Source organism: Entelurus aequoreus, linkage group LG28 (assembly GCF_033978785.1).
Source record: "Entelurus aequoreus isolate RoL-2023_Sb linkage group LG28, RoL_Eaeq_v1.1, whole genome shotgun sequence".
Classification (NCBI taxonomy): domain Eukaryota; kingdom Metazoa; phylum Chordata; class Actinopteri; order Syngnathiformes; family Syngnathidae; genus Entelurus; species Entelurus aequoreus.
Genome location: NC_084758.1, coordinates 13878256 through 14022434, shown reverse-complemented (window position 1 = coordinate 14022434; position 144179 = coordinate 13878256).

The following is a 144179-nucleotide window of genomic DNA, read 5'->3' as shown; positions in this document are numbered from 1 at the left end:
TGTTTACTTGAGTCATATTGCAGTCATATGTTTGGCTGCCATCTACTGGTCACACTTATCATTACACCATGTACCAAACAAAATTGCTTCGAGGTCGGTAAGCAAAACCAGAATTATTCCGTACTGTCGAGTTTTGAGAATTTTTAATTTTTTTGCACCATGACTAGGAAAGGTTGTTTGGATTATGTCATATATGTAGATGCTGCGCTATCAACAGTCAGACAATCTTAGTATTATTTATCTAGTTTACTTCCATTGTCCACAAAATGTCAGCATATTTGCAGCATTCAGAGACTGAATTGTAATAGGAATCAATATAAAAAAAACGCTTTATGTCTTTTGTGCCAATTGGAAGACGCTGACGGGCCATAGTTTGGACACCACTGTAATCTTTTTTTTTTTTTTTAAACAAAAATCTATTTCCCGATGATTTTCAATTTGAAACATATTTGACACAGATCACAAAATATTTCATTATATTATTTTTTAATAACAAATCAAAACATGATGTAATACACAGAAATATCTTTCATGTTATTTCCAAACATTAAGAGAACAGTCATCATCATCCCCTAGCTGCTCCGGATCATTTGATTTCATTTCTTTAAATCATTTTCAAAGCATTTTCAATGTTGGGAACTATTTGCAATTTTAAAAATGTTGTCATCATTATGGTATTTATTTATACCATAATTATATATATATTAATTTTTATTCTCATAAAAATCCAAAAACTATAATCGTATTTTATTTTTTTCAAAAGATAAAAGAAGTCATATGAAAATAAATAAATAAATAAAAGATACAAAAAAAGATTTACAAAAAAGAGAACAAAAACGTATAATCTCAACACACCGAGTGATCGCCACCAAATACAGCAACTTGGGTATGTATATTTTAGCTGTAAATATGCCATATTGTTTCATGTAAACACCACATTTGCTTATTTGAAACATCTGAAGACTGCATGTTGCTCGATGGTATTTATTATGCATGAAATGCATAATAAAAATATGTGAATACCAATTGACTTATTTACATTACCTTTTATACCTGCTGTTTCAATTTTGATGCACACATTTTCAGAACAGTCTTACTATAAAATATATGATCAAATATTAAGTAATTTTACCTTGCATTTCTTCTTTGTGGCAATCTTGCAGGCTCACTGGACAGCCTTCTGATAAGTCGATTACTGCCCTCATGTGGATTATATGTTTAATGCATGCATATGATCTGATACGTCAGGCTTTTTAGGGAAAAAACTCATGACACTGATGATGTAGAGCAGGGGTCACCAACGCGGGCACCAGGTCGCCCGTAAGGACCAGATGAGTAGCCCGCCGGCCTGTTCTAAAAATAGCTCAAATAGCAGCACTTACCAGTGAGCTGCCTCTATTTTTTAAATTTTATTTATTTACTAGCAAGCTGGTCTCGCTTTGCCCGACATTTTTATTTCTAAGAGAGACAAAACTCAAATAGAATTTGAAAATCCAAGAAAATATTTTAAAGACTTGGTCTTCACTTGTTTAAATAAATTCTTTTTTTTTTTTTACTTTGCTTCTTATAACTTTCAGAAAGACAATTTTAGAGAAAAAATACAACCTTAAAAATGATTTTAGGATTTTTAAACACATATACCTTTTTACCTTTTAAATTCCTTCCTCTTCTTTCCTGACAATTTAAATCAATGTTCAATATTTTTTTTATTGTAAAGAATAATAAATAAATTTTAATTTAACTCTTCATTATAGCTTCTGTTTTTTCGACGAAGAATATTTGTGAAATATTTCTTCAAACTTATTATGATTAAAATTCAAAAAAATTATTCTGGCAAATCTAGAAAATCTGTAGAATCAAATGTAAATCTTATTTCAAAGTCTTGTGAATTTCTTTTAAAATTTTTGTTCTGGAAAATCTAGAAGAAATAATGATTTGTCTTTGTTAGAAATATAGCTTGGTCCAATTTGTTATATATTCTAACAAAGTGTACATTGGATTTTAACCTATTTAATCAAAATTCTAAAATTATCTTAATCAGGAAAAATTACTAATGATGTTCCATAAATTCTTTTTTTAAGTTTTTCTCTTCTTTTTTTCGGTTGAATTTTGAATTTTAAAGAGTCGAAATTGAAGATAAACTATGTTTCAAAATTTAATTGTCATTTTGTTCGTGTTTTCTCCTCTTTTAAACCGTCCAATTAAGTGTAAATATCATTAATTATTAATAATAACATAGAGTTAAAGGTAAATTGAGCAAATTGGCTATTTCTGGCAATTTATTTAAGTGTGTATCAAACTGGTAGCCCTTCGCATTAATCAGTACCCAAGAAGTAGCTCTTGGTTTAAAAAGGTTGGTGACCCCTGATGTAGAGGGCTCAAAAACTCATGTATCATGTATGATACGTTTGGCGTTATAGGTTATAAATAGCCACACCTTGATTAGCTCAATATTTTATACCCACGGAAATGTAACATGTTGTATTGCATGGACATGTTTTTGCATTTGAGGTAAGGGTGTCCAAAGTGTGGCTCGGGGGCTATTTGCAGCCCGCAGCTAATTGTTTAATGGCCCGCTGCACATTCTAAAAGTACTCATACAAAAAAAAAACATAAAAAAAGTAGAATAAAAGAGTAGAGGTGAAATGTAATGAGAAAAAGTGGCAATTTTGACTCTAATAAAGCTGCAATGAAGACTTTTTTTTCTTCTTCTTCTTTAAAACTGTCATTGCTAAAATGAATAATAATGAATCAAAATCAATGTACAAACCCCAAAAGCAGTGAAGTTGGCACGTTGCGGAATGGTAAATAAAAACAGAATACAATGATTTGCAAACCTATTTTTAATTGAATAGACGGCAAAGACAAGATATTTAATGTTCCAACCGGAAAACGTTGTTATTTTTGGCAAATATTAGCTCATTTGGAATTTGATGCCTGCAACATGTTACAAAAAAGCTGGCACAAGTGGCAAAAAAGACTGAGAAAGTTGAGTAATACTAATCAAACACTTATTTGGAACATCCCACAAGCGAACAGGCTAATTGGGAACAGGTGGGTGCCATGATTGGGTATAAAAGCAGCTTCCATGAAATGCTCAGTCATTCACAAACAAGGATGGGGCGAGAGTCACCACTTTGTCAACAAATGCGTGAGCAAATTGTCCAACGGTTTGAGAACATTTCTCAACCAGCTATTGCATGGAATTTAAAGATTTCACCATCTACGCTCCGTAATATCATCAAAAGGTTCAGAGAAACTGGAGAAATCACTGCACGTAAGCCATGATATTACGGACCTTCGATCCCTCAGGTGGTACTACATCAAAAAGCGAAGTCAGTGTGTAAAGGATATCACCACATGGGCTCAGGAACACTACAGAAAACCACTGTCAGTAACTACAGTTGGTCGCTACATCTGTAAGTGCAAGTTAAAACTCTACTATGCAAAGCCAGAGCCATTTATCAACAACACCCAGAAACGCTGCCGGCTCCGCTGGGCACGAGCTCATCTAAGATGGACTGATGCAAAGTGGAAAAGTGTTCTGTGGTCTGACGAGTCGGCATTTCAAATTGTTTGTGGAAACTGTGGACGTCGTGTCCTCCGGAACAAAGAGGAAAAGAACCATCCGGATTGTTATAGTCGCAAAGTTGAAAAGCCAGCATGTGTGATGGTATGGGGGTGTATTAGTGCCCAATGCATGGGTAACTTACACATCTGTAAGGCACCATTAAGGCTGAAAGGTACATACAGCTTTTGGAGCAACATATGTTGCCATCCAAGCAACATTATCATGGACGCCCCTGCTTATTTCAGCAAGACAATGCCTAGCCACGTGTTACATCAACGTGGCTTCATAGTAAAAGATTGCGGGTACTAGACTGGCCTGCGTGTAGTCCAGACCTGTCTCCCATTGAAAATGAGTGGCACATTATGAAGCCTAAAATACCACAACGGAGACCCCCGGACTGTTGAACAACTTAAGCTGTACATCAAGCAAGAATGGGAAAGAATTCCACCTGAAAAGCTTAAAAAATTGGTCTTCTCAGTTCCCAAATGTTTACTGAGTGTTGTTAAAAGGAAAGGCCATGTAACACAGTGGTAAAAATGCCCCTGTGACAACTTTTTTTCCAATGTGTTGCTGCCATTAAATTCTAAGTTAATGATTATTTGCAACAAAAAAAAAAGTTTCTCAGTGTGAATATTAAATATCTTGTCTTTAGTCTATTCAATTGAATATAAGTTGAAAAGGATTTGCAAATCATTGTATTCTGTTTTTATTTACCATTTACACAACGTGCCAACTTCACTGCTTTTGGGCTTTGTAGATGATTGATGGAAATGGAATGGAAGTTTGCAGTTAAAAAGTACAACAAAATGTAATTTTCAGTACAAACCCATCCAAGATCAGACAGAGTTCTACAGGGTAGACAGAGCAGGAAGACTAATGGGTCGCCACGGGCGCAACGCCCCGTAAAACAGGTAGGAAAAATGGTAAACATAGAGGTGGAGGAGGACAAAAAAAGCAAGTTGATCTGGAGATTTATGGGTTGAAAGTAAAAACAATAAAATAAAATAAAAACAAGCTTTTTTTTTAAACACTTTTAAAAGTGGATCCCTTTTGGATTATTTAAAATGTTTGTGGGATTTGGTTATTTAAAGCTGTCTCTCCTCAAATTTAAAATCAATGTTGGTATGAATCATTGAGGTATTGAAGGCTCAAATTATTTCACATCAAATATTTCACTTGAGCTGGAGAAGAGGTTCCTACTCTTTTTGATTACTGATAAAAAGTACATTTACATACATTTTAGTTGCGCTAAAACAAATAAACTAAATTAATAATAACTTTCCTTACCTAAACTGTCATTAAAAGTTTAAAGTACAAATCAATCAATCAATCAATCAATCAATGTTTATTTATATAGCCCTAAATCACAAGTGTCTCAAAGAAAAATACATCTTCACCACTTTAGTCATAATTTTTGCGCTTAAGAAACCTTTTTGATTTTAGCTCCAGACATATACTGCAAAGAAGTGACTAAAAAACTGATAAAAAATACATTTACATACAATTAATTACCCAGTGCTGAAAAAAATACATTTTAGATAAATAAATAATAAATAATAACATGTTTATTAAATAAATTGTCAATAAAATTAAAGTGCAAATGAAAATACAACTTGACCACTTTAGTCATAGTTTCTGCACTTAAGAAACTTTTAATTACTTTAGCTCCAGACTTCTTCTGTTTCTTTGATATTGTCAATACTGCCACAAGTGGTGGAAAAGTGTATTACAATTGAGTACCACTGCGGACCACAGCTGAGAAACAGATACTTTTTAAGCGGCCTTTTTGGGGGCGCTCGTGGTCCAACATTGGTTAAGAAACACTGATCTAAAGATTGAAGCATTGAAAAAAACAACGTATTTAAGAAAACATTTAAGACCAACTATGTTTAGGTTGTGTATAATGTATTGTATTGTTTTTGTATCATACTGTAGTTTGTATATTTTGTATTATGTATAGTGAATAATTAACACTGAATTAGTAATCTTACTCTTGATTTTAATGGTAATCATGATATCTAACCTACGTACATTTGAACAGGATAAACCTTGTCCAATGATATGAAAGCATGTGTCAATCACAGAGATTGTCCTCAAGGCTTACGTCAGGCTGATTACAAAAAAAAAAAATCTAATATACGGCAAAGAAGTGACTCAAAAACTGATGAAAAATACATTTACATACAATTAATGACCCAGTGCTAAAACAAATATATTTTAAGTAAATTAATAATAATATTTGTATTAATTAAATTGTCAATAAAATTTAAGTGCAAATGAAAATACAACTTGACCACTTTAGTCATAATTTCTGCACTTAAGAAACTTTTCAATGACTTTAGCTCCAGACTTCTTCTGTTTCTTTGATTTTGTATTACGGTAAGTAGTGGAAAAGTGTATTACAACTGAGTACCACTGCGGACCACAGCTGAGAAACAGATATTTTTTAGCAGCCCTCCAGGGGGCGCTCGTGGCCCAACATTGGTTAAGAAACACTGATCTACAGAATGAAGCGTTGTAAAACCCCACTTCTTTTTAACATTTTTGGGTTACCTTAAAAGGGTTGAAAAACAAATGCATAGTTTGGAAATGAAACATATCAAAATGGCCACCGCGTGCTTGGATTTTGCAGTGTCAGGCCCTCAGTGGCAAAGGTTTACACACCCTGTCAAACGTACAGCCCGAGGGCCGGATCAGGCATGCGAACAGGATTTATCCGGCCCGCGGGATGAGTTGGCTAAGTCATACTTGCCAACCCTCCCGTTTTTAGCGGGAGAATCCCGGTATTCAGCGCCTCTCCCGACAACCTCCCGGCAGAGATTTTCTCCCGACAAACTCCCAGCCGGAGCTGGAGGCCACGCCCCCTCCAGCTCAATGCGGACCTGAGACTGAGTGGGGACAGCCTGTTCTCACGTCCGTTTTCCCACAATATAAACAGCTTGCCTAACGAATTCAAACGAATGGAAACAAGAATTTCAGTTCATCCAGGACAGTTCGAAGGGGAAGGTGTATGTTGCCTGTAAATATGTAGAACAGACTTCTCCATTGAACACGGTGGCCGAAATGATATACTCATCATGAACGGAGAAGTTAAACAGGACAATACTGCCATCTAATGGATAGCCACCGGAACACTGACATTCAAGTATTTCTTTTATGTAAATAAAATAAATAAATAAATAAATAAATATATATATATATATATATATATATATATATATATATATATATATATATATATATATATATATATATATATATATATAGCTAGAATTCACTGAAAGTCAAGTATTTCATACATAAGTTATATATATATATATATATATATATATATATATATATATATATATATATATAGCTAGAATTCACTGAAAGTCAAGTATTTCATACATAAGTTATATATATATATATATATATATATATATATATATATATATATATATATATATATATATATATATATATATGAAATATATATGAAATACTCAAGTTGGTGAATTCTAGCTGTAAATAACCACGCCCCCCCCCCCACCCCACCCCCGACCAAGACACCCCCACCCACCCCCCACCCCCTACCCCCCACCTCCCGATATTGGAGGTCTCAAGGTTGGCAAGTATGGGCTAAGTATAAAAATTAACCTGACATTTTTGAATGAAAGGAACAGCTGTTCTAAATGTGTCCACTAGATGTCGCAATAGCAATTATTTGTATCTTTGTAGATGATGCTACATATGTACAAAATAAATCACATGATGTTAGCACATCAGTCGAGGAAAATGAGCAAACTACATAAATAACATACTTTAATTGGATTTTGAAATCATTTTTTTTATCTTCATTGGTTGAAAATGAACACCAATGAGTTGACGGATGAACATTATCACATAATTTTTTCAGAAAATATAAATAACGACAAATGAATTATTAACCGCAACATGTAAGTGTAAAAATAAAAAAACAACAACATTATGATTTGTACATTTTAAGAATGTGGACTTGTCTTTATTTTCAAGTTATTGTGCTGTGATTTTACCAGTCCGGCCCACTTGGGAGTAGATTTTTCTCCATGTGGCCCCCAATCTAAAATGAGTTTGACACCACTGCTTTGAGGCCATGATTAAAACCAACCAACCAACCTACCTACCTACCTACCTACCTACCCACTGAGTAGGTAGGTAGGTAGGTAGGTTAGAGTGTCCGCCCTGAGATCGGTAGGTTGTGAGTTCAAACCCCGCCCGAGTCATACCAACGACTATAAAAATGGGACCCATTACCTCCCTGCTTGGCACTCAGCATCAAGGGCCGGAAGTGGGGGTTAAATCACCGCTACTGCATCCCTCACCTCCCAGGGGGTGAACAAGGGGATGCACAGGACAAATTTCACCCACACCTAGTTTGTGTGTGACAATCATTGGTACTTTAACTTTAACTTGAACTTTCTCCTTGACCAGCAGAGGGCGGTGTTGGAGTGGAGATTAACATCCATTGGTACTGGGTGACAGATGCATTTCAAAACAATCTTCCAGGAGAAAGAAAGGTAAGGAGTAGCTGGTTCAAAGATGAAAGAGTACAGATCAGTAAAAGACGTATTAAGTGTGTTTGAGTGATGGTCTCAAGCAAGCCGTGTCCTCCAATGACCGAACGGCGTGTTCCTTCTGACGGCGTCCTGTCATTGATAAATAACAGCAGCTTGTCTACAGAGTCGCATTCAGCTGCAGTTGTCCGCTGCGTCTCCACAGCCCAGATTGAATCTTCCCCATTCATTAGCCTAAGTGGATGAGGCCCTCTAATAGGGGCTCCCTTCCCCTCAATAATTGCCATTGATTGGCGTAAATTAGACCCTAGTTGCCAGACGAGTGATTCTCGACGACGATAATCCGATTCCCAGCTCAAACTAATAGGATTTTAACTCTGGCTTCGGCCTAATGTCCGTCTGCGAAACCTGGCGATGGCCCATCTCTGAAGACCATGTCCCCCGGATCGTATCTGGCCCAGGCCGAGTCGGAGGGCTGTGTGGATTCAGAAGGGTCCACACGGTAGATGGTTTTCCCCTCGTGCATCATTTGGTCACTCATGGGTGTCGGTTTATCGATGGGTTTAAGACGACACATACAGAGTATTTGAATAGGGTCGTAAAAACTGTCAATGAGCGAGTGGAATGCTACGTATCGGAGTCTTCATTACGAGTTCTGTGTTCCAAGCATCCATCCATCCGTGTTTCCGACGTTACTCCTCCCAAACAAGTCCGGAACAAGAGAACACCCAATGTTCTTTTGTCACACAGCTGATAAGGGGACGCTCCGTACGACTAAGGCCTGAGGACTAATGAAGCTCCACTCCATTACCCGTGAATCGGACAGATTGCTCTCCCGGAGAAATGAATTGAGTTTTTTGTATTTGTGAGATCATTCCCCCTCCATTAACTGCTCTTTATCCCGTCTCTTCATCACAGGCAAATCAGGTTAGGCAGCCATGATTAGCTGGGGTGGCCTCCCTTTTAAAAGGTAATTGGGTTTGGCGGCTCAGCTGATAGTGCCATTAGGACCAATAAAGGCTGGGCTTGGCTCATGCACTGAAACAGATTCTTCAGCAGCAGATGGCAGGCGGAGGGGATGCGCTCAAAGTTTGTGTAACCAAAGTACTTCTGGGGGGCATCCTCCTGGCCCCCTCCCCACCTTTGTCTAATCACTTTCCCGTTTCCCACTGCAGCAAAAAGGAAGTCAAATATCTTTGCGCATTAGACAGAGACAATGTTACATACATACGTACATGTCTTTTAAAACGACCTTGCAAAATAGTTGTATTCGTTAATTGTGACGAAGACATTGGTTGGAAATTACCAAATTTCAAATGGTCAATGGTCAAGTCAACGTCGGAACCCGACATTAGTTAAACGTCGTCAAAAAGCATGTTGTTTCAATGTTGTATTTCAGTTGTAAAATATTGGTTGGGAAATAACTAAAATTCAATGTTCAAATCAACGTTGGAACCCGACATTGATTAAATGTCGTCAAAAAGCATGTTGTTTCAACGTTGGATTTGTTGTGGAATATCGGTTGGTAAATTAAAAAATCTCTATGGTCAAGTCAACGTCGAAACCAGACATTAAGCGTTGTAAAAGAGCATGTTGTTTCAACGTTGGATTTGTGTTGTAAAATATTGGTTGGTAAATGACTAAAATTCAATGGTCAAGTCAACGTCGGAACCCGACATTAGTTAAACGTCGTCAAAAAGCATGTTGTTTCAACGTTGGATTTGTGTTGTAAAATATTGGTTGGTAAATGACTAAAATTCAATGGTCAAGTCAACGTCGGAACCTGACATTAGTTAAACGTCGTCAAAAAGCATGTTGTTTCAACGTTGGATTTGTTGTAGAATATCGGTTGGGAAAATGACCAAAATTCAATGGTCAGATCAACGTCACTGCCTGACATTGAATAAACGTATTCAACAAGCATGTTGTTTCAACGTTAGATTTGTGTTGTAGAATATTGATTGGGAAGTTACTCAAATTCAATGGTCAAGTCAACGTCGGAACCCGACATTGATTAAACATCGTCAAAAAGCATGTTGTTTCAACGTTGGATTTGTGTTGTAGAATATTGGTTGGGAAGTTACTCAAATTCAATGGTCAAGTCAACGTCGGAACCCGACATTAGTTAAACATCGTCAAAAAGCATGTTGTTTCAACGTTGGATTTGTGTTGTAGAATATTGGTTGGGAAATGACTAAAATTCAATGGTCAAGTCAACGTCGGAACCCGACATTAGTTAAACATTGTCAAAAAGCATGTTGTTTCAACGTTGGAGTTGTGTTGTAGAATATTGGTTGGGAAATGACTAAAATTCAATGGTCAAGTCAACGTCGGAACCCGACATTAGTTAAACATCGTCAAAAAGCATGTTGTTTCAACGTTGGATTTGTGTTGTAGAATATTGGTTGGGAAATGACTAAAATTCAATGGTCAAGTCAACGTCGGAACCCGACAGTTAAACGTCGTCAAAAAGCATGTTGTTTCAACGTTGGATTTGTTGTAGAATATCGGTTGGGAAAATGACCAAAATTCAATGGTCAGATCAACGTCACTGCCTGACATTGAATAAACGTATTCAACAAGCATGTTGTTTCAACGTTAGATTTGTGTTGTAGAATATTGATTGAGAAGTTACTCGAATTCAATGGTCAAGTCAACGTCGGAACCCGACATTGATTAAACATCGTCAAAAAGCATGTTGTTTCAACGTTGGATTTGTGTTGTAGAATATTGGTTGGGAAGTTACTCAAATTCAATGGTCAAGTCAACGTCGGAACCCGACATTAGTTAAACGTCGTCAAAAAGCATGTTGTTTCAACGTTGGATTTGTGTTGTAGAATATTGGTTGGGAAATGACTAAAATTCAATGGTCAAGTCAACGTCGGAACCCGACATTAGTTAAACATCGTCAAAAAGCATGTTGTTTCAACGTTGGAGTTATGTTGTAGAATATTGGTTGGGAAATGACTAAAATTCAATGGTTAAGTCAACGACGGAACCCGACATTAGTTAAACATCGTCAAAAAGCATGTTGTTTCAACGTTGGATTTGTGTTGTAGAATATTGGTTGGGAAATGACTAAAATTCAATGGTCAAGTCAACGTCGGAACCCGACATTAGTTAAACGTCGTCAAAAAGCATGTTGTTTCAACGTTGGATTTGTTGTAGAATATCGGTTGGGAAAATGACCAAAATTCAATGGTCAGATCAACGTCACAGCCTGACATTGAATAAACGTATTCAACAAGCATGTTGTTTCAACGTTGGATTTGTGTTGTAGAATATTGGTTGGGAAGTTACTCAAATTCAATGGTCAAGTCAACGTCGGAACCCGACATTGATTAAACATCGTCAAAAAGCATGTTGTTTCAACGTTGGATTTGTGTTGTAGAATATTGGTTGGGAAGTTACTCAAATTCAATGGTCAAGTCAACGTCGGAACCCGACATTAGTTAAACATCGTCAAAAAGCATGTTGTTTCAACGTTAGACTTGTGTTGTAGTATATTGGTTGGGAAATGACTAAAATTCAATGGTCAAGTCAACGTCGGAACCCGACATTAGTTAAACATCGTCAAAAAGCATGTTGTTTCAACGTTGGATTTGTGTTGTAGAATGTTGGTTGGGAAATGACTAAAATTCAATGGTCAAGTCAACGTCGGAACCCGACATTAGTTAAACGTCGTCAAAAAGCATGTTGTTTCAACGTTGGATTTGTTGTAGAATATCGGTTGGGAAAATGACCAAAATTCAATGGTCATATCAACGTCACAGCCTGACATTGAATAAACGTATTCAACAAGCATGTTGTTTCAACGTTGGATTTGTGTTGTAGAATATTGGTTGGGAAGTTACTCAAATTCAATGGTCAAGTCAACATCGGAACCCGACATTGATTAAACATCGTCAAAAAGCATGTTGTTTCAACGTTGGATTTGTGTTGTAGAATATTGGTTGGGAAGTTACTCGAATTCAATGGTCAAGTCAACGTCGGAACCCGACATTGATTAAACATTGTCAAAAAGCTTGTTGCTTCAACGTTGGATTTGTTGTGGAATATCGGTTGGTAAATTACACAATTTCTATGGTCAAGTCAACGTCGAAACCCGACATTAAACGTCGTCAAAAAGCATGTTGTTTCAACGTTGGATTTGTGTTGTAGAATATTGGTTGGGAAAATGACCAAATTTCAATGTTTATATCAACATCACAACCTGACATTGATTAAATGTCATCAAAAAGCATGTTGTTTCAACGTTGGAGTTGTGTTGTAGAATATTGGTTGGGAAATGACTCAAATTCAAAGTCAATGTCGGAACCCGACATTAATTAAACGTCGTCAAAAAGCATGTAGTTTCAACGTTGGATTTGTTGTAGAATATCAGTTGGGAAATTACAAAATTTCAATGGTCAAGTCAACGTCGGAACCCGACATTGATTAAACATCGTCAAAAAGCATGTTGTTTCAACGTTGGATTTGTGTTGTAGAATATTGGTTGGGAAGTTACTCAAATTCAATGGTCAAGTCAACGTCGGAACCCGACATTGATTAAACATCGTCAAAAAGCATGTTGTTTCAACGTTGGATTTGTTGTGGAATATCGGTTGGTAAATTACAAAATTTCTATGGTCAAGTCAACGTCGAAACCCGACATTAAACGTCGTCAAAAAGCGTGTTGTTTCAACGTTGGAGTTGTGTTGTAGAATATTGGTTGGGAAATGACTCAAAATCAAAGTCAACGTCGGAACCCGACATTAATTAAACGTCGTCAAAAAGCATGTTGTTTCAACGTTGGATTTGTTGTAGAATATTGGTTGGGAAATTACAAAATTTCAATGGTCAAGTCAACGTCGGAACCCAACATTGATTAAATGTCGTCAAAAAGCATGTTGCTTCAATGTTGGATTTGTGTTGTAGAATATTGGTCGGGAAAATGACCAAATTTCAATGTTTATATCAACATCACAACCTGACATTGATTAAATATCGTCAAAAAGCATGTTGTTTCAACGTTGGAGTTGTGTCCGGTGCAGCTAATATATGTTTTTCATTCTTAAATTTAGTGGGTGTGCTCTTTAGAAAAATTATTTATACAAATAAAAGCACTGCCAGTAAATGGAAGGACACTGCAACACCTGCAGTATGCAAACTCGTCCAAAAGATGGCGCCATTGCACAGACAACAAAACACCTTCTCAGTGTTCTATGCTTGTTTTTTTTGTAATAAAATTAGTTTCATTATGGCCGCCAGCAAAGAAAAATCCATAAATTAGCCTCCATAATGTTATTAAGGTACACTGTTATGCAAAGGTGTACATTTAACAATTTTATAGTCAAATTATACTATTAAGTGCTAAGAGTGGGGGAAGAGATTTAATTTTTTAAATAATTGAGAAGCACTGAATTAAGGACACATTGTGTGTGTCTTGTGTGCTATAGTGTGCCTAGCGGGTGCTAGCTCCTAGTAGCCTATAGCCTAGCATGTTTTGTAAATAACTCTAGTAAAATACAAACAATTGTGTGCTTATTGGAGGATATTTAGATGTTGAATGACTTTCCAGCTTTGCAGGACTGCTTATATCGCACATGATATTACACACAAGTAAAGACGCTGCAGGACTGCTTGTATTGAACATGATATCACACACAAGTAAACACGCAGCACTTCTGCTTGTATCGCACATGATATCACACACAAGTAAACACTCTGCAGGACTGCTTGTATTGAACATGATATCACACACAAGTAAACATGCAGCTCTTCTGCTTGTATCGCACATGATATCACACACAAGTAAACACTCTGCAGGACTGCTTGTATCGCACATGATATCACACACAAGTAAACACGCTGCAAGACTGCTTGTATCGCACATGATATCACACACAAGTAAACACTCTGCAGGACTGCTTGTATCACACATGATATCACACACAAGTAAACACTCTGCAGGACAGCTTGTATCAAACATGATATCACACACAAGTAAAAACGCAGCACGACTGCTTGTATTGCACATGATATCACACACAAGTAAAAACGCAGCAAGACTGCTTGTATTGAACATGATATCACACACAAGTAAACACGCTGCAAGACTGCTTGCATCGCACATGATATCAAACACAAGTAAACACGCTGCAAGACTGCTTGTATTGCACATGATATCACACACAAGTAAACACTCTGCAGGACTGCTTGTATTGCACACGATATAACACACAAGTAAAAACTCTGCAGGGTTGCTTGTATCACACATGATCTCACACACAAGTAAACATGCTGCAGGACTGCTTGCATCGCACATGATATTACACACCAGTAAACACGCCGCAGGACTGCTTGCATCGCACATGATATCACACACAAGTAAACACGCTGCAGGACTGCTTGTATTGAACATGATATCACACACAAGTAAACACGCTGCAGGACTGCTTGTATTGCACATGATATCACACACAAGTAAACATGCTGCAGGACTGCTTGTATAGCACATGATATCACACACAAGTAAAAACGCAGCAAGACTGCTTGTATTGAACATGATATCACACACAAGTAAACACGCTGCAAGACTGCTTGTATCGCACACGTAAACACGCTCCAGGACTGCTTGTATCGAACATGATATCACACACAAGTAAACACGCAGCACTTCTGATTGCATCGCACATGATATCACACACAAGTAAACACGCTGCAGGACTGCTTGCATCGCACATGATATCACACACCAGTAAACACGCCGCAGGACTGCTTGTATTGCACATGATATCACACACAAGTAAACACTCTGTAGGTCTGCTTGTATTGCACACGATATCTCCGACAAGTAAAGACGCTGCAAGACTGCTTGTATCGCACATGATATCACACACAAGTAAACACGCTGCAGGACTGCTTGTATTGCACATATCTCCGATAAGTAAAGACGCTGCAAGACTGCTTGTATCGCACATGATATCACACACCAGTAAACACGCCGCAGGACTGCTTGTATCGCACATGATATCACACACAAGTAAACACTCTGCAGGACTGCTTGTATTGCACACGATATCTCCGACAAGTAAAGACGCTGCAAGATTGCTTGTGTCGCACATGATATCACACACAAGTAAACACGCTGCAGGACTGCTTTTATTGCACATGATATCTCCGACAAGTAAAGACGGTGCAAGACTGCTTGTATCGCACACAAGTAAACACACTGCAGGACTGCTTGTATTGGAAGGTTTAGACTCAAGCCAACACAGTTCGATACTTAATTTTTTACTGCTATTGGAGCGATATCAGTTATAAGTATCGGACTGGAACACCCTAGCATGTTTGTCTATTATGTCCAATGCGACAGGTGTCACAACGCAACACTAAGGCGCGGTACAAGAAATACACAAACGTTAGCATAGCTACATGCTGAGCTACATGCTAACATTGCACTTTGTCAGCTAAATAATGCATATTTTGTGTTTTTGCCATAAAAAAAGAGGGTTTTCTTTGACAAAAAGAGGGTTTTCTTTGACAAAAAGGGCATAAAACATAAAATATATTTTAAACTTTATGTCAACGAATTAGACATTTTATCCTTTGAAAGTACATACATACATACATACATACATACATACAAACATACATACATACATACATACATACATACATACATACAAACATACATACATACATACATACATACAAACATACATACATACATACATACATACAAACATACACACATACATACCTTTGACACTTTGATGACAGACCTTTTGGGGTCTGATTTTTTTTTTTAGACAGCCATTGTTAAAAGAATAATAATAAATAAAAAGCAACGTTGCTATTATTATGTACACATTTAAGGCTCCAATGACCTTTACATCAAATATTCCACTTTAAACACTTTTTTGGGGGAAAATATTGCATATTTTATGTTTTTGCCATAAAAAAACTGGGTTTTCTTTCACAGAAAGGGTAAAAAATATTTGTTTAATTAACTTTATGTCCACAGGTAGAGCTGACATAGATCTATAGATATTTTAACAATGAAAGAAAAAAAGAAAAATTTTTATTTTAAATAAATAAATTAAAAAAAGACTTGTTTTTAACAATTTAGTTAATTTAAAGTCTGTTTTTTTAAACTGTCTTTGTTAAAAAAATAATGACTTAAAAGCAATGTTGTTACAAACAATATTCAAAATAATAATAAGACTTGTTTTTAACACTTTAAGGACTGAGACCCTTTTAGATCCACGGGACATTTAGTATGATTTATTTTTGTTTTTTTTAAACTGTCTTTGTTCAATCTAGTCCTTATCCCTTGGGGGATCCCTCATAAAAAAATGTGTTTTCCGTCCATCCATTTTAATAATAATAATATATTTTATTTGTAAAAAGCACTTTACATTGAGCAAAACAACCTCAAAGTGCTACAGTGTATTAAAAAAAATAAAAAAAATAAAAAGATAATAAAAAAATAAATAAAAATAAAAACTAGAACAGCATAATAGCTACAACTGCATACATCTATAAAAAGGCTTTTTTTTTTTTAAAAGAAGGGTTTTTAAGCCTTTTTTAAAAGCATCCACAGTCTGTGGTGCCCTCAGGTGGTCAGGGAGAGCGTTCCACAGACTGGGAGCGGCGGAGCAGAAAGCCCGGGCCCCCATTGTTCGTAGCTTTGTCCTCGGAGGATGGAGGAGGTTAGCCTGTCCGGAGCGGAGGTGTCGTGTGGAGGATTTGGGGGTGAGTAGTTTTCTACCGCTTATCCCTTTTGGGGACGCGGGGGTTGCTGGAACCTATCTCAGCTACAATCGGGCCGGAGGCGGGGTACACCCTGGACAAGTTTTGTTTATTAAAAATGAAAAATATGTATATGATTTGTTTTTAACACTTTAATGACTGAGACGTGAGCTACATGCTAACATTGTTAGCACTGAAGAACAGCCACACACTCAAACTGACATCTCCAACAGATAGTTAGCAGAGGTCTATTTTAAGATATGTAGCGAAGCCTCTTCTTCTCAAAAGGCAAGTGGTGGGCCTACAGTATACATCTGGCTCAGGTTTGTTCATTCAAAAGTCATTATCATCGATCATCGATCTAATATCGATCATCACAAGTGATGATCGATATTAGAAAATGAAGTGAATTAATCAACTCATGTTATGTTCAACATATGGTGAATGTTTATATTCATCTTGGAGAAAGCAAAACACCAAGTTTAAGTAAATAGTGGTATTTCAGTTTGAGCACATGATACGATAAGTCCCCTTAGTTAGATATTCTCAGGTGGATTGGATCACTTCTCGTAGGAAAAGAGGCTCTAATTGGGACTTCCGAATGCAAAATATGATCAGCTGGACTCCAGACGCAATTGACAAAGTCTTTTCGACAAGGAAAAGAGGTTCGGGGGAGCCTGGCTGCCCTGATGGAACCATTGCTGCGGGGTACGTGAGAGACTCCTGGGATAAATGGAGAATCATGTGCCTCTCAGTCCTTTCCATCGAGGACGTGGAAGACATCTACCTATTTGGAACCGTGATCGCGGGGCACCTGCTGATTGGGCTGGGCATTGCTCTGGTGTATCGTCAAATTCGGAAGACGATGGCAGCCACTCAAGGAGCCCAATGGCTGTTCGTCGCAATGGAAGGATTGGGCCGGGCTGTGGGAACACAGATTGTGGCGATTTTGAACTGAATCGCAAGATGGATCACATCATGGAGAAGTTTGCTGAGAAGGAGAATTGAATTGAATTTGAGAGAAACCAGCATGGACAAATAGAGCAGGCAAGTCATTGTTTTTGACTGCTCGAGGAAAACAACATCCTAATCTACGATTTGACTCCCTCGAATGGCCTTGACGCTATCAGGAACAGGCTGTTCTGAAAAACACCCCCCGAGGACACCTCAACGATGGACGCTTTTGACCTCCCTTTTTCTTAACAACACCTGGTGTCGAACTTTGAGATCGGCCCCAGTCCACAAAAACATTTCAACATCACACCCAAGTTAATTGGGCATACATGCACGCACCCGCCCCTTCCTCAACCAACGCCTTCACCACTGCTTAATTCCGGGGTTATGGACGGCTAGTAGCGCTTTATAGCAGCAGGCCAGGGCCCCAAACACCCCCCTGTTGCGAGTTGTTGTGATTATATGTAACATGTTAATGTGTGCTATGCTATGTGAGGTTTTTTCACTTGGACTCAGTCTGGACCCCCTCCCGAGGGTTCAGCCTTAGACTGATATTTTTTACTCTTCCCCCCTTTCCCAATATCACCTTTTCCCCACCTTTTTTAAGAGCGCCGTAAGTGGCTGATCCGTCTTGTCTCCCTGTAACGTATGTCTGCTCTTAGTGGGACTGTGCCGAAAATGAAATTTCAGTTCTTGTGTGTCTTGTACATGTTAAAGAATGGACAACAATAAAGCATCTTGAATCTTGAAAAGTGATAACCCTATCCTTGAGAAAAGACTACCTGTCTAGCTCAACGCCAACATTTGAGTTATGACTTAAAGCAGTTGTTTTCCAGACACTTACACACCAACATCTCCTTTTATGGTCAGGAAGTGCTCTGCTGACTTAGCACACACACACACACACACACACACACACACACACACACACACACACACACACACACACACACACACACACACACACACACACACACACACACACACACACACACACACACACACACACACACACACACACACACACACACACACACACACACACACACACACACACACACACACACACACAGACAGAGAGGAGGAATATAAAAACTGAGGGTTTGGCTTCTCCAGTCAAGAGTCCTTAATTTTTTGACCGGAGTTACTGCAGACCTGAATAATGACGCTTGTAGTAAAGCAACTTTTGGTTCAGTAAAGCGTCTCCGACGTCTCTATTAATCCAGCCGCACTGCCGTGTCATCCTTCTGTCCGGACGAGGATGACAACACCAGAAATACACTTCAAAACACATATTACGGTTATCTCACTTTTGCATCGTAAGGGCCCTTGAACGCACCAAAGGACCTGGAAAGGTGCAACCTGTTGGCTCGCAAAACGCACGGCCAGCGCTTGATCGATATTACCACTGCAGAGCAAAGTGCGAGCAGCCATCGATCTTCCCCACGCCGTATCGCGTCCTGTCATCTGCACCGAAGGAAAGGTGAACTCGTCCTTTCCGGGAAAACGCGGGGTAGCCTTACCGTGTGGAGGGAAGACGGTGCATTAGTGGTGACAGGCGGGCCGGTGGGGACCGCCGCTATGGACACGTTGGGTGGACCCTTGTATCCTGTGGCCCTTCCTTGCTGTGACTGTTCCGCTTATCTCTGCCACCCGTCCTCTTATCTTGCAGGTCGGACCGCGACTTTTTCCCAGAATCGCCCCGATTTGGTTCTGTTCACGTGACAGTGGACTCTGCCGTGGAGCGTTTGAGAGGCCATCTTCCTTGTATCGTCTTCAAAAAGTCACTTGCAAGATTTGATTTCACGACGTCCATAATATGATCAGCTAGGCTTCTGGTGACTTTATCACAGTGGTGTCCAAAGTGCAGCCCGGGGGCCGTTTGCAGCCCGCAGCTCATTTTTTAACGACACATTTTAAAACTACTATTACAAAAGGAAGAAGATGCATGTTGTTTCAACATTGGCTTTGTTGTAGAATATTGGTTGGGAAATCACAAAAATTCATTGGTCAACTCAATGTTGGAACCCGACATTGATTAAACGTCATCAAAAAGCATGTTAGTTCAACGTTGTATTTGTGTTGTTGTATATTGGTTGGGAAATGACTAAAATTCAATGGTGAAGTCAACGTCGCAACCCAACATTAATTAAACGTCATCAAAAAGCCTGTTGTTTCAAATTTGGATTTGTTTCGTAGAATATTGATTGGGAAAAGGACCAAATTTCAATTGTCAAATCAACGTCACAACCTGACATTGATTAAACGTCGTCACAAAGCATGTTGTTTCAACATTGTATTTAAGTTGTAAAATATTGGTTGGGAAACAACTAAATTTCAATGGTCAAATCAACGTCACAACCCGACATTGATTAAACATCGTCAAAAAGCATGTTAGTTCAACGTTGTATTTAAGTTGTAAAATATTGGTTGGGAAATTACTAAAATTCAATGGTTAAGTCAACGTCGGAACCCAACATTGATTAAACGTCATCAAAAAGCATGTTGCTTCAGAATATCAGTTGGGAAAATGACCAATCAACGTCACAACCCGACATTGATTAAACATAGTCAAAAAGCATGTTAGTTCAATGTTGTATTTGTTTGTAGAATATTGGTTTGGAAATTACTAAAATTCAATGGTCAAGTCAACGTCGGAACCCAACATTGATTAAACGTCATCAAAAAGCATGTTGTTTCAATGTCGGATTTGTTGTAGAATATCGGTTGGGAAAATGACCACATTTCAATGGTCAAATCAGCGTCACAACCTGACATTGAATAAACGTCGTCAAAAACATGTTGTTTTAACGTTGGATTTGTGTCGTAGAATATTGATTGGGAAAAGGACCAAATTTCAATGGTCAAATCAACATCACAACCTGACATTGATTAAACGTCGTCAAAAAGCATGTTGTTTGAACGTTGTATTTAAGTTGTAAACGATTGGCTGGGAAACAACTAAATTTCAATGGTCAAATCAACGTCACAACCCGACATTGATTAAACATCGTCAAAAAGCATGTTAGTTCAACGTTGTATTTGTGTTGTAAAATATTGTTTTGGAAATTACTCAAATTCAATAGTCAAGTCAACGTTGGAACCCAACATTGATTAAACGTCATCAAAAAGCATGTTGTTTCAATGTTGGATTTGTTGTAGAATATCGGTTGGGAAATTACTACATTTCAATGGTCAAGTCAACGTCGGAAACCATCATTAAACATAGTCAAAAAGCATGTTGTTTCAATGTTGGATTTGTTGTAGAATATTGGTTGGGAAATTACTACATTTCAATGGTCAAGTCAAGGTCGGAAACCATCATTAAATGTAGTCAAAAAGCATGTTGTTTCAACGTCGGATTTGTTGTAGAATATTGGTTGGGAAATTACTACATTTCAATGGTCAAGTCAACGTCGGAAACCATCATTAAACATAGTCAAAAAGCATGTTGTTTCAATGTTGGATTTGTTGTAGAATATTGGTTGGGAAATTACTACATTTCAATGGTCAAGTCAAGGTCGGAAACCCTCATTAAATGTAGTCCAAAAGCATGTTGTTTCAATGTCGGATTTGTTGTAGAATATTGGTTGGGAAATTACTACATTTCAATGGTCAAGTCAACGTCGGAAACCATCATTAAACGTAGTCAAAAAGCATGTTTCAATGTTGGATTTGTTGTAGAATATCGGTTGGGGAAATGACCACATTTCAATGGACAAATAGACGTCACAACCTGACATTGAATAAACGTCGTCAAAAAGCATGTTGGATTGTGTTGTAGAATATTGGTTGGGAAAATTACCAATTTCAATGTTCAAATCAATGTCACAACCTGACATTGAATAAACGTTGTCAACAAGCATGTTGTTTCAATGTTGGATTTGTTGTAGAAAATCGGATGGGAAACTACTAAATTTCTATGGTCAAATCAACATCACAACCTGACATTGAATAAACATTGTCAAAAAGCATGTTGTTTCAACAATGTATTTGTTGTAGAATATTGGTTGGGAAATTACTACATTTCAATGGTCAAGTCAACGTCGGAAACCATCATTAAATGTAGTCAAAAAGCATGTTGTTTCAACGTCGGATTTGTTGTAGAATATTGGTTGGGAAATTACTACATTTCAATGGTCAAGTCAACGTCGGAAACCATCATTAAACGTAGTCAAAAAGCATGTTTCAATGTTGGATTTGTTGTAGAATATTGGTTGGGGAAATGACCACATTTCAATGGTCAAATGGACGTCACAACCTGACATTGAATAAACGTTGTCAAAAAGCATGTTGTTTCAACGTCGGATTTGTTGTAGAATATTGGTTGGGAAATTACTACATTTCAATGGTCAAGTCAACGTCGGAAACCATCATTAAACGTAGTCAAAAAGGATGTTTCAATGTTGGATTTTTTGTAGAATATTGGTTGGGAAATTACTACATTTCAATGGTCAAGTCAACGTCGGAAACCATCATTAAACGTAGTCAAAAAGCATGTTTCAATGTTGGATTTGTTGTAGAATATCGGTTGGGGAAATGACCACATTTCAATGGTCGAATAGACGTCACAACCCGACATTGAATAAACGTCATCAAAAAGCATGTTGGATTTGTGTTGTAGAATATTGGTTGGGAAAATGACCAAATTCAATGTTCAAATCAATGTCACAACCTGACATTGAATAAACGTTGTCAACAAGCATGTTGTTTCAATGTTGGATTTGTGTCGTAGAATATCTGTTGGGAAATTACTAAATTTCAATGGTCAAGTCAACATCGGAACCCGACATTAAACATCTCAAAAAGCATGTTGTTTCAACGTTGGATTTGTGTTGTAGAATATTGGTTGGGAAATCCCAAAAATTTGATGGTCAAGTCAACGTCGGAACCCAAAATTGATTAAACGTCGTAAAAAAGCATGTTGTTTCAACGTTGGGTTTTGTTGTAGAATATCGGTTGGGAAATTACTAAATTTCAATGGTCAAGTCAACATCGGAATCCGACATTAAACGTCGTCAAAAAGCATGTTAGTTCAATGTTGGATTCGTGTTGTAGAATATTGGTTGGGAAAATGACCAAATTTCAATGGTCATATCAACGTCACAACCTGACATTAATTAAACATCATCAAAAAGCATGTTGTTTCAACGTTGTTTTTGTGTTGTAGAATATTGGTTGGGAAAATTACCATATTTCAACGGTCAAATCAACGCCACAACCTGACATTGAATTACTAAAATTTCTCGTCCTTTAAAAAGAACCCTTAAAAAAAACACTTAAAAAACAAGAACGAAGAAGCCAACAGGTGAAATGTAACAAGGAAATGTTGCAATATGTTGCACTAATAATAAAGCTGGCACTGCTCAAAAAAGGTATAATTGACATTGAACTTTGACACTTTTATAACTGAAGCCCTTTTGGGTCCCCAGAACTTGAGAAATCTTTTTTTGTTATTGTTGTTTCCAAAATTAGTGATTCAAAAGCAATGTTGTTATAAATTATATCCATATTTAAGGTTTCAATAACCTAACATGATATATTCTACTTTGTGTTTTTGCCATAAAAAAATCGTTTTTCTTTGACAGAAAGGGCATAGAACATAAAAATAAAAAAAACATTATGTCAAAAAATAGATCTAAAGTTAATCTTAAGATATTGCCACGTTGAAAGTAAAAACAACACACAAAACATTAATATGTGATTTGTTTTCAACACTTGAATGACTGAGACCCTTTTGGGTCCCCAGACCTTTAGTGTGATTTTTTTTTTAAATGTCCATCAAAAAATTATGAAATAAAATCATTGTTGCTATGATTTATTGACCTTTTTAAGGCTTCAATTAGTCCACTTCCTATTTTCCATTTTAACATTTTTTGGGGGAAAATATTCCATATTTTGTGTTTTTGCCATAAAAACCGGGTTTTCTTTCACAAGAAGGGCATAAAACGTAAAAAAAAAAAAACTTTATGTCAACGGATTGATCTGAAGTTAATCTCTAGATATTTTTGTGTTGAAAGTAAAAAATATATGTATATGGTTTTTTTTTTAACACTTGAATGACTGAGGCCTTTTTGGGTCTCCAGATCTTTAGTGGGATTTTTTTTAACTGTCCATCAAAAAATTATGAAATAAAATCAATGTTGCTATGATTTATTGACCTATTTAGGGCTTCAATTAGTTCACTTCCAATTTTCCACTTTGAACCTTTTTTTGGGGAAAATATTCCATATTTTGTGTTTTTGCCATAAAAACGAGGATTTTCTTTCACAAGAAGGGCATAAAACATTTATTTTTAAAAATACTTTATGTCAACGGATTGATCTGAAGTTAATCTATAGATATTTTAGCGTTGAAAGTAAAAAATATATGTATATTATTTTTTTAACACAATGACTGGACCATTTTGGGTCCCTGGGACCTTTAGTCTGATGTTTTTTTTAAAATGTGTTTGTTCAAAAAATAATGACTCAAAAGCAATGTTGATATGACTTATTTTCATATTTAAGGTTTCAATTACCTCAAATGAAATATTCAACTTAAAAAAAAAATTAGGGGGGGGGGATATTACATATTTTGTGTTTTTGCCCAAAAAACATGGTTTTATTTTACATAAAAGGGCTTGGAACATGAAATATATTTTTTTTTTGGCAAAGGATAGATCTAAAGGTAATCTTAAGCTATTGTAGCGTTGAAAGTAAAAAAAACAAAAAACATTAATATATAACTTGTTTTTAACACTTTAATGACTGGGAAAATTTGGTTTTCTTTTACAGAAAGTGAAGTGAAGTGAAGTGAATTACATTTATATAGCGCTTTTTCTCAAGTGACTCAAAGCACTTTACATAGTGAAACCCAATATCTAAGTTACATTCAAACCAGTGTGGGTGGCACTGGGAGCAGGTGGGTAAAGTGTCTTGCCCAAGGACACAACGGCAGTGACTAGGATGGCGGAAGCGGGGATCGAACCTGCAACCCTCAAGTTGCTGGCACGGCCGCTCTACCAACCGAGCTATACCGCCCCACTCCAGAGCATAGAACATTAAAAAAAATTAAAACATTATGTCAAGAAACTTTGAAAAAAACCCCACAAAAAACATTAATATATGACTTTTTAACACTTCCAATGCTCCTCTTTGAACATTTTTTTGGGGGAAATATTCCATATTTTGTGTTTTTATCATAAAAACAGGGTTTTCTTTCACAAGAAGGGCATAAAACGTTAAAAATATATATATTTATGTCAACGGATTGATCTGAAGTTAATTTATAGATATTGTAGCGTTGAAAGTAAAAACAAACAAAAAAACATTAATATATAACTTGTTTTTAACACTTTATTGACTGGGACCCTTTTGGATCCCCAAGAATGTGAGTAATATATTTTTTTTATTACTGTTCAAAAATAATGACTCAAAAGCAATGTTATAAATTATATTCATATTTAATGTTTCAATTACCTAACATTAGTATATTCTACTTTAACCATTTGTGTATTTTGTGTTTTTGCCATAACATTTTTACATTTTAATGACTGAGACCCTTTTAGCTCCCTGGGACCTTTAGTGTGATTTAAAAAAAAAAAAAAAAAAAGTTTTAACTGTCGTTCAAAAAAAATAACGAAACAAATCGCCTAGAGCAGGGGTCACCAACCTTTTTGAAACCAAGAGCTACTTCTTGGGTACTGATTAATGCGAAGGGCTACCAGTTTGATACACACTTAAATAAATTGCCAGAAATAGCCAATTTGCTCAATTTACCTTTAACTCTATGTTATTATTAATAATTAATGATATTTACACTTAATTGAACGGTTTAAAAGAGGAGAAAACACGAAAAAAATGACAAATTTACTTGAACATTGATTTAAATTGTCAGGAAAGAAGAGGAAGGAATTTAACAGGTAAAAAGGTATATGTGTTTAAAAATCCTAAAATCATTTTTAAGGTTGTATTTTTTCTCTAAAATTGTCTTTCTGAAAGTTATAAGAAGAAAAGTTTAAAAAAAAATGAATTTATTTAAACAAAAGAAGACCAAGTCTTTAAAATATTTTCTTGGATTTTCAAATTCTATTTGAGTTTTGTCTCTCTTAGAATTAAAAATGTCGGGCAAAGCGAGACCAGCTTGCTAGTAAATAAATAAAATTTAAAAAATAGAGGCAGCTCACTGGTAAGTGCTGCTATTTGAGCTATTTTTAGAACAGGCCAGCGGGCTACTAATCTGGTCCTTACGAGTGTAAAAAGTACGGACGCCCCCCAAAGTTTCTGCAAAATGAAACAACTGCGCCGTTGTGTTTCGGGTTAGCGCCACATTTTCACCTGAGGGCTGCACAATTGCAGGGGCTCGTGAATAAAAAATGGCGCCGGTAAGTGTCCCTGAAAGGGAAGGGAGGGCCAGGTTAAGTTGTTTGAAAGGCCCCGGGTATTAAGAGGCATTTTACACTTAAGAAGTTGGTTTCGCTGGGTTTTCTGTTTCCCTTCCTATTGATTGATGCTCAACTATCAATGCATAATAGAAAAGCACTCAGAGCAAATGCAGGGTTATGGCCTTGGGAGGGAGTCGGCAGACGAGACTGCGGCCCCCCCCCACCACCACACTCCAATGCCATTATTGGCCCATAACGGATCCCTGGGGAGGGCCACGGTGTTCGGATCAGCACACACCAAATACCCAATTAAAAAAGGCTTTAAATTCCCTCCTCTTTCCCGGGCGGAAATCAATCTGAATTCAATCTATTGGGCTCGGATTCCGACAGAGCAGGTAATTGCCTCTAATCGCTCAGCTAGGTGACAACAGCTTCAAGCGGAGTAACACAATCAGGTGTTTGCTTTCCACGCCGCGCTCCTCCCGAGTCCAAAAAAAAACAAAACGGGCGGAGTGGCGTTGACGCAACCGTCACATTGAGACGTCGGTAAAAGGGACTTCCTCTACAAAGCAGCGCTCTGCTTCATCGGAATTGGCGGTTACTTTCAAAATACGCCTTCTAGATCCTCAATGTCCAAACTTTTCCCACTCAAAGCATGCGGCGGCCATTTTGATTGTTTTCATTTTCAAAATAAAATACAATACCGTATTTCCTTGAATTAGCGCCGGGGCGGTAATTAATTTAAAACCTCTTCTCACTCCGGCGCTTACCAAAAGCATGCGCTAAATTTAGGCCTGCGCTTATAAATTTGAGTGTGATGTAAGGATACCATCATGAAAAGCACATTTAATAAAAAAAAAAACGTTATTATGGTCTTACCTTTACTTATAAATGAAGTCCATGCGCCGCTCCTTCTGAACAAAAGCATCGATAACTTGTTTATAGAAGTCTTCCTTATCTTTCTTCAGTTTTAAAAGTCTCTCTGTCTCGATGGAGATCTTCCTTTAAGTATTACCTCCTGCTTCGATTGAAAGTCCAGTTTAGAAAACTGTTGTTGTCACTTCTTCTGCAGCCGAGTAGTCGCAAGAATGATCCCTGGGATCACTAGCGCCCTCTACCACCATGTGGCGGGAGTCATTTAACGACTCATATTTGACACACGCAGCTTTATTAATAAAACATTTTTACTGTTCTTTTTAGCATATTCAATAGCTTGGACCTTAAATCCTACTGAATAGCTCTTTATCTTCTTCCCTTTATGCGATTTAAATTTATTGAAGTAAGCCTCCTCCATTTTGGAAAATGATGCCTTGAAAGGTGAAGTGTCACTCGTGACGTGACGAGTTTGACCCGGCGGTAAACCGAGGCATATGCTAATTATTCTGCGAAACGAGTTTGACCCGGCGGTAAAACGAGACATGCGCTAATTATTTTGCTAAACAAGTTTGACCCGGCAGTAATTCTAAGCATGCGCTAATTATTTTGCAAAACGAGTTTGACCCGGCGGTAAAATGAGGCATGCGGATAATATATACCCGGCGGCAATTCAAGGAAATGCGGTATGTAGAATTTTTTTCTCCTCAAGGTTGGTCCTCAAGACCATAAAGGGTCTCAGTCATACAAAACCCAAAAGCAGTGAAGTTGGCACGTTGTGTAAATGGTAAATAAAAACAGAATACACTGGTTTGCAAATCCTTTTCAACTTATATTCAATTGAATATTTGAATAGTTTCTGGGTGTTGTTGATAAATGGCTTTGGCTTTGCATAGTAGAGTTTTAACTTGCACTTACAGATGTAGAGACCAACTGTAGTTACTGACAGTGGTTTTCTGAAGTGTTCCTGAGCCCATGTGGTGATATCCTTTACACACTGATGTCGCTTTTTTATGCAGTACTGCCTGAGGGATCCAAGGTCCGTAATATCATCGCTTACGTGTAGTGATTTCTCTAGATTCTCTGAAACTTTTGATGATCACTGCTCCCCTCACCTCCCAGGGAGTGGAACAAGGGGATGGGTCAAATGCAGAAGGTAATTTCACCACACCGAGTGTGTGTGTGTGACTATCAGTGGAACTTTAACTTTAACTTTAATATTACGGACCGTAGATGGTGAAATCCCTAAATTCCTTGCAATAGCTTGTTGACAAATGTTGTTCTTAAACTGTTCGACGATTTACTCACGCATTTGTTCCCAAAGAGGTGACCCTTGCCCCATCCTTGTTTGTGAATGACTGAGCATGTCATGTAAGCTGCTTTTATACCCAATCATGGCACCCACCTGTTCCCAATTAGCCTGTTCACCTGTGGGATGTTCCACATACGTGTTTGATGAGCATTCTTCAACTTTCTCAGTCTTTTTTGCCACTTGTGCCAGCTTTTTTGCAGGCATCAAATTCCAAATGAGCTAATATTTGCAAAAAATAACAAAGTTTTCCAGTTCGAACGTTAAATATCTTGTCTTTGCAGTCAATTGAATATAAGTTGAAAAGGATTTGCAAATCATTGTATTCTATTTTTATTTACCATTTACACAACGTGACAACTTCACTGGTTTTGGGTTTTGTACTACAAAAAATAAAAAATAAATGTACATTTTTTTAATGTTTTTATTCAACACTTATATCAGGTCTGTTGATATGAAGTATATTTTTTTAATAATTTTTTAGGTTTTATGCCCTTTTTTGTCATTGCAAAAACAAATAAAAAATATTTTTGGGGAAAATATTGCATAAAGTGTAATATTTGATCTGAAATAATTGGAGCCTTAAATAGGTTAATAATTCATATCATTGATTTGAACTCATCATTATTTTTTGAACAATGATATTTAATTTTTTTTAAATATAATTTTTTTTTTAGGGTTCTCCTCAAGTTTGGTCCTCGGGATCATGAAGGGTCTCAGTCATACTAAAAAAATATATATTTATATATACATTTTTAAAAATGTTTTTATTCAACACTTAAACCAGGTCTGTCAATATAAAGTAAATTTGTATCTTTTTTTTTTTTTAGGTTTTATGCTCTTTTTTTGTTGTGCAAAAACAAATAAAAAATACTTTTGGGGAAAATATTGCATAAAGTGTAATATTTTATGTGAACTAATTGGAGCCTTAATAATTCATATCATTGATTTGAACTCATAATTATTTTTGGAACAATGATTTTTTTTTTTTTTTAAATCGCACTGAAGTTTCAGGGGATCCAAAAGGGTCCCACTCATATCAATATATATTATTTTTAATTTTAACACTTAAGTCTGTAGATCAACTTCAGTTCTGTCGATATAAAGTAATATTTTTTTATGTTTTTTGTCAAAACCCTATTTTTCCCCCAAAATATTTTCTGAGAGGAATATTTCATGTCAATTAATTGGAGCCTTAACTAGATCAATAACTCATAACATTGATTTTAATTCATTACTATTTTTAGAACAATTATAGTTTTTTTGGTTTTTAAGTTTCACTAAAATTCTTGGGGATCCAAAAGGGTCCCACTCATAAATGTTAAAAATAAGCCATAATCTTTTATGCTAAAGTCTCTGGATCAACGTTATTGATCTATTTGTCGATTGTAAGTTTTTATAATTTTTTTCATGTTTTTTTTTTCAAAGAAAATGTAAACTTTTATATTGTAAACACAAACTATGCATTTTTTTCTTGGGATCAAAAACTAATGAAAATAAGTTTAAAACATTTTTTTCAACTTTTAACGCTTGAGTCTCTCGATCAACTTCAGTTCTGTCAAAATAAAGTACATTTTATTTTGTATTTTTTTATGCCGGATTTGTCAAAACCCTATTTTGAATGGCAAAAACACAAAAAATTGCAATAGTTTCCCCGAAAAGTGGAATATTTGATGTGAAGTAACTGGAGCCTTAAATAGGTCAATAAATCATAACATTGATTTTAATTCATTATTATTTTTTAACAATGATAGCTTTTAAAAAACATTTTTTAATAGTCCCACTAAAAGTCTTGGGAATCCAAAAGGGTCCCACTCAAGTAGTGTAATAGACCTAAGTATTCATTATGTACCAGCATAATAACAACATTAAAATACAGTAGTGTAGTAGACCTAAGTATTCATTAAGTACCACCATAATGACAACATTAAAATACAGTAGTGTAGTAGACCAAAGTATTCATTAAGTACCAGCATAATGACAACATTAAAATACAGTTGTGTAGTACACTACTTTTTTATGGCAAACACACAAAATATGCAACACAACATTGATTCTGATTCATTATTATTTTTTGAGCTATGACAGTTTAATATATATGTATATATATATATATATATATATATATATATATATATATATATATATATATATATATATATATATATATATATATATATATATATATATATATATATATATATATGTTTGTTTTTTTTAAATTTCATTGCTTAAGTCTCAAGATCAAAATCAACTCGATTAAATGTTTTTAAGAATTTGTTTTGGTTTGTCAAATAAAACTCACATTTTTATCTTGCAAAAACACAAAATATACAATATTTTCCCCCCAAAATATGGCAAAGTGAAGTCATTGAAGAGTTAAATAGATCAGTATTTTTTTTTTTTTAACTTTCATTGCTTAAGTCTCAAGATCAACTTCAGATCAATCCGTCGATTAAACGTTTTTATTATTTTTTCATGTTTTGGTTTTAAAAGAGAACATTAACATTTTTATCTTGCAAAAACACAAAAAATGCAACATTTTCCCCAAAAAATATTTCAAAGTGTAATGTTTGATGTGAAGTAATTGGAGTCTTGAATAGATCAATAATTCATAACAACATTGATTTTGATTCATTATTATATTTTGAGCAATGACAGTTTAATAAAATATATCCCTAAAATTTTCAGGGATTCAAAAGGCCCCCTAAGTCAAAAAAGTGTTAAAAATGAGTCATACATTTGTTTTGGTTTTTCAACGCTTAAGTCTCAAGATGAACTTTTTGTTTTGTTTACAATTGTTGACATAGTTTTTGACATAGTTGTTGACATAATTGTTGATTTAATTGTTGACATCATTTTGACATAATTGTTGACAAAGTTGATGAAATAATTGTTGATTTAATTAATGACAGAATTGTTGAAAGAATTGTTGACATAATTGTTGACATAGTTGTTGACATAGTTAATGACATAGGTTTGACAGTTTTTGACATAGTTGTTCATATAATTGTTGACATAATTGTTGATTCAATTATTGACAGAATTGTTGACATAGTTGTTGGCAAAGTTGTTGACATAGTTTTTGACATAGTTGTTGACAGAATTTTTGACATAATTGTTGATTTAATTGTTGATTTAATTGTTGATTTAATTGTTGACATAATTGTTGACAAAGTTGATGAAATAATTGTTGATTTAATTAATGACAGAATTGTTGAAAGAATTGTTGACATAATTGTTGACATAGTTTTTGACAGTTTTTGACATAGTTGTTGACATAATTGTTGATTTAATTAATGACAGAATTGTTAAAAGAATTGTTGACATAATTGTTGACAGTTTTTGACATAGTTGTTGACATAATTGTTGATTTAATTAATGACAGAATTGTTGAAAGAATTGTTGACATAATTGTTGACAGTTTTTGACAGTTTTTGACATAGTTGTTGACATAATTGTTGATTTAATTATTGACAGAATTGTTGACATAGTTGTTGGCAAAGTTGTTGACATAGTTTTGACGTAGTTTTTGACTAAGTTTTTGACATAGTTGTTGACATAATTGTTGACATAATTGTTGATTTAAATGTTGACATTGTTGACATAGTTTTTGACAGAATTGTTGGCAAAGTTGTTGACATAATTGTTGACATAATTGTTGACATAATTGTTGACGTAGTTGTTGACATAATTGTTGACATAGTTTTTGACAAAGTTGTTGACATAATTGTTGACAGAATTGTTGACGTAGTTGTTGACATAATTGTTGACATAGTTTTTGACAAAGTTGTTGACATAATTGTTGATTTAATTGTTGACAGAATTGTTGACATAGTTGTTGACAAAGTTGACAGTTTTTGACATAGTTTTTGACATAGTTGTTGACATAATTGTATATTTAAATGTTGACAATTGTTGACATAGTTGTTGACAAAATTGTCATCATAATTGTCATCATAATTGTTGACAAAGTTGTTGACATAATGGTTGATTTTTTTGTTGATAGAATTGTTGACATAGTTGTTTTCATCTTTTTTGACATAGTTGTTGACATATTTGTTGATTTAATTGTTGACAGAATTGTTGACATAGTTTTTGACAAAGTTGTTGACATAATTGTTGATTTAATTGTTGACATAGTTGTTGACAATGTTGACAGTTTTTGACATAGTTTTTGACATAGTTGTTGACTTAATTGTAGATTTAAATGTTGACAATTGTTGACATAGTTGTTGACAAAATTGTCATCATAATTGTTGACAAAGTTGTTGACATAATTGTTGATTTAATTGTTGATAGAATTGTTGACATAATTGTTGGCATCTTTTTTGACATAGTTGTTGACATATTTGTTGATTTAATTGTTGACAGAATTGTTGACATAGTTTTTGACAGAATTGTTGACGTAGTTGTTGACAGTTTTGACAGTTGTTGACATAATTATTGATTTAAAATACGCTACTGTAGTATAATGTTGTCATTATGGTGGTACATAATGAATACTTAGGTCTACTACACTACTGTATTTTAATGTTGTCATTATGGTGGTACTTAATGAATACTTAGGTCTACTACACTACTGTATTTAATGTCATTATGGTGGTACTTAAAGGCCTACTGAAATGAATTTGTTTTATTTAAACGGGGATAGCAGATCTATTCTATGTGTCATACTTGATCATTTCGCGATATTGCCATATTTTTGCTGAAAGGATTTAGTATAGAACAACGACGATAAAGATTGCAACTTTTGGTATCTGATAAAAAAAAGGCTTGCACCTACCGGAAGTAGCGTGACGTAGTCAGTTGAACATATACGCAAAGTTCCCTATTGTTTACAATGATGGCCGCATGAAGTGAGAGAGATTCGGACCGAGAAAGCGACAATTTCCCCATTAATTTGAGCGAGGATGAAAGATTTGTGGATGAGTAAAGTGCAAGTGAAGGACTAGTGGGGAGTTGAAGCTATTCAGATAGGGAAGATGCTGTGAGAGCCGGGGGTGACCTGATATTCAGCTGGGAATGACTACAACAGTAAATAAACACAAGACATATATATACTCTATTAGCCACAACACAACCAGGCTTATATTTAATATGCCACAAATTAATCCTGCATAAAAACACCTGCGTGTTTGTTATGCTAGCTCCTAGCTCCTCTGCTAGCTCCTAGCTCCATAGAACACGCCAATACAATTCAAACACCTGATCAACACACACAATCACTCAGCCCAAAAGACCGTTTACCTAACCCAAGGTTCATAAAGCTTATATATTTTTAAAAAGTTACGTACGTGACGCGCACATACGGTCAAGTTATCGAATGTTTAGCAGCCAAGGCTGCATACTCACGGTACCTGATATTCAGCTGGGAATGACTACAACAGTAAATAAACACAAGACATATATATACACTCTATTAGCCACAACACAACCAGGCTTATATTTAATATGCCACAAATTAATCCTGCATAATAACACCTGCGTGTTTGTTATGCTAGCTCCTAGCTCCTCTGCTAGCTCCTAGCTCCATAGAACACGCCAATACAATTCAAACACCTGATCAACACACACAATCACTCAGCCCAAAAGACCGTTCACCTAACCCAAGGTTCATAAAGCTTATATATTTTTAAAAAGTTACGTACGTGACGCGCACGTACGGTACGGTACGTGTTATGCTAACTCCTAGCTCCTCTGCTAGCTCCTAGCTCCATAGAACACGCCAATACAATTCAAACACATGATCAACACACACAATCACTCAGCCCAAAAGACCGTTCACCTAACCCAAGGTTCATAAAGCTTATATATTTTAAAAAAGTTACGTACATACGCAAAAAAAAGCCAAAGCTGCATACTCACAGTAGCACGTCTGCGTCTTTGTCATCCAAATCAAAGTAATCCTGGTAAGAGTCTGTGTTGTCCCAGTTCTCTACAGGCGTCTGTGTATCGAAGTCAAAAGCCCTCCTGGTTAGAGTCTCTGTTATCCGAGTTCTTCCATCTTGACTGCATCTTTCGGGAATGTAAACAAAGAGTGTACTGTTGTGGCTGACTACGTTCGAAAAATACGTCCATTTCGCACCGACAACTTTCTTCTTTGCTTGCTCGGCTTCCTTCTCCATAATGCAATGAACATGATTGAAACAGATTCACGAACACAGATGTCCAGAATACTGTGGAATTATTAAATGAAAACAGAGCTTTTTCGTATTGGCTTCAATGTGGAAGGCATACCCGTGTTCCCCGGTCTACGTCACGCGCATACGTCATCCTCAGAGGCGTTTCGAACCGGAAGTTTAGCGGCAAATTTAAAATGTCACTTTATAAGTTAACCCGGCCGTATTGGCATGTGTTATAATGTTAAGATTTCATCATTGATATATAAACTATCAGACTGCGTGGTCGGTAGTAGTGTGTTTCAGTAGGCCTTTAATGAATACTTAGGTCTACTACACTACTGTATTTAATGTCATTATGGTGGTACTTAATGAATACTTAGGTCTACTACACTACTGTATTTAATGTCATTATGGTGGTACTTAATGAATACTTAGGTCTACTACACTACTGTATTTAATGTTGTCATTATGGTGGTACTTAATGAATACTTAGGTCTACTACACTACTGTATTTAATGTTGTCATTATGGTGGTACTTAATGAATACTTAGGTCTACTACACTACTGTATTTAATGTTGTCATTATGGTGGTACTTAATGAATACTTGGGGCGGTATAGCTCGGTTGGTAGAGCGGCCGTGCCAGCAACTTGAGGGTTGCAGGTTCGATCCCCACTTCCGCCATCCTAGTCACTGCCGTTGTGTCCTTGGGCAAGACACTTTACCCACCTGCTCCCAGTGCCACCCACACTGGTTTAAATGTAACTTAGATATTGGGTTTCACAATGTAAAGCGCTTTGAGTCACTTGAGAAAAAGCGCTATATAAATGTAATTCACTTCACTTCACTTAGGTCTACTACACTACTGTATTTAATGTTGTCATTATGGTGGTACTTAATGAATACTTAGGTCTACTACACTACTGTATTTAATGTTGTCATTGTGGTGGTACTTAATGAATACTTAGGTCTACTACACTACTGTATTTAATGTTGTCATTGTGGTGGTACTTAATGAATACTTAGGTCTACTACACTACTGTATTTTAATGTTGTCATTAAGGTGGTACTTAATGAATACTTTGGTCTACTACGCTACTGTATTTTAATGACGTCATTATGGTGGTACTTAATGAATACTTAGGTCTATTACACTACTGTATTTTAATGATGTCATTATGGTGGTACTTAATGAATACTTAGGTCTACTAAACTACTGTATTTTAATGATGTCATTATGGTGGTACTTAATGAATACTTAGGTCTACTACACTACTGTATTTTAATGATGTCATTATGGTGGTACTTAATGAATACTTAGGTCACTACTGTATTTTAATGATGTCATTATGGTGGTACTTAATGAATACTTGGGTCTACTACACTACTGTATTTTAATGATGTCATTATGGTGGTACTTAATGAATACTTAGGTCTACTACACTACTGCATTTTAATGATGTCATTATGGTGGTACTTAATGAATACTTAGGTCTACTACACTACTGCATTTTAATGATGTCATTATGGTGGTACTTAATGAATACTTAGGTCTACTACACTACTGCATTTTAATGATGTCATTATGGTGGTACTTAATGAATACTTAGGTCTACTACACTACTGTATTTTAATGATGTCATTATGGTGGTACTTTGGGAGTTTTTTTAAGGTGCTGATCTCACATATAGCGTGAAAAAAAATAACGTTGTGGGGGGGGTAAAAAGACTTCTTTGGGTGTCTTGGTCTACGTCCAGTTTGCCCGCGGGTAACCTGATGTCCTGAGGTCAGCGCAGGTCAAAGGGTGAGCGACAGAAGGCCACGATTATTGGTTAAAATGGTAGCTAATATTACCAAGTGGCCGTGCGACTGGGCCGCAGAGAGGGCAGTTCCTGGCAGGGCAAACAGCTTGGCTCTGGAATTGACTCGGAATGCGGCGGCTCACGTTTAATCGACCAATCAAGAGGAGAAGGAGTTGATTGACAGTCGTCTAAATATCTGACACCAACTAAATCCACTCCTCAGTGCATGCACAAGCATCATGTGGCCATTAGGTGGCGCATGACACTAAGCAGGCGGCCAACCTCGCTGTGTCACTGAACAACTAGCCTATATAGTCACCAGGGGGGCAACCCCAAATGTTGGAAGAGCCATTTAGGACCAAAAACACCAAAATAAAATCTGCCTGGAGCCGCAAAGACAACACGTGATGTAAGTGTCTATATTAGCTATATTAGCCTACTATCAAAATTACTTTAAAAGTCTTATATACGTGTTATAATGAAGACAACACATGACGCAAGTGTCTATATTAGTTATATTAGCCTACTATCAAAATTACTTTAAAAGTCTTATATAAGTGTTATAATGAAGGCAACACGTGATGTAAGTATCTATATTAGCTATATTAGCCTACTATCAGAATGACTTTAAAAGTCTTATATAAGTGTTATAATGAAGGCAACACGTGATGTAAGTGTGTATATTAGCTATATTAGCCTACTATCAGAATGACTTTAAAAGTCTTATATAAGTGTTATAATGAAGGCAACACGTGATGTAAGTGTGTATATTAGCTATATTAGCCTACTATCAGAATGACTTTAAATGTCTTATATAAGTGTTATAATGAAGGAAAAACATGATGTAAGTGTCTATATTAACTACATTAGCCTACTATCAAAATGACATCAAAAGTCTTATATAAGTGATATAATGAAGACAACACATGATGTACGTGTCTATATTAGCTATATTAGCTTGCTATCAAACATTATGTAAGTGTCTATATTAGCTGTTAGCCTACTACCAAAATTACATCAAAAGTCTTATATAAGTGTTATAATGAAGGCAACACGTGATGTAAGTGTCTATATTAGCTATGTTAGCCTACTATCAGAATTACTTTAAAAGTCTTATATAAGTGTTATAATGAAGGCAACACATGATGTAAGTGTCTATTAGCTACATTAGCCTACTATCAAAATGACATCAAAAGTCTTATATAAGTGTTATAATGAAGGCAACACATGATGTAAGTGTCTATTAGCTACATTAGCCTACTATCAAAATGACTTTAAGTCTCATTTAAGTGTTATAATGAAGGCAACACATGATGTTAGTGTCTATATTAGTAATAATAGCCTACTTTCAAAATGACTTTAAGTCTTGTATAAGTGTTAAAATGAAGGCAACACATGATGTAAGTGTCTACATTAGCTATATTAGCCTGCTATCAAACATGATGTAAGTGTCTATATTAGCTATGTTAGCCTACTATCAAAATTACATCGAAAGTCTTATATAAGTGTTATAATGAAGACAACACATGATGTAAGTGTCTATATTAGTTATTTTAGCCTACTATCAAAATGACTTTAAGTCTTATATAAGTGTTATAATGAAGGCAACGCATGATGTAGGTGTCTATATTAGTGATATTAGCCTACTATCAGAATGACTTTAAAAGTATTATATAAGTGTTATAATGAAGGCAACACATGATGTAAGTGTCTATATTAGTTATAATAGCCTACTATCAAAATTACTTTAAAAGTCTTATATAAGTGATATAATGAAGGCAACACATGATGTAAGTGTCTATATTAGCTACATTAGCCTACTATCAAAATGACTTTAAAAGTCTTATATAAGTGTTATAATGAAGACAACACATGATAAAGTGTCTATATTAGCTATATTAGCCTACTATCAAAATGACTTTATAATGAAGACAACACATGATGAAATGTCTATATTAGCTATATTAGCCTACTATCAAAATGACTTTAAAAGTCTTATATAAGTGTTATAATGAAGACAACACATGATGAAGTGTCTATATTAGCTATATTAGCCTACTATCAAAATGACTTTATAATGAAGACAACACATGATGAAATGTCTATATTAGCTATATTAGCCTACTATCAAAATGACTTTAAAAGTCTTATATAAGTGTTATAATGAAGACAACACATGATGAAGTGTCTATATTAGCTATATTAGCCTACTATCAAAATGACTTTAAAAGTCTTATATAAGTGTTATAATGAAGACAACACATGATGAAGTGTCTATATTAGCTATATTAGCCTACTATCAAAATGACTTTAAAAGTCTTATATAAGTGTTATAATGAAGACAACACATGATGAAGTGTCTATATTAGCTATATTAGGCTACTATCAAAATGACTTTAAAAGTCTTATATAAGTGTTATAATGAAGACAACACATGATGTAAGTGTCTATATTAGCTATATTAGCCTACTATCAAAATGACTTTAAAAGTCTTATATAAGTGTTATAATGAAGGCAACACATGATGTAAGTGTCTATATTAGTTATATTAGCCTACTATCAAAATGACTTTAAAAGTCGTATATAAGTCGTATATAAGTGTTATAATGAAGACAACACATCAATCAATCAATCAATCAATCAATCAATGTTTATTTATATAGCCCTAAATCACAAGTGTCTCAAAGGGCTGTACAAGTCACAACGACATCCTCGGTACAGAGCCCACATACGGGCAAGGAAAACTCACCCCAGTGGGACGTCAATGTGAATGACTATGAGAAACCTTGGAGAGGACCGCATATGTGCCCCCCCCCCGCCCCCCCCCCCCCCCCCCCCCCCCCTCTAGGGGAGACCGAAAGCAATGGATGTCGCGTAGGTCTGACATAATATTGTGAAAGTCCAACACATCAGCGAAAGTCCAGTCCATAGTGGGGCCAGCAGGAACCATCCCGAGTGGAGACGAGTCAGCAGCGTAGAGATGTCCCCATCTGATGGACAGGCTAGCGGTCCACCCCGGGTTTGGAGCAGAGTAGAAAAGAAAAGAAAAGAAACGGCAGATCAACTGGTCTAAAAAGGGAGTCTATTTAAAGGCTAGAGTATACAAATGAGTTTTAAGATGAGACTTAAATGCTTCTACTGAGGTAGCATCTCTAACTTTTACCGGGAGGGCATTCCATAGTATTGGAGCCCGAATAGAAAACGCTCTATAGCCTGCAGACTTTTTTTGGGCTCTGGGAATCACTAATAAGCCGGAGTTCTTTGAACGCAGATTTCTTGCCGGGACATATGGTACAATACAATCGTCAAGATAGGCAGGAGCTTGACCGTGTAGTATTTTATACGTAAGTAGTAAAACCTTAAAGTCGCATCTTAGGTGCACAGGAAGCCAGTGCAAGTGAGCCAGTATAGGCGTAATATGATCAAACTTTCTTGTTTTTGTCAAAAGTCTAGCAGCCGCATTTTGTACCATCTGTAATCTTTTAATGCTAGACATAGGGAGGCCCGAAAATAAAACGTTACAGTAATCGAGACGAGATGTAACGAACGCATGGATAATGATCTCAGCATCGCTTCGGGACAAAATGGGACGAATTTTAGCGATATTACGGAGATGAAAGAAGGCCGTTTTAGTAACACTCTTAATGTGTGACTCAATCGCGAGAGTTGGGTCGAAGATAATACCCAGATTCTTTACAGAGTCACCTTGTTTAATTGTTTGCTTGTCAAATGTTAAGGTGGTATTATTAAATAGATGTCGGTGTTGAGCAGGACCGATAATCAGCATTTCCGTTTTCTTAGCGTTGAGTTGCAAAAAGTTAGCGGACATCCATTGTTTAATTTCATTAAGACACGCCTCCAGCTGACTACAATCCGGCGTGTTGGTCAGCTTTAGGGGCATGTAGAGTTGGGTGTCATCCGCATAACAGTGAAAGCTAACACCGTATCTGCGTATGATGTCACCTAGCGGCAGCATGTAAATACTAAAGAGTGCAGGGCCAAGAACCGAACCCTGGGGAACTCCGCACGTTACCTTAGCATAGTCCGAGGTCACATTGTTATGGGAGACACACTGCATCCTGTCAGTAAGATAAGAGTTAAACCAAGACAAGGCTAAGTCTGTCATCCCAATACGCATTTTGATACGCTCTAATAAAATATTATGATCAACAGTATCGAAAGCGGCGCTAAGATCAAGAAGCAGCAACATAGATGACGCATCAGAATCCATCGTTAGCAATAGATCATTAGTCATTTTTGCGAGGGCTGTCTCCGTAGAGTGATTTGCCCTGAAACCGGACTGAAAAGGTTCACAGAGATTGTTAGACGCTAAGTGTTCATTTAGCTGCTGTGCTACAATTTTTTCGAGGATTTTCGAGATAAACGGAAGGTGGGACACCGGCCGGTAGTTTATCAGGAGATCAGGATCAAGGTTAGGTCTTTTGAGTAGAGGATGAATAACCGCTTTTTTGAATGCTAGGGGAACAGTGCCAGAGGAAAGTGATAAGTTTATAATATTTAACACTGATGGACCTAATAATACAAAAAGCTCCTTGATAAGTTTCCCAGGAATTGGGTCAAGTAAACATGTTGTTTGTTTTGTCCCATTTACACATTTTAACAATTCCTCCAATGTTATTTCATCAAAGAGAGAGAAACTATTTTGGAGGGCGGTATCCGTCGTATATACAATCGTATCTGTGTTAATAGAACCCAGTTGTGGCTGAGATGCATTGTCTTTAATCTCTTTTCTAATGACTTCAATTTTCTTATGAAAGAAATTCATAAAGTCATCTGCTGAGTGGGTGGAGCTACTGGGAGAGGTCCCTTGTTGGGTTAGCGATGCTACTGTACTAAACAGAAATTTAGGATCATTTTTGTTGAGGTGGATGAGATTTGAGTAATATTTAGCTTTAGCTGAGGTAAGCATGCGTTTATAAGTTATTAAACTATCACACCATGCTTGATGGAAAACCTCAAGTTTAGTCGCACGCCATTTGCGTTCCAGCTTTCTACATGATCATTTCTGGGCTTTAGTTTCTTCTGTAAACCATGGGGTACGCCTTTTAGGGGCCCTTTTTAGCTTTAGCGGTGCTACAATATCAATGGTGTCGCGCAGGGCGTCATTAAAGTTGTTAGTGAGGTTATCAATAGAGCCCACATAATTTGGGAATGGTGCCATTACCGAAGGCAGTAGGTCAGTAAGAGTCGTCGTTGTGGCAGCATTAATGTTGCGGCTGCTATAGTAGTTATTATTATTATTATTAATTTGTTGACAATGAGTCAGAACTTCAAATTTTATAAGGTAATGATCGGACATTACTTTAGTGTACGGGAGTATCGTAACTTTAGAGGTGGTGACACCCCTGACAAGCACTAGATCTATCGTATTACCGTTGCGATGCGTGGGTTCATTTATTATTTGTGTAAGACCACAGCTATCAATTATAGTCTGGAGCGCCACGCATGGAGGGTCCGATGGGGTATTCATATGGATATTAAAGTCCCCCATTATGATTATATTGTCGGCGTGCGTCACTAGATCAGCAACAAACTCTGAGAATTCACTGATGAAGTCCGAATAGGGCCCAGGGGGGCGGTAGATAACAGCCAGGTGGAGAGGCAGCGGTGTGACAAACCTCAAAGTGAGCACCTCAAACGAGTTATATTTATTATTTAGGTTAGGTGTAAGATTATAGTTTTCATTGTATATTAGTGCGACACCCCCTCCCCTTTTAAGAGGTCGGGCAACATGTGTATTGGTATAGCCAGGAGGAGATGCCTCATTTAGCGCAAAAAAATCGTCTGGTTTGAGCCAGGTCTCGGCGAGACCAACGACGTCAAGTTTGTTGTCTCTAATGACTTCATTAACTAATAGCGTTTTGGAAGATAATGATCTTATGTTTAAAAAGCCCATATTATAGGTAGTGGGCTGTTTTGAGGATTGTTTGTTGAAATTATCCGAAGTAGCAATATTAATAATGTTGCGTTTATTATGCGTATTGCACTTTAAATAGTTTCGACCATATCTAGGAATTGATACGACGGGGATATTCAGATTGTTTGCTTGATGTTGCGATAAACTGAACGCATCATAGTTAGCTACCTCAGTACAATGTATGTCTGCCTCTGACACGGTCACAAAAGAAAAAACATTATGTGAGTTGTGTTTTATTCTAAGAGAATTGCTATGTGTGCAGGGATTATCCAGCCTGACGCCGGCTAGTTCTAGTTTAAATGGCTTCTTACCCGGAGACTCCACGCTTCTTTGGTTAGCTTTTCTCTTTGTTGTTAGCCCAGCTCGGCATCCCCGCTTCTGCTTCCGCTCGTACCGCTTATGTCGTCTCCATTGGCGGTCACCGCTAGCACTTGACTCCGCTGCTACAAAGGCCGCTCGATGTAGCCCACGAAGTATTCCCATGCTAGCGAGGAGGTCCACCGTGATGTAGGTGTCTATATTAGTGATATTAGCCTACTATCAAAATGACTTTAAAAGTCTTATATAAGTGTTATAATGAAGACAACACATGATGAAGTGTCTATATTAGCTATATTAGCCTACTATCAAAATGACTTTAAAAGTCTTATATAAGTGTTATAATGAAGACAAAACATAATGTAAGTTTCTATATTAGCTATATTAGCCTACTATCAAAATGACTTTAAAAGTCCTATATAAGTGATATAATGAAGGCCACACATGATGTAAGTGTCCATATTAGTTATATTAGCCTACTATCAAAATGACTTTAAAAGTCTTATATAAGTGTTATAATGAAGACAACACATGATGAAGTGTCTATATTAGCTATATTAGCCTACTCTCAAAATGACTTTAAAAGTCTTATATAAGTGTTATAATGAAGACAACACATGATGTAAGTTTCTATATTAGTTATATTAGCCTACTATCAAAATGACTTTAGAAGTCTTATATAAGTGATATAATGAAGACAACACATGATGTAAGTTTCTATATTAGCTATATTAGCCTACTATCAAAATGACTATGTGTCGCAGGCTGAAGCAAATCTTCGTTGTCAGAAATGTCGAAATGTAATATTTATTCTACACATTTTTACAACATTAGAAAACATTAGTAAAACTTCTCAGAGGGTGAGATAACTTCTGGAAATGACTGGCTTAGAATGGCCAAAGTTGTGTCCAAATGTTCTAATGGATTTATTACAATCTTTGCAAGCTGGGTTACATGGCACCCAAAAAACTATCAGAAATGCACCTTATGAACAAATGTACTAAAATTGCAATATTGCAAAGTGTTCTGGACAAGAAGATATCAAACATTTTAAATCAGCTACTGCCAATCTTTATCTTCTCTTACTTCAGTTACTGTACATAATATCTACACTATATCATCCCAATGGGAACTTTACCTATATACTAAAGGAGAAAAATAGCAAAATGGTTTAGAATCCTCCATGACAAATGCCACCGTTAGGTGGCGATATTTATTGTTGATACAACTGTTGACATAATTGTGAACAGAATTGTTAACATGATTGCTGACATAGTTGTTGACATAATTGTTGACATAGTTGTTGACATTATTGTTGACATAGTTGTTGACAGAATTGTTTATATAGTTGTTGACAGAATTGTTGACATAGTTGTTGACATATTTGTTGACATAATTGTTTATATAGTTGTTGACATAGTTGTTGACATAATTGTTGACATATTTGTTTACATAGTTGTTGACATAGTTGTTGACATAATTGTTGGCATAATTATTGACATAGTTGCTGACATAGTTTTTGACGTAGTTGTTGACATAGTTGTTGACATGATTTGTTTTGACAAAGTTGTTGACATAGTTGTTGACTAGTTGTTGACAAAGTTGTTGACATAGTTGTTGACATAGTTTTTGACATAATTGTTGATTTAATTGTTGACATAATTGTTGACATAGTTGCTGACATAGTTGTTGACATAATTGTTGACATAGTTGTTGACATTATTGTTAATTTAATTGTTGACATAATTTTTTACATAGTTGTTGACATAATTGTTGACATAGTTGTTGACATAATTGTTGACATAGTTGTTGACATAATTGTTGATTTAATTGTTGACATAATTGTTGACATAATTGTTGACGGAATTGTTGACATAGTTGTTGACATAATTGTTGATTTAATTGTTGACAGAACTGTTGACATAGTTGTTGACATAATTGTTGATTAAATTGTTGACAGAATTGTTAGCATAGTTCTTGACATAATTGTTGATACAACTGTTTACATAATTGTTGACATAGTTGTTAATATAATTGTTGACAGAATTGTCGACAAAATTGTGGACATAGTTGTTGATGTAATTGTTAACATAATTGTTGACAGTTTTTGACATAGTTGTTGATATAATTGTTGACATAATTGTTTATTTAATTGACAGAATTGTTGACATAGTTGTTGACATAACTGTTGATACAACTGTTGACATAATTGTTGACACAGTTGTTGATATAATTGTTGACAGAATTGTCTACAAAATTGTTGACATAGTTGTTAATTTAATTGTTGACATAATTGTTGACATAGTTTTTTACATAATTGTTGACATAGTTTTTGACATAGTTGTTGATATAATTGTTGACGTAGTTGTTGATATAACTGTTGACATAGTTGTTGACATGTTTATGACATAGTTGTTTCCATAATTGTTGACAGAAATGTCATAGTTTCTGACATTATTGTTGATTTAATTGTTGACATAGTTGTTGACATTTTTGTTTACATAACTGTTGATATAGTTGTTGATGTAGTTATTGGCATAATTGTTGACATAGTTGTTGATATAATTGTTGATAAAACTGTTGACATAATTGTTGATATAATTGTTTACATAGTTGTTGACATAGTTGTTGACATAATTGTGGATCAAATTGTTGATATAACTGTTGACAGAAGTAATGACATAACTTTTGATTTAATTGTTGACTGAAATGTTGATTTAATTGTTGACAGAAATGTTGACATCATTTCTGACATTATTGTTGATTTAATTGTTGACATAGTTGTTGACATAGTTGTTTACATAGTTTTTGACATAGTTGTTGACATAACTGTTGACAGAATTGTTGACATAATTTTTGACATGGTTGTTGACATAGTTGTTGACATAGTTTTTGACATAGTTTTTGACATAATTGTTGATTTAATTGTAAACAGAATTGTTGACATAGTTGTTGACATAGTTTTTGACATAGTTGTTGACATAATTATTAATTCAATTGTTGACAGAATTGTTGACATAGTTGTTGACATAACTGTTGATTTAATTGTTGACAGAATTGTTGACATAGTTGTTGACAGAATTGTCGACAAAATTGTTGACATAGTTGTTGATTTAATTGTTGACAGAATTGTTGACATAGTTTTTGACATAGTTCTTGACATAATTGTTGACATAGTTTTTGATATAGTTGTTGATATAATTGTTGACATAGTTGTTGACATGTTTATGACATAGTTGTTGACATAATAGTTGCCAGAATTGTTGACATAGTTGTTGACATAATTGTTAACATAGTTGTTGACATAACTGTTGACAGAATTGTTGACATCATTTTTGACATAGTTGTTGACTTATTTTTTGACATTATTGTTGATTTAATTGTTTACAGAATTGTTGACATAGTTGTTGACATAGTTTTTGACATAATTGTTGACATAGTTGCTGACATAATTGTTAATTGAATTGTTGACAGAATTGTTGACCTAGTTGTTGACATAACTGTTGATTTAATTGTTGACAGAATTGTTGACATAGTTGTTGACAGAATGGTCGACAAAATTGTTGACATAGTTGTTGATTTAATTGTTGACAGAATTGTTGACATAGTTGTTGACATAATTGTTGACATAGTTTTTGACATAGTTGTTGATATAATTGTTGACATGTTTATGACATAGTTGTTGACATAATTGTTGCCAGAATTGTTGGAATAGTTGTTGACATAATTGTTGACATAGTTGTTGACATAATTTTTGACATAATTGTTGGTTTAATTGTTGATAGAATTGTTGACAGAATTGTTGACATAGTTGTTGACATAGTTGTTGACATTATTGTTGACATAATTGTTGACATAATTGTTGATATAATTATTGATATAACTGTTGACAGAATTGTTGACGTAACTGTTAATTTAATTGTTGACAGAAATGTTGATATAGTTTCTGACATTATTGTTGATTTAATTTGTTGACAGAATTGTTGACATAGTTGTTGACATAATTGTTGATTTAATTTGTTGACATAGTTGTTGACATAATTGTTGATTTAGTTTGTTGACAAAATTGTTGACATAGTTGTTGACATTGTTGTTGACATAGTTGTTGACATAATTGTTGATATAATTGTTGATATAACTGTTGACAGAATTGTTGACGTAACTGTTAATTTAATTGTTGACAGAAATGTTGATATAGTTTCTGACATTATTGTTGATTTAATTTGTTGACAGAATTGTTGACATAGTTGTTGACATAATTGTTGATTTAATTTGTTGACATAATTGTTGACATAGTTGTTGACATAATTGTTGATTTAGTTTGTTGACAGAATTGTTGACATAGTTGTTGACATAGTTGTTGACATAATTGTTGATATAATTGTTGATATAACTGTTGACAGAATTGTTGACGTAACTGTTAATTTAATTGTTGACAGAAATGTTGATATCGTTTCTGACATTATTGTTGATTTAATTGTTGACATAGTTGTTGGCATCGTTGTTTACATAAAATTTGATATAGTTGTTGATGTGGTTATTGACATAATTGTTGACATAGTTGTTGATATAATTGTTGATATAACTATTGACATAATTGTTGACATAGTTGTTGACATAGTTGTTGACATGTTTATGACACAGTTGTTGACATACTTGTTGATTTAATTTGTTGACCGAATTGTTGACATAGTTGTTGACATAATTGTTGATTTAATTTTTTGTCAGAATTGTTGACATAGTTGTTGACATAGTTGTAGACATAATTGTTGACATAAATGTTGATATAATTGTTGATATAACTGTTGACAGAATTGTTGACGTAACTGTTGATTTAATTGTTGACAGAAATGTTGATATAGTTTCTGACATTATTGTTGATTTAATTTGTTGACAGAATTGTTGACAGAATTGTTGACATAGTTGTTGACATAGTTGTTGACATAATTGTTGATTTAATTGTTGATATAGCTGTTGACATAATTGTTGACGTAACTGTTAATTTAATTGTTGACAGAAATGTTGATATAGTTTGTGACATTAGTGTTGATTTAATTGTTGACATAGTTGTTGACATCGTTGTTTACATAATTGTTGATATAGTTGTTGATGTGGTTATTGACATAATTGTTGATATAGTTGTTGACATAGTTGTTGCCATAGTTGTTGACATTTTTATGACATAGTTGTTGACATGATTGTTGATTTAATTTGTTGACAGAATTGTTGACATAGTTGTTGACATAGTTGTTGACATAATTGTTGATTTAATTTGTTGACCGAATTGTTGACATAGTTGGTGACATAATTGTTGACATAATTGTTGATATAATTGTTGATATAACTGTTGACAGAATTGTTGACGTAACTGTTAATTTAATTGTTGACAGAAATGTTGATATAGTTTCTGACATTATTGTTGATTTAATTTGTTGACAGAATTGTTGACATAGTTGTTGACATAATTGTTGACATAGTTGTTGACATAGTTGTTGACATAGTTGTTGACATAGTTGTTGATTTAATTGTTGATATAACTGTTGACAGAATTGTTGACGTAACTGTTCATTTAATTGTTGACAGAAATGTTGATATAGTTTCTGACATTATTGTTGATTTAATTTGTTGACATAATTGTTGACATAGTTGTTGACATAATTGTTGATTTAATTTGTTGACAGAATTGTTGACATAGTTGTTGACATAGTTGTTGACATAGTTGTTGATTTAATTGTTGATATAACTGTTGACAGAATTGTTGACGTAACTGTTAATTTAATTGTTGACAGAAATGTTGATATAGTTTCTGACATTATTGTTGATTTAATTTGTTGACATAATTGTTGACATAGTTGTTGACATAGTTGTTGACATAATTGTTGATTTAATTGTTGATATAACTGTTGACAGAATTGTTGACGTAACTGTTAATTTAATTGTTGACAGAAATGTTGATATAGTTTCTGACATTATTGTTGATTTAATTGTTGACATAGTTGTTGACATCGTTGTTTACATAATTGTTTATATAGTTGTTGATGTGGTTATTGACATAATTGTTGACATAGTTGTTGACATAGTTGTTGACATAGTTGTTGACATTTTTATGACATAGTTGTTGACATAATTGTTGATTTAATTTGTTGACAGAATTGTTGACATAGTTGTTGACATAGTTGTTGACATAATTGTTGATTTAATTTGTTGACCGAATTGTTGACATAGTTGTTGACATAATTGTTGACATAATTGTTGATATAATTGTTGATATAACTGTTGACAGAATTGTTGACGTAACTGTTAATTTAATTGTTGACAGAAATGTTGATATAGTTTCTGACATTATTGTTGATTTAATTTGTTGACAGAATTGTTGACATAGATGTTGACATAATTGTTGACATAGTTGTTGACATAGTTGTTGACATAGTTGTTGATTTAATTGTTGATATAACTGTTGACAGAATTGTTGACGTAACTGTTAATTTAATTGTTGACAGAAATGTTGATATAGTTTCTGACAATATTGTTGATTTAATTTGTTGACAGAATTGTTGACATAGTTGTTGACATAGTTGTTGACATAGTTGTTGACATAATTGTTGATTTAATTGTTGATATAACTGTTGACAGAATTGTTGACGTAACTGTTAATTTAATTGTTGACATAAATGTTGATATAGTTTATGACATTATTGTTGATTTAATTGTTGACATAGTTGTTGACATTGTTGTTTACATAATTGTTGATATAGTTGTTGATGTGGTTATTGACATAATTGTTGACATAGTTGTTGACATTTTTATGACATAGTTGTTGACATAATTGTTGATTTAATTTGTTGACAGAATTGTTGACATAGTTGTTGACATAATTGTTGATTTAATTTGTTGACCGAATCGTTGACATAGTTGTTGACATAATTGTTGACATAATTGTGGATATAATTGTTGATATAACTGTTGACAGAATTGTTGACGTAACTGTTAATTTAATTGTTGACAGAAATGTTGATATAGTTTCTGAAATTATTGTTAATTTAATTTGTTGACAGAATTGTTTACATAATTGTTGACATAGTTGTTGACATAGTTGTTAACATAGTTGTTGATTTAATTGTTGATATAACTGTTGACAGAATTGTTGACAGAATTGTTGACGTAACTGTTAATTTAATTGTTGACAGAAATGTTGATATAGTTTCTGACATTATTGTTGATTTAATTTGTTGACAGAATTGTTGACATAGTTGTTGACATAGTTGTTGACATAGTTGTTGACATAATTGTTGATTTAATTGTTGATATAACTGTTGACAGAATTGTTGAAGTAACTGTTAATTTAATTGTTGACAGAAATGTTGATATAGTTTCTGACATTATTGTTGATTTAATTTGTTGACAGAACTTTTGACATAGTTGTTGACATAATTGTTGATTTAATTTGTTGACAGAATATTTGACATAGTTGTTGACATAGTTGTTGACATAGTTGTTGACATAGTTGTTGATTTAATTGTTGATATAACTGTTGACAGAATTGTTGACGTAACTGTTAATTTAATTGTTGACAGAAATGTTGATATAGTTTCTGACATTATTGTTGATTTAATTTGTTGACAGAATTGTTGACATAGTTGTTGACATAGTTGTTGACATAATTGTTGATTTAATTGTTGATATAACTGTTGACAGAATTGTTGACGTAACTGTTAATTTAATTGTTGACAGAAATGTTGATATAGTTTCTGACATTATTGTTGATTGAATTTGTTGACAGAATTGTTGACATAGTTGTTGACATAATTGTTGATTTAATTTGTTGACAGAATTGTTGACATAGTTGTTGACATAGTTGTTGACATAGTTGTTGACATAGTTGTTGATTTAATTGTTGATATAACTGTTGACATAATTGTTGACGTAACTGTTAATTTAATTGTTGACAGAAATGTTGATATAGTTTCTGACATTATTGTTGATTTAATTTGTTGACAGAATTGTTGACATAGTTGTTGACATAATTGTTGATTTAATTGTTGATATAACTGTTGACAGAATTGTTGACGTAACTGTTAATTTAATTGTTGACAGAAATGTTGATATAGTTTCTGACATTATTGTTGATTTAATTGTTGACATAGTTGTTGACATCGTTGTTTACATAATTGTTGATATAGTTGTTGATGTGGTTATTGACATAATTGTTGACATAGTTGTTGACATTTTTATGACATAGTTGTTGACATAATTGTTGATTTAATTTGTTGACAGAATTATTGACATAGTTGTTGACATAATTGTTGATTTAATTTGTTGACCGAATTGTTGACATAGTTGTTGACATAGTTGTTGACATAATTGTTGATATAATTGTTGATATAACTGTTGACAGAATTGTTGACGTAACTGTTAATTTAATTGTTGACAGAAATGTTGATATAGTTTCTGACATTATTGTTGATTTAATTTGTTGACAGAATTGTTGACATAGTTGTTGACATAATTGTTGATTTAATTTGTTGACAGAATTGTTGACATAGTTGTTGATTTAATTGTTGATATAACTGTTGACAGAATTGTTGACGTAACTGTTAATTTAATTGTTGACAGAAATGTTGATATAGTTTCTGACATTATTGTTGTATTAATTGTTGACATAGTTGTTGACATCGTTGTTTACATAATCGTTGATATAGTTGTTGATGTGGTTATTGACATAGTTGTTGACATAGTTGTTGAAATAGTTGTCGACATACTTGTTGACATAGTTGTTAATATAATTGTTGACATAGTTGATAATATAATTGTTGACATAGTTGTTGATATAATTGTTGACATAGTGGTTGACATAGTTGTGGGTCAAATTGTTAAAACTGTTGATAAAATTCCATGTTAATATTTAAGCGGGCCCTGGGCCCTTCTGTAGTGGCACAGTTGGGCCCCGAGGTCCAAAAGGTTAAGAACCCCGGACTATGAGTTCTACTTCTCCCTCCTCCTCTTCAGACAGGAAGTAAGCGCCTGCAGTCCTGCCATGACATGGACTCTGGGATCGCGGCGACGCGCACATGCGAAGCAGCGCCCGTACAGGCGGAGGTTCGAGGACACCAAGATGAGAGGGGAAACTTTCCCAAGCCGCCTGTATTTGATTTCACAGGCGGCGGTAAACACGTCTCCTCTCCGTTGTTCCGACACGCTCAGCTGAGGCGCGGCGGCTCTAAAGCAGCTCGGCTTTCACAGACGTGGAACTCTCAGGTTTCAGGCCACAATAAGGGTGGGTGTTACGGCCAGGGTCTAGGAAGTCCACGTGAAGCCGGGTCGGCGTGCTCTGCGTGGACTCGCCTCCTGAGTGCGCTACACTTTCACCGTCAATACGCGCGGACGCATTCTCTTTGGGCTAATCGTTCAAGAAGACGCTTCCTTTGTCTGCTGAAATCATATATGGCTCTTAGAGCTGATGAACCCCCAGAGGTGGCTTTTATTAACTCCGTCACATGTTGATAGGTGCCACGGCACCAGTCTTCTCAAAGCTGCAGCTGCTGAGGCACTGGGGGCAGGGTGGGTGGGGGGGGTTCAAACCCAGGCCCCGAGGATAGGACCCCGGACCCCCCCGCCCCCCTTTTTCCCATAAAGGCCTGTCAGGCCTGAAGGCCAGCCTGTTGTCAGCCAGTAAATCAATGGCTGACGTCTCCTCGCCGCGTGGCCGTCAAGACAACTTGTCCACACGTTGACACCCCCCCCCCATCGCCCCCCACTCGCTCTTTATTATTTTAATTAATCAGGACGGCTGCACCTGTCTGTCAGTCCCGTCGGCCGCCATTCCTCGCAAAAAGGAAAAGCAATTAAAGCGGCTGGCAAGGCATGCTGGGGGTTTGGTTCGGGGGCAGAGATGGCGGCGCGGCATTGACAAGACGAATCGGATACAGATGCCAGCAGCTTTCATTAAATCTCCGCAACACCCGGAGCCCCGTCTTTGTGCTCGCCGCGCGGCGGCCAGGTAGGAGTTAACCACGCTCGTCTTTCTAATTGCCGCCATGAATAAAGCGTCGCTCCAGGACTCGGCGGCAGCACAAACATCCAGCGTCTTCTTAATAAACGGCCCTCCCCTGACTCATTAAGGGGTTGGAATGTCACGTCTGGACTGGTGTCGCCTCCAAATAGTCCGGGGAAACAAACGAGGAGGCAGCGAATCAAAGGGAAATGAAAAGAGACGCAGGAAGACAACCTTGGCGAGGTGACACCTTCAAAAAGTTCAAGTGCAAGCATGAGACACCTGCGACACCTCAGACTTTCTTCAACTACTGTCGACGGGATTGTTCACAGAATTGTTGATAGTGGTCATAATGGATTAGATTTATATAGCGCTTTTCTCCACACTCAAAGGGCTTCAAAGATATAATTGTTTATAGAATTATTGACATCATTGTTTATAGAATTATTGATACAACTGTTTATTGAATTGTTGACAGAATGGTTGATATAAGTGTTGATAAAAATTTATGACAGAATTGTTAACGAGGATTAGAATTGTTGATATAATTGTTGATATGATTGACAGAATTATCGATCTAATGGTTGACATAATAATTGATAGAATTGTTGACAGAGTTGTTGATAAAATTATTGATATAATTGTTGATATAATAATTGATATACCGGTAAATGTTGATCAAATATTTGACCGAATTGTTGGCAGAATTGTTGATTGAATTGTTAACAAGGATTAGAATTGTTGCTATAATTGTTGATATGATTGACAGAATTATCGATGTAATGGTTGACAAAATAATTGATAGAATTGTTGACAGAATTGTTGATATAATTGTTGATATAAATGTTGATCAAATATTTGACAGAATTGTTGGCAGAATTGTTGATTGAATTGTTGATACAAATTATTGACATAATTGTTTATAGGATTATTAACATAATTGTTGATAGAATTGTTGACAGAATTGCTGACAGAATTGTTGACTTATTTGTTGATACAAATTATTGACCTCATTGTTTATAGAATTATTGACATAATTGTTGATATAATTGTTGACAGAATTGTTGATATAAGTGTTGATAAAAATGAATGACATGATTGTTAACGAGGATTAGAATTGTTGATATAATTGTTGATAGAATTGTTGATATGATTGACAGAATTATCGATGTAATGGTTGACATAATAATTGATAGAATTGTTGACTGAATTGTTGATAAAGTTGTTGATATAATTGTTGATATAAATGTTGATCAAATATTTGACAGAATTGTTGGCAGAATTGTTGATTGAATTGTTGATACAAATTATTGACATAATTGTTTATAGGATTATTAGCATAATTGTTGATAGAATTGTTGACAGAATTGCTGACAGAATTGTTGACTTATTTGTTGATACAAATTATTGACCTCATTGTTTATAGAATTATTGACATAATTGTTGATATAATTGTTGACAGAATTGTTCATATAAGTGTTGATAAAAATGAATGACATGATTGTTAACGAGGATTAGAATTGTTGATATAATTGTTGATAGAATTGTTGATATGATTGACAGAATTATCGATGTAATGGTTGACATAATAATTGATAGAATTGTTGACTGAATTGTTGATAAAGTTGTTGATATAATTGTTGATATAAATGTTGATCAAATATTTGACAGAATTGTTGGCAGAATTGTTGATTGAATTGTTGATACAAATTATTGACATAATTGTTTATAGGATTATTAACATAATTGTTGATAGAATTGTTGACAGAATTGCTGACAGAATTGTTGACTTATTTGTTGATACAAATTATTGACCTCATTGTTTATAGAATTATTGACATAATTGTTGATATAATTGTTGACAGAATTGTTGATATAAGTGTTGATAAAAATGAATGACAGAATTGTTAACGAGGATTAGAATTGTTGATGTAATTGTTGATAGAATTGTTGATATGATTGACAGAATTATCGATGTAATGGTTGACATAATAATTGATAGAACTATTGACAGAATTGTTGACAGAATTGTTGACTTATTTGTTGATACAAATTATAGACATCATTGTTTATAGAATTATTGACAGAATTGTTGATATAATTGTTGACAGAATTGTTGATATAAGTGTTGATAAAAATGAATGACAAAATTGTTAACGAGGATAAGAATTGTTAATGCAATTGTTGATAGAATTGTTGATATGATTGACAGAATTATCGATGTAATGGTTGACATAATAATTGATAGAACTATTGACAGAATTGTTGATAAAATTGTTGACATAATTGTTGATAAAAATTATTGATAGAATTGTTGATACGAATGTTGATTAAATATTTGACAGAATTGTTGACAGAACTGTTGATTGAATTGTGGATACAAATTATTGACATCATTGTTTATATAATTATTGACAGACTTGTTGATATAATTGTTGACTGAATTGTTGATATAAGTGTTGATAAAAATTAATGACAGAATTGTTAACGAGGATTAGAATTGTTGATGTAATTGTTGATAGAATTGTTGATATGATTGACAGAATTATCGATGTAATGGTTGACATAATAATTGATAGAACTATTGACAGAATTGTTGATAGAATTGTTGACAGAATTGTTGATACAAATTATTGATAGAATTGTTGATAGAATTGTTGATTAAATATTTGACAGAATTGTTGACAGAACTGTTGATTGAATTGTTGATACAAATTATTGACATCATTGTTTATAGAATTATTGACAGAATTGTTGATATAATTGTTGACAGAATTGTTGATATAAGTGTTGATAAAAATTAAAGACAGAGTTGTTAACGGAATTGTTGATGTAATTAACGAGGATTAGAATTGCTGATGTAATTGTTGATAGAATTGTTGATATGATTGACAGAATTATCGACCTAATGGTTGACATAATAATTGATAGAACTATTGACAGAATTGTTGACAGAATTGTTGATAAAAAATATTGACAGAATTGTTGATATAATTGTTAATATAAATGTTGATTAAATATTTGGCAGAATTGTTGATTGAATTGTTGATACAAATTATTGACATCATTGTTAATAGAATTATTGACAGAATTGTTGATATAATTGCTGACAGAATTGTTGATATAAGTGTTGATAAAAAGTAATGACAGAATTGTTAACGAGGATTAGAATTGTTGATGTAATTGTTGATAGAATTGTTGATATGATTGACATAATTATCGATGTAATGGTTAACATAATAATTGATAGAACTATTGACAGAAATGTTGATAGAATTGTTGACAGAATTGTTGATAAAATTATTGATATAATTGTTGATATAATTGTTGATATAATTGTTGATTAAATATTTGACAGAATTGTTGACAGCACTGTTGATTATATTGTTGATACAAATTATTGACATAATTGTTGACATAATTGTTTACAGAATTGTTGACAGAACTGTTGATTGAATTGTTGATACAAATTATTGACATAATTGTTGACAGGATAGTTGATTGAATTGTTGATTTAATTGTTGATACAAATTATTGACATAATTGTTTATAGAATTATTTACATAATTGTTTATATAATTGTTGACAGAATTGTTGATATAAATGTTGATTGAATATTTGACAGAATTGTTGACAGAACTCTTGATTGAATTGTTGATACAAATTATTTAGATAATTGTTTATAGAATTATTGACAGAATTGTTGATATAATTGTTGATATAAGTGTTGATAAAAATTAATGACAGAATTGTTAACGAGGATTAGAATTGTTGATGTAATTGTTGATAGAATTGTTGATATGATTGACAGAATTATCGATGTAATGGTTGACATAATAATTGATAGAACTATTGACAGAATTGTTGATATAATTGTTGACAGAATTGTTGATAAAATGATTGATCCAATTGTTGATATAATTGTTGATATAAATGTTGATTAAATATTTGACAGAATTGTTGACAGAACTGTTGATTGAATTGTTGATACACATTATTGACATAATTGTTGACATAATTGTTGACAGAATTGTTGATTGAATTGTTGATACAAATTATTAACATCATTGTTTATGGAATTATTGACAGACTTGTTGATATAATTGTTGACAGAATTGTTGATATAAGTGTTGATAAAAATTAATGACAGAATTGTTAAAGAGGATTAGAATTGTTGATGTAATTGTTGACAAAATTGTTGATAGAATTATTGATATAATTGTTGATGAAAAATTGTTGATAAAATTGTTGATATAAATGTTGATTAAATATTTGACAGAATTGTTGACAGAAATCTTGATTGAATTGTTGATACAAATTATTTAGATGATTGTTTATAGAATTATTGACAGAATTGTTGATATAATTGTTGACAGAATAGTTGATATAAGTGTTGATTAAAATTGATGACAGAATTGTTAACGAGGATTACAATTGTTGATGTAATGGTTGACAGAATAGTTGATAGAATTATTGATAGAATTGTTGATGAAAAATTGTTGATAAAATTGTTGATGCAAATTAATAACAGAACTGTTAACAAGGATTAGTGGTAGAATTGTTGATGTAATTGTTGACAAAATTGTTGTTAGGATTATTGATAAAAGTTAACGACAGAATTGTTAACGAGGATTAGAATTGTTGATGTAATTGTTGATATAATTGTTGATATGATTGACATAATAATTGATAGGACTATTGACAGAATTGTTGATAGAATTGTTGACAGAATTGTTGATAGAATTGTTTATATAAATGTTGATTAAATATTCGACAGAATTGTTGATTGTATTGTTGATACAAATTATTGCCATGATTGTTTATAAAATTATTGACATAATTGTTGATATATTTGATAGAATTGTTGACAGAATTGTTGATATAAATGTGGATTAAATGTTTGACAGAATTGTTAACAGAACTGTTGATTGAATTGTTGATACAAATTATTGACATAATCGTTGACATAATTGTTGATCAAATATTTGACAGAATTTTTGACAGAATTGTTGATTGAATTGTTGATACAATTTATTGACATAATTGTTTATAGAATTATTGACATAATTGTTGATATAATTGTTGACAGAATTGTTGACAGAATTGTTGATAGAATTGTTGATAGAATTGTTGATAAAATTATTGATATAATTGTTGATATAATTGTTGATATCATTGTTGATATAAATATTGATTAAATATTTGACAGAATTGTTGACAGAACTGTTGATTGAATTGTTGATACAAATTATTGACATCATTGTTTATATATTTGTTGACCGAATTTTTGACAGAACTGTTGATTGAATTGTTGAAACAAATTATTTAGATAATTGTTTATATAATTATTGACAGAATTGTTGATATCATTGTTGACAGAATTGTTGATATAAGTGTTGATAAAAATTAATGACAGAATTGTTTACGAGGATTAGAATTGTTGATGTAATTATTGACAACATTGATAGAATTATTGATAGAATTGTTGATGAAAAATTGTTGATAAAATTGTTGATACAAATTAATAACGGAATTGTTAATGAGGATGAGTGGTAGAATTGTTAATGTAATTGTTGACAGGATTGTTGACAGAATTTACTGTGGTGGTATGAACTGTTTGCTTGCCTCACAGAGTTGCTATTGCGACATCAAGTGGACACATTTTGAACAGCAGTTTCTTTCATTAAAATTTGCAGCTCGTTTTTTGCACTTCACAAACTGGTCTCTCGGGCCGGGTTCTTGTTCTAGCCGCGACATCATTGCCTGTGACTTGATTGCGCTCGTACATCGCTCACCCGGCGCAATCCCGTCCAAAGTCATATCTCGGCCGGGCTTTATGGCTCCGTCTTTCAATAAGCTGCGTCTGGTAAGCATCGTCAGGGCGGCGCGGAGGACCGCGGAACGGCCGTTGTCGTGCGCATTACCCGCGCCTTGTGGGGGCAACTTGGTGTCAATAAACGCCGGCAGGGCGACGGCAAGCCGGAGCGGACAATCAGAACGTCTGCAGCGAGGATCTGCGGGGACACATAACGCGGGGGCGCACCTAAGTGGGGACCGTGGGGTCTCCCGCAGCATTGTGGGTAATGACCTGCATTATGAAGCACTTTAGGAGGATCCCTGGGAGGAAAGTGGCCAGTCAGGAGGAGACGTGACGCCATGTAACCTGCGTGCTGCTAAATCTTCCCATTTGAACCGGCCCCTTAGTGTCATGAAACCGGAGCAAAGTGCTTTAGAAGGCGAGATGGGATGATTCCGCGGGGAGGCCTGCGGGCGTAAACCTGATTATCCCGGGAAAAATGCGAGGAGACAAAGAGTGTTTAATGCGCCCGAAAAAGTCATATTTTATTACGGCTTTCAAAAATTACCGGAAAAGGCAGGAAAATGCGTCTGAGCCGAAAAGAGGCTGTTTAACGCCACGTAATCACTTTAACCCCGACGTGTCCTGTCCTCTTCACGCCGATATGTGTCTTTCTGCCTGGTGATTGGATTAAGGGGGGGCACTCTCGCTATTATTGCTGCATTTCCAAGATAGACGGACAACATGTCCCGTCAGCTCATTCCCCTCGTGCAACGTGAGCTCAGAGTGTTGAGGAGGAATTACACCGCGCGTAATTGAGCAGCGTTTCCTCGGCTCGTTTCGCTTCCAATTAAAAAAAAAATAGAAGCGGGGCGAGAGAAAGTGCTTGTTGGGCCCCCGTGACTATAAATCCCTCTTTACGCAAAAGTGTACAACTTCATTTTGTGCGGCGTTGTTGTAACGAGCAACAAAAGAGCCCCCTGTTGTCTTTAACCGTTTTATTCACTATTAATAAAAATTATTCCGCATGAGAGGTGCTTGGCGATACGTTTCCGGCGTCCTTTCAGCCATGTGCAGGAAACACTTCAGAGGCGAGCAGTGAAGGGGGGCCGGGGTGCCAACACAAACACAATGACACCTGTCCGCAACAAAACAAGCAAAGACACTGAAAAGGTGTGTTATTGTTTGTGCTATGGTGCCATTTTTTAGGCGGGTTTGCTCCCTGCAGGTGCTGCACTTCCCCTATTTTTAGAGCTTTCAACCGGAAGTAGAAGCATACTTGCCAACCCTCCCGTTTTTAGCGGGAGAATCCCGTTATTCAGCGCCTCTCCCGACAACCTCCCGGCAGAGATTTTCTCCCGACAAACTCCCGGTATTCAGCCGGAGCTGGAGGCCACGCCCCCTCCAGCTCAATGCGGACCTGAGTGGGGACAGCCGTTCTCACGTCCGCTTTCCCAGCAGCTTGCCTGCCCAATGACGTCATAACATCTACGACAGGGGTCACCAACACGGTGCCCGCGGGCACCAGGTCGCCCGTAAGGACCAGATGAGTAGCCCGCTGGCCTGTTCTAAAAATAGCTCAAATAGCAGCACTTACCAGTGCGCTGCCTCTATTTTTTAAATTTTATTTATTTACTAGCAAGCTGGTCTCGCTTTGCTCGACATTTTTAATTCTAAGAGAGACAAAACTCAAATAGAATTTGAAAATCCAAGAAAATATTTTAAAGACTTGGTCTTCACTTTTTTGAATAAATTCATTAATTTTTTTACTTTGCTTTTTATAACTTTCAGAAAGACAATTTTAGAGATAAAATACAACCTTAAAAATGATTTTAGGAGTTTTAAACACATATACCTTTTTACCTTTTATATTCCTTCCTCTTCTTTACTGACATTTTAAATCAATGTTCAAGTAAATTTATTTATTTTATTGTAAATAATAATAAATACATTTTAATTTAATTCTTCATTTTAGCTTCTGTTTTTTCGACGAAGAATATTTGTGAAATATTTCTTCAAACGTATTATGATTAAAATTCAAAAAAATTATTCTGGCAAATTTAGAAAATCTGTAGAATCAAATTTAAATCTTATTTCAAAGTCTTTTGAATTTCTTTTAAAAATTTTGTTCTGGAAAATCTAGAAGAAATAATGATTTGTCTTTGTTAGAAATATAGCTTGGTCCAATTTGTTATATATTCTAACAAAGTGTAAATTGTATTTTAACCTATTTAAAACATGTCATCAAAATTCTAAAATTAATCTTAATCAGGAAAAATTACTAATGATGTTCCATAAATTATTTTTTTAATTTTTTCAAAAAGATTCAAATTAGCTAGTTTTTCTCTTCTTTTTTTCGGTGGAATTTTGAATTTTAAAGAGTCGAAATTGAAGATAAACTATGTTTCAAAATTTAATTGTCATTTTTGTCGTGTTTTCTCCTCTTTTAAACCGTTCAATTAAGTGTAAATATCATTAATTATTAAAAATAACATAGAGTTAAAGGTAAATTGAGCAAATTGGCTATTTCTGGCAATTTATTTAAGTGTGTATCAAACTGGTAGCCCTTCGCATTAATCAGTACCCAAGAAGTAGCTCTTGGTTTCAAAAAGGTTGGTGACCCCTGATCTACGGCTTTTAGAGAGTAGAGTGCACAACAAGGAGAGAGAGTTCTTGGTTTCTTATGTGGGTTTATTGTTAGGCAGTTTCATTAACGTCCTCCCAGCGCGGTAACAACACACAACAACAGCAGTCACGTTTAGTCTACCGTAAAGCAGTTCGTCTGCCGTAAACAGCTATGTTGTGACACTCTTAAACAGGACAATACTGCCACCTACTGGATAGCCTGCAGAACACTGAAATTCAAGTATGTCTTTTATTTATATGTATAATAAAATAAAACATATATATATATATATATATATATATATATATATATATATATATATATATATATATATATATATATATATATATATATATAGCTAGAATTCACTGAAAGTCAAGTATTTCATATATATATATATATATATATATATATATATATATATATATATATATATATATATATATATATATATATATATATATATATATATATGAAATACTTGATTTGGTGAATTCTAGCTGTAAATATACTCTCCTCTTAACCACGCCCTTAGCCACGCCCCAACCACGCCCCCGCCCCAAACACGGCCCCCCACCTCCCGATATTGGAGGTCTCAAGGTTGGCAAGTATGAGTAGAAGTGTCGTTCCGTCGTCTAGCCGTCCATAGCGTTTTTACTTATATGGATTCTTCATTCGTCACTTTAAGCAAAGTTTGTAAGTTTTACAATATAACTAAAACAATTCTTACCTACTGTGATGTCCCAGGTGTGATGCATATTTGTACGTGCTATCGTAATGTACAAACCCCAAGCCCAGTGAAGTTGTCACGTTGTGTAAATGGTAAATAAAAACAGAATACAATGATTTGCAAATCCTTTTCAACTTATATTCAATTGAATAGACTGCAAAGACAAGATACTAAATGTTCAAACTGGAAAACTTTGTTATTTTTTGCAAATGTTAGCTCATTTGTAATTTGATGCCTGCAACATGTTTCAAAAAAAGCTGGCACAAGTGGCAAAAAAGACTGATAATGTTGAGGAATGCTCATCAAACACTTATTTGGAACATCCCACAGGTGAACAGGCTAATTGGAAACAGGTGGGTGCCATGATTGGGTATAAAAGCAGCTTCCATGAAATGCTCAGTCATTCACAAACAAGGATGGGGCGAGGGTCACCACTTTGTCAACAAATGCGCGAGAAAATTGTCCAACAGTTTAAGAACAACATTTTTTAACCAGCTATTGCAAGGAATTTAGGGATTTCACCATCTACGGTCTGTAATATCATCAAAAGGTTCAGAGAATCTGGAAAAAACCCTGCACAATATGATATTACGGACCTTCGATCCCTCAGTGTGCATCAAAAAGCAACATAAGTGTGTAAAGGATATCACCACATGGGCTCAGGAACACTTCAGAAAACCACTGTCAGTAACTACAGTTTGTCGCTACATCTGTAAGTGCAAATTAAAACTCTACTATGCAAAGCCAAAGCCATTCATCAACAACACCCAGAAACGCTGCCGGCTTAGCTGGGCGCGATTTCATCTAAGATGGACTGATGCAAAGTGGAAAAGTGTTCTGTGGTCAGACGAGTCCACATTTCAAATTGTTTTTGGAAACTGTGGACAAAGAGGAAAAGAACCATCCGGATTGTTCTCGGTGCAAATTTCAAAAGCCATCATCTGTGATGGTATGGGGGTGTATTAGTGTCCAAGACATGGGTAACTTACACATCTGTGAAGGCACCATTAATGCTGAAAGGTACATACAGGTTTTGGAGCAACATATGTAGCCAATCAAAGCAACGTCATCATGGACGCCCCTGCTTATTTCAGCAAGACAATGCCAAGCCAGGTGTTACAACAACGTGGCTTCATAGTAAAAGAGTGCGGGTACAAATCATAGTATTCTGTTTTTATTTACGATTTACACAACGTGCAACTGGTTTGGGGTTTTGTAGTTTGATATCGTTTATGCTCCAGACATGCTAATTGGAGGTTGTCAGAAGTCCAAACTAATGTTGGGGTGTTGTTGACACGTGCGTGGATGTACAACTATCTATGGGCATCAAACGCACGCTTAAGGACAAAGTGAAAACGCGTCTCCTTACACGATAACACCGTGTCACGGCGTGTAATCCGATTGCAAACTCCTCTCCCGGAAAGTAGATTACTCCTGGCCGTCCTTTTCACGGCGGACAAATCCCCACCTCCGCTCTCCCTTTTTGTTGCCTCTAATCGGTAACATTATCCCCAAGGAGCGGGGCCGGCGGCTACAGGCGGCGAGCAGCTGAGAGAAGGGGTGAGCACGGCTCAGCGGGGTGAGGCGGCCACATCATTAAGCATAATTACCTCCAGCTAATCCACTTCCACGCCGTGCAAAATAAACAGCCGGGCCCATTAGAGGAGCTGACTGTCAGGCTGCAAGTGGCCTGTGGCTCCTCCGCCGGCCATGGAGGCTCCCAGGGGAGCAGATTAGTGCTGGTGGGTACATGCGGCAGAGCTGGTGCCATTTTGTTTTGTTTGGAGTCCTTTTCATGCGCCCAGATGGTCTTCTTTGCCCCGCAGGCCTTTTTGCGGCCTTCACCCGTATCGCCCTGTCACGTCACCCCCATGCCCCCCCCACGCACCCCCATGCACCCTCATACACCCCCACTCACCCCCACGCACCTCCATGGACCCCCATGCCCCACCACGCACCCCCATGGACCATGGACCATGGACCCTGGACCCTGACGCCTAACTTCTCTCTGCCGCTCACTCATTTTACACACCTCTATTTAGTCGCTATCTGCAGTATACACACTTTGTCTGTGTCACACACACATACTGTACATCTTCTGTATCGATACTGTGTGTCTACTGTATCTACAATGTATCTATACTGTGTGTCTGTACTGTATCTATAATGTATCTATACTGTGTGTCTATAATGTATCTATACTGTATCTATAATGTATCTATACTGTGTGTCTATAATGTATCTATACTGTATCTATAATGTATCTATACTGTGTGTCTATAATGTATCTATACTGTATCTATTATGTATCTTTACTGCATCGATACTGTTTGTCTACTGTATCTATAATGTATCTTTACTGATTGTCTACTGTATCTATAATGTATCATTACTGTATCGATACTGTGTGTCTACAGTATCTATAATGTATCTATACTGTGTGCCTATACTGTATCTATAATGTATTTATACTGTATCTATAATGTATCTTTTTCTGTTTCTATAATGTATCTTTGCTGTATCGATACTGTGTGTCTACTGTATCTATAATGTATCTATACTGTATCTTTTTCTGTATCTATAATGTATTTTTACTGTATCGATACTGTGTGTCTATTGTATCTATAATGTATCTTTACTGTATCGATACTGTGTGTCTACTGTATCTATACAGTATCTACAAGGTATCTTTACTGTATCTATAATGTATCTTTACAGTATCTACAATGTATCTTTACTGTATATATAATGTATCTTTACTGTATCTATACTGTGTGTCTACTGTATCTAAGATGTATCTTTACTTTATCAATACTGTGTGTCTACTGTATCTATAATGTATCTTTACTGTATCCATAATGTGTGCCTACTGTATCTATAATGTATCTTTACTGTATCAATACTGTATCTATAATATTTATTTACTGTATCAATGCTATATATATATATATGTGTATATATATATAAACTGTAGCATAGTGTTACGATACTGTATCTATACTGTATCAATACTTTATCAATACTGTATCGATACTGCATGTATAACGTATCCATACTGTATCAATAATGTATCTATAATGTATCTACACTGTATCGATACTGTATCTATAATGTGTATTTACTGTATCGATACTATATATAATGTTTCTTTACTGTATCGATGCTATATATATATATACAGTATATGTAGATATAAAAATATATATATATATATATATATTTATATATATATATATATATATATATATTTTATGTAGCCATACTGTTACGATACTGTATATATAATGTATCTATATTATATCTATACTGTATCAATACTGTATCGATACTGCATTTATAACGTATCTATACTGTATCAATACTGTATCTATAATGCATCTATACTGTTTTTGTTTCAATACTGTGTGTCTACTGTATCTATAATGTATCTTTACTGTATCGATACTATATAAAATATATCATTACTGTATCGATACTGTGTCTATAATGTTTATTTACTGTATCGATGCTATATATATATATATATATATATATATATATATATATATATACCAGTGGCGTGCGGTGAGGTTAATGTCTGGTGAGGCACGACTGCATCATCACAGTCAGATTTACAAACATATGAACCTGCAGTGCAGGTGTACCTAATGTTGTGTCCCTGCGGTCGTTCGCGGCTCCTGCAGCGCGAGCATTGTTGTTTTTGCACTTTTTGGCTTCTTGTTAAGTGACTTTTTTTGGGTGGATTCGGTCTTGCATGTGGATGGTTTGGGTGTGGGCTTTGGTTGGTGTGGCCGCGGCGCTCCCGTCGGGCAGTGCATTCTGCGGCGGAGATGCTTGGCACCAGGAGGCGGGGTTATGATACGAGCCTCACACAGTGTGTCTCCGCAGCAGATTTATGATCGCTCAGCACTAAAAATACGTTACACACATACAGTTGTTGACAAAATACACTGTACATTATATACCTCAGCTAACTAAACTATGGAAATGTATAATATAATTCATATAGCAATACGGTCTCACTGCACAGCAGGCCAGCAGTTAGCCGAGTCGCAATCCATGTTGAGGCACAACGCAGTGACGTGCCTCAACTGGCTGCTGATCACCGCACCGTCTCTTCTCAGTATTTGAACGGCAAATGTGAAAATAAAAATAAAAATAATCTAAAACTGGTGAAGTTAAATGGAAAATAACTTTAGTATAATCACTGGATACGTGTAACAATTTAATTTTTTTTTTTTCTTTTTTTCTTTCCATGATGGCAGGTGAGGCCGTGCCTCCCCTGCCTCTAGTGACGGCACGCCACTGATATATATATATATATATATATATATATATATATATATATATATATATATATATATAATGTAGCCATAATGTTACGATACTGTATATATAATGTATCTATAATATATCAATACTGTATCTTTACTGTATCGATACCGCATGTATAACGTATCTATACTGTATTGATACTGTATCAATTGATATATATAGATACAATCTATAATGTATCGATACTGTGTGTCTACTGTAATTATAATGTATCTTTACTGTATCGATACTGAATCTATGTTTCTTTACTGTATCGATGCTATATATATAAATATATATATATATATATATATATATATATATATATATATATATATATATATATATATATATATATATATATATATATATATATATATATATATATATATATATATATAATGTAGCCATACTGTTACGATACCGTATTGATACTGCATGTATAACGTATCTATACTGCATCGATACTGTAACAATAATGTTTCTTTACTGTATCAATACTATATATATATATATATATATATAAATATATATAATGTATCATTACTGTATCAATAATGTATCTATAATGTATCTATACTGTATCGATACTGTGTCTACTGTTTCTATAAGGTAGCTTTACTGTAGCGATACTGTATCGATACTGTATCTATAATGTTTCTTTACTGTATCGATACAATATATATAATGTAGCCATACTGTCACGATACTGTATCTATAATGTATCTATACTGTTTCGATACAGTACCTAAAATGTATCTTTACTGTAGCGATACTGCATCTATAATGTATCAATACTGTAAGGAAGGAATGAAAGGAATAGATTAAGGAAAGAAGGAAGGAAGGAAGGAAGAAAGGAAGGAAGGAATTAAGAAAAGAAGGAAAATGGGAAGGAAGAAATAAAAAAAATAAAGGAAGAAATAAATATAAAAAAAGGGAAGGAAGGAAGGACTGCAAAAAGGAAGGAAGGAAAAAAATAAAGAAGAAATTAAGGAAGGAAGGAAGAAAAGAAGGAAAAAAGGAAGAACTCAAGAAAGGAAGGAAGAAATAGTGGAAGAAAGAAATGAAGGAAGGAAGGAAGGAAAGAAAGAAGGCAGAAAGGAAGGAAGGAAGGAAGGAAGGAAAGATAAAATAAATTGAGGAAAGAAAGAAGGAAGAAAAGAAGGAAAGAAGGAAGAAATTAAGAAATTAAGGAAAATGGGAAGGAAGGAAGGGAAAAATAAAATAATAAATACATTAAGGAAGGAAAGACGGAATGCAGAAAGGAAGGAAGGAAAGAAAGAAGGAAGAAATTAAGGCAGGAAGGAAGAAAGGAATGAAGAAAAGAAGGAAAACATTAAGAAAGGAAGAAAGAAAGAAAATAAAAAATTAAGGAAGAAAAGAAGGGATGATGAGAGTAAGAAAGGAAGTAAGGAACTAAGGAAGGAAGAAGAGGTTAGGAAGAAAGGAAGAATAGTAGGAAGGAAGGATTAAAGTGACAACTGGTGCGTTAATTGCTAGCTGACAACTAGTGTGCTAATCGTTATCTGATGACTAGTGTACTAATCGTTAGCTGACAAATAGAGAGCTAATTGCTAGCTGACAACCTGTGTGTTAATTGCCAGCTGACAACTGATGCGCTAATCGCTAGCTGAAAACTAGCACAGTAATTGCTAGCTGACAATTGGTGCACTAATAACTAGCTGAAAACTTGCGCACTAATTGCTAGCTGACAACTGGTGCACTAATAGCTAGCTAAAAACTAGCGTGCAATTCGGAAGATACAACTAGCATGCTAATTGCTAGCAGACAAATAACGTGCTAATTGATAGCTTACAAATAATGTGCTAATTGCTTGCTGCAAACTGGTGTTCTAATTGCTAGCTGACAACTGTTGTGCTTATTGCTAGCCAATGCGCTAATCACTAGCTGAAACCTAGCACGTTAGTTGCGAGCTCATAACCGGTGCATTAATTGCTAGCTGACCACGAAGACAAAGCTACGAACAATGGGAGACCGGGCTTTCTGCTCCGCCGCTCCCAGTCTGTGGAACGCTCTCCCTGACCACCTGAGGGCACCACAGACTGTGGATGCTTTTAAAAAAGGCTTAAAAACCCTTCTTTTTAAAAAATACTTTTTTTTTTAGATATATGCATACTAGTTTTAGCTATTTGGCTGTTCTAGTTTTTAGTTTTTTTTATTATCTTTTTATTTGGATATATTTTTTAATACACTGTAGCACTTTGAGGTTGTTTACTCAATGTAAAGTGTTTTTTACAAATAAAATCTATTATTATTATTATTATTAGAGCACTATTGGCTAACTGGCGGCTTGCACCACTAATCGCTAGCCATCTTACATTTGAACGTGTATTCGAAGACATTTAAATTAGTGGAAAAAATTGTGAGGGGGGAAATACAAGAGCTTTTTTTTTTTTTTGAGTCTAAAAATGTCAGGAGGCCCTGCAGTACCGCTGAGGACCCCACGGGGTCACGGAGCCCCTGTTGAAGGCCCCTGCTCTCTCCACCGACAATGTCCATAAAAGATGGAGGTCAAAGGTCACTGTTGGCTCCTTTGAAGAGGTCAGCTCGTAAACAAGGCACCTGCTACTCGGGGTTAGTGTTGCACTAACAACACCTGCGGGCTGAAGTCCATCAATCAGACCGAGGACTGGATTCAGTTCTACACCACAGGTGCCGGCGACTCCTGTTTCCTGCTTTGAAGCACACCTGATCTTCTTTCCAGCAGCCAAAGAACTAGCGGGAAAACATTAAGCGGCCGCCAGGCTAGCCGCTAATGGACGGCAGCCATTTCATCAGCAATCTGACATTTAATGAATATATATTTGATCTTCCCGTGCCAGTTATCGGAACGTCCTGCCCGTTCCCAGAAATGGCCGCCGTGGGACTCTTCTGAGCCGGCCCTCTTTCCCTCCGACCGGCACCTGTACGCCAATCGGCGAGGCCCCCGCCTTCCTCCCCCCGTCTTCAATATGGCGCGTGGATGAATAATTGATGGCGGGTTATTAGGGGCGGTTCAATAGGAGATGTGCTGATGGAGGGTGGGCGCGGGGCGAGGGTGCCCGCAGGGAGGCTGCATGTTGTTGTGTCAGCCCCCATCTGCCACAACGCAATAAGGCAAACAATGGAGGCCTTGATTTCCACCAGCAGGCCCATAATCTTTAAATGGCTATTAGCTGAGGAGTGCAGCCAGTCAATAAGCCACAAAACCCTTTTAGAAGCTTCCCCTCTCTTCCTCTCACGCGTCTGCTCGCAGCGCCGCCGTGACAACGGGGCGGGTCATCGCCCCGCTTCCGACCGCTCGGCGTGGGAGGAGCCTACTTTGCGGGGGAAACACCGCAACTCTTAAAGTTAAAGTACCAATGATTGTCACACACATAGGTGACGGCAACTGACACTAGGGGTCTGTAATGCTCAATAATTTATTATATATATAGTCAATATATATATACATATATAATAATAAACAATACTACTAAACTATAGAATGGAGTGTGTGACCAAAATACAAGTTAAGTTAAGTTAAGTTAAAGTACCAATGATTGTCACACACACACTAGGTGTGGCGAAATTTGTCCTCTGCATTTGACCCATTCCCTTGTTCACCCCCTGGGAGGTGAGGGGAGCAGTGGGCAGCAGCGGTGCCGCGCCCGGGAATCATTTTTGGTGATTTAACCCCCAATTCCAACCCTTGATGCTGAGTGCCAAGCAGGGAGGTAATGGCTCCCATTTTTATAGTCTTTGGTATGACTCGGCCAGGGTTTGAACTCACAACCTGCCGATCTCATGACTGAGGCGTCAAACCCGTGGCCATGTTGTTTTTTAAATGACTTTTATTCATGCACTCTGTTACTCCAACAAAGTAATCTATTAATCGAACAAACTACTCGTCTAAATCTAAATCTAATCCATTGATATACAGGATTAATCGGACAAACTATTGATTACTCAAATAATTGAACAAACTAATCCATAAATTACGGATTCATCGATCAAACTAGTCTGTACATTACTCGATTAATCTTGTAATTTATGGATTACTTTGTTTGATTAATCTTGTAATTTATGGATTAGTTTGTTCGATTAATCCCGTAATCTGTGTATTAGTTTGTTCTATTATTCGAGTAATCAATAGTTTATCTGATTATTCCTGTATATCAATGGATTAGTTTAATTGATTAATCCTATAATTTATAGAGTAGTTTGTTCGATTAATAAAGTAATCCATGGATTAGTTTTTCCGAGTAATATATAGAGTAGTTGGTTCAACTAATACAATCTGTGGATACGTTTATTCGATTGATCGAGTAATCTATAGTTTGCTAAATTAATCCCCTACTCTATATATTAGTTGGAACAATGAATTGAGTAATCTATGGATTAGTGTTTTTGATTAATCAAGTAATCTGTAATATGTTAGATTAATCTTGTAATTTATGGTTTAGTTTGTTCGATTAATCTTGTAATTTATGGATTTGTTTGTTCAATGACTCGAGTAATGTATAGACTAGTTTGTTCGATTAATCCCGTAATCTATGGATTAGTTTGTTCAATTATTCGAGTAATCTATAGTTTGTCTGATTATTCCTGTATATCAATGGATTAGTTTAATTGATTAATCTTATAATTTATAGAGTAGTTTGTTCGATTAACAAAGTAATCCATGGATTAGTTTTTCCGAAAGAATCGAGTAATATATAGAGTAGTTGGTTCAACTAAACAATCTGTGGATAAATGTGTTCGATTGATCGAGTAATCTATAGTTTGCTCAATTAATCCCCTAATCTATATATTAGTTGGAACAATGAATTGGGTAATCTATGGATTAGTGTTTTTGATTAATCAAGTGATCTGTAATCTGTTACATTAATCTTGTAATTTATGGTTTAAATTGGTTCGATTAATATTTTAATTTATGGATTAGCTTGTTAGATGAATCTTGTAATTTATGGATTAGTTTGTTCGATTAATCCCGTAATCTATGGATTAATTTGTTCGATTATTCAAGTAATCTATAGTTTGTCCGATTAATCCCGTACATCAATTGATTAGTTTAATTGATTAATCCTATAATTTATAGAGTAATTTGTTCGATTAATAAAGTAATCCATGGATTAGTTTTTCCGAAAAAATCAAGTAATATATAGAGTAGTTGGTTCAACTAATACAATCAGTGGATTAGTTTGTTCCATTGATCGATTAATCTATAGTTTGCTCAATTAATCCCCTACTCTATATATTAGTTGGAACAATTAATTGAGTAATCTATGGATTAGTGTTTTTGATTAATCACGTAATCTGTAATCTGTTAGATTAATCTTGTAATTTATGGTTTAGTTTGTTCGATTAATCTTGTAATTTATGGATTTGTTTGTTCAATGACTCGAGTAATGTATAGACTAGTTTGTTCGATTAATCCCGTAATCTATGGATTAGTTTGTTCAATTATTTGAGTAATCTATAGTTTGTCTGATTATTCCTGTATATCAATGGATTAGTTTAATTGATTAATCCTATAATTTATAGAGTAGTTTGTTCGATTAATAAAGTATTCCATGGATTAGTTTTTTCGAAAAAATCGAGTAATATATAGAGTAGTTGGTTCAACTACTACAATCTGTGGATTAGTTTGTTCGATTGATCGAGTAATCTATAGTTTGCTCAATTAATCCCCTAATCTATATATTAGTTGGAACAATTAATTGAGTAATCTATGGATTACTGTTTTTGATTAATCAAGTAATCTGTAATCTGTTAGATTAATCTTGTAATTTATGGTTTAGTTTGTTTGATTAATCTTGTAATTTATGGATTTGTTTGTTCAATGACTCGAGTAATGTATAGACTAGTTTGTTCGATTAATCCCGTAATCTATGGATTAGTTTGTTTTAATTATTCGAGTAATCTATAGTTTGTCTGATTATTCCTGTACATCAATGGATTAGTTTAATTGATTATTACTATAATTTATAGAGTAGTTTGTTCGATTAATAAAGTAATCCATGGATTAGTTTTTCCGAAAGAATCGAGTAATATATAGAGAAGTTGGTTCAACTAAACAATCTGTGGATAAATGTGTTCGATTGATCGAGTAATCTATACTTTGCTCAATTAATCCCCTAATCTATTTATTAGTTGGAACAATGAATTGGGTAATCTATGGATTAGTGTTTTTGATTAATCAAGTAATCTGTAATCTGTTACATTAATCTTGTAATTTATGGTTTAAATTTGTTCGATTAATCTTTTAATTTATGGATTAGTTTGTTCGATGAATCTTGTAATTTATGGAATAATTTGTTCGATTATTCAAGTAATCTATAGTTTGTCCGATTAATCCCGTACATCAATGGATTAGTTTAATTGATTAATCCTATAATTTATAGAGTAATTTGTTCGATTAATAAAGTAATCCATGGATTAGTTTTTCCGAAAAAAATCGAGTAATATATAGAGTAGTTGGTTCAACTAATACAATCTGTGGATTAGTTTGTTCGATTGATCGAGTAATCTATAGTTTGCTCAATTAATCCCCTACTCTATATATTAGTTGGAACAATTAATTGAGTAATCTATGGATTAGTGTTTTTGATTAATTACGTAATCTGTAATCTGTTCGATTAATCTTGTAATTTATGGTTTAGTTTGTTCGATTAATCTTGTAATTTATGGATTTGTTTGTTCAATGACTCGAGTAATGTATAGACTAGTTTGTTCGATTAATCCCGTAATCTATGGATTAGTTTGTTCAATTATTCGAGTAATCTATAGTTTGTCTGATTATTCCTGTATGTCAATGGATTAGTTTAATTGATTAATCCTATAATTTATAGAGTAGTTTGTTCGATTAATAAAGTAATCCATGGATTAGTTTTTCCGAAAGAATCGAGTAATATATAGAGAAGTTGGTTCAACTAAACAATCTGTGGATAAATGTGTTCGATTGATCGAGTAATCTATACTTTGCTCAATTAATCCCCTAATCTATTTATTAGTTGGAACAATGAATTGGGTAATCTATGGATTAGTGTTTTTGATTAATCAAGTGATCTGTAATCTGTTACATTAATCTTGTAATTTATGGTTTAAATTTGTTCGATTAATCTTTTAATTTATGGATTAGTTTGTTCGATGAATCTTGTAATTTATGGAATAATTTGTTCGATTATTCAAGTAATCTATAGTTTGTCCGATTAATCCCGTACATCAATGGATTAGTTTAATTGATTAATCCTATAATTTATAGAGTAATTTGTTCGATTAATACAGTAATCCATGGATTAGTTTTTCCGAAAAAAATCGAGTAATATATAGAGTAGTTGGTTCAACTAATACAATCTGTGGATTAGTTTGTTCGATTGATCGAGTAATCTATAGTTTGCTCAATTAATCCCCTACTCTATATATTAGTTGGAACAATTAATTGAGTAATCTATGGATTAGTGTTTTTGATTAATCAAGTAATCTGTAATCTGTTAGATTAATCTTGTAATTTGTGGTTTAGTTTGTTCGATTAATCTTGTAATTTATGGATTTGTTTGTTCGATGACTCGAGTTATGTTTAGACTAGATTGTTCAATTAATGCCGTAATCTATGGATTAGTTTGTTCAATTATTCGAGTAATCTATAGTTTGTCCGATTAATCCCGTACATCAATGGATTAGTTTAATTGATTAATCCTTTAATTTATAGAGTAGTTTGTTCAATTAATAAATGGAGAAATGTTGACGTAGTAACATGTTGAATTGAGAAATGACATTGCGGAATTCCTGGAGTTTCGGGAAAACCGGAGATTTTTTCCAGTTCAAAAACAACTTCGTTTTTATCCAATTTAAGAAGAATGTTTTGACAATGGAACAGTTGTGGAGCGTTGAAAAATTTGGACGGAGTACTCGCCAGAAAAAAAGGGTGAAAATAGGGCTTTGGAGAAGCAGGAATTCTGGAAAATCCTGGAATTTTTTTTAACTTGGAAAAATTTCCATTCTGGAAATTCAAACTACACTTCTCTTTTGTAAAGTAAATCTGAACAGCCGATATAGGCATCTACATCTACTATATGATTTGCCTGAGAAGCTGGACAGGACAAAATAAATAAATAAATAAAAAATAGAATAAAAATAAAAAATAATTTCCAGAAAGGTGGAATGTGTTGAAGGTGGAACATTTTGAATTGGTTGAAAAACTTTAAATTAAGAGATTAAAAAATTATAATTATTAGATAAAATGCCATAAAGTCAAAATTATTTGATAAAGTCGAAATTAGGAGATAAAAAGTCGAAATATTGAGATAAAAAGTCATAATTAGGAAATAAAAAGTCATAATTATGAGACAAAAGGTCGAAATTATGAAATAAAAAGTCATAATTATGAGACAAAAGGTCGAAATTATGAAATAAAAAGTCGTAATTATGAGAAACAAAGTCAAAGTTATGAGATAAAAGTCATGATTATTAAATAAAAAATTTATAATTATTAGATATAAGTCATAATTATGAGATAAATCGAAATTTTGTGTAAAAAAAGTCAAAATTATGTGATAAAAAGTCATATTATAAATTGAAAAGTCATAGTTATTAATACAAAGTCATAGTTATGAGACAAAAAGTCATAATTATGAAATAAAAATGTGAAATTAACTGATACAAATTCATTACGGAGTTAAAAAGTCATAATTTTGAGCCAAAGTCGAAATTACGAGATAAAAAGTCAAAATTATTTTGATAAAAAGTCCTAATCATGAGATAAAAAGTCGAAATTATGAAATAAAAAGTTATAGTTGTTTAATAAAAAAGCAGAATTTATAAGATAAAAACTTGAAATTGAGAGATAAAAACTTGAAATTAAGAGATTTTTTTTAGAATTTTTAAAGTAGAGTACACAATTCCCAAACAGGCTGAATATTTTGAAGTTAAAACAGTTTTGAAGTTAAAACAGTTTGAATCAGAATAACCAGAATGGTGGAATGGAACATTTTGAATTGGTTGAAAAATCTGGAAATTGTGGAAGTTTGTAAAATGGCCAATTCATTTTGAATGGGAAAAAAATTTGATTTATTACAAGACTTTATCAGTGAACTAGATGAGGCAATTCCTGAAGGAATTGCGTGTGAATGCTCCAATGCTGAAGTTGAACTGAAATCCTGAATTTTTTTACAATTTTTAAAGTAGAGTACACAATTCCCGAACAGGCTGAATATTCTGAAGTTAAAACAGTTTGAATCAGATGAAAAATGTGGGAGTTGTGGAACTTTGAAGAATGACCCATTGATTTCAATGGGAATTTCCCCAAAATTTGGAATTTAGGGAAAAGCGGGAATTTTTTTGAAAATGGTAAAAAACTTGAATGGTCAGAATAACTTGAAATGGTTGGTATTAGAATTTTTCAAATCGGTCGACAAATGTTGACGTAGTAACATGTTGAATTGAGAAATGACATTGACTCCATTCCTGGAGTTTCGGGAAAACCGGAGATTATTTCCAGTTCAAAAACAATTTTGTTTTTAATCCAGATTAAGAGGAATGTTTTGATGATGGAACAGTTGAAATGCGTTGAAAAATGTGGACGGAGTAGTTGCCAGAAAAAAAGGGTGGAAATAGGGTTTTGGAGAAGCAGGAATTTTGGAAAATCCTGGAATTTTTTTTTACTTGGAAAAATGATAGTTTGAATTTCCAGAATGGTGGAATGTGTTGAAGGTGGAACATTTTGAATTGGTTGAAAAACTTTAAATTAAGAGATTAAAAAATTATAATTATTAGATAAAATGCCATAAAGTCAAAATGATTTGATAAAGTCGAAATTAGGAGATAAAAAGTCGAAATATTGAGATAAAAAGTCATAATTATGAAATAAAAAGTCATAATTATAAGACAAAAGGTCGAAATTATGAAATAAAAAGTCATAATTATGAGACAAAAGGTCGAAATTATAAAATAAAAAGTCGTAATTATGAGAAAGAAAGTCAAAGTTATGAGATAAAAGTCATGATTATTAAATAAAAAAAATTAAATTATGAGATAAAAGTCATAATTATAAGATAAATCGAAATTATGAGTAAAAAAGTCAAAATTATGTGATAAAAAATCATATTATAAGATGAAAAGTCATAGTTATTCAATAAAAAGTCAAAGTTATGAGACAAAAAGTCATAATTATGAAATAAAAGTTTGAAATTAACTGATACAAATTCATTATGAAATAAAAAGTAATAATTATTTTTTCCAGATCAAAAAGAACTTTGTTTTTATCCAGATTAAGAGGAATGTTTTGACGATGGAACAGTTGAAATGCGTTGAAAAATGTGGACGGAGTAGTCGCCAGAAAAAGGGTGTAAATAGGGCTTTGGAGAACCAGGAATTTTAGAAAATCCTGGAATTTTTTTTAACTTGGAAAAATGATAGTTTGAATTTCCAGAATGGTGGAATGTGTTGAAGGTGGAACATTTTGAATTGGTTGAAAAACTTTAAATTAAGAGATTAAAAAATTATAATTATTAGATAAAATGCCATAAAGTAAAAATGATTTGATAAAGTCGAAATTAGGAGATAAAAAGTCGAAATATTGAGATAAAAAGTCATAATTATGAAATAAAAAGTCATAATTATAAGACAAAAGGTCGAAATTATGAAATAAAAAGTCATAATTATGAGACAAAAGGTCGAAATTATGAAATAAAAAGTCGTAATTATGAGAAAGGAAGTCAAAGTTATGAGATAAAAGTCATGATTATTAAATAAAAAAAATTAAATTATGAGATAAAAGTCATAATTATAAGACAAATCGAAATTATGAGTAAAAAAGTCAAAATTATGTAATAAAAAATCATATTATAAGATGAAAAGTCATAGTTATTCAATAAAAAGTCAAAGTTATGAGACAAAAAGTCATAATTATGAAATAAAAGTTTGAAATTAACTGATACAAATTCATTATGAAATAAAAAGTAATAATTATTTTTTCCAGATCAAAAAGAACTTTGTTTTTATCCAGATTAAGAGGAATGTTTTGACGATGGAACAGTTGAAATGCGTTGAAAAATGTGGACGGAGTAGTCGCCAGAAAAAGGGTGTAAATAGGGCTTTGGAGAACCAGGAATTCTAGAAAATCCTGGAATTTTTTTTAACTTGGAAAAATTATAGTTTGAATTTCTAGAATGGTGCAATGTGTTGAAGGTGGAACATTTTGAATTGGTTGAAAAATTTGGAAATGGTGAAATTTTGTAAAATGGCCAATTAATTTTGAATGGGAACAAATGTGATTTATTACAAGACTTCATCAGTGAACTAGATGAGGAAATTCCTGAAGGAATTGCGTGTGAATGCTCCAATGCTGAAGTTGAACTGAAATCCTGTAATTTTTTTGGAATTTTTAAAGTAGAGTACACAATTCCCGAACAGGCTGAATATTCTGAAGTTAAAACAGTTTGAATCAGATGAAAAATGTGGGAGTTGTGGAACTTTGAAGAATGACCCATTGATTTCAATGGGAATTTCCCCAAAATTTGGAATTTCGGGAATAGCGGGAATTTTTTTGAAAATGGTAAAAAACTTGAATGGTCAGAATGACTTGAAATGGTTGGTATTAGAATTTTTCAAATCGGTCGAGAAATGTTGACGTAGTAACATGTTGAATTGAGAAATGACATTGCGGAATTCCTGGAGTTTCGGGAAAACTGGAGATTTTTTCCAGATCAAAAAGAACTTTGTTTTTATCCAGATTAAGAGGAATGTTTTGACGATGGAACAGTTGAAATGCGTTGAAACATGTGGACGGAGTAGTCGCCAGAAAAAAGGGTGGAAATAGGGTTTTGGAGAAGCAGGAATTTTGGAAAATCCTGGAATTTTTTTTTACTTAGAAAAATTATAGTTTGAATTTCCAGAATGGTGGAATGTGTTGAAGGTGGAACATTTTGAATTGGTTGAAAAACTTTAAATTAAGAGATTAAAAAATTATAATTATTAGATAAAATGGCATAAAGTCAAAATGATTTGATAAAGTCGAAATTAGGAGATAAAAAGTCGAAATATTGAGATAAAAAGTCATAATTAGGAAATAAAAAGTCATAATTATAAGACAAAAGGTCGAAATTATGAAATAAAATGTCATCATGGCGCCGATGAAGGCTGCCTCGGTGCTTTCGTGGGCTCTGTTTTGTTTGTTTTTGTACATAAATTGTGTTTCCGGGTGCTCTTACACCCGTGAAGAGCTACTGAACATCAGATCCACCATCCCTATGGACTTGTTACCGGTCATCTTAGCGTCAGCTGCGGATTTGGTCCATTCTGTGCTCAAAAAGAGGGAAACCGCACCGAAGAGGAAAGCGAGCGGGCGCACTTGTCCGTCTTCGCGGACGGGGATTACGCGCGCCTCTACCAGGCATCTTCCTCTCCAACGTCCGCTCACTTGCCAACAAGATGGACGAGCTAGCGTTGCTGATGAGAAGGAACAAGGACTTCTCCTCATCATGTGTGTTGTGTTTCACGGAGACTTGGCTGAGCGCAAGTGTCCCGGACAGCGCGCTTCAACTGGAGGGCTTTCATCTCCTCCGCGCGGACCGAAGACCCTCTCCATTAAAGAAGAGGATGTACGCCGGCAGTTCTTGAAGCTGAATACGCGGAAGGCCCCCGGGCCGGATGGTGTCTCCCCCTCCACTCTCAGACACTGTGCGGACCAGCTGGCTCCTGTCTTCACTGACATTTTTAACACCTCTCTGGAGCTATGCCGCGTGCCGTCCTGCTTTAAGACCTCTACCATTGTCCCTGTCCCCAAGAAAGCACGGATCACAGGACTAAATGACTACAGGCCGGTCGCGCTGACGTCTGTGGTCATGAAGTCTTTTGAGCGCTTGGTCCTGCCCCACCTCAAGGACATCACCGCCCCCCTCCTGGACCCACTGCAGTTCGCCTACAGAGCCAACAGGTCTGTAGATGATGCAGTGAACCTGGCCCTCCACTTCATCCTGGAGCTTCTGGACTCCCCAGGAACCTACGCTAGGATCCTGTTTGTGGACTTCAGCTCTGCCTTCAACACCATCCTCCCTGGACTGCTACGAGACAAGCTCTACCAGCTCAGCGTGCCCGACTCCCTCTGCAGTTGGATTAATGACTTCCTGACAGACCGAAGACAGCACGTAAGGCTGGGGAAGATTGTCTCGGACAGTCGAACCACAAACACTGGTACTCCTCAGGGCTGTGTACTCTCCCCCTGGCTCTTCTCCCTGTATACAAACTGCTGCACCTCCAGTCACCAATCCGTAAAACTGCTCAAGTTTGCGGATGACACCACCCTCATCGGGCTCATCTCGAATGGCGATGAGTCCGCCTACAGGAGAGAGGTGGACCGGCTGACGTCCTGGTGCAGCCTCAACAACCTGGAGCTGAATGCCCAGAAAACAGTGGAGATGATCATGGACTTCAGGAAAGTCACAGCCCCACCATCCCCCCTCACCCTGATTGACTCTCCCACCCCCGTCCCCATTGTGGACTCCTTCCGTTTCTTGGGCACCACCATCACCCAGGACCTCAAGTGGGAGCTGACCATCAGCTCTCTCATCAAGAAGGCCCAGCAGAGGATGTACTTCCTGCGGCAGCTGAGGAAACTTAAGGTGCCGACCGAGATGCTGGTGCAGTTTTACTCAGCCATCATAGAGTCCATCCTGACCTCCTCCATCACAGTGTGGTTCCCCGGTGTAAGGGTGTAAATAAGGCTTTGGAGAACCAGGAATTCTGTAAAATCCTGGAATTTTTTTTAACTTAGAAAAATTATAGTTTGAATTTCCAGAATGGTGCAATGTGTTGAAGGTGGAACATTTAGAATTGTTTGAAAAATTTGGAAATAGTGGACGTTTGTAAAATGGCCAATTCATTTTGAATGGGAAAAAATGTCCCGGAAAACCTGGGATTCTGGGAAATCTGGGAATTTTTGGAATTTGTCAACGGAAAGCGATTCCTGAGTAGGCTGAACAGTTTGAAGTTGGAAAGGTTTGAATCGGGGGAAAATGTGGAAGGTAGAGCGCGCCAAAATTTGGAGGAGAAGAGGAAGAGGAAGAGGAAGAAGAAGAACAAAAGAAGAAGAAGAAGAAATGTAATAAATAGAGGAATTTTGGTGTAGAAAACCATATGTTAAAGTACCAATGATTTGTCCTCTGCATTTGACCCATCCCCTTGTTCACCCCCTGGGAGGTGAGGAGAGCAGTGGGCAGCAGCAGTGCCGCGCCCGGGAATCATTTTTGGTGATTTAACCCCCAATTCCAACCCTTGATGCTGAGTACCAAGCAGGGAGGTAATGGCTCCCATTTTTATAGTCTTTGGTATGACTCGGCCGGGGTTTGCACTCACAACCTACCCATCTCAGGGCGGACACTCTAACCACTGGGCCACTGAGTAGGTGTGAATGTTTTGGAACATTCACACAACTAGTATTGAATTGTAATAAACAACGCTAGCAGCCACTTGTTGCTAGGCAGAATTTGCAGAAGCCAATGGGGGGTAAACCTCAGGCGCTCTGTATTGAACATAAAACAATTTACATACGCTGATTTTTTTAAAATTTTACCCACCCTTCAAACTGATTGTGGTACCAGTTGGGGTGGGTAGAGTAGCCAGAAATTGTATTCAAGTAAGAGTACTGTTACTTTAGAGTTGTATTACTCAAGTAAAAGTAAGGAGTAGTCACCCAAATATTTACTTGAGTAAAAGTAAAAAGTATGTTGTGAAAAAACTACTCAAGTACTGAGTAACTGATGAGTAACCTGTTCGTTTAATGATGACGGCAACAAATAATGCACAAAAACATAAAAATAGCAATGAGCAAATTCAGAGCCAGGAATATCTCTTAAGCAACTAAAAGAATAATATATATTAAATAATAATACATTAAAATAAAAAAAATGAAGGCAAATTGAGCCACAATAACTTAACAGCACCATAGGCTCAGTAGGCAGAGATTACAAAGGAAAATAACAAGTTAGCCTTTACGCAAACCATAAACTGATAGGTGTGGGCTGCACCTGGAAACACACTGTGCACTTGTGATTGGTGTTTGTATGCATGCGTGTGTGTGACTGTGTGTGTGTGTGTGTGTGTGTGTGTGTGTGTGTGTGTGTGTGTGTGTGTGTGTGTGTGTGTGTGTGTGTGTGTGTGTGTGTGTGTGTGTGTGTGTGTGTGTGTGTGTGTGTGTGTGTGTGTGTGTGTGTGTGTGTGTGTGTGTGTGTGTGTGTGTGTGTCTTTGTCTGTCTCTCTATGAGGCTGCAGTGTGTTAATAAATGTCCCCACACTATGTACATTTGACAGTGATTCATAGCAGGGAAGCTAACATCAGCCTACGGTGACAGCCAAAATATCTACTAACGTTACTTACTGCAATGTAAGTCCTCAAATTTGACGTTGAGTTCATGTAAGCTTAAGCTTGTGACCGCTGAAACTTTATGTGCAGTTAATCAAGTGACCGCCTGGCTCCGTTTGATTGGTGAAACGGAGTCAAACGTCACCAGTGACTGCATCTGATTGGTGAAACGCAGGCATGAATAGATCCTACTTTGAAGGTCTGTCTGACAAACCAAAACAAACAAAGCGTGCATTAACAGATGGATAAAAATCAGTAGCAAGTAGCAGGGCCGGCCCGTGGCATAGGCCGTATAGGCAAATGCTAAGGGCGCCGTCCATCAGGGGGCGCCAAGCCAGTGCCACAAATGTTGGAGAAAAAAAAACAGTTGGTACTATTATTTCTAAATACAAAAAATAATCCCAAGTTAATTAAAATGCAAAGTAAAGCCTATTTAATAGAAATATTATTTGTTACAACATTACGCCCCCCCCCCCCCCCCTCCCCAAGCACGGTGCGCCCCCTCCCTTCCCGTGTCATGACTCTTACCACATCAAAAAATCAACACAAGATGTCAAAACGGCCAAAACTGTCAGGTGCCCAGGGAAGAAAAAATAGAAAAGAAGAGGAGGAGAAACGAGAAAAAGACAGAGGTAGCAGGTAGGTAACGTTAGCCTACATGAAATTATTTGTCTGTTACAGAATGTGATAGTAACCTGGCTTTTTAGCATTAAGCTAATGTTACATGATTCGGCAATTGCTAATCAATAAATAGCTAGTTCTGTTTTAAACGTCGGGTTAATATTGTGGAGGGGGCTAAATTGTTATGGAAAATAATAATGTAACGTTTGGTAATTACAGTACTCCCACCTTACATTCCTCAGGGACATTTGTACCGTAATTTCCGGACTATAAGCCGCTACTTTTTTCCCTCATTCTGGTCCCTGCGGCTTATACAACGGTGTGGCTTATTTACCGCCTGTTCTTCTCCGACACCGACGAAGAGGATTTCGGTGGTTTTAGTACGCAGGAGGAAGACGATGACACAATGATTAAAGACTGAATTTTCATATACCGGTAGGCTGGTTATTTTGATAACGTACAGGCGAGCACTTTGTATTACTTTGCACCGTTGTATTATTTGTACTCTGCACGAATGCTGTTCGCCATGTCAAAGATGTGAAAGTTTGATTGAATGATTGACAGATTTATTGTTAATAAATGGGACGCTTTGCGTTCCCAAACAGTCATCTCTGTCCCGACAATCCCCTCCGTGGTAGCAGGAACCCCTATATACTACGGTAATTACATATCAAAACCCTGCGGCTTATAGTCGGGTGCGGCTTATATATGGAGCAATCTGTATTTTCCCCTAAATTTAGCTGGTGCGGCTTATAGTCAGGTGCGGCTTATAGTCCGGAAATTACGGTATTAGATCTTTTAAGCAGGTGTTTTCTGTTTACATTGTTATTGCCTTCTGGTTAGTTAATGTTTGCCCTGCAGGTAATAGTCACTTTTCCACCCCTTTATATATTAGGTATAGTTGTAAGCCTAGTTGTTAAAGTGCACATCATTAATGTTACTTAAGCAATATCACATGAGAGGGAATGCTGTTTTTTAATTTGAGCACTGCTGTGATTCGGTTAAAGATAATCATAACATAACATTCTCATATAATATGTTAATTTGCTTTCTTTAAGTAAAAAAAAAAGGTCAAAGACAAAGCTATTCGGTTTCTTGTGAGTATATACACTTCACTGCCGATGTGGGGGGGGGGGGGGGGGGGCGCCACCTAAAATCTTGCCTAGGGCGCCAGATTGGTTAGGGCCAGGCCTGGCGAGTAGCGAGCTGAATGTAGATAAATGGAGCGGAGTAAAAGTAGCGTTTCTTCTCTATGAATATACTCAAGTAAAAGTAAAAGTATGTTGCATTAAAACTACTCTTAGAAGTACAATTCATCCCAAAAGTTACTCAAGTAGATGTAACGGAGTAAATGTAGCGCGTTACTACCCACCTCTGGTTGTCAGTGATTAGTATATTATTCATATATTTTCATATTTGTCTTTTCCAAAAACACGAGCACACGTTCCACAGGCTGATGAGAGGGAGGGAAACCTTTCAACATGGCCGCTGGAACAAAAGTGATTTTCATTAAGGTCACACACGCCGCCTGAGACACACACTTTGTGTCATTCTCCTCACACGAGTACACAACACGACGCCAAGCAGGTATCAGTTTCCATAAATAAGTGAAGTATGGCTTCTGGAAGATGACAACTACAAAGGCTGGCATGGCTTCATGACAAGAAGGACTTCTCCACACACGCTGTTGTGACAAGCCAGCGTGACCCCTCGTGTTGCACAATCACACCATCCACCGCTCGGGTCAGAGGTCAACGCTAATGGAGGGTGCAGCCAGGGAAGGAAGCGCCGCCGGCTTGAAACCCGCTCTTCCTTGCACGTCTCCCAATTTCATATCAAAATAAAAACAACTAAATAGAAATGATTCTTATTTCTACTTCTTGAAAATGACTCTGAATAAAATCAAAGAATTGGATGTATATATTGTGTTATATTAATATTGAATTATTTATTTATATTGAATTCATATTTAGAGTCTATAATAAAGTGCAATTTCAATGATTGACATTATTATTTGATGAGAATAAAGTTATGATATGAAGAATAGGAAATCTTTTTCTAATAACCGGTTAAACTAATATGGAAGACTGTTTCCGCCACAAAAGAAAAATAATAAAAATAAATACCACAGGTGAGTAATAATTATCCGATAAAAATTCGAAATGATGAGATGAAAAGTCATAATTATGAAAAAGTCGAAATGATGAGATAAAAAGTCATAATTATTAAATAAACAGTGGAAAATTATGAGATAAAAAGTCATAATTATGAGACAAAAGGTCGAAACTATGAAATGAAAAGTCGTACTTATGAGAAAGAAAGTCAAAATTATGAGATAAAAAGTCCATCCATCCATCCATTTTCTACCGCTTGTAATTAGTAAATAAAAACTGAAAAATTATGATATAAAAAGTAATAATTATGAGACAATGGGTCGAAATTATGAGATAAAAAGTCATAATTATGAGACAAAAGGTCAAAATTATGAAATAAAGTCGTAATTATGAGTAAGAAAGTCAAAATTATGAGATAAAAAGTTCATCCATACATTTTCTACCACTTGTAATTACTAGATAAAAAGTGAAAAATTATGATATAAAAAGTAATAATAATGACACAATGGGTCGAAATTATGAGATAAAAAGTAATAATTATGAGACAATGGGTCGAAATTATGAGATAAAAAGTCAAAATTATGAGACAAAAGGTCAAAATTATGAAATAAAGTCGTAATTATGAGTAAGAAAGTCATAATTATGAGAGGAAAAGTCACAGTTATTCAATAAAAAGTTGAAATTATGAGATAAGTCATAATTATGACATAAAAAACTTTAAATTAAGGGATACCATTTTTTTAATTATTAGATAAAATGCCATAAAGTCAAAATTATTTGATAAAGTCGAAATTAGGAGATAAAACGTTGAAATATTGAGATAAAAGGTCATAATTATGAGACAAAGGGTCGTAATTATGAGAAAGAAAGTCAAAATTATGAGATAAAAATTCCATCCATCCATCCATCCATCCATTTTCTACCGCTTGTAATTATTAAATAAAAAGTGAAAAATTATGATGTAAAAAGTAATAATTATGAGACAATGGGTCGAAATTATGAGATAAAAAGTCAAAATTATGAGACAAAAGGTCAAAATTATGAAATCAAGTCGTAATGATGGGTAAGAAAGTCAGAGTTATGAGATGAAAAGTCACAGTTATTCAATAAAAAGTCAAAATTATGAGATTAGTCATAATTATGATATAAAAAACTTTAAATTAAGGGATAAAAAAATTATAATTATTAGATAAAATGCCATTAAGTCAACATTATTTGATAAAGTCAAAATTAGGAGATAAAAAGTTGAAATATTGAGATAAAAAGTCATAATTATGAAATAAAGTCATAATTATGAGACAAAAGGTCGAAATTATGAAATAAAAAGTCGTAATTATGACAAAGAAAGTCAAAGTTATGAGATAAAAGTCATGATTATTAAATAAAAAATTTAAAATTATGAGATAAAAGTCATAATTATGGTATAAATCGAAATTATGAGTAAAAAAGTCAAAATTATGTGATTAAAAAGTCATATTATAAGATGAAAAGTCATAGTTATTCAATAAAAAGTTGAAGTTATGAGACAAAAAGTCATAATTATGAAATAAAATCTTGAAATTAACTGATACAAATTCATTACGGAGTTAAAAAGTCATAATTTTGAGCCAAAGTCGAAATTACGAGATAAAAAGTCCAAATTATTTTGATAAAAAAGTCCTAAATTTGAGATAAAATGTCGAAATTATGAATTGAAAAGTTATAGTTGTTAAATAAAAAGCCGAATTTATGAGATAAAAACTTGCAATTAAGAGATACATTTTTTTTAAAATTATTAGCTAAAATGCCATAAAGTCAAAATTAGGAGAAAAAAAGTCGAAATATTGAGATAAAAAGTCATAATTATGAAATTAAAAGTTATAGTTATTAAATAAAAAGCCCCATTTATGAGATAAAAACTCGAAATTAAGAGATAAAAACTTGAAATTAACTGATACAAATTCATTACGGAGTTAAAAAGTCATAATTTTGAGCCAGAGTCGAAATTACAAGATAAAAAGTCGAAATTATGAAATGAAAAGTTATAGTTGTTAACTAAAAAGTCAAACTTATGAGATAAAAACTCGAAATTAAGAGATAAAAACTTGAAATTAACAGATAAAAAGTCCTAATTATTCCTCACGTCATACATAATACATTACAAGGCGCACTGTCGAGTTTTGAGGGGAAAAAAGATTTAAGTGCGCCTTATAGTCCGGATAATACAGTAAATTGTGACTGGACCAGATTAAAGTAAATAAAAACATATTTTTACCAAAATAAAATTGCAATAGCTCCAGCTCTAACAGCATTAATTTACTGGAATAGAGTTATCATTTGCTTCAAATTCATATAAAAAATCATTTAGTTTAGTTTGTACTAAAAGGTGGCCCTGTGATGAGGTGGCGACTTGTCCAGGGTGTACCCCGCCTTCCGCCCGAATGCAGCTGAGATAGGCTCCAGCAGCCCCCGCGACCCCAAAAGGGACAAGCAGTAGAAAATGGATGGATGGATTGTACGAAAAGGTGTGAAATGTCCCAAAAGTTTTGAGTTTGGTTTTAGCAGCCAGACTTCCTGTCTGCGCTCTGCTTTAAAAATAAAAGTCCACAGGAAGCGTTTGCTTGCCAAAGGAAACTCCTCCAAAACGTGCCAACCTCCCTCGTGTCTTCACGCCGCCTCCCACTTCCTGTCTGGTCCTCTCCTCTGTCACACTTGCTCCCTTTTCCGTCCTCGTCTCCTTTCACTCGCTCCGGCCGTCTGCGTGACTCACGCCGACGCCGTCATCCATCTTCATCCAGGAAGACGTGTTTTGACAAGCGAGGGCCCGAGAAAAAAAAAAACATCCATTTGTTCCTCGGCGCTCACATGTCAGCCGTCCATCCCGTGCGTCCTCATTAGGGTCACCAGCTGGAGCCCATCACATGACGTCCTACTTCCCTGCTCTGTGGACTGCATCTCCAGTCATGATGTGGAGTGCATGAGAAAGTGGAATGGCAAACATGAGGTACAACACGGCAGCGACACAACCGGCGTTGACATAATGCCGAACTGCTGAGTCAGCGTGAATAGTGCCGATGTAAGCAACAGTACGACAACAACAACAACAACAACAACACACCTGACTTTCACAACATTTTAACGCGTCTGCAGAGTGAAAGGATGCACTTGTTAGGCGTGGGTACAACAATCTGCTACTTTTAAAGGTAGCCATAATCTATCTGTATGTATGTATGTATATGTGTGTCTCTGTAATCCAATCATAATTTCCACTTTTAAATTTTGCAATTTTTTTAGAGGCTAAAAGCTTACATAGACTAATGTATACAAAAATAAAGTAAAAGAAAAAAAAGAAACATAACATAAAAATAACAATAAAATAAAAATAACATATATATATATATATATATATATATATATATATATATATATATATATATATATATATATATATATGTATATAGACACCCACGATTCGATTCAATATCAATTCTTGGGGTCACGATTCGATTAAAAATCGATTTTTTTTTCAATTCAACACGATTCTCGATTCAAAAACGATTTTTTCCCGATTCAAAAGGATTCTCTATTCATTCAATACATAGATTTCAGCAGGATCTACCCCAGTCTTCTGACATGCAAGCAGAGTAGTAGATTTTTGTAAAAAGCTTTTATAATTGTAAAGGACAATGTTTTATCAACTGATTGCAATAATGTAAATTTGTTTTAACTATTAAATGAACCAAAAATATGACTTATTTTATTTTTGTGAAAATATTGGACAGTGTGTTGTCAAGCTTATGAGATGCGATGCAAGTGTAAGCCACTGTGACACTATTGTTCTTTTTTTTATTTTTTATAAATGTCTAATGATAATGTCAATGAGGGATTTTTAATCACTGCTATGTTGAAATTGTAACTAATATTGATACTGTTGTTGATAATATTCATTTTTGTTTCACTACTTTTGGTTTGTTCTGTGTCGTGTTTGTGTCTCCTCTCAATTGCTCTGTTTATTGCAGTTATTGCAGTTCTGAGTGTTGCTGGGTCGGGTTTGGTTTTGGAACTGGATTGCATTGTTATGGTATTGCTGTGTATTGTTTGGTTGGATTGATTAATTAAAAACAAATTAAAATAATCTGTATTTTTTCTTTTAAATAAAAAAAAAAAAAAAAAAACATTTAAAAAATAGATTTTTTAAAAATGACAATCGATTCTGAATCGCACAACGTGAGAATCGCGATTCGATTTCGAATCTATTTTTTCCCACCCCCCTAATATATATCTATGTATATATATATATATATATATATATATATATATATATATATATATATATATATATATACATATATATATACACATACACATATGTTACGAGATTAAAGTAGGTAAAACGATAATTATACCAAAAGTAGTGTGCGATATGTATATAAATAAATATATATATATATATATATATATATATATATATATATATATATATATATATATATATATATATATATATATATATATATATATATATATATATATATATACACGTATGTATATAAATATAAATATATATATATACGTATGTATATATATATATATATATATATATATATATTTATATATATATATATATATATATATATATATATATATATATATATATATATATATATATATATATATATATATATATATATATATATATATACATATATATATATATATATATATATATATATATATATATATATATATATATATATATATATATATATATATATATATATATGCACATACATATTTATAAATACATACATATATACATACAATAGACTAAAGACAAGATATGTAATTTTCCAACTGGAAAACTTTATTTTTTGCAAATATTAGCCCATTTGGAATTTGATGCCAGCAACATGTTTAAAAAAAGCTGGCACAAGTGGCAAAAAAGACTGAGAAAGTTGAGGAATGCTCATCAAACACTTATTTGGAACATCCCACAGGTGAACAGGCTAATTGGGAACAGTTGGGTACCATGATTGGGTATAAAAGCAGCTTCCATGAAATGCAGAGTCATTCACAAACAAGGATGGGGCGAAAGTCACCACTTTGTGAACAAAAGCGTGAGCAAATTGTCCAACAGTTTAAGAACAAAAATTCTCAACCAGAAAGGAATTTAGGGATTTCACCTTCTAAGGTCTGTAATATCATCAAAAGGTTCAGAGAAACTGGAGAAATCACTGCACGTAACATTGAATGCCCGTGACCTTCGATCCCTCAGGCGGTACTGCATCAAAAAGCGACATCAGTGTGTAAAGGATATCACCACATGGGCTCAGGAACACTTCAGAAACCCACTGTCAGTAACTACAGTTGGTCGCTATATCTGTAAGTGCAAGTTAAAACTCTACTATACAAAGCCAAAGCCATTCATCAACAACGCCCAGGAATGCCGCCGACTTTACTGGGCCCGAGCTCATCTAAGATGGACTGACGCAAAGTGGAAAAGTGTTCTGTGGTCTGACGAGTCCACATTTCAAATTGTTTTTGGAAACTTTGGACGTCGTGTCCTCCAGACCAAAGAGGAAAATAACCATCCGGATTGTTATAGGCGCAAAGTGTAAAAGGCAGCATGTGTGATGGTATGGGGGTGTATTAGTGCCCAAGGCATGGGTAACTTACACATCTGTGAAGGCACCATTAATGCTGAAAGGTACATACAGGTTTTGTAGCAACATGTGTTGCCATCCAAGCAACGTTATCATGGACGCCCCTGCTTATTTCAGCAAGACAATGCCAAGCCACGTGTTACAACAGCGTAGCTTCATAATAAAAGAGTGCGGGTACTAGACTGGCCTGCCTGTAGTCCAGACCTGTCTCCCATTGAAAATGTGTGGCGCATTATGAAGCCTAAAATAGCACAACAACTTAAGCTGTACATCAAGCAAGAATGGAAAGAATTCCACTTCAAAAATGTGTCTCCTCAGTTCCCAAACATTTCTGAGTGTTGTTAAAAGGAAAGGCCAGGTAACACAGTGGTAAAAATGCCCCTGTAACAACTTTTTTGTAATGTTTTGATGCCATTAAGTTCTAATTTAGTGATTATTTGCAAAAAAAAAAAATCCCTAAAATTATTGGGAATCAAAAAGGACCCCATTTATAAAAGTGCTCAAAATAAGTCATATTAATTATGTTATTTTTTATTCAATTCTTAAATTTTCGGGTCTGTTGACAGAATTTTTTATGTTTGTTTTTTTTTTTTTCTCAGTGTTTTGTACCCTTTCCGTCAAAACCCTATTTTTTAGGGTGAAAACACAAAAAATGCAATATTTTCTCTGAAATAATATTCAAAGTGTAATATTTGGTGTGAAGTAATCGGAGCTTTAATTAAACCAATAATTCATAACAACATTGATATTGATTTTGATTCTTTATTATTTTTTGAGCAATGAGCGTTAAAAAAAATCCCACTAAAATTATTGGGGACCCAAAAAGGTCCCACTCATTAAAGTGTTAAAAATAAGTCATTATTTAGTCTTTTTTTTTTTTACTTTCAACGCTAAGTCTCGTGATCAACTTCAGATCTACTCGTCGATTATAAGTAAAACATTTTTATGTTTTTGTTTGTTTTATGCCATTTTTGTCAAATAAAACTTGTTTTTTTTATGGCAAACACACAAAATATGAAATATTTGACTCAAAATATATTTAAAAATGTAATATTTGACATGAAGTAATAGGAGCCTTGAATGGGTCAATAATTCATAACAACATTGATTTTGATTCATTATTTTTTTTAAATCATAGATTAAACTGTTTAAAAAAAAAATCCCACTAAAATTCTTGGGGATCCAGAAAGGTCCCACTCATAAAAATGTTAAAAAAGGGTCATACTTTATTCTTATTTTTTTTTTAAACTTTCAATGTTAAGTCTCAACTTCAGATCTACTCGTCATTTATAAGTTAAAAAAAATATATGTTTTTGTTTGTTTTATACCATTTTTGGAAAAAAAAACTTAGTTTTTTATGGCAAACACACAAAATATGAAATATCTTGAGTGTTAAAAAAAAAATCCCACTAAAATTATTGGGGACCCAAAAAGGTCCCACTCATAAAAGTGTTAAAAATAAGTCATAATTTTTTTTTTATTTTTTTTTTTTTAACTTTCAAACGTTAAGTCTCGAGATCAACTTTTATGCCATTTTTGTCAAATAAAACTTTTTTTTTTTTTTTTTGGCAAACACACAAAATATGAAATATATAACCCAAAATATATTTAAAAATTTAATATTTGACATGAAGTAATAGGAGCCTTGAATGGGTCAATAATTCAAAACAACATTGATTTTGATTCATTATTTTTTTTAAATCATAGATTAAACTGTTTAAAAAAAAAAGTCCCACTACAATTCTTGGGGATCCAAAAAGTTCCCACTCATAAAAATGTTAAAAAAGGGTCATACTTTATTCTTTTTTTTTCTTTTTTAACTTTCAATGTTAAGTCTCGAGATCAACTTCAGATCTACTCGTCATTTATAAGTAAAAAAAAAAAATGTTTTTGTTTGTTTTATACCATTTTTGTCAAAGAAAACTTGGTTTTTTTTTATGGCAAACACACAACATATGAAATATTTGACCCAAAATATATTTAAAAATGTAATATTTGACATGAAGTAATAGGAGCCTTGAATGGGTCAATAATTCAAAACAACATCGGTTTTGATTCATTATTTTTTTTAAATCATAGATTAAACTGTTTAAAAAAAAATCCCACTAAAATTCTTGGGGATCCAAAAAGTTCCCACTCATAAAAATGTTAAAAAAGGGTCATACTTTATTTATTTTTTTATTTTTTTTAACTTTCAATGTTAAGTCTCGAGATCAACTTCAGATCTACTCGTCATTTATAAGTTAAAAAAAATACATATGTTTTTGTTTGTTTTATACCATTTTTGTCAAAGAAAACTTGTTTTTTTTATGGCAAACACACAAAATATGAAATATTTGACCCAAAATATATTTAAAAATGTAATATTTGACATGAAGTAATAGGAGCCTTGAATGGGTCAATAATTCAAAACAACATTGATTTTGATTCATTATTCTTTTTAAATCATAGATTAAACTGTTTAAAAAAAATATCCCGCTAAAATTCTTGGGGATCCAAAAAGTTCCCACTCATAAAAGTGTTAAAAAAGGGTCATACTTTATTCTTTTTTTTTATTATACTTTCAATGCTAAGTCTCGAGATCAACTTCAGATCTACTCGTCATTTATAAGTTTAAAAAAATATATGTTTTTATTTGTTTTATACCATTTTTGTCAAAAAAAACTTAGTTTTTTATGGCAAACACACAAAATATGAAATATTTTCCTCGAAATATATTTAAAAATTTATTTTTTGACATGAAGTAATTGGAGCCTTGAATAGATCTATTCATAACAACATTGATTTTGATTCTTTATTATTTTTTGAGCAATGAGTGTTAAAAAAAAAATCCCACTAAAATTATTGGGCACCCAAAAAGGTCCCACTCATAAAAGTGTTAAAAATAAGTCATAATTTATTTATTTTTTTTTACTTTCAAACGCTAAGTCTCGAGATCAACTTTTATGCCATTTTTGTCAAATAAACTTTTTTTTTTTTTTTTTTGGCAAACACACAAAATATGAAATATTTGACCCAAAATATATTTAAAAATGTAATATTTGACATGAAGTAATAGGAGCCTTGAATGGGTCAATATTTCCTAACAACATTGATTTTGATTCTTTTTTTTAATCATAGATTAAACTGTTTTAAAAAAAAATCCCACTTAAATTCTTGGGGATGCAAAAAGGTCCCACTCATAAAAATGTTAAAAAATGGTCATACTTTATTCTTTTTTTTTTTTTTAACTTTCAATGCTAAGTCTCAAGATCAACTTCAGATCCACTCGTCATTTATAAGTTAAAAAAATATATGTTTTTGTTTCTTTTATACTATTTTTGTCAAAGAAAACTTAGTTTTTTATGGCAAACACACAAAATATGAAATATTTTACTCAAAATATATTTCAAAGTGGAATATTTGACGTGAAGTAATTGGAGCTTTGAATAGATCAATAATTCATAACAACATTGATTTTGATTCTTTTTTTTAAAAATCATAGATTAAACTGTTTAAAAAAAAATCCCACTAAAATTCTTGGGGATGCAAAAATGTCCCACTATAAAAATGTTAAAAAATGGTCACACTTTATTCTTTTTTTTTTTTTTTAACTTTCAATGCTAAATCTCGAGATCAACTTCAGATCTGCTCGTCGATTATAAGTAAAACATTTTTATGTTTTTGTTTGTTTTATGCCATTTTTGTCAAATAAAACTTTTTTTTTTTTTTGGCAAACACAAAATATGAAATATTTGACCCAAAATATATTTAAAAATGTAATATTTGACATGAAGTAATAGGAGCCTTGAATGGGTCAATAATTCATAACAACATTGATTTTGATTCTTTATTTATTTTTTTTTTAAATCATAGATTAAGCTGTTTTAAAAATAAAATCCCGCTAAAATTCTTGGGGATCCAAAAAGGTCCCCCTCATAATATTGTTAAAAAAGGGTCATACTTTATTCTTTTTTTTTTTTTAAACTTTCAATGCTAAGTCTCGAGATCAACTTCAGATCTACTCGTCATTTATAAGTTTAAAAAATATATGTTTTTGTTTGTTTTATACCATTTTTGTCAAAGAAAACTTAGTTTTTTATGGCAAACACACAAAATATGAAATATTTGACCAAAAATATATTTAAAAATGTAATATTTGACATGAAGTAATAGGAGCCTTGAATGGGTCAATAATTCAAAACAACATTGATTTTGATTCATTATTTTTTTAAATCATAGATTAAACTGTTTAAAAAAAAAAAATCCCGCTAAAATTCTTGGGGATCCAAAAAGTTCCCACTCATAAAAATGTTAAAAAAGGGTCATACTTTATTCTTATTTTTTTTTAAACTTTCAATGCTAAGTCTCGAGATCAACTTCAGATCTACTCGTCATTTATAAGTTAAAAAAATACATGTTTTTGTTTGTTTTATACCGTTTTTGTCAAAAAAAACTTAGTTTTTCATGGCAAACACACAAAATATGAAATATTTTCCTCGAAATATATTTAAAAATTTAATATTTGACATGAAGTAATTGGAGCCTTGAATAGATCTATTCATAACAACATTGATTTTGATTCTTTATTATTTTTTGAGCAATGAGTGTTAAAAAAAAAATCCCACTAAAATTATTGGGGACCCAAAAAGGTCCCACTCATAAAAGTGTTAAAAATAAGTAATAATTTTTTTATTTTATTAATTTTTTTACTTTCAAACGCTAAGTCTCAAGATCAACTTTTATGCCATTTTTGTCAAATAAAACTTTTTTTCGGATTTGCCCGAGAAGCTGGGCAGGACATTAAAAAAAAAAAAATTTAAAAAAAAATAAATAAAAAATAAATAAATAAAACTTTTTTTTTTTTTTTTTTTGGCAAACACACAAAATATGAAATATATGACCCAAAATATATTTAAAAATTTAATATTTGACATGAAGTAATAGGAGCCTTGAATGGGTCAATATTTCATAACAACATTGATTTTGATTCTTTTTTTTTTTTTAACATAGATTAAACTGTTTTAAAAAAAAGAAATCCCACTAAAATTATTCGGGATGCAAAAAGGTCCCACTCATAAAAATGTTAAAAAAATGGTCATACTTTATTTTATTTTATTTTTTAACTTTCAATGCTAAGTCTCAAGATCAACTTCAGATCTACTCGTCATTTATAAGTTTAAAAAATATATGTTTTTGTTTGTTTTATACCATTTTTGTCAAAGAAAACTTAGTTTTTTATGGCAAACACACAAAATATGAAATATTTTCTTCGAAATATATTTCAAAGTGGAATATTTGACGTGAAGTAATTGGAGCTTTGAATAGATCAATAATTCATAACAACATTGATTTTGATTCTTTTTTTTAAATCATAGATTAAACTGTTTAAAAAAAAAATCCCACTAAAATTCTTGGGGATGCAAAAAGGTCCCACTCATAAAATTGTTAAAAAATGGTCATACTTTATCCTTTTTTTTTTTTTTTTTAACTTTCAATGCTAAATCTCGAGATCAACTTCAGATCTACTCGTCGATTATAAGTAAAACATTTTTATGTTTTTGTTTGTTTTATGCCATTTTTGTCAAATAAAACTTTTTTTTTTTTTGGCAAACACACAAAATATGAAATATTTGACCCAAAATATATTTAAAAATTTAATATTTGACATGAAGTAATAGGAGCCTTGAATGGGTCAATAATTCATAACAACATTGATTTTGATTCTTTTTTCTTTTTTTTTTTAAATCATAGATTAAACTGTTTTAAAAATAAAATCCCGCTAAAATTCTTGGGGATCCAAAAAGGTCCCACTCATAAAAATGTTAAAAAAGGGTCATACTTTATTCTTTGTTTTTTTAAACTTTCAATGTTAAGTCTCGAGATCAACTTCACATCTACTCGTCATTTATAAGTTAAAAAAATATATGTTTTTGTTTGTTTTATACCATTTTTGTCAAAGAAAACTTAGTTTTTTATGGCAAACACACAAAATATGAAATATTTTCCTCTAAATAAATTTCAAAGTGGAATATTTGACGTGAAGTAATTGGAGCTTTGAATAGATCAATAATTCATAACAACACCTACGTACCTAAGTTACGGTCAGAGCGAAAAAAAGATACGTCCTGCACTGCACTCTAGTCCTTCACTCTCACGTTCCTCATCCACGAATCTTTCATCCTCACTCAAATTAATTGGGCAATCGTCGCTTTCTCGGTCCGAATCGCTCTCGCTGCATTGTAAACAATGGGGAAATGTGAGGAGCCCTTCAGCCTGTGACGTCACGCTACTTCCGGTACAGGCAAGGTTTTTTTTTATCAGCGACCAAAATTTGCAAACTTTATCGTCGATCTTCTCTACTAAATCCTTTCAGCAAAAATATGGCAATATCGCAAAATGATCAAGTATGACACATAGAATGGATCTGCTATCCCCGTTTAAATAAATAAAAATATTTTCAGTAGGCCTTTAAGGATAGATTAGACTGTTTAAAAAAAATACCACTAAAATTCTTGGGGATCTAAAAAGATCCCACTCATGAAAATGTTAAAAATAAGTCAAATGTTCTTTTTTTAAAAATGTGTTTTTACTTTCAACGCTTAAGTCTCGTTTTTTCTTTATTTATTTATGTTTTTAATGTTTTTGTTTGTTTTCGTTTGTTTTATGCCATTTTTGTAAAAGAAAACTTTGGTTTTTTGTGGCAAACACACAAAATATGAAATATTTGACCCAAAATATATTTCAAAGTGGAATATTTGACGTGAAGTTATATGAGCCTTGAATAGGTCAATAATTCATAACAACATTGATTTTGAATCCTTTTTTTTTTTTTTGAGTTGTTTAAAAAAAAAAAGAAAACACTAAAATTCTTGGGGATCCAAAAAGGTTCCGCTCATAAAAATGTTAAAAACTTTATTTTTAATTTATTTTATTATTTTTTTAACTTCCAACGCTTAAGTCTATATGTTTTTATTTTTTTTTTAATGTTTTTGTTTGTTTTATGCCCTTTTTGTCAAATAAAACTCTGTTTTTTCATTGCACACACACAAAATATGAAACATTTGACCCAAAATATATTTCAAAGTGGAATATTTGACGTGAATTAATAGGAGTCTTGAATAGGTCAATAATTCATAACAACATTGATTTTTATGCATTATTTTTTTTCAGAAATGACAGTTTTAAAGAAAATAAACACCTGCATGGCAGCTTTGTCTTCACCTGTTTTGTCTATTATTCCATTTTTTAAATGTTTTTACTTTTTAAAATATTTTTAGAGTGTGCCATTAAAAAAACAGCTCCGGGCCACGAATGGCCCCCGGGCCGCACTTTGTTTACATCTGGATTAGCGTGTTAATCGTAGCTTGTATTGTGGACATTGTTGTGGCAGCAGAAGTCAGGGAGAATATGGAAGATGATTATTGTTTATCGCTGATCAAAGTCAATCAGGTGGCGGCAATAAGAGACGTGGCCAAGGTGACACTTGGATGAAAGAGCGAGGACAGGACGTTGCCAGGAGGGTCATAATAACGCCGTCACTCAAAGTGTCTCCGTGACATCAAACATCAAACATAAAAAATGGAGACGTGAATGACGTGGAAAATAGGTTTTGTCCTGCTGGGGATCAACATGAGCTCCTGCAGACGTCTCCAACCAGATTTATTTGCTCTTCAAGTACATTAGCGCACCATGACCACGACCACGACCATGATGCACTTCCTGTCTGCAGTGATGGATGGCACAGGTTGCCAGACACTCATTTGACCTCTTGTGTGCACACATCTTTGTCCAGCACCAACAAGACACTTCTTTCACTTTCACAACGCTAAAATGAGTTTGGGCCCATTTTTGCATGTAAAATGTCAATGGTCCTAGCCCTTTCCTGCTCCGTCACTGATAAGGATATAACTTCTCCATCGGTGCTGGTCGATAAACAATTGTACTGAGTTCCATCGCCAGTAGGTGTCGTGTCAGAAGATTATTTTTAGACGATGTTAAATGTGTAATTTAGCTTTTAAGACCATGTTAAATGTGTTATTTACCTTTTTAGACAATTTTAAATGTGTTATTTACCTTTTCAGACTGTTATTTACATTTTTAGACAATGTTAAATGTGTTATTTACCTATTTAGACATTGTTAAATGTGTTATTTACCTTTTAGAATGTGTTATTTACCTTTTAAGACACTGTTAAATGTGTTATTTACCTTTTTAGACTGTTATTTACCTTTTTAGACAATGTTAAATGTGTTATTTACCTTTTTCGACAATGTTAAATGTGTTATTTACCTTTTTAGACTGTGTTATTTACCTTTTTAGACAATGTTAAATTCATCATTTACCTTTTTAGACTGTGTTATTTACCTTTTTAGACAATGTTACATGTGTTATTTACCTTTTTAGACTGTGTTAATAGCCTTTTTAGACAATGTTAAATGTGTTATTTACCTTTTTAGACAATGTAAAATGTGTTATTTTGCATTTTAGACAATGTTAAATGTGTTATTTACCTTTGTAGACCATATTAAATGTGTTATTTACCTTTTTAGACAATGTTAAATGTGTTATTCACCTTTTTAGACAATGTTACATGTGTTATTTACCATATTAGACAATGTCAAATGTGTTATTTACATTTTTAGACAATGTTAAATGTGTTATTTACCTTTTTAGACAATGTTAAATGTGTTATTTACCTTTTTAGACAATGTTAAATGTGTTATTTACCTTTTTAGACAATGCTAAATGTGTTATTTACCTTTTTAGACGGTTATTTACCTTTTTAGACATTGTTAACTGTGTTATTTACCTTTTTTAGACTGTATTATTTACCTTTTTAGACAATGTTAAATTTGTCATTTACATTTTTAGACTGTGTTATTTACCTTTGTAGACAATATTAAATGTGTTATTTACCTTTTTAGACAATGTTAAATGTGTTATTTACCTTTTTAGACGATGTTACATGTAGGGATGATACTCGAAACCGGTTTTCCCGGTTGTTCGATAAGAAAAGAACCGAGTCCTCGGACTCGAATCCCTTTTTGAGAACCGGTACCCGTTATCAAGACCACTATAGTAAAGAAAAAGAGTTGGTTCTTTATTCGAATCCCTGGGAACGAATCTCGTCCCGACCAGAAATGCCCCTTGAGACATCACAAGAAATGACGTCACGTAGCTCAGTCATTAGGCGCAGATAGGGAAAGCAGGAAAAAAATGGACGGGAAAAAGCGCTCCAAGGTGTAATAAAGTTCAAAACAAAAGGTATAATCCAATGAATAACTTTACTGAGAGATTTGAGCAGGGTACAAACACATGACCAACACTTTTACGACCAACCGGAAACATAGCAACCAGGCTAGCAACGCACCTCCTTTACGGCAGCTGTCGCAACATTCTTAAGCAACCGCAGCACATACATATATATACAACATATCTCCCTTTTTTAACTTTTGTTTTTCTTTCCTTGTAAACAAAACAAAATCACACTGTATATGTGTTGTCTGTCTAATTATAAATAATGCAGACGAGACGTGTTGGCTGAGTTCTTGACGTTTACTTTCACGGGTGACGACATGCAACACTTTTCGGGGCTACCGCGCATGCTCGTCACTCCCGTTGCATGCTGGGTAGTGTAGTTGTTATATTCCCTAGCTCATCACATCTTAAATAATGTTAACTCAATAAAGTGTATTTCTTTTTTTAGCTTTAACTTTTCATTTTTTAGCATTGTAACCACATTTGCAAACAACTTTTCTCTTCATAGAATTTTCTTTCAATAAAGAAATAAAGTGCAAAAATGTCAAAGCATCATAACAAACAGTTATGTCAAATAGCAGCAGAAGTGCACTTTTTGGAGAGCTGTATTATTTTCAGTTTTGTGCCCAAGGGACTGATTTTATTTAACACTATATTATTATTTATACACCTATAGTGATCACAGAGACAGGTTGTTTTTGTGTTACTGTATATATTTGTTTTTCTGAAAAATCCCACTTAATATACTTTGGGTAACAACAGTCAATATTTATTTATTTTATTTTATTTTTTTAGGGGGGTTACAGTCAATATTTATTTATTTTTTAGATTAAATTGTTTTGTAATATAATAAAAGTGAGCTTTTGTTAAACCAAATATTGTGTGTTTTTTTTCCATATACAACAACCTATCTGGACTCGATAAGAGAATCGATAAGGAATCGGTTCGATAAGAGGATTCGATAATAGACTCGAACTCGATAATTTCTTATCAAACATCATCCCTAGTTACATGTGTTATTTACCTTTTTAGACAATGTCAAATGTGTTATTTACCTTTTTAGACAGTGTTAAATGTGTTATTTACCTTTTTAGACCATGTTAAATGTGTTATTTACCTTTTTAGACCATGTTAAATGTGTTATTTACCTTTTTAGACCATGTTAAATTTGTCATTTACCTTTTTAGACTGTGTTATTTACTTTTTTAGACAATGCTAAATGTGTTATTTACCTTTTTAGACAATGTAAAATGTGTTATTTTGCATTTTTGACAATGTTAAATGTGTTATTTACCTTTGTAGACAATATTAAATGTGTTATTTACCTGTTTAGACAATGTTAAATGTGTTATTTACCTTTTTAGATGATGTTACATGTGTCATTTACCTTTTTAGACAATGTTAAATGTGTTATTTACCTTTTTAGACAATGTTAAAACTGTTATTTACCCTTATAGACAATGTTAAATGTGTTATTTACCTTTTTAGACTGTTATTTACCCTTTCAGACAATGTTAAATGTGTTATTTACCTTTTAAGACAATGTTAAATGTGTTATTTACCTTTTTAGACAATGTTAAATGTGTTATTTACCTTTTTAGACCATGTTAAATGTGTTATTAACTACTGAACAATTTATTTACTATAACTTATTTTTACACTGTAAAAAATCGTACAGGAAAATGTATGAAAAATTACTTTTTACTTCCAATAAAAGTGTGTTGTATTGTACTGTGATGCATAGTGTATTGTATTATATTGTGTACTGCATTGTGTTGTGTTGTATCTTCTAGTGTATTGTATGATGTATTTGTATAGGTTGTGTATAATGTATTGCATTGTTTTTGTATCGTACTGTAGTTTGTGTATTTTGTATTATGTATAGTGTATTGCAGGGGTTCTTTACCTTTTTGACCTCTGGGCTCAATGTTTCCACTACAGGGGGGTCCGGCTCCTACTCAAATGTTAACACTCAATTAGTAATCTTACTCCTGATTTTAATGGTAATCATGACATCTAACCTACTTACATTTGAACAGGATAAACCTTGTCCAATGATATGAAAGCATGTGTCAATCACAGAGATTGTCATCAAGTCTTAGGTCAGGCTGATTACAAAAATAAATAATCAAATATACGGCAAAGACATGTCTCAAAAACTGATGAAAAATACATTTACATACAATGAATACCTAAGTGCTAAAATAAATAAGTTTTAAATAAATTAATAGTAAATAATAATATGTTTATTAAATGAATTGTCAATAAAATTCAAGTGCAAATGAAAATACAACTTGACCTTTTTAGTCATAATTTCTGCACTTAAGAAACTTTTCAATGACTTTAGCTCAAGACTTCTTCTGTTTCTTTGATATTGTCAATACTGCCACAAGTGGTGGAAAAGTGTATTACAACTGAGTATTGCTGCGGCCCATACGGACCACAGCTGAGAAACAGATATTTTTTTGGTGGGCCTCTAGGGGGCGCTCACGTCCCAAAAATGAGCCCGGGCCCTGTGGTTAAGAAACACTTGTGTATTGTATAGTGTATTGTATTGTATTGTATTGTATTTTATGTACCATGTATTGGATTGTATTTTGAGTACACTGTATTGCAATGTATTTTGCATTGTATTGTATAGTGTATTTTTATCATTTATATTGTATTGTTTATTGTATTGTGTATTGTGTAGTGTGTATTGTATTGTATGATATAGTGTATATCGTATTGTGTATTTTGTGTTGTTTTGTATTGTATTTTTTTTATATGGTGTATTGTCTTGTGTATTGTATTTTGTATTGTTTTGTGTATAGTGTAATTATATAGTGTATTGTGTCTTGTATTTTGTGTACTGTCTATTTTATTTGTGAACTGTGTATAGTACAGTGTATTTTGTGTACTGTGTATTGTATTTTAATTGTGAACTGTGTATAGTACAGTGTATTTTGTGTACTGTGTATTGTATTTTATTTGTGAACTGTGTATAGTACAGTGTATTTTGTGTACCGTGTATTGTATTTTATTTGTGAACTGTGTATAGTACAGTGTATTTTGTGTACTGTGTATTGTATTTTATTTGTGAACTGTGTATAGTACAGTGTATTTTGTGTACTGTGTATTGTATTTTATTTGTGAAATGTGTATGGAACAGTGTATTTTGTGTATTGTATTGTATTTTGTGCATTGTGTTTTGTATTGTATTTTGTGTACTGTGTACTGTATTGTATTTTGTGTACTGTGTATTGTATTGTATTTTGTGTACTGTATTATATTTTGTGTACTTTGTATTGTAGTCGGTGTACTATGTATTGGATAGTATATTTTGTATTGTATTGTACTGTGTAGTGCATTTTGTATTATGTATTGTATCTTGTGTTGTGTCATGTATTTTGTGTACTGTGTATTGTATAGTGTACTGTATTGCATTGTTTTGTGTATTTCTTATTGTTGTGTTTTATGTATTGTACAGTGCATTGTGTTGTGTTTTGCATTGTGTATTTTTAGTTGTTTTGCATTGTAACCGTGTAAAATGTATTGTGTATTGCATTTTGTACTGTTTGTAGTGTATAGTGTATTCCATTAGTACTTAAGTGCAGCTGCTCAGGTATGGAATGTTGCTCATTGATCAATGTCACGGCAAAGTCCATTAGGAAGACTTTAGATTTGTGTTGCCGCTGCCAGAATATTCCAGGAAGGACATTTGTCTTCGTCACAAAATACATTCTTATACAATTTAAGCCTGTGCTGATTCATAACCCGGAAAAAGTTAAAGGACATAAAACAATTATATATATTTATGCACATTTATACACATACATATATGCATATATATATACATAAATATACATATATATATATATATATATATATATATGTATATATATATACACACATAAATATACATATATATATATATATATATATATATATATATATATATATATATATATATATATATATATATATATATTTATATATATATATATATATATATATATTTATATATATATATATATATATATATATATATATATATATATATATATATATATATATATATATATATATATATATATATATGTATATATATATACACACATAAATATACATATATATGTACATATATACAAATATATATGCATATGTCCATATATATATATACATACATATATATATATATATATATATATATATATATATATATATATATATATATATATATATATATATATATATATATATATATATATATATATATATATATATATATATATATATATATACATATATATATATATATATATATATATACATACATATTTATATATATATATACACATACATATATATATATACATACATACATACATACATACATACATACATACATACATACATACATACATACATACATACATACATACATACATACATATATATATATATATATATATATATATATATATATATATATATATATATATATATATATATATTAATAAATGATAAATGATAAATGATAAATGGGTTGTACTTGTATAGCGCTTTTCTACCTTCAAGTATTTCCACATTTACCCATTCACACACACATTCACACACTGATGGCGGGAGCTGCCATGCAAGGCGCTACCAGCAGCCATCAGAGGCAAAGGGTGAAGTGTCTTGCCCAAGGACACAACGGACGTGACTAGGAAGGTAGAAGGTGGGAATTGAACCCCAGTAACCAGCAACACTCCGATTGCTGGCACAGCCACTCTACCAACTTCGCCACGCCGTCCCTATATATATATATATATATATATATATATATATATATATATATATATATATATATATATATATATATATATATATATATATATATATATATATATATATACATATATATACATATATACTTTATATACCTGTATACATATATACACACACATGTATACATATATACACGCACATGTATACATATACATTTATACACACATGTATACATATATACACGCACATGTATACATATACATTTATACACACACATGTATATATGTACAGATATACAAACACATGTATACATATACATATCTACAAACACATTTATACATTTACATATATACACACACGTGTATACATATACATATACACACAAATGTACATATACATATATACACACATGTATAGATATACATATATACACACACATGTATACATATACATATATAAACACGCATGTATAGATATACATATATACACACATGTATACATACACATATATACACACACATGTATACATATACATATATACACACATGTATACATATACACACACATGTATACATACACATTTATACACACACATGTATACCTATACGCACATGTATACATATACATATATACACACACATGTATACATATACATTTATACACACACACATGTATACATATACATTTATACACACACATGTATACATATACATATATACACACACATGTATACATACTGTATACATATATACACACACATGTATACATATACATTTATACACACGTGTACATAAACAGATATACAAACACATGTATACAAATACATATATACAAACACGTGTATACATATACATATATACACACAAATGTACATATACATATATGCACACACATGTATACATATACATATATACACACACATGTATACATATACATATATACACACACATGTATAGATATACATATATACACACATGTATACATACACATATATACACACACATGTATACATATACATTATTACACACATGTATACATATACACACACATGTATACATATACATTTATACACACACATGTATACATACTGTATACATATATACACACACATGTATACATATACATTTATACACAGGTGTACATAAACAGATATACAAACACATGTATACAAATACATATATACAAACACGTGTATACATATACATATATACACACAAATGTACATATACATATATACACACACATGCATACACATACATATATACACACACATGTATACATATACATATATACACACACATGTATAGATATACATATATACACACATGTATACATACACATATATACACACACATGTATACATATACATATATACACACATGTATACAGATACACACACATGTATACATATACATTTATACACACACATGTATACATATACACACATGTATACATATACATATATACACACACATGTATACATATACATTTATACACACACATGTATACATATACATATATACACACACATGTATACATACTGTATACATATATACACACACATGTATACATATACATTTATACACACATGTGTACATAAACAGATATACAAACACATGTATACAAATACATATCTACAAACACATTTATACATATACACTACCGTTCAAAAGTTTGGGGTCACATTGAAATGTCCTTATTTTTGAAGGAAAAGCACTGTACTTTTCAATGAAGATAACTTTAAACTAGTCTTAACTTGAAAGAAATACACTCTATACATTGCTAATGTGGTAAATGACTATTCTAGCTGCAAATGTCTGGTTTTTGGTGCAATATCTACATAGGTGTATAGAGGCCCATTTCCAGCAACTATCACTCCAGTGTTCTAATGGTACAATGTGTTTGCTCATTGGCTCAGAAGGCTAATTGATGATTAGAAAACCCTTGTGCAATCATGTTCACACATCTGAAAACAGTTTAGCTCGTTACAGAAGCTACAAAACTGACCTTCCTTTGAGCAGATTGAGTTTCTGGAGCATCACATTTGTGGGGTCAATTAAACGCTCAAAATGGCCAGAAAAAGATAACTTTCATCTGAAACTCGACAGTCTATTCTTGTTCTTAGAAATGAAGGCTATTCCACAACATTTTTTGGGTGACCCCAAACTTTTGAACGGTAATGTACATATATACACACACATGTATATATATACATATATACACACCCATGTATACACATATACACACATGTATACATACACATATATACACACACATGTATACATATACATATATATACACACACATGTATATATACATATATACATACATGTATACATATACATATATACACACACATGTAAACATATATACACACACGTATACATATATACACACACATGTATATATATATATATATATATATATATATATATATATATATATATATATATATATATATATATATATATATATATATATATATATATATATATATATATATATATATATATACACACACACACATGTATACATATACATATAAACACACACACGGATACATATACATACATACACACATGTATACATATACATATAAACACACACACACATATACATATACATATACACACACATGTATAGATATACATACATACACACATGTATACATATACATATATACACACAGATGTATACATATACATATAAACACACACACATATATACACACATGTATACATATACACACACATGTATACATATACACACACGTATACATATACATATAAACACACAGGTATACATATACATATATACACACATGTATACATGTACACACACATGTATACATATACATATAAACACAGACACATATACACTTATACACACATGTATAAATATACATACAAACACACACACATATACACTTATACACACATGTATAAATATACATATAAACACACACACGTATACATATACAAATATACACACGTATAAATATACATATTACATATACACAGTTGCATGCAAACAACTCATTTGGGGAGGTCATAACATTTCATTCTATCTTGCATGAACTTTAAACTATTTATTTATTTAATAAAAAGCAGTAGTTAATATGACTTCTTGTACTATTTTAAAACAAGTTTATTTTACTTGTTTACTTGTAAATTAAAAAAAAACACGTACAACACTCTCAGACGGCTAATAAAGTCCACAAAGTTGGTGAGGCTTGTTATGGAAGAAATGGCTGAATACTACTAGCAATAATATTACATAAAATAGTCCATTAATAATAGTACGTATTGTAGCACTGGTGATGATGATAAATAGGAACACTAATGATGAGGAATATCAGTGCTGGAGTGTTTCCTGAGAATAATCCATCATAAAAGTGACTAAAGCGTGAGAAGTTAGCGTTAGCGAGCACAACAAGAACATGGAAATCCCCCTTTCAGCATTTCCTGTCTTATCTCCGAGCACGAAAAGTCACGTGATGGTTCTCCTCGCTCCCTGCATCCTCCATCCATCATGGTCTCTAAGACTAATAGGCTGCAGTTGACACCAGGGAGACTCCCGGCTGCTTGCATCCCCGCTTCTACGCTGGCGGCGGCGTTCATTTGTTTTCCGACGGCGCCCCCCTCAATTTTCTGGCGGCTCGCCGGCGCTAAACTCAGCGAGTCCTTTCCCCGGGCGATTCGGAAAGTGCCGCATTAGGAAGTTCGCAATGGCCGCCCTTAGTTTTCGGCTCACGTGAAGTACAAAGCCCAAAAGCAGTGAAGTTGGCACGTTGTGTAAATGGTAAATAAAAACAGAATACAATGATTTGCTAATCTTTTTCAACTTATATTCAATTGAATAGACTGCAAAGACAAGATATTTAATGTTCACACTGAGAAACTTCTTTTTTTTTTTGCAAATAATCATTAACTTAGAATTTAATGGCAGCAACACATTGCAAAAAAGTTGTCACAGGGGCATTTTTACCACTGTGTTACATGGCCTTTCCTTTTAACAACACTCAGTAAATGTTTGGGAACTGAGGAGACACATTTTTGAAGCTTTTCATGTGGAATTCTTTCCTATTCTTGCTTGATGTACAGCTTAAGTTGTTCAACAGTCCGGGGGTCTCCTTTGTGGTATTTTAGGCTTCATATTGCACCACACATTTTCAATGGGAGACAGGTCTGGACTACAGGCATGCCAGTCTAGTACCCGCACTCTTTTAGTACCAAGCCAAACTGTTGCAACACGTGGCTTGGCATTGTCTTGCTGAAATAAGCAGGGGCGTCCATGATAATGTTGCTTGGATGGCTACATATGTTGCTCCAAAACCTGTATGTACCTTTCAACATTAATGGTGCCTTCACAGATGTGTAAGTTACCCATGCCTTGGGCACTAATACACCCCCATACCATCACAGATGCTGGCTTTTACACTTTGCGCCTAGAACAATCCAGATGGTTCTTTTCCTCTTTGTTCCGGAGGACACAACGTCCACGGTTTCAAAACCATTTGAAATGTGGACTCGTCAGACCACAGAACACTTTTCCACTTTGCATCAGTCCATCATAGATGAGCTCGGGCCCAGCGAAGCCGGCGGCGTTTGTGGGTGTTGTTGATAAATGGCTTTCGCTTGGCATAGTAGAGTTTTAACTTTCACTTACAGATGTAGCGACCAACTGTAGTTACTGACAGTGGTTTTCTGAAGTGTTCCTGAGTCCATGTGGTGATATCCTTTACACACTGATGTCGCTTTTTGATGCAGTACCGCCTAAGGGATCAAAGGTCCGTAATATCATCGCTTACATGCAGTGATTTCTCCAGATTCTCTGAACCTTCTGATGATATTACGGACCGTAGATGGTGAAATCCTGAAATTCCTTGCAATAGCTGGTTGAGAAATGTTGTTCTTAAACTGTTGGACAATTTGCTCACGGATTTGTTCACAAAGTGGTGACCTTCGCCCCATCCTTGTTTGTGAAGGACTGAGCATTTTATACCCAATCATGGCACCCACCTGTTCCCAATTAGCCTGTTCACCTGTGGGATGTTCCAAATAAGTATTTGATGAGCATTCCTCAACTTTCTCAGTCGTTTTTGCCACTTGTGCCAGCTTTTTTGAAACATGTTGCAGGCATCAAATTCCAAATAACAAAGTTTTCCAGTTTGAACGTTAAATATCTTGTCTTTGCAGTCTACTCAATTGAATATAAGTTGAAAAGGATTTGCAAATAATTCTGTTCTGTTTTTATTTACCATTTACACACGTGGAAAAATTGACAAAAATGACGGCGCTTTGCTCGCCGCTTTAAAGCGCGGCAAGCGCCGTTGGTGTGAACCAGGCATTACACAACGTGCCAACTTCACTTGTTGTGGGGTTTTTATGAGAAACATATGGGAAAAAGTGGTGGCGCTCCCTATGGGTTGTGTTGAAAATAACATGCTAACATACGCTGAATAAGAAAGGGTATTTATCTCACACATGAATGCAGATTTTACTAAAAGGAAAAACTATATTTTAATTTCAAATTATTATAACAGTTCTCGACTTTTCAATGTTCCTCAACACCAAAACCTTCCATTTAAAGTTTGTTGCTTCTTGTATCTTTTTCTTTGCATATTTTAGAATGCAATCATTCAATCAAAACGGCACCATATTTCCATACTTGTGCTAGCTCGATGCTAAATTACATGGGGTATGCCATACGCATGCTACTCATTAGCAGGGATGGGTACCGTTCACATTTGAATCGATACGGTATCAATTGGGAATCGATACCACTACTCAACGGTACATTTGTGTGAGTGTAGTAGAATTTCTGACCTTTGACCTATATTGCATGTCTAATAAGAATGTACGCTCATTTAATTTCTCTTCTACTCTGTGCCAGTGGGACAAAGGTGAATATGGAGTTGTGCCAACCTGTCTACAGAATGTTTAGAATTTCCAAATATGACTAAGAGATACAAGGTTGTTTTGGAACAGACAAAACCAAAACAAAACAATCGTGACGCATTAGATAACAAACAATGACGCACAAGAGACATATAAAAAATGGCAGAAGACCGGAACTACACAGTGATTTTGGCTTGTGTGTGTCTTGTTTACTCCGGAGTAACATGTGGTCTGTCTGCACGGCCAACTTAATTCAACCTGCACTTCTGATAAAGGGTAAATAAATTTGTTGTACTAAACTACTTTTGTTGCCTGCTTAAGCTTCGGACAATCCACTACACAAATTGGCGTCACGAACTAGGATGGTCCAGAACTCTGCAAGTCAACATCCGCTCCCGGCTTCTCTCTCAGGCAGACAACGCTTGCACGCGCGCATCTAATACAAGGTAAGCTATTTTGCTTATTGTGTAAAAGTTATCTGTCTGAAGAGAAACGGGATCGGTAAGACGAAAACTGAATTTTTTTAATGATAGGTTTAGTCAGGTTCTCCAAAAACAACCTGGAATGGGGTAAATTATGGTTGGATTGAGTTGTTTTATATGTGATCATTTGTCTGTGTGTTTGTTGAAAACTTGTGATTTCTTGTTTTTAACATAAGGGGATTGTTGATAGAATTTTGGTGGTTTGGAGTGTTTTTGAAGCGTAGACTATGTGAGACGAAAAATTTCTTTTAACCTCTTCATCCTCTGTCGTTGCTGGCAGAGGATGCTTCTTTCAGCAAGTGCATCAGAATTAGCCAGAGTTGGATACAGCTAAATTTAAGGCAGGGTTTGCTAACTGGTGTGACATTTGGCCCATACAAATTTATGAAGTCTATGAATGTGCGACATATCTCTCTATGTGGAAACTGCAGCGGTGGAAAAGCCTCATTTTGGGTGACCGTTTGGTGACTCCGGTGAAGGAGATCAACTGAGCTGTATTTGTCACGACGTTCTGTTTAATTGGCTGCAGTATAGATGGATAGAGATCGCGCTCCATATGGTAGAGCTTTGGTGGAGCTTTGGTGAAGCTTTGGTGAAACTGTATGGAACTGACCAAAACATGATGACTGTAGAGCATTGGGTGATTATCAGTGACTCTATGGTGCTTTTATGCTGTTGCCGTGTATTGGTCAGGGAGTAAAACCAGGGGCTGCTCCGCTGAAACGGGTTAATCGCCGTTGCATGAGTAATGAAGGGACCTGTGTTTGTTAATGAGACGGCCGATTCCACAAAAGCACGCGTGCATTAGTTGTTTATATTTGTCCGGACAATGGGGTGGTATTGTAATTTAACAATGTGTGTGTATAATGATGAATGCTGAAATGTGTGTGTATTGAGTGAGTCAGTTTATGTTGGTACATTTAGATATATGCGTAATTTAATAACTTTTGTGTAGCACCTGGTTTCTTATCTGGTTTAATTCCCCCCTTCCTTTTCTTCCCCCCCCCCTCTCGCAACCTCCCTTCACGCTTTTTCTCACAGCCCCGCTATCTGTAAAAGTTGGGAAATTGTCTAAAATGTGTGTGCGTGTGAGAAAGTAGACAAAGTTTATGTACAGAAAACATATGAGTGAATGATCTATCCATTTAATTATCTTATTCCGCTCTCGGAGGTTGGATCGCGGGGGCAGCAGCCTAAGCAGGGAAGTCCAGAATACCCTCCTTAAACTTGACTATTTGTCCATCTAAGAGTGAATGATAAATGTTGTTCTTATTATTAAGGTTCTGATATGATACAGCTGTGCTTCTGGATGAGAAAAATAGTTGTCTATTGCATTTACTTTTAACTGTGCTGGTGATTGTAACTGTGTGACACTGTGGTTTGAAAAAAAAAAAAAAAAAAAAAAAGGAGGCCCTGCTGGAAGACATTTTAAGATAAGGGATGTGTGCGTGTGACGAGGCTGTGTGAGTGACAGCTGCGTGAGGCGTGGGCCGAAGAGGTGTGACACTGTTAGCATAGCATTGAGCTAGGTTAGCATTGAGCTAGGATAGCATTGAGCTAGGTTAGCATTGAGCTAGGTTAGCATTGAGCTAGGTTAGCATTGAGTTAGCATAGCATTGGATTAGTTTAGCATTGAGCTAGGTTTAAAGAATAAATAAATAAATAAATAAATAAATAAATAAAAAACTATATATATATATATATATATATATATATATATATATATATATATATATATATATATATATATATATATATATATATAGTGGACAGCTGTACTCAATCTGAAGAGAAGGCTGACAGGTTGGTTTTGATAATAGGAAAAATAAAATATACTGTATATGAATAAATAAACATTTAAATATCAATACATACATTTGGACTGGGATATTGAAGCATTGTTAAATTCATTAGTCATTAATTATGTGTGTAATATACTGTATTGAACAGCCTTGCTGCTTATCTGATCCATCCAGTTCCTGGGTGCAAGTTGAGACAAACACACACACACACGCACATCATAGAGTAGGACACACTGTAACTTTGAATTAATAGTTATACAACAAATAAATTAATAATATTGAATTTAAATTTGATACAGATAAATTGATTATACATTGACATTTTAATTTTTTTAGGAATAAACACAATAAAATAAAAGTTAAATTTATATTCTAATAAGGGCATCTGTGCAAACTGTGAAACATAGAGTCTGAAGAAGTACAGATAAGCGTCGCCAACACTCAGCGCCATTGTCAAAACAAAACGTAGAGAAGCGTTAAACAAATTCTAATCAGAAGGAAGACTGACCAAAATATGAGAACTTAAGTAAACAGACAGCAAGTAAACCAGAAATAATAATGTAAATAAATAACAAAGAAAGCAAATTTCTATGTGACATTGGTGCATGTAGAATTACATGTAGAGAATAAAACTAAATGGAAATAACTGTCTGCAAGATGAGCATGACGTCATGAATTGTGCTCGGGTTAGTAATAGATAGATAGATAGACAGATAAAACGTTATTGATTCCTTCAGGAGAGTTCCCTCAGGAAGAAGAAGTAAAAAGTAAACAGTAACTAATAAGGGTATAAATGGAAACAAAATAGAAAAATATTACAAGGAGAATAAAAATAGAACAGTAAAATAAGAGAAACTAGGCATTAACGACCATGATATAAAAAAGTATTGCACTGTTATTGTTTTGCATTCCCTGTCATCCTAGCCCCCCCAAAGAGGAGTTGTACAGTCTAATGATGTATGAGACAAAGGATTTTTTATAGGCTAAACCAGTAGTTCTCAAAGGAGGATATGGTGTTTCCGCCCGGACAAAAAAGGGGGGTACTTGAAGGTATGCCAAGGGGTACCTGAGATTTTAAATATTTTAAAATAGCGACAATTCAAAATCCTTTATAAATATAATTATAGAAGAATAATTCTTCAACAAAATAAATATTTAGAATTAAGATCACGAGCCCAGATGGATCTCTATTACAATATCCAAAGAAGGTTGATGATTGATTATATGTATAGAAATCTTTATTATAATTTAATCACTTGTTTAATTTTTAAAATGTTTTAGTTATTCTTATTTTTTTTGTTTGTCCAAATAAGTCAAGTAAGACCACAACAAATGAGCAATATGGTGCACTGTTATACAATTTAATAAATCAGAAAATGATGACATTATGCTGTATTTTATTTCTTTATTTTACTGGGGAAAAAAAAAAAGGTTGAAAACCACTGCCCTAAATCATATCTAAAGCTAAAATTATTTTATAAGACTGATTATTTTGGATTATTGTGTTTGTATTGTGAGAGAAGGAGAGAAAGTGAGAGAGAGAGGAAGAGAGAGCAGGTGAAAAAACAGAATGAGGGTGAAGAGGATGGTTTGAGTAAATATGGGAAAAGGATGTTTATAACCTTACGTTATGTGAATGGTTTCCAGGAGAACAGAAAATAGAAACATTGGGTGAAGTGTAAGGAAGAGATGGATACAGGATGTTGTTTGTAAAGGAAAACGAAAGTGAAGAAAAGATGAGAAAGTGACAAATGAAGGTATTCGTAAATGGTATGCTGTTGATTGTGGTTAGCTGCAAGTTTGTTTATTTGTTTGTTTAGTTGTTTGAGTGAAATAGGAAGAAATCAATAGGAATAATTACATGCAAAATGGAATAAAACTATGAGTGCGATAGATAATGAATGAATAAATGAAATAGGTTTATTTTGGTCATATAATCAATCATCAACCAATTTGTGTGAGCAGTTTAACAGTAAATTAGACATATTAACAGTCATACACATTTACACACAGAAAAGAAAAGAAAAAAGAATGACCGAAAAAAGAATAGGCGGAAGCCAAAGCTTATATTGGCCTATGATATACAATTACTGAACATTAAATTACCTGGAACATCAACGTTAAAAGATGAAAGTAATTGTTACTATATTTTATAATGTTCAAAAAACTTTACTTTTCAAGGGTCTCCAAAACCATAACAAAAAACTACATGTGTTCAGCTCATCACTGAGGATGGTACATCATTTAACTCCTAAAACTGAAATACATTTGTGTTTTTTTATTTTATTTTACTTGACCTATTTCAAAAATCAATATCCCCCGTAAATGATAGTTTTCTCCTCATAATGTAAACAAGCTAAGAATACAAACTGGAAGGCTGTTGTTCTTTACTCGGAAACACAATTGCCATTGTTTTAAAATTAAATTATCTGAACATTTAACACATTATGACTTATAAAAAATAGATTGGTATGATCATAACAATAATGCTTTGTGTAATATTGAAATGAGCCTTTTAAGTTTAAGTATTGGGTCTATATTTCTTCTATAAACATTTCCCCAAACTTCAAAACAATATTACATATGGAAAAATAAATGAATAATATAACATGTGCAGACATTTCTTATTCAGCATGTGTTTTACTTTATACCGAATAGCAATGGATTTGGATATTTTTCTTTAATATGTTCAATATGTGGCTTCCAACATATTTATGATCAATTATTATTCTCAAGAAGTTAGTTCATATACTCTGTCAAGTTACTCTTTCTGGTAAATATTTAGTCTTATTAATTTCTACATATTGAGATCTATTACTTAAAATAACTACTTAACCACTGTTGTGAAACACTTTCTAATTTATGGGAGTATTGGGATAGGATTGAGGAAGATGTCTGCTGTGGTGGTGGTTAGTTTGGAAATAAATTTAATAAAAGTAAGTTTAAGTCAGGTAACTTTAAAGTGCAGTCTGACATTTTAGTTTGGAGTAATTTATATTTCTATTTAGACATTGCAGTACACCATACTTCTGGATGTTGAGCTAGAAGAGGATAATGGCATGACAGAATGAAGTTAGAATTAAAGTTGGGGTGCCGGTGATTGTCACACACACACTGGGTGTGGTGGAATTTGTCCTCTGCATTTGGCCCATCCCCGTGATCGCCCCTGGGAGGTGGGGGGAGCGGTGGGCAGCAGCGGTGCCGCGCCCGGGAATCATTTTTGGTGATTTGGCTCCAAAATTTTTTATAGTCTTTGGTATGACTCGGTTTTGAACTTGCGACCTGCCGATCTCAGGGCGGACACTCTAACCACTAGGCCACTGAAATGAAAGAGGCAAACCAAATCTCAACAGCTTTCAGTTAGCTACAGATTTTGAGAGTATAATGCGAATAACTATAACTTTACAACTGTTTGCTGTGAATAGTGTTGAATAATAATTACAAATAACAGCCTACATTAATAATTAGAATAAGAGCCGATATGTAAAGTGTTAAAAAGAGGAGAAGTGTGATTAGGCCTGGCGCTTAGAGCATGGCCTTGTGTGTTTGTTGTGACTAGGTTGGATAACCAGTCGGAGACAGGCAAGGCAAGGCGGGGCAGCTTTGTTTGTGTGGCGTTTTCTATGCAACAAAGTGAAATGAAAGAAAATAAAAGCAAAATTAAAATGCAGACAATAAAAATAAACACAGTGCGGACATTAAAAGTTAAAAGATTAAAAGATTTAGCTGAAAGATAAGGAGAAACGTGAATAAAAACATTCTTTTGTTTTGGAGAATATCACGCACAGCGGGAGGTCAGAGTGCAAGCATGACAGCTTGCTCGCGGCTACTGATAGACAAATGATAGTTTAAATTAACTTATAGATAATCTTTAAGTGAATTAAAAGGGTACTTAAATACACATGAAGTAGTACGTATAATCTTTGATTTAAGGTTATTGATTAGCAACTAATGGGATAGTTAAGACTGTAATTTTAAAACGTAATATGCAAAATTGAACTAACCGAGAGGATATGAAAACGATGGGTGTACATGTTTTGAGTTCCAAATTCTGGAGGAAAAAACCTCAACAAAACGTAAAACCATACAGACGGACTTGGGTGGTAGCCACGGTTGTGCTAGGTCAAGCGAGGGTGGAAAGGATATGCAGCAGGGGGACTGCCAATCTGAACAAGACAAGCTCCAAAGTTGTAGCCAGAACATGCTCACAAAAAATACAGGTGTGACAGCAGGACGAACAGCAGGATACAAACAGACCCCTGCTGGAGATAAGTGTCAACGGACAATGTTCAACACAATCTTTGAAGCATTCCTTTGAGGTCAACCTGCACACACCTTGTAATGACCTGCTTACGAACTGTGCCCTGACAATTCAATACCGCACAGAAGGAACTTCCTGATGTTGCCTGACAGCACGACATCAGCTGACAACTACTGGGGATGCCTCCTAGGAACGAGTGGAAGACGGTGACTGCTCCAACTGTCCTAGCACTGGCTGACTGAGGTGCGTCCGTGTGTCCTGCCACTCAAACCGCCAAAGTGTATGATCACCAATTAGACGACTCATAATAGGAGCCTTTTGACTCTTATATATGGTGGGACTCAAGGTATGGCCGCTCATGTGAACTATCCTTACAACAATTAGAATGGTATAATATGGACAACTAATGACCCACATTGTTCCTTTGCTCTCTGTCCTGCCTACGAAACCAAAAATTTAGGTCAAATGATAAAACAGGGCGTAGCTGCCGCTGATTGAACCGATACGCAAATACCACATTTTCAATTATTTCGGTTGTCTGTTAAAAACAAAGCTATTGGTTGCAATTTGGACATTCCTGCTGTAGGCTACAAGGAGCTAGCAGCTACACAACAGCTGAGCTAAAACAAAATTTAAGCATATCAAATAATTGTAGTTGCTTATTACATACACAAAGTCGCAGAGAGACAGAAGTCTGTAGAAAGTATTCAGTAACAAACGTGTCCGCATTATTAAACTTTCTACCACAGGAAACATACTGAACAAATACAGCAGTTACTGTCAGACTCTAATCCGGATTACCGTGTCTATCAGAGACATGGTTAAAACCCACAACAACTTTCGTTCTAATTAATGTCCCGGGGGACAAGATTACAGAAAATACAGATCGAGTGACAAAGGGGGGAGGAATTATGATTTATGAAAGGGAAAACATTAAAAGTAGATCAATTTGAGTATGTTGAAATTAAAATCACATTTTCCTCAGAAATGTATTTCAAGGTAATAGTAGTATACCGACCGACCACAGCTAAAGACATTTTTCTTGATTCATTTTCAGACATCCTCAAACAGCATAGTATGAAAGAAGTAACGTCATGGGGGACGTTAATCTGGACTGGTTAAATAAAACACGTAGAAAGAAACTTAAGGATATTATAAACGGCTTCTACATGATACAAATGATAAGCAGCCCTACTAGAATTACAATTGGATGACACAAATCAAAGAGAACATCTGTAAATACACGAATACAAAACCAGAAAGAAGAGTGCTAAAATGAAAATACCATTGGATTCTAATAAAGACATGTGGACTCAGCTCTCATAAGAGCAATTATAACAGGTCTAAATACAGATCGTATGATTTAAAAGTTTGGAGGAACAAAGTTACAATGTTTATGCGGAAGTCTAAGGCTGACTTTCACTTAGAATTAATCAAAGCTGCAAAAGGGAACATTAGAAAGTTATGGAAAACCAGATACAAACTTACGGAAAGAGAGCAAACAAGAAACAACACTATAACATTAAATATCAATGGCGCTACTATCGCAGACAGTCTGGACATAAGTAATCATTTTAATGAACATTTCATCCAGTCTGTACAAACCCTGAATAAAAAGTCCCTCAAAATCGGTGCAAATAATTGTAATTTATTCAGGATGGACTAATTTTAGAATTAACAAATGACACAAAGTTAAACAAAATCTTCACTGCATTATCAGACTCACGATCTAGAGTTATATATATGGGTTGGACACTATCTTCCTAAAAACATATAAGGATTGTATTATTGCTCGTATAACAACGATTGATGAATAAATTAATAACGGAAAACACTTTCCCTACCACGCCGAGAAACTGCTACTATGATTAAATCCATAAAGCAGGAAATAAAGAAGACCAGAACATGTACAGACCAATTAGCCTTCTCCACGTTATAACAAAAGGAATAGAAAATTTGAAGTTAAAAAGTGGCTTTGGAGCAATCAAGGCTGCTCACACGGTCACTAAGATGGGCATTATGTTGACACATCAACTTAGTGTGTAGTATATTTATCCATGAGAGCATTTTTGTTGTAAATTGTGAGGTATGGCTGTTAAAATCTTGGTTGATGTTACGAATGATGACAAATGTAAAAAAGAGCATGTATTGTCTTTGTGTGATGATGTAAATAAGGTGTGGTTGTATTGTATGTTAAGTATGTGTCCATGAAGGTGCATTTGGTGACTTTTCTTAAAATTGATTTCATGCTACAGTATGATTATTTTTGATTAATTATTGATTATTATGAATGTATATAAATTATGATTAATTAGTGTCATAATTGTATTGCTTGATTTTGGATCCCTTTAGTTTAGGTAGCCAGGGACTACAGATGGAAAGTAGCTATTTAGATATAATCTGGTACAGAACATATCTGTTTCTGAACTTAATGTTTCTGTGCATTGTCCCATCATAGATAGACTAAATTAAATACAACTATTTAGTGAATTATTGAGGCCACAATAATTCACTAGGTGTTGTAAAATATCAAAGTACTATTGCAAAAGCGAACAGTGACCTCAAACATGACCTGTCCTCCGCCTCTGTTCTTGCTGCACTTGACTATCAGCTGCCTTTTCTTTTTCTTGGATGTTTCTGAAACTACTACTACTACCACTACTACTACTACTATTACTATTACTACGACTAACACTGTCCCTGTAAGAGGGACAGAGGGGGGAGGTGAGTTTGGATTGGGTCTAGTTTGAGCGTGTTGAGGTTTTATTTAATCGATATGATCAATCCGGTACAAGGATAAAGGAACGTAATGATTTAGATTGACAATTGCAGTGGTTGGCGGAAGCAACCCCAACCTCAAAGGAGGGTGCCAATTCAGTAATTACATGTTTTGTGAATTATCTAATATCCCGACATAGTTTCCCCAAAAAGATTAGGTCAAACAACGGCACCTAATTTAAGAAAACAGGTTAATCTTCTTCAGTCACAAGATCAGCACTTCTCAGGACCAGCACCTTCCTAGGAAGGTGGAAAGACCATGAGACCAAAATGGTAAATTTGCAAAATGTAGAATTTGTGTGCCAGTTCCTCTGTGCAGATTTGAGGATGAAAGCAGCCACTCCAGATTCCCTTGCACTCGCTAAGAGGGGCACGGTCAAAGCCGATCCAGGACCAACACCCGATACCTGACTGGAAGGAACCGAGAGGAGAGACAACACCTTGCCAGCGATGACGAGAACGACTAAGGTTGCCAGCCAATATGTGTCCGTCGGGACTCCAGCAGCTGTGGAAGGACGCCCTGAAGCAAGCCGAGGGCCTGGACCAAAGCCCCACGCCCCATACTCTGCCCCCGCCTTCCCCAAAGCCCCCACAGCTCCAACTTTTTCTCAGCTTTTCCCCAATTTCGGCCACCACGGACATGCCATTGCACAGTCTGCCCAATGGACTGAACCACACCCCAAGAAGAGACAGAGACAGACTGTTTGAGTGGATCTCTTTCTTCACCAAGGCAGCCAAAAGCCCAACGAGGTGTCGGCAGGCCACCAGCCTGAGGCACCACCGAGCCATCTATACGAGCACTAATCGAACATGGACTCATACGAAATTCAGTTGTGTGTTCAAAATCAATTGATAATTAACAATATTGGTAACTACATTCATTGCAAATGCCGGGAAAAATATTTTTGCAAATGTCTTACAGTCATAAGTCTATATACATTCATATATTTATGTTCAATGATGTTCATGGTCAAAGTATTTGTTATTCCTTTACTAAATCAAAGGGTAGGCCACTAATTGTGTTCTGTGAGATGGTTTTACTGCAAGCTGGTAACAGCGATCGCTCTGAAGGAGGGTCATAGATGGAATTTTTGCCTCGTATAAAAACATTGAGGTTTTTGCCTCTATCTGTGGTAGAGATTTAACTTAGTGGTCTACATCAGAAATTGTTTTGGTCCAGGGTCTTAAGACCCTGGAAGGCGGGTATGTAGTAGAATTTCTGACCTTTGACCTATATTGCATGTCTAATAAGAATGTACGCTCATTTAATTTCTCTTCTATTCTGTGCCAGTGGGACAAAGGTGAATATGGAGTTGTGCCAACCTGTCTACAGAATGTTTAGAATTTCCAAATATGACTAAGAGATACAAGGTTGTTTTGGAACAGACAAAACCAAAACAAAACAATCGTGACGCATTAGATAACAAACAATGACGCACAAGAGACATATAAAAAATGGCAGAAGACCGGAACTACACAGTGATTTTGGCTTGTGTGTGTCTTGTTTACTCCGGAGTAACATGTGGTCTGTCTGCACGGCCAACTTAATTCAACCTGCACTTCTGATAATGGGTAAATAAATTTGTTGTACTAAACTACTTTTGTTGCCTGCTTAAGCTTCGGACAATCCACTACATGTGTTAATAAGTATTTATTGTTTTTGGTCATAAAATCTGACTTTTGATTGCAACATTTTAAAAAAATCTAGCTGTCCAGTTGTTATATCTTGTTTTATTAGCACATTTCTGAGTGTCATTCGCAAGTATTTGTAGGTACTTTGCAATTACAGTCCAAGACATTAGATGGCAGTTGTTAACAAATGCGTGAGCAAATTGTTGAACCGTTTAAGAACAACATTTCTCTACCAGCTATTGCAAGGAATTTAGGGATTTCACCATCTATGGTCCGTAATATCATCAAAAGGTTCAGAGAATCTGGAGAAATCACTGCACGTAAGCGATGATATTACTGACCTTCGATCCCTCAGGCGGTACTGCATCAAGAACCAACATCAGTGTGTAAAGGATATCACCAGATGGGCTCAGGAACACTTCAGAAAACTACTGTCAGTAACTACAGTTGGTCGCTACATCTGTAAGTGCAAGTTAAAAGTCTACTATGCAAAGCCAAAGCCATTTATCAACAACGCCCAGAAACGCTGCCGGCTTTGCCGGGCCTGAGCTCATCTAAGATGGACTGATGCAAAGTGGAAAAGTGTTCTGTGGTCTGACGAGTCCACATTTCAGATTGTTTTTGGAAACTGTGGACGTCGTGTCCTTCGGACCAAAGAGAAAAAGAACCATCTGGATTGTTCTAGGCGCAAAGTGTAAAAGCCAGCGTCTGTGATGGTATGGTATTAGGGCCCAAGACATGGGTAACTTACACATCTGTGAAGGCACCATTAATGCTGAAAGGTATGTGCAGGTTTTGGAGCAACATAAGTTGCCATCCAAGCAACATTATCATGGACGCACCTGCTTATTTCAGCAAGACAATGCCAAGCCACATGTTACAACAGCGTGGCTTCATAGTAAAAGAGTGCGGGTACTAGACTGGCCTGCCTGTAGTCCTGTTGAACAACTTAAGCTGTACATCAAGCAAGAATGGGAAGAATTCCACCTGAAAAGCTTCAAAATTTGGTCTCCTCAGTTCCCAAACGTTTACTGAGTGTTGTTAAAAGGAAAGGCCATGTAACACAGTGGTAAAAATGCCCCTGTGACAACTTTTTTGCAACGTGTTGCTGCCATTCAATTTTAAGTTAATGATTATTTGCAAAGAAATTTAAGTTTCTCAGTTCAAACATTAAGTATTTTGTCTTTGCAGTCTATTCAATTGAATATAAGTTGAAAAGGATTTGCTCATCATTGTATTCTGTTTTTATTTACCATTTACACAAAGAGCCAACTTCACTGGTTTTGGGTTTTTTACATTTCTAACAGAACCACTGAAGTAAAAGACACTTTAGAGGTACGTTTATAATATAAATACTATAGTGAAAGACACTTTGAAGGTACTTTTCCATCAGCAATAATCTAGTGAAAGGATACTTTGAAGGTAAACATTTTTAATGTCAATATTACAGTGAAAGGATACTTTGGATGTACTTTTCTAACATAAATACTACAGTGAAAGGACACTTTGAAAGTACTTTCCTCACAGAAATACTATAGTAAAAGGATACTTTGAAGGTACTTTTCAAGCAGAAATACTACAGTGAACAGATACTTTGGAGGTACTTTTCTAGCAGAAATACTAGAGTGAACGAATACTTTGAAGGTACTTTTCAAGCAGAAATACTACAGTGAACAGATACTTTGGAGGTACTTTTCTAGCAGAAATACCAGAGTGAACGAATACTTTGGAGGTACTTTTCTAGCAGAAATACTACAGTGAATGGATACTTTGAAAGTACTTTTCTAGCAGAAATACTACAGTGAACGGATACTTTGGATGTACTTTTCTAGCAGAAATACTACAGTGAACGGATACTTTGGAGGTACTTTTCTAGCAGAAATACTACAGTGAACGGATACTTTGAAGGTACTTTTCTAGCAGAAATACTACAGCGAACGGATACTTTGGAGGTACTTTTCTAGCAGAAATAGTGAAGGGATACTTTGAAGGTATTTTATTTTAACAGAAATACTATAATGAAATATACTTTCAAGGTACTTTTCTAACTGAAATACTACAGTGAAAGATACTTGGAAGTACTTTTCTAACATTAATACTGTAGTAAAAGGATACTTTAAAAGGTACTTTTATAACAGAAATACTACAGTGAAAGATACTTGGAAGTACTTTTGTAACATTAATACTATAGTAAAAGGATACTTTAAAAGGTACTTTTATAACAGAAATACTATAGTGAAAGAATACTTTGAGGATACTTATCCAACATAATTATTACAGTGAAAGGATACTTTGGAAGTACTTTTCTAGCAGAAATACTACAGTGAACGGATACTTTGGAGGTACTTTTCTAGCAGAAACACTTTAGGGAAAGGATACTTTGAAGGTATTTTTTTAACAGAAATACTATAATGAAAGATACTTTTAATGTACTTTTCTAACAGAAATACTACAGTGAAAGATACTTTGGAAGTACTTTTCTAACATTAATACTATAGTAAAATGATACTTTAAAAGGTACCTTTATAACAGATAGTTGAAGGATACTTTGAAGGTACTTTTTCAACATAATTACTACAGTGAAAGGATACTTTGGAGGTACTTTTCTAGCAGGAATACTACAGTGAAAGGATACTTTGGAGGTACTTTTCTAGCAGAAATACTAATGTGAACGGATACTTTGGAGGTATTTTTCCAACATATATACTTTAGTGAAAGTATACTTTCGAGGTACTTTTCTAGCAGAAATTCTACAGTCAAAGGATACTTTGGAGGTACTTTTTAAGCAGAAATACTACAGTTAAAGGATACTTTGGATGTACTTTTCCAGTAGAAACACTTTAGTGAAAGGATACTTTGGAGGTACTTTTCTAGCAGGAATACTAATATGAACGGATACTTTGGAGGTATTTTTCCAACATATATACTTTAGTGAAAGGATACTTTGGAGGTAATTTTCTAGCAGAAATACTACAGTCAAAGGATACTTTGGAGGTACTTTTCAAGCAGAAATACTACAGTCAAAGGATACTTTGGAGGTACTTTTTAAGCATAAATACTACAGTTAAAGGATACTTTGGATGCACTTTTCCAGTAGAAACACTTAAGTGAAAGGATACTTTGAAGGTACTTTTCTAACATACTAAATACTACAGTGAAAAGATACTTTGAAGGTACTTTTCTAACAAATAATACAGTAAAAAGATACCTTGGAGGTACTTTTACAGCAGAAATACTACAGTGACAGGATACTTTGAAGTTATTTTCTAATAGAAATACTACAGTAAAAGGATACTTTTAATGTACTTTTTTAACATAAATACTACAGTGAAAGGACACTTTGGAGGTACTTTTCCAACATAAATACTGTCAAGTACAAGTACTGCAGTAATGAAGAGTAACTATGTGTAAAAGTCACTGCAGGTTGTATTTGAAGAGTCACAGGTGGTGCTGAAGTGCTAAAGTGTTTCCTATGGACGTGTGGCGTGCGTCTTTAGCATGGACCTGCTAACATCAAGACGGCGGCGAGGACCAGAAGGCGGCCTGAGAGTCGGGAGCAGTTGTCAGGAAACTTGAGACTTGGAGGAGATCAATAACTGCAGCATGTTGTTTGCTGTCGCCACCTTCCAGATAGAGACCCCACGCCTCATGTATTTTTAACTTGGGACTTCCCGCGGGCCGGATTTTGGACGCTGGCGGGCCGGATCCGGGCCGTAGTTTGGGGACCCCTGGGCTATAGTGTCGTTGTCGTTGGTGTAATAGCTAGCTAGAGTGTGGTTAATTGTTAGATTGAGGTATTTGCTAGAGTGTCGCTACTGTAATAACTCGCTAGAGTGTAGCTAATAGCTGGACCGTAGGTATCAGCTATAGTGTCGCTACTGTAATAGCTAGCGAGAGTGTAGCTAATAGCTAGACCTAGACTGACCATACGTCCTCTTTTCCCCGGACATGTCCTCTTTTGCGGGGCTGTCCGGGCTGTCCGAGCGGAGTTTCTTAAATGCTTCAAATGTCCGGTATTTTGAGTTAGGGTTGCGTGTATTTTCAATGTACGTCCAGGGTTAAGAAGGGGTTGAAAACAAAACAAATTGTGAGCACGCAGCAACATTCGTGAGGGAGGGGCAGAGACAGAGAGCGAGAGAGCGAGACAGTGGAGCGACAGACAGGACACAAGAGAGAAGCCGAAACGTAAATGCAACTTCACGGATGATTTGCGGGAAAAGTATCTGTGTTTTGGTCCTGGCCGTGACACATGGGAAGCAGAATGCACTGTGTGCAAAGCAGGAACGTAAATATCTGTGGAAAATAAAGATCTACAAGCCCATATCGACACTACAAAGCACAAAACAGCTGTGCAGGGTGAGAGCTCGTCTGCTGTTTATTGTTTGAATTTAATTAACTTGTTTTGAGGCATTATTTATGTTTACATTATATACAAGAGGTTATTTTGAATATTTCTACCTCTGCACTTTTTTCCAAAACTGTGAATGTTACAGAATATAAGTGTGACTTATTTTGTTATACTGTCAAGCAGTGTTGGCGTTAACGCACTTTTTGTGTCTTTTTAACGCATTGAAATCAGAAAGGACGCAGATTTTTTTTATTTTACCATTTGCGGCCCACAGCTAATGTTTTAAAGGCCCACGGCACATTCTAAAAATACTATTAAAATAAACAAAAACATAACAAAAGTGAAATAAAAAAGCTTAAAGGTGAAATGTCATTTAGAAAAAGTTGCAATGTTGACTAATAAAACAAAGCTGTTTTTTTTTTCTTTCAAACTGTCATTGCTCAAAACATAATATTGAATCAAAATCAATGTTATTATGAATTATTGACCTATCCAAGGTTCCCATTACTTCACATCAGATATTCCACTTTGAAAAATATTTTTGGTGGAAGATTTTGCATATTTTGTGTGTTTGACAAAAAAGGGCGGAAAACAAACAAACAAAAAAACAAGGTCCGGTGGCCATAGATGAAGTGCTGGCTGTCCAGAGTCGGGACCCGGGGTGGACCGCTCGCCTGTGCATCGGTTGGGGACATCTCTGCGCTGCTGACCCGTCTCCGCTCGAGATGGTCTCCTGCTGGCCCCACTAAGGACTGGACTCTCACTATTATGTTAGACCAGTGGTTCTTAACCTTGTTGGAGGTACCGAACCCCACCAGTTTCATATGCGCATTCACCGAACCCTTCTTTAGTGAAAAATAAAATGTTTTTTTTCTCAAATTCAAGACAAAGTTATAGGTTTTTGGTAATACTTTAGTATGGGGAACATATTCTAAGTAACAAAGACTTCATTTAGAGTTTTTTGGACACTATAGGAACATATTCTAAGTAACAAAGACTTAATTTAGAGTTATTTGGTTAGGGTTAGAGGGTTAGGGCCAGGGTTAGAGGGTTAGGGTTACAATAAGGCATTAATAAGTACTTAATAATGATTAGTTAAGAGCCAATATGTTACTAATTTGCATGTTAATAAGCAACTAATTAATGGTGAATATGTTCCCCATACTAAAGTGTTACCATGTTTTTTTTACTGGTGCATAAAATGAACCGTGATGAACATCACCTTGTTCAAAGAACAAAACCAACACAGTGCATAAACTCACAACAAATTACACACCTGGATCTGGCCCGCGGGCCGTAGTTTGGGGACCCCTGCTCTAGCTAATACCCCACTCTGGCAATTAGCTACACTCTAGCTAACTATTATAGTAGCGACATTCTAGCTAATACCTATGGTTTAGCTATTAGCTACACTCTAGCTAGCTAATACAGTTGCTGCAGTCTTGCTAATACTGTACATACGGTCTAGTTATTAGTTACACTCTAGCTAGCTCTAAGCTAATGCTAACGAACCAGATGTTGGTTGGTTGACTACGATAACTAAATACGCCAACTAGTGGTGAGGAGGCTCCTCGCCCAAATTTTGTCTCGACCTGCAACATTTGGTAAGGCACTAAATGGCAGTGTGTTACAAAGTAACGTGTTACTGTAACGCCGTTACTTTCGGCGGTAAATAGTAATCTAATGCGTTATTTTTTATACTCAGTAACTCAGTTACCGTTAACTGTAGTATCGGCTAGAAACTGAGAAGATCTGAGTGTGTTTTATTGCAGCGCTGTGGAAGAGGCGACAAGAAAGAGGCGTGCCGCGCGCCGCTCTGTGTGTATGTGTGTGTGTGTGTGAGAGGGGGCGTGTCTGTGTTTACTAACAAGACATCATGGCGAAGCCCGAAGCCGAGTTTCTTAACATGGAGATGTTCTCAATACTTTTCTTTTGTCGACCACAAAGAAAAGAACATTTTAGTTCAATGTAAGTTGTGTCTTGGATCAAAGATCCTATCTACTGCCCAAAACAGCAATTCAAATCTGCTGAAACAGCTACAAAAGCAACATGCTTCGACGAAGCTCGTAAAGAGAGACACACTTCACCTCCTAAGCAACAGCGGCTGGATGTTAACGAGGCACTGCGCACTGAAGGTACACACACTCTGTCAATTCTCTTATAAATTGTTGCTCTTTCATTCTAGACTTCTAGAGTGTTTGATTATCACATCACTCTAACTGTATAGACTATAAAGTTCACAAACATAAAGAGTGATCCTAGTGGGCCGGGCCAATCTTTCCTTATCTCTAAACTAAAACTGGGGAAATGTGTGGTGTTCTGGGCTTCAGACATGATTTTATTTCAGAATTCCTTGAGAGAAAAAAACGCCTGGTTAGCCTTTGTGTATGTAAAGTTAAAGTTAAAGTACTTCCTTGGTTTACAGCTATGTTGTTATTATGCTGCTTGTTACTTATGTATGTTATGTTGCAGCTATTTAAGATAATTTTGTCAATTTGGGGGTGGGGGGGGGGGTGCGCTGGAGCCTATCTCAGCTACAATCGGGCGGAAGGCGGGGTACACCCTGGACAAGTCGCCACCTCAACACTGCTAAATGGACACACACGACGTGTGTACTGGTGTGTTGATGTTCAGCGGCCACACCCAGACGAGGAAAATGCAAGTAATGAAATGAAGGTGGTTCTAAAAACAATAATAGAAGACGAGGAGTCTTTTCCTTGTAATTAAAAGCCGTCTGAGAAAAGACAAAAACCAGATCCTGCTTAATCAGCAGATCCTGCTGCCAGTCAGTGAGAGTGCACCTTACTCAGACGCCTGAGTGCAATGCATTATGGGTAGCGCCACTTCAAGTGGTCGGGCTGATGTGCTGATAGATGGAGGAATGTTCCGGATGGCTCTGGAAGGAAGCCTCGCCGTCCCGTCCCGTCCCCGGCCCCCTCTCTTTTAGGGAAGCGGGGGTCAAGTTTAGCCCTTTTTGGGCAGATGGTGTGAAGAGTGGAGTCTGTCACTCAGGAAGACGAGCCAAAGACCCTTTAAGGCTTTTATTGACTTGAAGCGTCTCATTATTGACTAAACAGCCCCCCCACTTAAACGTCAGCAAAACAGTCTTTAAAAGGCACTTAAGTATGCATTCTTATTCCTTCCATGTTGCTCTTTAGCTCCTCTCACCAACACTGATGGAAACTAATCTGAAATTTGCTTCACTTTTTGACAAGAATGCCTTTTTTTTACATTTGCCTTTTTAATTTGGCGAACCGGTTCGAATAAACATTAAAATAAATACAATAAATAAAGTACAATAAATATATATATATATATTTTTTTAATTTCAGTAACGAATTATTATGGGCGGTAGCAATGCAGCAGCCCATATTATTATTGCTAATACTTCAAACTTATTATGGGCCTGCTGCAATGCCAGCATCCGTTCACTGCTACAGCAGTGAATTATTGTTCCGCACGGTTCTCTTACGTCTACTACGAGACGAACCAGCCAACAAACCTCCACATATGTTATACCGTTGGAAAGGTCTCGTTTCGCCGATGGCGGATATCTAAATTGGGAACATTTTGTGTTACAATGGCAACGCTATTCACGAACCAAAAATAATAATAAATGGGCCAATTGAATGGGTACGCACCTTTTGTCTAATACGAGACGAACCGACCAACTAACCCCCACATATGTTATACCGTCTGAAAGGTCTCGTTCACGCCGATGGGCGTATTTTAAGTTGGGACCATTTCGTGTTACCATGGCGACGCTATTCACAATGGTTTTTATTTTTAAATCGGCCAATTTAATAGGGAAAATGGGCCAATTGAATGGGTACACACCTTTATAATGGCAAATACTTCCAGCACGAACCCTCACACCGTCAGAAAGGTATCGTTTTTTGTCAATGGCGGAAATCTAAATTGGGAACATTTCCTGTTACCACGGCAACACTATTCACGAACAAAAAAATAAATGGGCCAATTGAATGGGTAGGCACCTTTTGTCTAATACGAGACGAACCGGCCAACGAACCCCCACATATGTTATACCGTCAGAAAGGTATCGTTTTTCGTCAATGGCGGAAATCTAAATTGGGAACATTTCGTGTTACCATTGCATACTATTCACGAACAAAAAAAATAAATGGGCCAAATTGAATGGGTACGCCCCTTTGTCTGAGCTAAGTGTTAGCATGGTAACATTAGCTTGCTGACTTTTTGAGCTGGTTTTGCAACCGTTTACCCCTGAGTCATATAACTTGGTATGTGACACTTGTTAACTGTTAGCATGCAAACGATAGCATGCTAGCAAACTAACTTAAGCATGCTAACTTTTTCATCTAATTTCACACTTTTTTTTTCTATTTCAACAACCATACAACTTAGAGTCATATAACTTGGTATATGAAACATGCTAACTGTATCATGCTAACGTTAGCACACATGTTAAATATCAGCATTTTTATGTAAGCATGCTAATGTTTTAGCCTAGCTCTGTAGCTCATGTTGTACAGTTACACCTAAAACTCACAGATTCAGACACTTGGCACCATCTTCAAAGTACAGCGGCTTACAGAGGTCCAGGGCACAGATAGCAGGCCCATAAGAATTTTTGCGGGAATTGTATAGTTCTGGTAATATTATACTGTTACTTTTTTTGATTTTGCGCTAACTTTGCTCTATAGAGTAGTTTTCCGTGATCTCGTCCTAACTGTAAAGCTCAAATATTTAGATGTTTATTTTCAGACGTGGAACATAAAATTAGGGTTGCAGGTAGGTCTGGGCGATTATATGATCGTTGATTGCGATTATCCATCCATCCATTTTCTACCGCTTGTCCTGTTCGGGGGTCGCGGGGGTTGCTGGAGTCTATCTCAGCTGCACATGGACGACTAATTATATATTATTTGGTATATAAAATACAGCTTACAGGTTAGAAAAGCTTCTCTTGGCGCTTGGAGTGTTGGCCTAAAAAAGTATTTTTAAAAATGTATTTTTAAAATTCTATTTACAAAAATCACATAATGTTATTCAGTCTACAAAACACAAAACCAGTGAAGTTGGCACGTTTTAAATAAAAACAGAATACAATGATTTGCAAATCCTTTTCAACTTATATTCAATTGAATAGACTACAAAGACAAGATACTTAATGTTCCAACTGAGAAACTTAATGTTTTTTAAAAATAACCACTAACTTAGAATTTAATGGCAGCAATACATTTCAAAAAAGTTGTCACAGGGGCATGTTCACCACTGTGTTACATGGCCTTTCCTTTTAACAACACTCAGTAAACGTTTGGGAACTGAGGAGACACATTTTTTAAGCTTTTCAGGTGGAATTCTGTCCCTTTCTTGCTTGATGTACAGCTTAAGTTGTTCAACAGTCCGGGGTCTCCGTTGTGGTATTTTAGGCTTCATAATGTGCCACACATTTTCAATGGGAGACAGGTCTGGACTACAGGCAGGCCAGTCTAGTACCCGCACTCTTTTACTATTAAGCCACGTTGTTGTAACACGTGGTTTGGCATTGTCTTGCTGAAATAAGCAGGGGCGTCCATGATAATGTTGCTTGGATGGCAACATATGTTGCTCCAAAACCTGTATGTACCTTTCAGTATTAATGGTGCCTTCACAGATGTGTAAGTTACCCATGCCTTGGGCACTAATACACCCCCATACCATCACAGATGCTGGCTTTTGAACTTTGCACCTATAACATTCCGGATGGCTTTTTTCCTCTTTGGTCCGGAGGACACAACGTCCACAGTTTCCATAAACAATTTGAAATTTTGGACTCGTTCCACCACAGAATACTTTTACACTTTGCATCAGTCCATCTTAGATGAGCTCGGGCCCAGCGAAGCCGGCGGCGTTTCTGGGCGTTGTTGATAAACGGTTTTCGCTTTGCATAGTAAGGTTTTAACTTGCACTTACAGATGTGGCGACCAACTGTAGTTACTGACAGTGGTTTTCTGAAGTGTTCCTGAGCCCATGTGGTGATATCATTTACACACTGATGTCGCTTTTTGATGCAGTACTGCCTGAGGGATTGAAGGTCACGGGCATTCAACGTTGGTTTTCTGCCTTGCCGTTTACGTGCAGTGATTTCTCTGAACCTTTTGATGATATTACAGACCGTAGATGGTGAAATCCAGAAATTCCTTGCAATAGCTCGTTGAGAAATGTTGTTCTTAAACTGTTTGACCATTTGCTCACGCATTTGTTCACAAAGTGGTGACCCTCGCCCCATCCTTGTTTGCGAATTACTTAACATTTTATGGAAGCTGCTTTTATACCCAATCATGGCACCCACCTGTTCCCAATTAGCCTGTTCACCTGTGGGATGTTATAAATAAGTGTTTGATGAGCATTCCTCAACTTTCTCAGTCTTTTTAGCCACTTGTGCCAGCTTTTTTGAAACATGTTGCAGGCATCAAGTTCCAAATGAGCCAATATTTGAAAAAAATAAAGTTTTACCAGTTCGAACGTTAAGTATCTTGTCTTCGCAGTCTATTCAATTGAATATAAGTTGAAAAGGATTTGCAAATCATTGTATTCTGTTTTTAATTACGATTTGCCAACTTCAATGGTTTTAGGGTTTGCACATGTGGGCCCATGGATAGAAATACTATTAAATGTAGCTTTGATGTAACAAGCTACTTTTGCCGTGTCGCTGGATAGCTTCCCCTGTAGCCTAGCTACATTTAATGGAGAGTATCTTGTAGCTTAGCTTACTACATTTTCCAAGTAGCTTGCCCATCACTGGGTAGCAGAGGTGTGGACTCGAGTCACATGACTTGGACTCAAGTCAGACTCGAGTCATGAATTTGATGACTTTGGACTCGACTTGACAAATTGTAAAGAGACTTGCAACTCAACTTAGACTTTAACATCAATGACTTGTGACTTCACTTGGACTTGAGCCTTTTGACTTGACATGACTTGCTACTTTCCCCAAAACCCAAAGATTAAAAAGTTATTTGGGAGCGCGCCGCTCCGTATTTTTCCTTTTCTTCGTCTGTGTCTATCAGCGTGTTGTTCCTGTCAGCTGGTGTGCTCTCAGTACAACAGCCAATCAAATTAGATCTACGCTGTTTTCATCACACAGCTCTCATCCAATCAAATTGCAGGACAACCAATGAAGAAGAATTGTCAAACAATGCGGCAGTGAGAAACAATTATGCCAAAGTTAATTTCGTTCGGGTATAAAAACTACGACTCGGTCAACAAAAAACGAAAAGCCCTATGCAAATCATGCAGTTCGAATATTATAGACGGAGACGTAACAACTTCCAACTTCGTTCGACATTTGAAGATGCACAAAGAAGGGTAAGTTTTGAATGTAAGCTAACGTTTATTGGCTAAGTAACGTGACTTTTATTTGCTGTGTAGTTAAATCAGTGAGACTGTAAACTCACTGCTAACGTTATAACCATAGACATCTTATAAGGGTACGTAGCATGGAGCGCTACTGCCTACAAGCGCAGACGAGACGCGGGGCCGCCATCTTGGAGTGGTGATCCGCTCCACTAGTGCAATTCATTTGGCAGGAGCAATGAACTGTCAGCGCATTTAATTCATCTTACCTCACTGAATACCACTGATTTTCACGCGCTTTGTTGTCATACGTGTAGCTATGATAAAGGACACATGTTTTGGCGTGTTTTATTATTCATAGTTTGCTTAACAGTAATATAATATTCTTATATGCTATAAGTGACCAGACGTCCGAGATCAAAACTGGGAATATAATCCCCAGAGAAAGGGGAAAAAAACGGTCAGCTATTTTTAAATTGAAGAAACAATATGATTAGGTTATATATACATGTGTATATCCTACATAAACAATGTATGAATACATTAGATATCTATATATCTTATAGACTGTATCTCTGTTGCTGCAGCAGCAGAGAGTTTATTCCGTCTTGACACTTTGTATTGATATTTTGTATTACATTCTTCCCTTAAATGATCATGTTTACAGTGATTGTTATATATGTATTTTTTATGTATGTCGCTTTGGATAAAAGCGTCTGCCAAATACTTAAACATATATAAACACCTGAAAGTCTTTATATCAGCTAAAACCACCAATCTGTTTCACTGGATTCAGAATAAAACCAAATGCTGTCTTACCCAACAATGTTAGTATTTGAATATTGTTACTTGAAGACTTATTCCTGGTTATAATTATACTGTTAAGAAAGTATTGTCTTATATTTTGCCTAAAATGAGAATGCATCATAATCAGTGGCGGCTGGTGAATTTTGTTTTAGGTGGGGCTGAAAGTTTGTAAACCAAACCCCTTTAGGGGCGTCATCCTCCCCCAGAAGATTTATTTGTGATTTTCACATACAAATATTGAAGATCTTTGCTCCTTCTCAACTCTGTGGTAATGTTATTTTCATAAAATACAACCAATAGTACATTAATGTTAAATCTTACTTGTGAAAAGTAATCCCCCGATTCCTATTTTCAACAGTCCGCTCATTTGAGCAGGAAAACGCTGAACACCAGCCCGGCATCTTTGTTTTCTACCTGTCAACTGTCAGTTTAGGCTACTCGCCGGCTCCTCATCACCACTTCAAGATGCAAATTGCTCGCGTCACAGCAACCAATGCTGCGTCTACTTATAAGATGTCTGTGGTTATAACGTCATTGCAAACACGGCAATCTGTTGCGTCCACTGCAGTTCGCTACCTTATTCATACTTTTTGTCAAGTGATTTTTTTTAAGCAGGGTTGCATGAGGTACCTAGACATAACGTTACGTTAGTCAATGTATCACACACAATAACGTAACGTTAGACGGCGGTCAGCAGCCCCGCGTATTTTAGCCACCTACAAAAAGACAAACATAGTCAAATAAAGGTCAGTTAAAATGTATACTATATTAAGAATATGTGTACATATTTCATAGGGCCCTGACATCTAAAAAGTACAACTCTGTTCATTGTTATGTTCATGTATTTGTTATGTTTTTCATGTGTACGCACACATCAACACACATACAGTATGAGATGAGATCAAGGAGATAAGGTAAGAACAGGATAGAAACTGCTGTGGAACTAGTTACAATGCAATATGCCATGGACATACAATGTTAACACTTTTGTACAAATAAGTACAGTTGCACTTGTTTTTGCAAATGTGTTTATTCTGTAAAGGAATGAGTTAAATGTTTAAATTTGTTTACACTATTAAAATGACTGGTTAATAGTGCTATTATGAATGCAATGTCAGTGCTATTTTTTTTCCTGCTATTTCAAATGCACTTGTTTTAATAAATAAATACAACGTTTTAAAAGCATACACAATCTGTGTAAAAATATTAGTCTGTGGTTAAAAGGACTTGAAAGGACTCGAAACTCAAAATGCATGACTTGTGACTTGACTTGAGACTTTCCAGTCTTGACTTTGGACTTGACTCGGGACTTGCCTGTCTTGACTCGGGACTTGACTCGAGACTTGAGGGCAAAGACTTGAGACTTACTTGTGACTTGCAAAGCAATGACTTGGTCCCACCTCTGCTGGGTAGCGTGGCACTTCGATTAAACACGATTGATTATGTATATTAACAAAATGACAGTTGTCAGCTGTTACCATAATTAATCAAACATGGCGGAAATGTCTGTTACAAGATAAACAGTAGGGATGCGGTACTCGCTATAATACTGCAGGGGACAATCAATTACACAAGGCCAAGTACCAAAAGATTTTAAGATAGCAAAAGTAACTCCCCTCTTTAAAAAAGGAAGCAAATTGGAACCTGGCAACTACCGACCTGTTTCTATTCTCAGTTCCATTTCGAAAGTAATGGAGAAAATAGTTTATGAACAGGTCGATAGTTACCTTGCCACTAAAAAAGTCATGTACAAATTCCAATCCGGCTTCAGAACTAACCACTCCACTGACACATGCCTTCTCTATCTGAGCGACCACATCAAACATGAGGTGGACGCGGGCAAATACTGCGGCATGGTCATGCTGGACCTTCAGAAGGCCTTTGACACCGTTAACCACGCTATACTGCTGGATAAGCTCAGAGCAATCAGATTTAACAAAACCTCATATAGCTGGGTGCAATCTTACTTGGAGGGGAGGGAGCAGGTGGTAGAGGTGAACGGCACCGTGCCCCCCCCCCCCCCCCTCTCAGTGAGCTGTGGAGTCCCCCAAGGCAGTATATTGGGACCTTTACTGTTCCTAATATACATAAACGACATGTCATCAGCATGCGACTGTGAATTGTTTTTGTTTGCGGATGACTCTGCCTTGCTGGTATCCGGCAAGGACAAGTCACAGGTGGAGAAAATCCTCAGTGCTGAGCTCTGTAGAACTTCCACCTGGCTCGCTGACAACAAGCTATCCATACACTTGGGTAAAACAGAATCCATCCTGTTTGGGTCCCACATCAAACTTAAGAAAGTCAATGACTTCACCATAAAAGTAGGTGACATTGTTATCACCAGGAAAGATGAGGTCACCTACCTAGGTTCCATTCTAGAGGCTAATCTTTCCTGTGATAAAATGGCAACCAAGGTAATCAAAAAGGTTAACCAACGAACGAGATTTCTCTACAGAATTTCCTCTCTGGTCAACAAAAGCACATTGAGGATTCTGGCGGGAACTCTCGTTCAACCCTTTTTCGATTACGCATGCACCTCCTGGTACCCCAGCACCTCCAAAACCCTCAAATCTAAACTCCAAACATCTCAGAACAAGCTAGTCAGGTTACTTCTAGACCTCCACCCCAGATCCCACCTCACTCCTACCCACTTCTCTAAAGTGGGCTGGCTCAAGGTGGAGGACAGAGTTAAACAACTTGCACTGAGCCTAGTCTATAAAATCCGCTACACCTCCCTGATACCGAAGTACATGTCAAACTACTTCCTTAACGTAAATGACCGCCATAACCACAACACCAGGGGGAGCTCCACTAACCACGTTAAACCCAGATTCCGAACTAACAAAGGTCTTAACTCATTCACTTTTTTTGCCACATCAATGTGGAATGCGCTCCCAACAGGTATAAAAGAAAGGGCATCTCTATCCTCCTTCAAAACCGCAATAAAAGTTCACCTCCAGGCAGCTACAACCCTAAACTAACACCCTCCCCGGATTGCTAATAATCAAATGTAAACAATCAAATACAGATACTTTTTCGTATGCCTTCTGATCTCTCTCTCTCTCTCTCTCTCTCTCTCTCTCTCTCTCTCTCTCTCTCTTTCTCTCTCTGTCTCTCTCTATGTCCACTACTTGATGTCCATATCCTCTGCCCCCCCTCCACACCCCTGATTGTAAATAATGTAAATAATTCAATAATTCAATGTGATTATCTTGTGTGATGACTGTATTATGATGATAGTATATATGATAGTATATATCTGTATCATGAATCAATTTAAGTGGACCCCGACTTAAACAAGTTGAAAAACTTATTCGGGTGTTACCATTTAGTGGTCAATTGTACGGAATATGTACTTCACTGTGCAACCTACTAATAAAAGTCTCAATCAATCAATACGCTTTAATAAAAATAAATAAAAATGTTATTAATCGAGATCGGATGATATGAGAAAATTAATTGTGATAGATTTTTTTTTTGCCATATCCCCCAGGCCTACTTGCAGGTATTGTCAGGTGGTTCAGTTTATTTAGTTGTTACTATGAGTTCTTTGTGTTCATGTTAATCAAACAACTCTTGTTCTACAGCAGATTAACGCTTCTTTCCGCTGGCTTGATGGCATCCATAATGTCACGCTGATGAGGTCATTAGCATTTGGCTAATTAGCGTTTGGGCAATTAGCAATTGCTACTGTCGGAAGGGGGAGAAAACAAAGATGGCGGTTAAATCAGTGTTTTCCGTAGGGAAAGGTAAAAGACACGCTGACCTAAAGTACCGCCTCTTAGTGTCCCTTCCGTCCTTGCTTTGGGAAAACACGTCTGTTCCAACAGTCAACAGGGGCTGCCCTTCCCTGCACGGACTCGGGTTACGCTCCATATGGACGCGTCGCCGCTGGCTCCCCGCGGACTTCCGCCGGCGACCGTGTCTCCTTGTCCTTCAGAGGGACATGTCAGGACCAGGTGTTGTGTGTCTTTGCCTGGTACACATAGTACACAAAGGTCCTGATCTACAAAACCCAAAACCAGTGAAGTTGGCATGTTGTGTAAATGGTAAATAAAAACAGAATACAATGATTTGCAAATCCTTTTCAACTTATTTTCAATTGAGTAGACTGCAAAGACAAGATATTTAACGTTCAAACTGGAAAAAGTTTTTTTTTTGCAAATACTAGCTCATTTGGAATTTGATTCCTGCAACATGTTTCAAAAAATGACTGAGAAAGTTGAGGAATGCTCATTAAACACTTATTTGGGACATCCCACAGGTGAACAGGCTAATTGGGAACAGGTGGGTGCCATGATTGGGTATAAAAGCAGCTTCCATGAAATGCTCAGTCATTCACAAACAAGGATGGGGCGAGGGTTACCACTTCGTCAACAAATGCTTGAGCAAATTGTTTCAGAACAACATTTCTCAACCAGTTATTGCAAGGAATTTAGGGCTTTCACCATCTACGGTCCGTAATATCATCAAAAGTTTCAGAGAATCTGGAGAAATCACTGCACGTAAGCAGCTAAGCCTGTGACCTTCGATCCCTCAGGCAGTACTGCATCAACAAGTGACATCAGTGTGTAAAGGATATCACCACATGGGCTCAGGAACACTCCAGAAAACCACTGTCAGTAACTACAGTTTGTCGCTACATCTGTAAGTGCAAGTTAAAACTTTACTGTGCAAAGCCAAAGCCATTTATCAACAACACCCAGAAACGCCACCGGCTTCGCTGGGCCCGAGCTGATGCAAAGTGGAAAAGTGTTCTGCGGACTGACAAGTCCACATTTCAAATTGTTTCAAATGAGCTAATAATTGCAAAAAATAACAACGTTTTCCAGTTGGAACGTTAAGTATCTTGTCTTTGCAGTCTATTCAATTCAATATAAGTTGAAAAGGCTTTGAAAATCATTGTATTCTGTTTTGATTTACTATTTACACAACGTGCCAACTTCACTGGTTTTGGGTTTTGTAGATGAGGCCCATATGTAGAGTGGAAAAGTGAGGGCCTGTGTTGGTTGTTTCGACGCGACGACAACACGCTATGCGGCTAATAAGTACACTCACCAAAAATAAACCGCGACGATGGATTCTGTGTATTGTGTTTTATTTTTTTAATGACACTGCCAACTATTGGCCACTTTGCTGTAAACCCCTAACAGCATAAACAACAACAAGTTAGCATGTTAGCGTTGGCAGTGAACCAAAGCGGGGAGCAAACATAAACCGCATTCATCGGTGGAAGGAGACAGAAAGGAAGTCCTCCTGTAGAGCACTGACAGAAATGCTACGATGTTCTCAGGAGAGAATGTGCTCCAATTTTGAAGAAGTGCTAGTGTTACCTTTTTCATCTCGGAAATATATAAAGTGTTTCGAATAACAACCGTCTAGCCTTCTTACCCTTACTAGTAACGAGTAGTCTAATGAATTACTTTTACGTGCTTTGAAATACCAGCACTACACTAAAACGGGAACAACACACAGCAAACAACACGCAACTTGTACACACACACACTACCACTACTACGAGGGGATAATGAACAACAAATCAAAGAAGTGACAAGCTTGCAATTGTTATTGCACGTTGTAGGAGAGGCAGGAGGCAGCAGAAGCAGCGTGCGGGTAAAAAAGTGTTTAATTCCGTACAACGAGGCAGAAAAAAAAGATGACATGTCGCTTGGAAACCCGAGCATAACCGAGCATGGTCTGACACAGCAAAAAGAGTAACCCAAGCACAGGGCGAGCAAGAAACGTGAACGCAAACAGTCGCAAGATGCGAACAATGGACCGGCTACATGGATACGCATGATTAGTGGCGGCAGCAGGTGGTGACCCAAATGACTAAACAGAAACTGTAAATAAAAGGAAAGAGCGCTGAAACAGAAATAGACGGAAAACTTAAACACAAAACAGGACAAGGAGGCCATGACGAAAGCAATCCTACAACACCCTGTTTGTGGACAAGGAGACTACAGCCATGGAAGCACACTCAATCTCTTTTTTAACTAGCGCTACCACGATCCAGTGTCGCTGTTAAGCTAACAAAAACAGCTGAGCTAATGCTACTTTATCTGGGCTGCGACGTCACTTAGCAACAAGCACCTCCTTTTAAAGGCGCACACACACTCTGCTTTCATGAAAAGTCTCAACTGCCTTTGTCAGTTTTTTTGAAAGGTTTTTTTTTAAGTAATGCAATAATTACTTCCTCTAGTAATTAATTACATTTATTTAAGAGTAACTCCATCAATTACTTTTTTTTGGCAAAGTAACAGGTAACTATAATTACAGCCCTTTGAGACACTTGTGATTTAGGGCTATATAAATAAACATTGATTGATTGATTGATTGACTTTTTAAAACACATTTTCCAAACACTGCTCCTACAGAACAAAATGTTGCAATATGCATTTCCTTGCACCTGGATCATTCGATATGCACCATCATCAGAAAAGATGGTTCATATTTTATTTGTGCGCTGAATGTCAGCCACAGGACAAAAAGCCACAGTTCGGACCATACAATGTATACGAGGGAAATGAGTGTCTCCATGGTGACAAACTGTATACACGCAAAATCCTCATTTAGATAGGGCGATCTGCACCACTTTTGCACTTGTTATTAATCGTACAGTCTTAGTAGATCACCTGCAACTAAAATAGTACACATAATTTTATAGTTTGCACGCACTGTTTTGCACCTTAGCAGATCATGCCCACGGCGTTTTATACCCATCATCAATCAGATAGGTCAGCACAAACCCATTCAAGATTAGACAAACAAACAGTGTACAGGGTTACAGAACAGGCACGCTGATGGGTCGCCATAAGGCGTAAAAGATGGGAAAAAGGTAAAACACTGGGGAAAAAGATGAGTAAAAAAATACAATCTAGACCGGGCTTGGTCTGGAGTGGGAAAAAACATCCATGCAATGCACACATAAACACGTTACATTTAATCACAACAAACTCGCAACAGGGGGGCGGGGAGTTGGAGCCCTGGAAGGCGGCCACTGCTATGAAGCGCTGCCATCCGACCATCACCCCGAGGGGAAACAAGCGGTGGTGAAGGTGTGGGGTGGAGGGAGGGGGGTGCCCAATTGTCTTGGGTGTGATGATGTAATGTGTTTTATAGACTGAGGCCGATCTGCAAAAGTTCGACTCCCGGTGTTGTTGAGGAGGGAGAAAGGTCAAAAGCGTCCATCATTGAAGTGTCCTCGGGGGTGTTTTTCAGAACAGCCTGGTCCTGTTTTCACAGCGTCAAGGCCATTCGAGGGAGTCAAATCGTAGATTAGGATGTTTGTTTTCCACGAGCAGACAAAACAATGACTTGTCTGTTCTTTTCGTGCATGCTGGGTGCTCTCAAATTCAATTAAATTTTCCTTTTCAGCAAGCTTCTCCATGATGTGATCCATCTTGCCATTCAGTTCAGAAATCGCCACAGTCTGTGATCCCACAGCCCTGCCCAAACCATCCATTGCGACGAACAGCCTTTGGGCTCCTTGAGTGGCTGCCATCGTCTTACAAATTTGACGATACACCAGAGCAATGCCCAGCCCAATCAGCAGGTGCCCCGCGATCACGGTTCCAAATAGGTAGAAGTCTTCCCCATCCTCGATGGAAAGGACTGAGAGGCACATGATTCTCTATTTATCCCAGGAATCTCTCAGCAATGGTTCCATCAGGGCAGCCAGGCTCCCCCGAACCTCTTTTCCTCGTCAAAAAGATTTTGTCAATTGCGTCGAGAGTCCAGCTGATCATTTCCATGTCTGATGTTTAGATTTGAGGACAGCGCAAAGAAAGAGGCTTCAAAAAAAGCTCAGACAAGACAAAAACAAAGAGAGCAAGCTGGGAGAAGAGGGAGCACCAGTGTTAGGAAAACTGCCTCCTTGACACCGTTACTTACACTAGTAACAAGTCATCGAATTGTTTACTTTTACGTACGTTACAACGCCGTTACTGATGCGTTTGACGTAATATGGCACGCTAATTTTGATGTGGTTGTGTGTCAACAAGACAATGTCAGAAGCAAAGCAAGTATGTTTTTACTTCTGTAAAATTAACTTAATATCAAATAGGGAGAGGCAACATCACACAGCAAACAACGTGTAAGTACACACACTTACACACACTACTACTACAAGGGAATAATGAGTAACAAATCAATGATTGAAGTGACACGTTTGCAATCCTACAATAAACCCGTTTTGGGACCAGGGGACTACAGCCAGGAAGGACATTATTCGTTAGCGCTAACACGATCCAGTAAAAAGATTCAACAGACTTTTTTTTAAGCTAGAAACACAGCTAAGCTTTACACGTCACTTGGCAACAGGCACCGCCTTTTAAAGGCACTAGTAGGGTTGTACGGTATACTGGTATTAGTATAGTACCGCGATACTAATGAATAATATTCATTAGTATACCGCCTCTAAAAAGTACCGGTCCCCCCCATCGTTGTCACGTCGTGACATTGCTGGCTTGCGAGCAGAGGAGCATGTTTGGCAGCGCGCACACACGGAGTACTTACAAGCAGACACAGTGTGTAGACAGAAAAGGGAGAACGGACTCATTTTGGCGTAAAAACTAACGATAAAGCTGAAGCTATAACACTGAAAGGCCCTCAGGAAGAGGTGCTTTAAGACATGGCTAGCTAGACAGCGGCTAAAGTCCATCCGCAGTTTGCAGTGTTTTAGCTACTTCTAAATCACTAATCCTCGCCTCCATGGCGACAAATAAAGTACGTTTCTTACAAGTATCATCCCTGCCGGACGAGGGATAGCTAAACATGCTTCACTACACACCGTAGCTCACCGGCGTTTTTGATTGATTGATTGAAACTTTTATTAGTAGATTGCACAGTACAGTGCATATTCCGTACAATTGAGCACTAAATGGTAACACCCGAATAAGTTTTTCAACTTGTTTAAGTTGGGGTCCACGTTAATCAATTCCTGGTACAAATATATACTATCAGCATAATACAGTCATCACACAAGTTAATCATCAGAGTATATATGTCAGGTCTTGGTGATCATGTTTTTGTTTGGCCATGTTCTGTTTGGGTTTTGGACTCTTTTTAGTTCCTGTGTGTGCACTCTTGTTTGTTTTGTTTCCATGACAACTTATTAGTTTCACCTGTTTCATGTTTTGGACCGCGCACCTGGTGCAATCATGTCATTGTTATTTAAGCCTGTCAGTTTCTGTTGGTCGTCCTGGCGACATTACTTTGGTTCACTCTGCTCATGCCATTGTCATGCTGCCATAGTTTCATGCTGTTCGTTCTGGTCACAGTAAGTGTTATTTGTTCATGTCCATAGTTTTGCCTTTGTGCTAGTTTTTGTTTCATTAGCCAAGTTTGTACTTCCGCCTTGTGCGCGCTTTTTGTTCCTTTTTTATAGTAAAATTAAATCATGTCCCTACCTTCACGCCATGTCCACTCCAACTATTCTTGCATCTCGGGAAAACAAACCCCCCAAAGTCCACGTCTTGACTATATACATTGAATTATTTACATTATTTCTTCATCAAGGTGTCATGGCTGCTAGATACACAGTTGAAATGGTCCTACAGATGCTGGATGATGGAGAGGCAGTAACGGGGTTGGACTCCGAGTCTAAAATTTCTGATGATGAGGACCCAGACTATTGTCCAGGTGGCAGTGGCAGTCGTCCACCTGGAAATCCAACTGAACAGGATCAATCTGACTCAGAAGATTCCTCTTCGGTGTCCTCTGAAGAAGAAAGTATCATGTCCAACAGAATGAGTCGGAAGGGCTCTTACTGGAGCGAGTTACCTCCCACCCAGGGTGGAACACAGAGCCACAATATCATCCGAAGTCGGTCAGGGCCTGCACAAGGGCTTAGCACCACTGTCTCACCAAAAGATGCATGGGAGCTCTTTATCACTGATGATATAATACAAGAGGTGATGAAGTGCACAAACTTGGAAGGACGGAGAGTAGCAACAGCTAGAAGAAAAGAATGGACAAATGTCACTAAAGATGAATTCATGGCCTTCATTGGATTGACCCTGCTTGCAGGAAGTGAGAAGAACTGGGATGTTTCAGTCCGTGAGCAAATTTTTTCTATTGCTGTTCTGGGTAATTTTTTTTTAAATTGTGAAGAAGAAAAGTGAAGAATAAAGATATTTCAAATATGAAATCATTCTTGTGTGGTCCTAAATATATTACAAAATATTATACAAGTGATTATTCTTCACCAAAATGACAACAAATGGCATGAAAACACGTTGATTCTAACATGGGTCATTTTTTACCCACTTGTGGAAGAGTGTAGGGTCCAGTCACTCGTGCATCTAAGGGTTAACATTTGATTATTTACAATCCGGGGAGGTGGGATGTGGTCACCGCTAATGACGCCGTACCTGAATGTAAACAAACGCCATTGGTGTATCTACACCCAACATCCACTGTAATGATACCAAGTACAAGAGCGTATATAGTCGGTACTACTATGATCACTTTGATATTGTTTAGCATTTTCAAGTTCATATTATGTTTATAAACGCAGGAAATATGTCCCAGGACACACGAGAACTTTGAATATGACCAATGTATGATCCTGTAACTACTTGGTATCAGATTGATACCCAAATTTGTGGTATCATCCAAAACTAATGTAAAGTATCCAAACAACAGAAGAATAAGTGATTATTACATTTTAACAGAAGTGTAGATAGAACATGTTAAAAGAGAAAGTAAGCAGATATTAACAGTAAATGAACAAGTAGATTAATAATTCATTTTCTACCACTTGTCTTTAATCCATCCATCCATCCATTTTCTACCGCTTGTCCCTTTTGGGGTCGCGGGGGGTGCTGGAGCCTATCTCAGCTGCATTCGGGCGGAAGGCGGGGTACACCCTGGACAAGTCGCCACCTCATCGCAGGGCCAACACAGATAGACAGACAACATTCACACTCACATTCACACACGAGTGCCAATTTAGTGTTGCCAATCAATTGTCTTTAATCATTTTTACAAAATAATAGAATGGAAAATGACACAATATGTTACTGCATTGTCAGCAGACCAATTAGGAGCCTTTGTTTGTTTACTTACTACTAAAAGACAAGTTGTCTTGTACGTTCACTATTTTATTTAAGAACAAACTTGCAATAATAAACATATGTTTAATGTACCCTAAGATTT